A 144,179-nucleotide genomic window follows, 5' to 3' on the forward strand; every position below is an offset into this window, starting at 1 on the left:
TGTTTGTAAAAACAGAAACACAATGATGAGGATATGTTATAGAGACACAGGAGCCAATGAAGAGCTCCCAAAGGCCAAGACTGAAATAATTTGAGCAAAAAAATACAGCAGTATTAGATCATAACCCAATATATAAAATAATTTTGTATGAGTTCATACTGAAATAATGAGTAAGTGAATAAATAAATAAGGTAGAAAAGGCAAATCTCCCACACAGAAGAATCCCAAATAATGTTTACAGGAGATGAAGTATCACTCCCTTCTACTTAACTGAGGATTCAGGTAAAGACTTCCAAAGAGCATAGTATGGAAAGAGAGAGAAAAGAAAGACTACAGTAAAAAGAAACCTGACAAGCTTCCCCTCAGTCAGGTGATCAAGGTCAACATCAACAGTTATGTCATATGGACCATATTACCTTTTATATATGATGAGAGAACTCTGCTTCTACAATCTTCCTTCCAAAGACATGTTACTCCAGTCTTGTCATTAAAAATCCCAATCAAGGGACATCCCACAAAATATGTGACTGCAGTTTTCAAAACTCTCAAGATTATAAAAACAAAACAAACAAAAAGATGAGGAAAATCTGAGACACTGTCCCACCCAAGAGGAACACAAGGAAACATACAAGTAAATGTAGTGTCCTGGAGGGGAAAGAGAAAGTGATGTTAGACAAAAACAAAAACAAAAACAAAAAAAAATTCTGTAAAAAGTATGCCTTAGTTAATACTAATATGTATCTGTTATCGCACTAGTTGTGACAGACACATACCATACCAATGTAGGATGTTAATAATGACGAAGTCAGTGAGAGGAAAAGGGGTAAAGGGGAACTCTTCTAGCATCTTTGCAATTTCTCTGTGGATTGAAAAGTTTATTTTTAAATGTAGACCCTTTCCACACTTGCCTGAATTATTTCTCCTATTTCTCAAATTGGCAGCCTAAATCAGAATAAGCAAACTGCTGAATATATCTTCTGGTTTCATTCCAGCATAAATTTATATTTTCCATGTTCTTTTGATTCAACTAACAGCCCTGCATAGCCTCTCCCTGTTCCTGTGCATTAGCCATTGAATGAATTCCAAGTCACTCTGCTGTAGAGTGGTCAAAGATCCCATTTGATGAATGGCCAATTCACATACCTGTTTTGGGGTCTTTGATTGATGTGCTGGCATACATCTAATATAACTTCTAATAAGGAAGTGAGGAAAACATACATTTGTGCAAGTTGCAATCCAGTTTGCTGCTCATCCAAAAAGCTCAATTTAGAAATAGTTTCTTAATAATTCAGCATGGACAATTCCTTGATTCCCATTGACTTTCAATTTAATCAGCAAAGCTGTCTCTTGGATTTTCCATTATTATGAAGACTGATGTATTTTATAAGAGCAAACAGCTGTTCTGGAAGATTAATGTTCCTTCTCATCACCCTGCAGTGGAAGCTTACTTGGAATTCTTTTCTCGTGAAAAGCAGTTTGGATCCAAAAAGTTCAATCAGACAATCATCCATGACTTTAGCACACTCCTCTGCCCCTGGACCAGTTCTCATAACCCTTGCCTAACAAAGTTCATCAAGATCTGTGGATTGATGGCTTCTCCTGAGTTAAACATCACATGTAGGAAATGCCCAAGCACTTGGAGTTGAGAGATGAGCTTTCTCTTTTCAGATTTTCATTTGTTCTGGACAAGTTATCTAAGTTCTAAAGGTTTTATTTTCCTTCCCAAATAACATTTGCCTGGTCTGTATCACAGACATATAGGAGGATCATACATTTATTCAATAAATATGTCTTGAGGATCTACTATGTAGCGGGCAATGTGGAAGACACTGGGGATGTAATGGTGGAAAGAAAAAAAAAACAAAAGTTACTGATCTTAAGGAACTTGCATCCTAGTACAAAGAAACAGAATAAAATATACAGTACTTTGATGGCTATGAGTACAACTTTTAAAAAAATAAACACAAGGATAGGGACTCTTGAGGAGGAGAGATAATTTTAATTATGATCAAAATAGACCTCACTGAGAAGTGACATTTGAGCAAACACCTGAAGGAGTTGAGGAGCCAGTCAGGAGGAGAGTTGAAGAAAGAGCCCTTCAGGAAAGGGAAAGAGGAAGTGTAAAGGCAGACCTGAAGTAAGCTGAAATATCCAAGAACAACTGGAAGGTCAGTGTGGCTGGGACAGAGGAGGGATCATGTGAAGCATAAAAAAAAAAGAGGTTAGATAAGTGATGGAGAGGATAATCTGACCATGTTAAATTTTTGTGCCATTGTCTAGACTTTAATTTATACTCTGGATGAGATGGAGAGCCATTCTGAACAGAGTGCTAACATATTTGTTTTATGCTTTAGCAGGATCACCACAGGTGAGGAATAGATGTGAAGTAAGGGCAGAAGTAATATCAGTAAGTAGCTCTAATCTAAAGAAGAAATCATGGTGACTTGAACCAGAGTCTTGGCAGAGATGTTAATGAACAGCAACCACATTCCAGATATATTTTTAAGGCATCACAAATAGAATTTTTGTGAGAGATTAGATGTGAGACATGAGAGAGGGAGGTGGGGAGCTCTTTCTAGAATTTTTGTCCTGAACAAAGATGCTATTAACTGACACAGGGAATACAGTGTGATTACTTTGGGGGATAGGAAAGAGAAGAAGCTCAGTTATGGAAATGTTATGCTTAATTTGCCTGTTAAATATTCAAATAAAGATTAACAGTAGACAGCCCAGCATTTGAGTCTATTGTTTGCATGAAAAATCAAAACTAGAGTTAGAAAATGTGTAAATCAGCTGGGCATAGTGGTGCACACCTGTAATCTCAGCTACTCTAGAGGCTGAGGCAGGAGGATCACAAGTTTAGGCAAGCCTGGGCAACTTAGTGAGATCCTATCTCAAAACCAAAAAAAATTTAAAAGAGATAAGAATGTAGCTCAATGGCAGAGCTGCATTTCTCAGCTTGCATGAAGCCCTGGGTTCAGTCCTCAGTGCTGTAGCCATAACAACAACAATGACAAAAGTGAAAGTCATCAGTGTATAGATAGTTTTAAAACAATGAAAGTTTATTGGTCACCTAGTCAGATCAAGTAGAAAAGAGAAGAGGTCCTCCTAGTATTCAACTGTGAGGTCAAAAGGTTAAAAAAAAAAAAAAACCTGCAGAGAACACTGGGAAGAAGCATTAGCTACAAATGAAGCAGAAGCAAAAGCAGAGCATGGTAGTGAGGACCCAGAATCCAAGGGAAGAAAGCGTGCTAAGAGTCAGGGAATTGTCAACCATGTGAAATGTTGTTGATAGGTCAAACGAGGTCATAAAATTGACCTTTTAATTTAGTGATGTGGAGACCATTGTGTCCTTATTTGGAAGCAAGAATGAAAATAACTGCTGCGCTTCAAGAGTAAATGGGAATTCTTGGTTTTGATCATTGTACCGTGGTTACGTAAAATGTTAACATTAGAAACAGCTAAGTGAAGGACATATGGGAATTCTCTGTACTATCTTTGCAACTTTTCTGTAAACCTAAAATTGGTTCACAATCAAAAGTTAGGAAAAGTATATGGGAAGAAAAGATAAAAAACGGACAGAAGCATGAAGTTATGGGGTCAAGAAAGGTTTTTGTTTATTTGATTTGTTTGTTTGTTTGTTTGTTTCAAGCTAGGAGAAGCAACACCAGGTCTATATGCCAAAGGGGATCATCAGGTAGAAAGATAAAAACTAGTGATTCAGGAAAGAGACTGAAACAATGTCCTTGAAAGAGAAAGAGGAATGCAACCTACTGCCCCATGGAGGTGCAGACCACAGCCACAAAGGGCAGATGGTGGATGCAGGTAGATGTGCAAATCCTGTTGGACTGCTTCATATTTCCCACCAAAAGGGGAAATAAGTTCACAGGTGAGGGTGAAAATGTCTAAAGAGCAAGAATGTTGGAATTTTAAAGAAGGAAAAGAAGAAAAAAATTCCCCTCTAGAAAGTGGGACAGCATTTAAGATGCTTGAAAGTGATTAGCATGCATGTAAAAAAGAAAGACTAGAACTTGGAAATTCAGAGGTGAACTGGATGAGAATCCCCTCTTCTCTTACCTGATGATTAGCAATAGTGGGAACTTGAATTGAGACAAGCCATGTCAAGGACTGTTCCTGAGGCAATGACAAAACCCATCTTTATAGTCTCAGTGACACCCCTAATGTAAACCACTTTCCTATTACCTGCTATGAAGCATGTCAGATTATGTTGCACATTCCCCTCCTGGAACTGACCGAGATACCCCAGAGATATATGCCTTCAATTCTGTACCTTTAAAAAACATGTAAGTTTTTGAAGCAGTGACTTTTCTCATGAATAGAAAATCTAAAAGGAGAGCCCAAAATAAGTGAAAAAGTTCCACCTTTGGCAGATCAAGTGCTGCCCTGTGACATTAAGTGTCCCTGCTAATTTCAGAAGAAAGGTACATTTTCCCCACTTACTGGGTCTCACCTCAGAAGTAGGGTTGGGTAAAAGAGGTATCCCAGGAGGATTATGTCTGTACTCAGAAGTCCAGGGAGAGATCCTAATTGAATGACATTTCAATCAAAAATCAGAGAGATTGTTACCACCTACAGAATAAATAAAGCTCCTTGTGCTTCAAGCTGGTTCCTGATCCTGGGTGGGTGGCCTGGAAGGGGGTGGTGTTTGTTTCAAATTCCTTGTGCTTTGTCTCCTATGAAAGTGAACAGATGAATAACCAAGGCTAAAATCTCACCGACTGAAAGAGATGGAGAAGTTAAACAATTTTTTTTTATTTTTTGATAATTTGGCCTAAACCCACCTGTTAATGAAGAAATAAGAGAGGTTGGAGTTCTGTGGAGCTCTGGCAGAAAAATCAGATTTCCAAATACCTAAAAACTGTCCTTTTCACTGCCATTGAAATAACTCTAAATAGATCCCTCTCTCCTCAGAAATCCAGGTTAAATTGGGAGTCATTTTACCCTAGAGATTCCTCACACATTTCCCACAAGTATGGGCAGCTAACAGCCTTCAAGGAACCTGAATTCTTTCTATCCATGGTGCAGAGTGTGTTTCTCACAAACATAATTATGAGAAAGGCACTGTTTTTCTCAGTGGTTTAATTTCTAATTTCTATCAAATTCTATCAGATCTATTGCCTGGTCCTAAATCTTTGTTAGTATCTTGGTTTCGACCTGAGCGTTTTTCTATCATTTTATCCCTCTAGCCTGGCATGGTGCAGTTAAGTTAAAAAAGACCATGGGACTATTAGAAGGAAATTACAGAGCTGAAATCTCAAGTACAATTCTAACAGTTATCAGGAACAAGCTGGTCAGGAAGGCCTAATGCTTCCATTAATAAAGCTATTAATTTTGAAAAGCTTTGACAGCTATAACATCTCTTTTTTTTTTAAAGCAAAAACTCTTTTCCTTTATCTCCAAACTGCCTTCTCCTTTGTATGTAGCAGCTGCCTCAAGCTCCCTTCCACTGCCTGTTTTAATTTGTCTTTAATATCAGATGTGCCTTATCGATTTCTTCTGTGTATATTTTCATTCTGAATAATTCAGAGGCTTGAATTTTTTTTCCCCATTATGGTCAATAGCAGGAGCAAATTTTGAGGATAATCAATTGAGCCCTGACTGACGATTCCTGCTGTTGATATCCCCAGAAGTGAAGGAGGGGGAACAGCAGGGGATAATACGACCCAACAGTCAATCACAGCTATCAGCAAACGAGCCAACATGGGTTTGTGTGAGGGATGAAGATCCATACGGCAGGCCCAAAAGGCCGGCTAATAGTTCGCTCTTTTTACTTTTCATCATGCAGCATTCCAGCTGTGCCGGGGAGATTTATAGTCGGTTTTCATATACATTTTCCTCTCCACTAATGTTTTTTAAAAATCGTGTTTTAAAGGCGTCATCTTTTATATGAATATGTACATCATCTATGCATCAATTCTTAATGATTTGTTCATATTTTAGCCAAGCTTTTTCCAAAAATAGGATAGGAAAATTGGAAAGCTTCCAGGGAACCAGTCCAGGGAATAAATAATTGTCACATTTTAATTCAGATAATATGGTTGAAATTAATTATCATAAAGATGACAGAAACAATACAAGTTTGTCTAGTCTCCTCTCACCTGCAGTAAGAACACATTTTCTGTGCCTGTTTTGATGCTGGCGCTCATCCAAGTCTTTGACACACTCAATTTACTAGAAAATTGGCAGCCCTCTGTCTCATAAAGGACTCCAAGTGTAACGATAAATATTGGTCCCTATGCTCAATAAGACTAATGTAAGTCAGAGTAGACCTAATAAGTATCAGATCATTGGGTTCAATGATTACAGTACTTTATATTTTCCTTCTCTTCAAGGTATTTTTATAAAATCCTGAATTAGTGGGATGTGCTAGAGGCAGGCAGACTTTTGCACTCTCTTAGAGATGTTGAGATCAGAACCAAGCGAGGAAAAGAGGCTGAGGTTAACACAAGTGGTTCAATTTCAATTACATGGAGTAAATGGTGTTTTTCAGGTCTGATGATTTCTGAAAACTATTTGAAGGTCTGATGTCATTTACATGCAGTTTGCCTTTATTTGTAAAAATAAGGGCTTTCAAACTACTTGACTCAAGAATTTGAATGTAATTATGATATGTCTGCTTGTCATAAACAGATATTTCTAAAGTAATATTTAACAACAAACCAAGGAATTCCTCACAAATTATTGGTTGTAAAATAAGGGCTACAGAATTAATATCTTCTGCAATAGACATCTGGATTTGCCTATCTCCAGAGGAGACCTGTAAAATTTAGAAAACATCTGTATTTAATTGCTAAATAGCTTTTAGTTAAATAAAAGTCCAATGTATGCAAAGTGAAAGAGGAAATTAGAAGTCTTGGTTTAGTTTACCATAGATAACTTATTTATAAATCCCTGTAATTTATTATTAATATCCTTATACAATAATCGCTCATGCATATAAACACTGTTAACCTTAAAATTTCATTCTGATTTCTGTTTCTTTACAAAAGAGGTATTTTGGTTTTAGAACTTATTAGTCTTAAAGGTTTTTGAAAACATTAAAGAAGTATGTTGCCATTATATTTTATAGGGAAAAATAATGATACTTTTCATTATCTTATTTTATTCATCAGTAATTTTCCTCAAGAAAATATTACTCTCATTAAAAACTCAATTTTTCTTGGAATTAATTTTAGGATTAAAGCTGATATCTCAAAAAAAAGTAAGTAAGAAATTATTTGTAACTTAGAATTTATTTTGTAAATACCAACAGTGCTTTCCTAATGCAAATTACAACAGTACTTATATGCTCTAATGCTTTCTTCAGAACAGGTGATTTTCTTATTTTTCTTGTCTCAAAGGGAAAAATACAACTTGAGTTTGACAAACTCTTAATGAGTCAGGGGTTATATCAAGCTGACATTTTGCATGAAAATGGAGAAGAGAGTGAAACAAAACAAATTCCTTTTTTGGTAAATGGTAATATATCTAGCAACAGACTTTTGCTTAAGTTGATTGAATACTGAGATGAAGCTGAAATATGTAATTGATAGCAAAATGGCAATCACAGACTATTATAAAGCAAAAACAGGAGAAATTTAATAAGACAAAAATTAGTAATATAATGCTTTCAACTTGTTTTTCCTATTAAGAACTTGTCAGTTCTTAATATTATATAGACTGATATTAAAAGTCAATATCCATTTTAAATCTGAGACACCAAGAGTCTTTATATTCTAATATGATCTTGTCAATAAAACTATAAACTAGTAATTTTCAATTTGAAAATGGAAAAAAGAAGTCAATATCAAAAGTATGGATGTTTTTGGTTGAAATAAGCAGGAAAAACAACTGGACTGAATCAGAAGACCTTATTTGTAGCACCAGTCCTAGAACTGTGAACTCATTGTAAGGTCTTAGTTGGACTAGTAAATAATAATAATAATAGCTCTAATTAATCAGAAGTTTTCTTTGAACCAGAGATCATTTCAGCTAATCCTCACAAGAACTATGTGAGATGGGTGCCATTATTATTCCCATTTTGTAGATGAGGAAATTAGGGCACATGGAGGTAAATAATTTGTCTGAAATTGTACATTAAGTAAGTAGTAGAGTCCAGAGGACTAGGACTCAAGTACAAATATTGAGGGTGAATCAAATGGTTGACTTCTGCTTCTAGAATCCTCATAGATCATTTCTATATGCATTCCCAAGTAGGGAATTTCCTGATTTCTTTTTTTTTATTTTTCTTTTTTTAATTTTTAAAGCAGGAACTACCTTTTTGTTTTCCAGATGCTTCCAGTCACTATGGGGAGGGAGTGGATGAGCCCTCATAAGAAAGTCACTGAAAGAAATGTGGAAGGGGCACTGTCCTCCCCTCAGGAATGTTGGCAAGTCATGGAAAAGCTGTGGTAGCAGTTGATAGTAATGACCCTACCACAGCTAGAATATTCTACCCACTACAAATGACCTTGCAAAGAAGATGTAGCATTATGGCAAGGGATATTAGTATGTGGTAAACGAATAGCTTGAAGACATGCTTCTTTTTGATAATGTCCGTAGGTCATGCTTTCTAACTCAGAGCCAGGTAGTACCCTGGCATTGTGAGACAAAACTAATACATTGCCCTACAAAAAGTGCACCTCTGTTCAAAGAACCTCCATAGCTTCAGAAGGTTAATTGGGAGAGCTCAAAGAGACCCCAATCTCAGGTAGAATTTTTGGGGCAGGAGATAAATATAGTAGAATAAGCATAGGTTTCTGTCAAACCCCTTCTGTCTTATGTCCTATGTAGTTTGGGCCAATTTATATGCTTTCTTTGAGCTCTGGTTTCCTTATCTAAAAAAATACCACAGCAAAATCTACCTCATAGGTACATCATAAAAATGTATACAATATAGTTTCATATATAGTGTGGTTATGAAGAATTAACAAAATAATTGGTATACAGCACCTGTCACAAAGCAAGAAATATCAGTTCTCTTGCCTCACATTCCCATAACAGAGATGTCTCTATCAATGCTACCTTGCAAATTTACTCCAAGGTTGAATACCCCTTACAGAGGAGGAAGTTAGTACCCCAGGTCTTGGAGTAAAAGATTCTAAAGAAAAGGGATAACAAGATCAGGGTACTATTAAAGTTTTGTAGTTTCCTATCCATTTGTCCAAACCAGTCCTGAAAACCCAAGTTCATTATAAACTGTGACCTAAAAAGAACATGGTGCCATGATCATGTACACAGGTTCAGACAAGGTAACTTCTTACAGGCCCCCATGGATCCCCACATAACCAATAAGACACATCTGTGTCTATATATTTCAGTTTATAGTAATTGAGTTGCATAGAAATATATCGAAGCATTATGGATAAAATTTCAGCAAAGTAAATGACAGATTTTTATATGTACATTCAAGAAAGAAAAATGTGTCTCTTATGCAGGCCATAATTGTGGAACTTATGCTAATGGAAATCATTGTAACACTTTATTCATAAGGGTCATTTATAAATGATGTATGAATGTCCATAAATGTCTCTCTTATTTGCTATTAATAGTTAGGAATGCTATTAGTTTTACATAAGCCAAGTGTGAAGCCTTTCAAATGGAAGTAACAATAGGTATAATATGTTGGAATGAGTCTACAGATAAAATAAGCATATTTTTTGCTTGGTTATTAACTACAATAAAGTATTTCCACATGGGTTATTTAAGGTTTTATTTAGATTTCATCTTTAATTTGGAAAAACCTCAGGGTGCTATTTTCAATGAAATGTATCAATCATAACACTTGGAACCCAATTATTACACTTCAGCTAAATTACTTACTGTGATCTTACCATTTAAAGTACACTTCAAAACCACAAGTGAGTTGTCATAAAAAGATTTTCTTTTCTCCAACTCCTTTTTTATACTGATAATATTCTTCAGTCAAATTTGTTTAAGGGAAGGCACCCTCACACACTGACATCACCTGGTACAGTGAGGGAAATATAAACCCACAGTTATTGGTCTGTTGGTTTGCCCTTTCCATCAGAAGAAAAGAGTCAGATACCATATTGCCTTTCTTCCCAACACAGAGGAAGGATGGTTTGAATGTAGAAGTTCTTGAATAATCTTTTGGGATTTGGCATAGCTTGTTAAATGTTCAGATGATGGTCTCTCATGAAGCGGTTTGTTTCAGATATGCTCTCCAGTGTCAGTTATCTAAAGATTATTCAGTCAGTATTTTGCTTGGTGAGTCAATCAGAGGTAGCATAAGCAGCATTCATTCTGCTCTTCTAATTCACTACATTCCACAATGTGAAAGCTCAGGCTTGGAATTTCCACTCCTGTTTGGAAATACATGGATGAGCCTCAAAGGGAGGATCAACCATCTGTATCCTAGCTCAGAATTAAACTGTGCCATGCCACATGAGATGGGAGATAGGAGGGAAAGGAAGAGAATGACTCTCTCATTTGCCAAATGATTCCAATTTCTGTGACACTGCATCCTTCCCCTCTGTATCCAAAGTTGGACCTGAGGTAAGTCCAGAATAGATACTGCTCTGAGCTGAAGGCCATTTCCAACACTATGGAGAGAATGAAAATATTCAATGGATGCCAGGGTTTAAGGGTGTGTTGCAGGGAGGCTGAAATAGGAAAAGCACAGAGGACTTTTAGGGCAGAAAAATGATCTTGTGTGAAAGTATAATATTGGGTACCTGTCTTTATATATTTGTACAAATCTTTGGGAGATACAACACCAAGAGTGAACCCAATGTAAACTATGGACTTCAGGTGATTGCTATGAAAGTTCATCAATTGAAACAACTATGTCACTCAGGTGGATTACATTGATAATGGGCAAGGCTATACATGCTGGGGGAGGGGTATATTGGAGATTTCTGTACCTTCTTTGCTGCTGTGAACCTAAAGTTGCCCTGAAAATGTAGTTTATTTCAAATCACCTAGTGCCTAAGAGAGCACTTTTAGTTTTTTCTAATCAGCACGAAGGATGATGGGCAGCATGGTGTGAGAGCAGAGAGGAGGAGCTGACACTGCTGTAGGATGGATCCCAAGCTGTCAGGCTGGCATGTAGAAGATGATCATAATCAAATTCACATTTTTGCCCTGGGCCAGATGTGCCTAAAAGCTTCACGCTTTTGCACAGCTCCTCTCCCAGGAGTATCAACTCACTAAGGGGTCATGTGCTTACTTCCCCAATTTCACCCATGGGAAAAGGGCAGAAGGTCTGCTTCTGGACCATTCAATTTCACTTCCATCTTTTGCTTCATACAGATGATGGCTATGGTGGAGGAAGGTGGAGAGTGAGAGTTCTAATAACACATGAAAGTTTCAATCCCTATGAAGACTTGTCAACACTTTCCAGGGTTGTCAGAGACATGGGGCCAGGCAGACAGGCAGAGACTCTGGATGGAATTTTGTTTCTTCTTCTAGGGACAGAAACTTCATTTCTCTAGCAAAACTTCATTTTTATGGAGTTTAATCACAGAAATTCAAGACCAGGCAAAAAGAAACTGTACTGACTACATGTCGTTCTTTACATTAAGGTGTCATACCCAGTGGCTGACACATAGTAGATTCACACAGATATTGATTGCATAAGTAGAGGGTGGATGGATGGATAATTGGTCTCATTGTACCTGTACATTTTCTTATTGAACACCAACAATTCTATGAGGCAAGTGCTATTGTATCAATGTTTCCTCCCTATCCCAAACCATCATTCATAAGAGGGGAAGGATGGAATAAAAAAGATGAGGAAATGGAAACCAATATAGAGAAGTTAATACCAATACACAGGAGTTAATATGCACCTGCAGCCCTCCATATTTCAACATCTGTTTTTTGTGGATGTTATGCTTACTCTACTGGCATTTCTCATACACATCAGGATGTCACCTCAAAACACCAAAATAAATCAAAGCCTAATGGTCCAGACTATGATCCTGATAGCATTGCAAATGTGAGAATAGGAGGTGAAAAAAAAACTCTTCCTCTTTGATCCCAGGAGCCACAGTACTTCCAGTAATAGAGAGAGCAGAGCATCTTGGCCCATCCCCTTCTTTGTCCAGCTCTGGTATACATGCTGTGACTAAAAACAGGCTAAGGAAAAATGGTACTTGTGTTGTGTTACATCTTTAACATCTTTGATTTTTTTTTCCTTGCTTATGAAGAAATACACTTTAGACTTGACCTCATTTAAACACTGTGTTTAGTATCCTTCCTTACCATGGGAGTTACTCAAATATTTAGAATTCTAGTGTCTTCAGTTAGAGAAGAAGCTTGTGAGAGGGAAAAGCAGAAAAATGGGGGATAAAAACAGAATTCTGAGAAATTGGATAATCTAACGTGGAGGGAAAAAACTGAGAATGTGAAATATAGCCTTTGGAGCCTAGAGAATTAATGACAAGGAAGATATCAGTTTCTTCACTTTTGTACCCACATAAGAGTGTGAGATGAAGCTCTAGCAGGAGGAATGCAAATAACTTTATACCTTTATGCCTTGGTTACCTGGAAAATTCCTTCTTAGGTGTCAAGTTCCTGAGGTACTAGAATGATCTAAATCAAGCAGTTGTGTCCAGTTGACTTTCCTTTACTAGAAGAAGTATTAGTAGAAGGTGTTCATAAATTCTCCTGTGTCTGACCCAGGGAAGAGAAGCACTGGTCAACTGGCAGCCCTTGGCAAAATGAGTAGTGTCCAACAAAGAAGTAAACAGGACAGGGACACACTAAATACCCCCAAATTCTACCATAATCATTGAGAAGAATGATAATAATGGCTACTAATTTATTGATAAAACCTAGGCACAGCCTCGAGGAATTTAATCTTTGTAAGAAACCTATTGGTAGGCAACATTTTAATCCCCATTTTAACAATAAGTCAGAGAAGTTTCAGTCATGTTGTAGACCTCAAATAAGTACAAAAAAAAAAAACTTTAAAAAAAAGAAGACTCAGAAAGGTTAAGTAACTTACTCAAACTTATACTGAATGTGAAAAAGCTATAATTCAAATGAAGCCATTATGATTCCAATGTCTAAGATTACTTACTTCTAAATCCAAATAACCAACTACTCAATGAACTTAATTTTGTCCTGATCATTCCTTACATTGGAAAAAAGAAAACCAAATAATAATAAGATAGTCAGATTTAACTTTAAAAAAAAATCCAAAGACATTTAAGATGTGTTCTTGGAGTAGTACAAAGTCTGTTGTACTATTACTTCTTGTTATTCACTTATTCAGTCAGTCAGTGAGTTGCTTATAGGAATTTATTAAGAATTTATGTTTAGTATAACATGTCAAAATGCACCCTACTGTCATGTATATCTAAAAATAACAAATTAAAAACAAATTCATGTTTAGAACAAAGGTTCTGAATAGACAAGTTATTATATTTTTTATACTATACTATATGCAATGTATGCATACCATATAGATCTACTATAAATTTACTATTTTCACCACAAATGGGAAAGTTATTCAAAATGTTTTAAACAATGTTAAGTGACCAAAGTTATGCATATTTTAAAGGTCAGAGTTTCTGCTTTTTACATAGGTCAAATCAATTAGCCATTCCCTGAAATTATATCTTACTGAGGTTGAAATGTATTCATTCATGTATACTTAGATAATTTGCTAGTAACAACTAAGAAAATGTCCCACAAGTTACCAGGGAAATTCAACTATCTCTAAGCTTCTAATTACTAAAATCCAGTCATATACCAGGATAAAGAGGAAGAAAAGGAGAAAGATCCCACGTGACTAGAAAAGACAGCTTCTCTTGTGATGATAGACAACTAGTTTCAACTTACTTTGTAGCTAATTGGAGAAATGCTTTTGAGCTGAAGGAAGTTGAGGAGATATGATTGGCCACTATCCAACTACAATTTTGTTTCCCAAAAGGGCCCACCTATCAAACTAGAATACTGTGCCCCTTCTGAGGAACCTAGGGAGGAATTGCTGGAAATGGCAAACCATATTAGATTTCACATTATCCAACAACTAAAAATGATGTATTAACATTCTCCCTGAATTCAAAATGTTTATTGATTTTTTAAATCTTAGATAATTTAACTAGGTTACATTTGCATTATGTAGTATAAAATAAATGCTTTAAGTTATTTCTGCTCACATCTCAGATTGAGCATTTAGTCCAGAATATTTCTTCCTTGCCTAAATTGATAGAATGAACTGAGGGGATACAAGTAAACCAAAGTTAATCATCAAATATTTATATGTATTAAACACTGCATTTATTCATAGTCAGAATCCAAAATAATTTTAATAAAAAAAGCATGTCTGATAGTAATATGAAATTTATTGACAGAAATTTATGAATTGGCTGGCATTTAAAAATTAAGATGAAGTTCAATGTTACATAAAAGAAACAAGAAAAATGTTCTTTTTTAAAGAAAAACAAGTGAGATTGACAATTTAAGCAACTGTATGCCAATATCCAGTAGTGTAACACACACCCCAAGGTAATATAACCTGGAGCCCAAGTATCCAGAAGGGAAGAATAGGCAAGGAAATACCTCAGTACCATCAAACATCAAACAATGTCAGGTTAGACTGACCTGGGCTCAAATCTAGACATTGCTACATATGTATGCTTTGCATGCCAATCATTCCTTCACCTTGGCACATCTTCAACTTATAAGACTGGTGTTTGGATTATTGGAAGCACCTTGAAAGTGAAAACATGACTTCCATGGAAATTAATCAGTAAAGCATTATTGACTGAATTGTTTTCCCTGAAATTCATATATAAAAGTCTTAACCCCCAGTACCTATGAATGTAACTGTATTTGAAGATAGGGCCTTTAAAGAGGTAATTAAGGTAATGTGAGGTCATGGGGTAGGACCTATGCAACATGACTAATGTCATTAATAGAAGAGAAAATTTGGACATAGAGAGACACAAGGGGTACATATACAGAGAGTGACATCCGTATGAAGAGGCAGCATGAAAGTGGCCATCTGCAAGACAAATAGAGCAACATCAACAAGAACCAAGTCTGTAACACCTTGATCTTTGGAAGTGCAGTCTCTAGAACTATGAGAAAATAAATTTCTGTTGCCTAAGCCATTCAAACTGATAGTGTTTTGATGGTAGTCAAAGTTAACTAATAGGTATAGTCATTGCCATCTTTTGAAATATGTTTGAGGGAAGAAGAGAAGGCTAGCACTTGAGTGATCATTTAATTGATGTAAGTTCCCAGACTTTTCTATGCATTCAGCATTTATCAAATCTGGTGCAATGGCCCAGCACATAGTACATTCTCAATAAGTATTTATGGAATGTATAAATGAATGAATGTGTGAATGAGTGAATGAATATTAATAAGAGGGTAAGCTCTAGTGCCAGGTATGCTACAATAGTCACTGAAAGTCCCCAGGAACAATAGCTAAGTGAATATTATATACCAGGTACTATGCAGTAAGCACTATAAAAAGCAAATGCAAAAACTTAGGAGTCTGAGAACCTTCAGAGTAAGAACGAATGGTCCATATTACCCCTTCTTAATGTTTTCAAGCACATTATATATCACTGACCCAGGTAGGGGGTGTTGTTTATTGGGAAGAAACACTAGGCTGGAAGCCAAAAGGTTGGCTTGTTTTCTTATATTTTAATAGTATCAATAAGCATGCTTCAATGAAAAATAAAATATTGAGCAATAGTGATGCAGGAAAAAAGACGTCTGTGCAAATAACAGTGTATTTTAGATTTGTCTGGTCATTTATTTTTTAATGTGTTTATATTTCACTTACCACTTGTAAAAATTTAACACAGAAACAAATTATTCTGTAGACATATCTACAACACGTTTTTACTTAATTACACAAAACTAATAGAAAGGAAAACAAAAAACAAAAGGGAGGGAGGAAGGAAGACAGCAAACTATAAGAGAAAAAACAATGTTTAGCAAAACTCTAAGATGTAATAACTTATCATTTTTAAAATATTGATAATCCTTTAAACTTTTTAATAAATGGTAGCAAAAACCTTAACAAATGTTTGAATTTCTACTTCAATATGTACAACACAAATCTCGACTTATTTTCTTTACTTTCAGTGGAACTGATACCTGCTTCATGCTGCAGATATATGGTCTACTTCATTTCTTCTCTTGGTGCCACTCACTCTCTCAACTTAAATGAAGTGATATCATAATCACATGGCTTATTATGAAATCATAGCTAATAACTAAAATTCAGGCTACCTTTCCACAATTATGGGCATAAACAATTTAAAATATCTTAAAATAATATAGATGACTGGGTTACTTTTTCCAGGGTTTGCTGTTTGGTTTTTTGTTTGCTTTTGGAACTGAGGATTAAACCAAGGGGCACTTAACCACTGAGCCATGTCCCCAGTCCTTTTTATTTTTTTTATTTTGAGACAGGGTCTCACTAAGTTGCTGACGGCCTCACTAAGTTGCTGGGATCAGGGTATTTTTGTCGAGTAAATTTTAAGCAAAAATTTTCTCCCATTCTGGAAAGGTTGATCAACAGGTACTAACTTACAATTTGGTAGGAAAAATTAATTTTGGTATTCTATGGCACAGTAGAGTGACTATAGATAGCAATAATGTAGTCTGTTTCCAAAAAGTTGCAAGAAGGTCTTTTGAATATATTCACCCCAAAGAAATGATAAAAGTTTGAGTAGATGGAGGTGTTTACCCTGATACAAACATTACAAAATGTTAACAAGTATTGAGATATCACATTGGTATTCCATAAATATGCACAGTTTAGTGTGCTAAATAAATAAATAATGTTCCCCTGTTCATATAATTGAACTGGGAGTAATTGTTGGTTTTAGTTCTACATTTGTAAACTATGTACCATCAGAATTGCAAATCAATGAAGCTTCTCCATTGATAAATGGAGACAGAAACCCTGGACTTTTTTTGCCTCTAGTAAATAATGTATCAGTAGAGTCAGATGATTGGACATATTTAGCAGGTAGACCTATGTAACTCTGGGTGCATTCAGATTAAGAAAACAAAGAATGTTTTGCAAATGTAATGTGCTATTAATATAATGTTCCTAAATTCTCCCCAAAGCATCATTCTGTAGACTTGTCTTCAAACCAGTAGGATGACAGACCATTTTGGAAATCCAGTAAAACTTGATTTATTTAGTAAAACTTGATTAAATAATATTAAAAAATCTTAAGTTTCCATCTTTGAACTGCTGATTTTACTATGTGAATTTCATTTCTTTTTGAGATAAAGTTTGTTCCTGTCCTTCCCAATGCCAACAAATCAGTCAATAATTTTATGCTATTATAGATACAGTGGAGATAATTCTGCTACATTATCAATAGCTTATACTTTTCATAAATTTAGAATTTGAATATCCTGCATACATTTATTAGTTTTTTTTTAACTAATGAAAAGTTTCAAACACAATTACTCGAAAAAACACAAGGAATACTCTGATACTTTCCATTTTGAGAGTCAAATACAGTTAGTAATTTTTCATATTTACTTTGTTTCTCAGCATACATATGTGCATAAGGACATTATCAAATAAAATAACATTATACTTAAGAAGTTTTTACAATTATAATAGAATTTTTATGGAAAAAAGTTATTTCATAAATATCTCCTCATGTTCAGTCAATATTCATGTTTTCCCCGTAGTCTTTGATGTCCCCAAAATGCTTTATAGTTCATTTTCCATTGCTCTTGCTGTTGATATTTTATATATTGCTTGGGCTTTTTTGGCTCCTCATTCTCTTTTAATGCAAAATAGTCCTCCCTGCCTCTTTGTTTTTTCAAATATAATATTGGACTTTTTTTTACAATTGTTTTTTATGGTGTTTACTACATTAAAAATATAACCTTCTGTTTTCTCATGGTGTATGTCAACTCAAACCTCCACCTCTTGTATTTCCTTAAACTGGAAATTAAGTTAGAGATTTAGATTTAGATTAAACATTTTTGTCAGGCATAGCACATGGGTGATGCTAAGTAATTCACACTTTATTATATAGCAGCACATAATGTCAGGTTACCCATCTAGGAGTTATGCTATGCATAAACAGGGTAACCATCTGACCTCTTTATTGAAAAGACATTTTTTTTCAGTTAGAACATGAATCTCCTATTCCTCAGCACCTTTTCATACAGTGGCTGACCATACCACCTTAGTCAATTTATTACATTCAGAACTATAAAATGGTGATTTTTTTATGTTATAATTCCTTCTACATGTATTGATGTTTTTCTCTAAAGAAGAATTTTCCTTTGCTTTGTCCCCCACTCCATTTTTCTAATGTAAATAATCTCATACCTATTTTCAAAATGAAGCATCATAGACACAAAGAAATTCAATAACTTGTGCAGCATAACTAAAAAGTTGCAGATGCAAACCTGGAATTCAGATCCCTATTCATATTCCTATATGATGGCAAACATCACAGTTACCTCAGTTGACACAAGTTTAACCCCGCAGTAACCAAAGTTTCTCTTCCAAAATACCTCAGTTAGAGAACTGTGACTTAAGCCTACCCTTAGAGAGTTCCAAGAAAGGATGTCTAAATGTCCCATTGTAGGCTGTAATGTTAGGGGATATTATAAATGAAAACTAGCAAATGGGAGATGTGCTGGCCAAAAATTGGAATGACATTCTTCACATTCTAAAACCTAGAAATCACACTGAGTCACTGGGAAGCTCAGAGACTTCCGAGAGCTATTAACTCATTAATGAGCTATTAACTCATTCCATTTTTGGACCAAATCTTGAAAACAACAGTTACATAATTTCCAGATAATGTCCTTATTGACTTTCTCAGTTTTTGACTAGGAAAAGATGAGTTTTTTGCGACATGGGCTCATTTTGTTCTATTATAATTAAACTTAGAAATGGCAGACATATTCCCACCTGGACAAGCAGTCTAGTATATTTCCTTCCCCTCCTTTTCTCTACCTCTTATTTCTTCATCTACAAAAAAGTTATTAATAAAAGTATATGAGGTTATGTAAGATAGTAATATAATGTCTCCGGGATGGCAAGCTGACTCTACCTTCTTAAATTCTTTTTTCCTTTTCTCTTTTCCTCCTTCTCACTCTGCTTCTATTATTCTCTCCCTGGAAGAAGGAAAAAGTTTGATCCCTTGCTTAAAAAAAAAGTGACTTAAATTTATTCCTTTATTAACAAAGCATTTAAAACTAAGTGCCTGTGACTAGACAGATATGTTACAAGATCTTAAAGACACCAAGTAGTGGAATTTTTCTTAGACAGTATCCAATATAATACTACAAACTCAGAAATAAAGGTATTCCCAACAGCTTATGGAGCTCAGGGGAAGAAATATCCTCAGCAACATGACTGAAAGAGCTTTTGAAGGCCTATGTCTCCCACAAGCCCTGACAGGGGATGAACAGTTGCTTCATTTCCTTGTAACAAGAAAAAAAAGTTTATGGTAGTCTATTTATTTTAATTAAAGAAGAATCTAAAGGGGGGATTATTATAAATGAGCTGAGCTCAAAGAGCAGGCCTGTAAGAGAAAAGATTACCTGGTAGATTTGTTCAACAGTAAGAGCAATGACCCTGGGACCCTATGAATAATCTTCCTGAGAAAAATTTGCAAAATCACAGCCCAGCACGGACTATAATACTACATTTCCAAAATAATTTTCTGGTCCTAAGTGCTCCATTTACCTGACATCCTTCAGGAACAAGAATATTTGAGCTTATTTCATTGAAAGATCTCAGACCCACATCAAGCCACATTTAGACAATACAGCCTCAGGAAGAGTGAACACTCCTTAGAAAATAACCCTGGTCCCCCGGCCTCAACATAGAAAGCAATGTTCAAAAGTTCAACTGAAGTCACCTCAGTGAACTTTCTATGCAACCTTGAATGAGTCACTTAACATTCCCTTGTCTCAATTTCCTCATTTGTACCATGAGGATCACTGAGGTTGACCTTCCTTCCAGGTTCACTTTGAGAAATGACTTGTTAGCTATTAAAAATTACTTTGAGGGCTGGGGTTGTGGCTCTGTGGTAGAGTGCTTGCCTAGCATGTGTGAAGCACTGGGTTCAATTCTCAGCACCACATTAAAATAAATAAATAAAGTTCCATTAACAACTAAATATATATATATATATATATATATATATATATATATATTTTTTTTTTTTTTTAAATTACTTTTAACCAGGCATGGTGGCCCATGCCTATAATCCCAGCAGCTTGGGAAACTGAAGCAGGAGGATCCCAAGTTCAAAGCCAGTCTCAGCAACAGGTGATGCTAAGCAACTCGGTGAGACCCTTTCTCTAAATAAAATACAGAAAAGGGGACTGGGGATGTGGCTTAGTGGCTAGGCGCCCCTGAGTTCAATCCCAAGTACAAAACAAACAAACAAACAACAACAAAATGATGTTTTGAAAATGTAAATGCTGAATTATCATTTTAACCAAGAAATCAACCTTGGGGTTTCCCACTCGAGCACTGTTGTTGAACCTCTTGGCTGACCCAGACATTTCTGGGCTCAAATTTACCCCTTGCTCAGAAAGTGACTCCTCCAGAGATCCAGAGGAACCCTTTTAGGTTCCTGTCACAAACATTTCAGATGCTTTTCAACCGCTGACCAGGAAACAGAAACCCCAAATGGGAAGAATACTCAATCTCATGCTTAATAGTCCACAAGGAAACTGCCATAAAGAAAATAGCAAGTAGGTCCCTAGTGATCTAAGAACCACATTTTCTCTAGGTTTGTGAAGATTTTGAGTTTTGAAAGTATATATTCATTAATATTTCTAACAAATATTTGCCAAACACCTAAAACATGCATATTGGAGTGAAATTCTTTATAGCTTGGAATCCTGCAGTAATAGCACCTATGTCTTGGGGACCAGGCATCCTTGCTAGAGGACTGAACCATAGTCCCAAAGCCAGGAAGTAATTTACAGACATACCCAATTCCTAACAAGGATCAGGTGGCAGCCAGAATGGGACTGCACAAACACACAAACACCTAAATCCTCACTGGATGCCCGGTTTTGCCTGTCGTAAGATCTCTCAAAGTCGTTAGTGATTGGCAAGCATGTCTTTGTGAAAATGACTCTTCAACATAGGTTAGGCAATCAGTTGGACCCTGGATTGTATTTTAACTAGACACTCTCCAGTTTAGGATAATATATTTTCCAGTTCCTTTAAAATCAAATATACTTTGAGCTGAAACCAGAGATGTTTCGCTTATCATTTGTTGAATAAGTTGAGCCATAAATATAAGTTGAAATATGTGCCAATAAAATGTCTTATTAATAGGACATGTGTTTTACTAGGCTATATAGTTTCAGATAGAGCAAAATTTAGACTCAGAGTGGTTGTATTTTCTTTCAACATTAATCTGAACCAGTTTAAAGTTAATCCACTTACCTGAGTCACTCAATGTTTCAACACTTATTATTAGTTAAAAAAAAAAAGGTATGATTGCATCTGTCAGGAATTTTGAATTTTGTAAAATAAAAGCAGTATATAGACTGGGCTAGGAGTTAGTCAATGAGTTAGGGACTTAGGCATAATACTTTATAACCATGTGATTTGGGGAGTCACTTAAATTCTTGTAACCTGAATCTCCTCCTGCATAAGTGAGAATAGTAACAAATGCCCTTCCTACATGGGGTCATGGTGAAAGCACTAATGGACAAGCTATGTGAAAACACTGTGTAAACCATAAAGCACTCCAACAAGTTTAATGGACAATGACGATAATCACTTCTCAATCTTCATGGAAAAGGTGAATTTGGAAACCTCTCAGTGAATGAATAAAAAAGGTACACAGATATTAGTACAGTGCCTGTGGGTAGTAATAAAAATGCATTGATTATCATGAGGAGGAAGATATGAAAAAGTATTTTCTTCAGATTCTGTCTTTGATTAAAAAGATATAACTGGCTTCGGTGTGCTTTGCACAGCTATCACAGTTATGATCTTTGCAATTAACTTCTAAAATATTCATATTTAAATGGCATACTATAAAAATAATGGATTCAGAAAATTACCATATGTAGCAAGAATAAAGATAGAAACAAAACATTTCTCTCTATCCTAAGAATTTTCAGAAGTTTCAGAGTTACAGTTAATAAAATTGAATATGCTCTCAGACAGAATATACTCACAAATAGAATATCATTTTGAATATAATTTAACTCCCTACTATTACCAAAGCCTACAGAACACAGCTACTTGCTAAGATTAGACACCTGACAAAAATTAATGGATGAATGCACTGGCAGGTAAATGTAATGTGGATTTCCAAAGAGTCAGGAAACAAGTTTATATATGTTGACAAATATCTGCAATTGTTAGCATAAATAAATTAAGAGATAAAATGATATTTTAAATGAAATCATATATAATGCACTTGATAACAATGTAAACTTAGCCTTTTATTTTCTCTTTAAAAATATTTCTCACAGTTTACTAAATAATTTTGAAAATATTCATATGTCATTGTAGGATTTAGAATCCTACAATTTTTTGTTCAGAAACCTACCAGAATATTCTCCTATTCTGTACACAGAGAAGATGTAGATTAAGTTTCCTAATTTTCTCTATAAACAGCCTTTATATATTTAAAGACATGTTTGAAAGCAAATATGAAGTCAAGTCAGCTCTAAGACTGTGGTTTTAGAAAGCAAGGAAGATACAAAATTAGAGTCATTGGTGGAGAAGAAGGAAAAAGACTCAATCTCCTTCTCTCCCTCTTCTCCTTTCCCCACCCTTGCTCCTGCTCCCTTCTTTCTGCCCGTCTTTAGAATTATCAGCTACAACAGCAACGAAAAATGTTAAAAATTTTCATTTTTTCAAACATTTTACCTGAGTACTCTTTTGTTTTTTGTTTTTAACACTTAACAGTATATTGGTTATCTGATGTTACATAACAAATCTTCCCTAAACTTAGCCATTTTGGACAAAAAAAAAAACCATTTATTATCCCATAGTTTTTATGGTTCAGGGATTTAGATACAGTTTAGCTAGGGTCCTCTGACTCAAGATCTTTCATGACGTTTTTGTCAAGCTGCCAGTTGGGGTCATTGTCATCTCAAGACAACTGGAGCTAAGAATCAGCTTATAAATTTTCTCACATCATTGTTCATTGCCAGGCTGAAAATCTTCACAGGCTGTTGGACAAAGGGCCTCCTTACCATGCCACATGGACTTCTCCATAAGACTGCTCACAACATGGAAGCCTGCCTCCATTGGGACAAATGATTCAGGAGAGTGTTCAAAAGAGCACCACTAAGCAAATATGTCTTTTTATAACCTAGAGGCATAAATAATGTGCCATAACTTGCTGTATTTGACTATTAGAAGCAAGTCCCTAGGATCAGGATCCCTTATCTTCTCAAGGGGTAAGACTATATAAGGCATGAATAACAGGAGGTGGAAATCATTTGTGACCCTCTTATAGCCTGCCTTTTATAAATAGCATTACGTATCACTTAGATCACCCAAGAAATGCAAAATAATGATGAACTAAGTCATTTGTGGTAAGAATGAAGCAGAATCAATAGGATCAGCATGACTGTTTTAGTCAGTTTTTCACCTTTGTGACCAAAAGAACTGAAAAGAATAACATAGAGGAGGAAAAGTTTATTTGGCACTCACAATTTAGAGGTCTCAGGCCATTAATAGTGAACTCCATTACTCTGGGCCCATAGTGAGGCAGAATATCATGACAGAGGGTGTGGAGGAGGAAAGCAATTCAGGACATGACAATCAGGAAGCAGAGAAACCTCCTCATCAGGGGCAAAATATACAACTCCAAGGCATGCCCTCAGTGACCCACCTCCCCCAGCCACAACCTACCTTCCTATGATTACCACCCAGTTAATCCATTCAATTGGATTAATATACCTATTAGGGTAAAGCTCCTATGCTCCAATTATTAAATCTCTAAACTTTCTTGCATTATCTCACACATGAGTTTTGGGGGGACACCTTATATCTCACCCATAACAATGACTTACTACACTCATAAAATGCTTTTGATGAATCCATTTTTTCAAAAATAACCTAATTTAGTCATGCTCGAAATCATTTTATATTAAGCACTAAACACTAGAGAGTGTCTAAGAAGTACCAGGCACTGGGCTCAGAGCTGATGACACAAAAAGCAAGTGAGACTGCCTTTAAGGGGCATTTAGTTTTCAACTTCACAAATTCTTTTTAATTTTTAAGTTATTTCATTGAAATAAAGGATGATAATGCTACTAAATGAATATGGACATTAGTGTGACTTTCCAAAGAACTCCAGGGTACACAACTATACTTCCCTGAACCTCAAACTTCCTTAATAAACTAATGGAGACTGAGTTTGTAGTTATACAGACTGATATATAAAAGAATTAGATTCTTGACCTATACTACAAGATGAGAAACAAGATGGGATAACGAACACAATGCGTCTGAGTGTCTATTTAGTTTTCTATTCTCCAGGTAGTATTGCATTTCTCTGAACTCAACCTGTGTAAAATAATCACTAACTTAAAAAACCTACTGATACAGTTCATTCCATCTCTCTAACCTCTTTCATCCCCTCATTTACGAGAAGCAGCACTCTGCAACTCTGTGATAGTATTAACACATTCAGCTTTTCTCAGTCTTTGTCCTTGCCCTAAATGTTAAACTATGGCACAACATAATTGACCACATACCTCTTTTGTGTTCAGAATAGTCCATGCTTTACCATGAGTATTTGAGCCCAACTTCAAAAAGCCTCATCAGATATACTTTTATTCCTTGGAATTCTTATTCTTTAGGGAACTTGTAATTGGTTCAGCTTTGATTAAGTCTCTCTTAGATGACAACAGCCTACAGGACTGAATTTCCATTGTAAAGGATCTTGATCTTCCTCTTCTTGCAGTTAACCAAGTCATGTCTATTTCAGAAGTACACATTACAAATTCCAGTATTTCCAGAATTTGTTTCCCGTTCTGAAATCAAATAAAGGAATGGTCTACAGAAAAAGTAACAGTCAATAAGGCAAGATGCCTGTTTTTGATTCAAAACTAACCCTTTATCAAAAGTAATTAAAAGAGAAGTATAATATGCTATGCTGCCAGTCCAGTTACATGAAAGTGAATTCAATTGTTTCTTATCTTTAGTATGAAAAGGTGAGGGTTATAACAAATAGTTAAAGAGTTCTGGTCTGTTCATATTGCTTTTGATTCAACATTTCTATGGCAATATAAAATGTTATGCAGGATGCATTTATGGTTTTTGACACCACATCTGCCTAAACTTGTGGCCTTGAGGTCTACTGCATATGGATAAGCAGGCATGATGAGCAATATGATTTCCAGGGACGTGGAACTCCAAAAAACTCAGAGGAAAATACTTCTTTTAATAAAAAGATTATAAAGCAAAGACAGTTACTCATATAAAGAAACTATACAATACAAACATCACTGGATCCATGAGTTGATACCATAAAATCTGAAAGCATATAGTAGTGAGTAGTCATGAGAGCATACATGGCTGTCACTGACAATTAGGAAATCTGGGACCTGTAGGGAAACTAAATGTGTTCAGGGTTTCTATAGAGGTTAGTAATAAAAAATAAAGAGCAAAACTGAGTCTCTGGAGGAATTCTGCAAAAGGTTGTAGACAGATGTTCAGAATCTTAGAGTCCAACTGGAGTGTATTTAGGTCAAGGAAGAAGGTTGAACAAGGAAAAAAAGAGCAGAAATATAATTTATGTGTTACCTCTAGAAGAGGTTTTGATAGAAAATTGTCTGATAAAAAGAAAATTGTCTAAAAAGAAATGAGATTAGCTCTGAAATACAGTTAAACTAACATTAGAAACTGGGATTTAACTGGAGCTACATAAAAGATGTTATATTATTTGAGTGTTTTATAGATGGTCTATAGAACTTGGACTATTTTTATAAACAGATTCAAGGCCCCAAAGCACAATGTGATTATCTTAAATGAGGCTTGTTTTATATCAGTTATTTAGTTAAATTAAATTTTCTTAGAAAATTAATTCTTCTACATAGACATCATCTTAACAGCATCCATTTAAAGATATAAAAGTTGATGTATTAAATAAAAACAAAAGTCACATAGCAGTGACTGGAATTTTCAAAGTTATGTTTGATTCTTCCATGAGAATAAGAGACAGAGGAGCAAACTCATATGTGAACTGAATCTGTATCCTAGATGTAATGTTACTACTGCTATACAGAAGGAAACCATTTGATTTCCAAAATTCCATCAAGAACTGCAAGACAATTATATTTCTAGAGCCCTACTCTCGAACCTCTCCATTCCTGTCACAGAAAATCACATAAGGGGCTGGGGAGATAGCTCAGTTGGTAGAGTGCTTGCCTTGCAAGCACAAGGCCCTGGGTTCGATCCCCAGCACCGAAAAAAAAAAAAATCACATCAGTTGTTCCTACATAGGAAAGGATCCATGAAACTTATTACTATTATACAAGGAGGAGTAATTCATATTTCTGTCACTTCCTCCTCCATTTAGAAGGATGGACCTGGCAATGAGTTTTTTGCTATTGGTCAGGTATGAACTCCACAGGATTGAATTTCCTTCATAAAGGAACCCATGTACTAGCTGCAGCCTTGATTGTTTTTGCCTTTTTCTGAAAAGGACACCAGAGTATCATCAGAATGTCAAAAGACTATTGCCACAAAGTGACCCGTTATGGGAATAATAAAAATAAATATGTTCATGCATGTAAACTACATTTCCCATCTTTGGAACTGTAAAATTTAGGAATACAAAGACTCATTTAATAAAACATAAAAGTGACAAGATAAAAATAGTAATCAAGAAGGGTAACCACTTTGTTGGAATGAAGATTCCAATTTAGTTTTCATTCAGTTTTTTAAAAGATTAGCAATCAAGAATACAACATATCATTTCCAACAGGTTTTAAGTATGGAATTTTTATAATTGAGGCAAAGCTAAAGACCACAAACTGCTCAAACATGTAAGGAAAAATGAAAGAAATGATTCCTATCAACCACCAAAACTGAGTTTTTTCTACTAAACTTGTGACCTTATTTTAACTCCTTTTTGTGGTCCTAGTTTACTCCTTCTATTGACCTAATGTACAATTTACTTTCTTTTCTTTAATAGTAAGAAGGAAACCAAAAGATAAAATCAAAGACAACAGGAAGCTGATCATGTACCTGGTGACAGTAGAACGGATAATAGAAAAAGTCCAGAAAATTCTTCCACCATCCAATGAGGTAGAGTATACCATTATCTCCACATCACTGGTGGGAAAAGTGAAGCATAGATAATTTACATAATTTACTTAGTTACAGAGCAAATAAATTTGGAGTTGGGATTCAAACCCAGGTATTCTGGTTCTCCTGTCTGCCACTAAACCCAATGTATTATATTGATATCCAAAATAGTTGAAAATTATATGAATTTACAGAAAAAGAAAAAATGTAGGGCTGGCCAAATTGCAATAGGCTTCATGAAGAAAGTCAAATGAACTTGGAATTTGACAGGAGACACTCCTTAGTCAAACAAGGGGGCAAGAAATCCCAGCAAGAAGAATAATGATCATCTCTGTCCCCAGGGGAATGAAGAATCCAATCTTGCCAGAATAGATAAGAATGAGGAAAAATTAAATGAAATAATTAGAATAGAGATAGTTACAGAAATTCAGAAAATTTATAGCAAAAGTTGAATTCTTAAGAGGGTAAAATCAAAATTGGATTAAAAGACATTATCTCGCTGGACATGGTGATGCATGCCTATAATCCAGCATCTTGGGAGGCTGAGGTGGTAGGATTTCAAGTTCAAAGCCAGCATCAGAATTTTAGCAAGACCCTAGGCAACTTATCAGACTCTATCTCAAAGTAAAAAATAGAAGAAAGGGCTCAGTGGTTGAGTGCCCCTTGGTAACAAACAAACAGACAAACAGACATTATCTCAAAAATGTTTTGCTACATTCCAGGAGAAACAAAACTTCTTTTGAGGTGTAAAGATTGCTAAATGCTTGTTTCACTATTAGCAAAATTGCACAGGAGAAAATACTGCAAGGTAAAGATAAAGAACATTTATTTTTGAGAAAATATGGGAGAATAGCAAAGGAGCCAGAGTTTTAGTAGTGAATGTCAGTTCAGTTTGATTTGTACTCAGTCTTTGTGATCACTGCCCACTAGAGATATATCAAACTTGCTTTTAAGTTGAAATGTTTTTAAAGCCATGAGACCTGTTTGGAGGAAAAGTAGACTAAGGGAAATATTATTAATGTTACTTTCTCTTTGGAAGATCATTATTAAAGGAAAATCAACTGTGAGGCGTTAGAAAATGTGTCCTATCGATAAAAAGCAGGAAGGAAAGCGAGGAGAAAAGGAAACACATCTAAATAATATCTAGGGAAAAGGTGATTCTAAGTATGACCTGGCCAAAACCATAGCTGAAGAAGATGGGAGTGTCTAAATGCATCATCGGAGAAGTTAAAAAAGAAGGTGAAGTAGGCTAGCTCAGGAACATCACCAGAATATTGGCAGAACAGAGAGCAATTTCATAACCTCTCAGTTGTTTCCAACTTCTTACAGTGTTCTAGAAAAGAAAAAGTGTGCTGGATTAGAATGATTTATTGAGCAATTATCTCTTTCTGCCCTCAGCTCTGTGGAGCTGGACAGCAGACAAGTCTGTGAATTATATTTGTGGAGTTCTCCGGAAGAACTTCATCTCAAGGATACATGGACTTCCAGTTAGTCATGAGTCGGCATCACAAGCAGAACAGGGCTCCCTCTTTGTGCAATTGGGTCTACTTTCTACACACAGTTTCTGTAATTTCCATTTCCCTTCTTTGTCTTTTTCCTCCTGCATGACCCTCTTTGTGCAATTGGGTCTACTTTCTACACACAGCTTCTGTAATTTCCATTTCCCTTCTTTGTCTTTTTCCTCCTGCATGACCCACTGATTTCAGTTTGTTTAGTGCCACACATACACTGTAATCTGCTTGCTCCCTTCCCACTTCTCCCATGCTACTCCAGTGTGATGGACTGTTTGCTCCCAAGCAAATTTGGTCTCTCTGTGTATAGTTCTCTCTCCCTTCTCTCCTCCTTCAGGCATGCTCTCTTGGTTTCCCCACCCACTTCTTGGCAAACACCTTGTAGAGGGGAGATTTTCTGGGCTCTTCTCCTCTACTATATCTCTTCACAGCTGAGCTTCCTGAAACTCCCCTTCTCTTGGCCTCTGATTTGGGTGACGGCTGTGCTTAGTGCTACAAGCACAGGAGGAAGAAGGTGGAAGAAATTGTGCTTTTGGTTCAGAAATTACTTACATTTGATTTTGGTCATGTGAGTGCTGGAAAGTGTTTCATCTGAACAGACTAAAGTCCCAAATGTGGTAAGCCATTCTTGACTTCCATCTGCTTGTCATGGTTAGCTGGCAACTTCTGGGTTCAGGGAACTATCTGACATATCAAGCACATATGTCAGAGGACTTCGTGAAGAAAGCCAACAGATTGCAGACCACCAGGTTGTGTGTTAGCTGAGGCATAACAGGGAGTGCATACCAGCATCATAAATCAGTTGTGGAACATTGTCTATTTTAGAAGTTTTGTTCCTGAGTTGCTTGGCACCTGATCATTCTGTCATTTTCTGCATTATGAAGTTATAAGAAATACATGTTTGGGAATGAGTATTTTCAGTCACCAGTGACTTGGTGGCAGGTATCAAACTCATTTCACTTAAGATTATAGGTTGAGGGGCTGGGGTTATGGCTCAGTGGTAGAGTACTTGCCTAGCATGTGTGAGGCACTGGGTTTGATCCTTAGCACCACATGAAAATAAATAAAGTGTGTGTCCATCTACAACTAAAAAAAAAGAAAAGAAAGAAAGATTTTAGGTTGAACTCAAATTGGGGTCCCTGAAGAGAAAGACCAGTCCTTTATCTAGTAGGTTAAAGAAAGCATTTCTTATTTCTATTAAACAACCAGGAAAGGAAAGATCATGCAACTGCTGGAAGAGCACTGCAAATACCAGGGTTACCAGGAGTCACCCAGAAACCTTTAAAATAATTTAAAGTGGTGATAGAACAAGTAACACACTGTGCTTCTATTGATGCAGTAATCCTTAACCCTTGAACCTAACTCGTACTTGCACTAAGAAGTCAGAAAGACCGTTCCTAGTGGATCTACCAAGGCAATTCCCCATAGTTTGATGGGGAACGCTGTGATTATTTTCTTGTTTCAATTATCTACCAAGTACTAAAAGGTGTGACTCTTTTGAGAATTTTCCTCTCAGAAAAAAAAAATAAGAAAAACTTTTTTAAAAGAAATGACTTACAATAAATGAGTCGAGATGACATTGCATTGTGAGATCTAAATTCATCAAAGATATGTGAAGGTACCAGATTTACTTCATTCTTTCCAAGGTAACCAAAATAATTCCAAGAAGTCTTACTTCACTAAAAATGAGATTTCTTCAATACTATCTAAGATCATAGTAAGCAGACATCTACCTTGGAAGTAGGGTTAAGAGGTTTGAAAGTAAAGGAAAAGCAAGATGCTTTGAATCATTAACTGCACTACATATGCAGACAGAGATACAAAAACAGCTAAAAAGGCAAGGACAAAATTAAACAGTAATGATGATTTATAGTAAGATACTCTGAGACATGACAGAAGTCTCAATACACCAAAAGGAAAATCTTGTTTGCTCAAATTATTTGTTTCTTCTGTCTAATGAATGTAATTCTAATATACAAGTGATAACACTGGCATTTCTTTGAAATGTTGATTCAGTTTAATTATGAAAATCACCAAGGTATTTTCTAGCTGCTGCATCACTCCCTGTACTAAGATTAATCACATCAACATCATTCATTTAATCTTCAAAGAGGAAGCAGTTGTCCACAAAAGCCTTCAAATAGCTTCATTAGTGCAATTTTTCAGTCTCAAATACTTAGCTGGCAGCACATGATTGAGAGTAAGGTCATTATATTCATCTATTTCCTAATCTAATTTTTTAATGTTTCTACATTTAATGTAGAAATGCATAAGTGTAGAGTTTTTGCCTTCTCTTTGTTTGGCAAACAGCTCAAAACATGAAGAAAATATGGATTTTGATTAACAAGATGTTTGGTCACTATAGCTGCAAGTCATGAAATTTAATGTTCTGGCCCATAACTGTTCATTTCCCCTTTTGGGGTTTGTTTAATGCAAAAAGAATTGGACCCAGAAACATTGTGTTTTCCTGTCTCTTGTAGACAAAGAAAAATTTGGAGCATGAAGAAACATCCCCTCAGTGCAGGAACTAGAATTTTAGCAGTCATTACAAATAACATTTCTCTTGTGTTTAAAAATGCAAGATGGATTTTATATTTAGAAACAGAAATGATCAACATCATTTATGTTTCTGTACAAAGACCCACTTAAAACATTCTTTAATAGTCCTTTCTCTTATTGGAAACCAATAGGTATCACAGTTCCATAAAATAACACTGTAATATTTGATGCACTGGTCAAATCATAGTATCAATCTTTAAAAATTACTGAGTTGCAATCAAAAACATTCTCACAGAGACTAAGAACAGAGTCTGGTACCTATGAAGTGTGATGGTAGAGTCATTTGTAATTACTGTACCTACTCAGAAGGGCTATAAAATGTGTCATAAAGTAAAATTTGCCGAGTCCCATTACCAAGAAGCAAAACTTGCTAACTGGTGCTTTAAACTTTGCATCTTATAAAGGAATGATTTATCTGGCATTTGACTGGTCCACTTGCAGAAATCATTACATTGCAATATTCAGTGACTGTGCAAAGAGGAAAGAAAGAATAAATCATGCAGAGACATTCTCAAGTTAATATCTGGTGACCATGTAATGCCAAATTTTTAAGGCAAGAAGTGCTCATAGTAGCATAAATAATGGGGTATGTTTGCAGTTCAAGGGGTCAGTGTGTCTAGTCATAAAAACAACCCACAACTAATTGCAATAATGTGATTGCAATTGCACAAATTTAATTTCCACAAATTATATGAATAAAATTAGAACATTTATAATATTAACTTAATTTAAATTGCCTTAAAATAAAACTGCAGGTTTTTTTTTTAGCAGAGTATAATTTTAAAGGAAAATAAAAAGATGAGAACAACTATAGCTTGAAAAGATCATTGTTGCCATTTGTCCAGCTACATGTGAAACCACCATGGTAAAATGAAACTATTTGAAAGAGGAGCAAGAAACTGCATTATTTACATGTGTTCAATATGATAATAAGGAAAAATTGTGTGTCCCTTCACATATTGATGAAATTTTATTTTCTACCTCGTGTAACACTATGTTAGTCTTGCTGGAATATATAAAGATTTAAAAAAAATAAGACTCTCTTCTCCTAGAAACTTTTACTATAGCAGAAAAGACAGGAGCACAAATATGTCCTTGCAGTAGGAAGCAGTGTGGGATAGGCGAGGAAAGACAGGAAGAACATGCCCAAGAGTTAGAGCATATGTTCTTTCTGACTGGAAGACCAGGGAAACCTTCATGGCATGACAACATCTGAATTTGGAAGGATGAATGATATGTTGAAAGGTAAGATTAGGGGAGAGAAGATTAACTTTTACAGTGCAAAATATTTTATCTATTCTTCCCACCACTTAATACTTTTGTATCTTCTGTAGAGACGATGAACATCCTTTCATGTTAGAAATATTGAGTTTTTTTATAAAAATAAATTCAAGCAGACTCAGTACTCATTATAGTTGGCATTTTTGAAACTGAACCCAAAACATTCATTTTAATCATTCATGCCAGAAAGTCCACATAATTCAAAGATAAAATAATAACATTATAATAAATAATAATGATAAACTCAAGCAATTGTATTTAATCAAATACTGAAAAAAGATGTGGCTACTTTTAACAAAATAATAAAATAAGTTTATTCCTATTCATGCTAAATCTGATAAAAAATTATTATAATTTAGAGAAAATGTTTAAAACTATGAATCATGTAGTTTTGTGAACTTTTTTGTTTCTTTCTCTGATATACATATATGTGTGTGTACATATATATTTTTCTGATAAATATATAAATAATATATATTATATATAAATGTTATATATATATCTATATATGGCATATATATTTCAATTTCAATACCTGCCTGGGTTTGAAAATGGAAATTTAATGGTGGATAAAGGTGAATTCATTAAAACCTGTAGTAACACAGGAACTCAAGTTTCATTTAATGTAAGATAGAAAATAAAATAAATAATACAACTTACTGAATTTATCTCATTCACAATCACTTCTAATATGCTTCTGGTGATTTCAATAATCATCTTAAAGGTAAATAATCTATTTTGCCATACCAGAAAATATTGGGAAATGAACAAACTAAAATAGTTCCAGGCATTATGAATGTTTATTACTGTTTGCAAGCATATAAAGGATAAATACCTCATATTGACAAAATATGTAGAGTTTTGGAAACAAAAATGATCTTATACAAACTAATGCCTAACCAGGGTCCCATTCTGAACCTCTCAAATGTGTCTTGTTAATATAAGAATATGCAGTGTCTCTTTTAACTCCGTGAGTAACTGAGAAGCCTCCTTCGCAGAACTCTGAGGAGCTTAGAATCACCTTTCTGACCATCTTTCCTGTCTTCTATATATCCTCATAAAATATTTACTGTTCTTCTGAATGACCACTCTGATTATCCTTAGACTCCTTTCAGATTCCCTGATGATGTCATGGAAATGTTAAACCCATTATGCTAAGTTAGGACCTCCATCTGCAGTGACCTCTTGGCACAAGCTCCGAGGACAGCATGATATTTTTACATAAAAGTTAGTCTTCATTCAAATCCTCGAGGTCTGATCCTGAAAAAACACTGACAGCTCAATCAACCCTAATAAATACTTAACTAGGTCCATGGAAAAAATAATAATACAATTCGCCCAAAAAAAATCCATTACACATTTACAATTGAGTCATAAAAATGTCTATTAAATGTACAATTATTTCACCACATTTTTATTGGAAAATAAGCATTTATCCTAATTTACAGGTTTAACCTAAAGGTGGTACATGACATTCTTTTTCATTAAGCTATTAGGGGAGTGACGAGTGATGGTGCCCTGCTCTAATTATCTTTAATGTAGTGTTTCAAATTGATCATGCATAATGCAATTACAAATCATAATTAAATTAATTTATATTGATTTAAGATTTTATAAGTTGTTAATAACTACAGTACAGTACATCTATTTCCACAAGCTAACGTAAATGTTTTTGAAACTGCCAAAGCACCTCCTCCTTTTTACTTGTTTTGATCGTATTAAAAAGTTTATGAACTTTTATCTACTTTTTGCAGATGAAGGCTAACTTCTAAACCCCTTAGGTAGAGGCCGTGGATTTAGTCGAGTGGTTACAGAATGTGCTTTGAGAAGGAGAGGCCCTAGATTCAATCCATCCCTGGCACCCTCCCCAAAATGAAACACTATAGTTAGAAGTTTTCAGTAGTTAAAGCTCCTTCAAGAAATGCCATCTAATAAATTGGTACAGTTAGGATCATCTGAGTTTTAAAATGTCTATCTTAGAAACACCTTATCCTTCTCTATCTCCCCTCCTCTGTTTCCCAGTGATCACTCTTCCTGATGCAACTTCAGGAGGCATAGTCCCTCTTCATGATGACAGCAGCTTCTTAGTACTGTTTTGATTCAGTCAATAACTAAGGAAAATAGGGTTGAGTGCAAAAGTCCATTCCTCCTGTTTACTGAGGTTGGAGGAAAATCTAGAAGATAACTGGAGCTCCAAGAAAACTCTGCCCCACACAACAAAGTCTGGGGGAGTTGGGGCTTCCCAGCTATTTCCCTGATCTCCTCACCAACCATAGTCAGAATAAAGTTCCTTCAGAAATCATCACATCTGAAGGCAGAGTGGACAACAAATAGTTCAGGAAATCCAAGAAACCCTGACCCCTTGGATCTCTCTAGAACTAAAGGGGAGGTTGAGGTAAAAACAGTTGTGAGCAGGGTGAGTTAATGAAAGCCTCATTAGTATGTATGAAACAAATATTAGACAAATTCGTCGCTTCATTTTGTCTGGTTTTGTCACATGCTAAAGATTAGTCCCTCACCTCCTCCTACTTGAGCTGTCAGTCAGACCCACCGCATAATCCACAGAGATAATCTGGTCCTTCCATACCCCACAAGCCTTGGAACTGGGAGCTGGTCCTGCTGATGGTTACTCTTACACACAAGGATGAGCCTAGACTTGATTATATTTTTCGTCAGGATCTTTCTCTAAAATGTATTAAATACTTTAAGTCCTACTAGAGGGAAATGAAACTCAAGTAATCAGATTCAGGAAGGCCAGCTTCGAAACATATTTATGAGAACGGTTCAGAAACGAATATAATAGGTATTGTCTCAGATCTTAGTGAACTCTCCATGAGACTTGCAATTAACAAGCACCTACTAAGCTTGGGACATGCAGGCTCAAAGCAAGTTGAGGCAGGAAGTCGGGTAACGCCCGGGGCCGCCGGTGCTGCGTGCAGCTTGCTGCTCACTAGCGACCCCTCTAGGCCTTAGCGGGAAGCGAGCAGACAGAGGAGCGCACCTGGGACTCTCATCCAGAGCCCAGAGCTCAGCTCTCTTTGAAGGAACCCCCAGGCGGATGGCTTCATCTAGGGGCGTCAGTAAGCCGCAGGAGCGAAAGCTTCTCTACCACCAGCCACCCCTGTTCTGCGTAGAAGCGGTGTCAGAGCCTGGAGCTGGGATCGAGCTTCCGGTGGCCCTGTGCCTGGAGCGTGGAGACGTGAGAGAAGAGTACCTTCCTCCTCGCACCACCGAAAACTCCAGGTCTCAGAGCTTCTGAGCGTGCACTGAGCAAGAGAAAATTCCGAGGAAAATGTACGAACACCCGAACTCAGCCAGAGCCGGCGCAGGGGCTGCGAAGAGCAGGAAACTCAGTGCAGAGATGGGGCCAGAGATGGGGCCAGAGATGGGGCGGAGGCAGCGGGGTCAGGGTCCCTCCCCCTTTATTGACCACATTTGGCCTAAAATCTCTTCTCTATGGGTCGAACCATCGCGATGATTTCAGATACACGCTAAAGGAACACTTTCTCTACAACCTCCCCCTGGTTTTTGAATAATACACAACGTGCACGCACTCACACGGCCTGAGCAAGAAAGCGAAGGGTGTTCGAAACTCGAGCGAGTTTCCAGGCCCTAGACCTCGCTGCTAGCGCGCTCGGTCGCACCCCCGCCCCACCGGAGGCGCGGGCGAGACTGCGTCCCTAAGACGTTACTCGCAGGAACCGCAGCACGCATTCAGTTGTCCTAGGTTTCTGAGGCCCCAGTTCTCCCAACCTTATCACCAACTGGCAAAGTCAGTTTTTCAATCTGATTCGGAAGACGTCTCTTTTTACGTAAGCACTTCGCCACAACACATGGAGTGGTGACTCATTTTCCCCCACACTGCACAAGGAAACTCTTGAATGTGACTTGATCAAAGATTTCGGAAAGATTCTTAAGTCGTAAAGAGGTCTTTATACTAAAAGGTTCTCGAAAGAGGAGTGATAGGAAAGGGTCAACTGAATATTTCCAAACACTTTCTAAGCACGTTGCTGGACTGGAGAATAAAACTAATTCAATCTACTATAACACTTTATTTTCCTTAACTAATACTACGCAGAGGTGGGGATATGGTTTCCTTGGCAGTAGACTCAAGACTGTAGTCCTGAGGTTGGAAATGCCAGTCATGAATTTCCTGTGTGATGTATCTAAGATGGGGGAATGAAGCCCTGTCCTCCGTAAATTAGTGCGTTTTCAGGCGTGCGGGGGATCGGACAATAAATAATTATTTTAAAAACATAACTTTTAAAAAGTATCCCAATTGAAGCTCAATTTGAACAATTGCTGAAAAAAGGTTTGGTTCATTGTAGGGGATGGTTGGCTTGGCTCTTTATTTTTTTTATTTTTTGGCATCGGTATGTGTGAGTAGCAGTTCAGGTTGTTAAGTTTCCAAGCAGGAATCAGCTTAAAATGCATGGATTTTATTATATGTACAATTTAATCACAAGGTATTTAAAATAGACATTTCCATCTAAAATCCAATCAGAAATCAACACAGTTCCTCCAGGCATTAGATGATCATCTCGATTTTGCATTTGTAAACTGGGAGAAATAAATGTGACTTGTGGATACCAAGAGGTCAAGTACGGCTGCTCAAATATTTTTCTTACAAAATGACGGATTTATTAGACAAATAAGTAGCCCGGCTGATGCAAAACCCCCAGTGATTGAATTTTGACGTTAAGTCAACAACAACTCGAACTACATCAGTGCTTCAAGATTTAGTTATGATGGTAGAGATTACTGAACAAATAAGAGCCAGAAATGAATACAGATTTCTGAGGATCTGCCCCTGGCACCCTCTTCTTGACATTCTCCTCCATATGCTCCCCCTATTCATACTGTATTATAATTAAAGTACTTGCCTATGCCTTGCGATTGGAAAGGAACTTTAAAATAATTAGGCATATTTTTTTCTGTTAAAAAAATGACAGGCTCAGGGAGAAAGCCATTTGAGTTTCATAATAAATTCCTCCGTGGCCTGAAAGCCACCCACAATTAGAATGAAGGGAGAATGCATTGAGTGTTTTTCTTTCCACTTTTTAAGATCTGATTTTCCTTAGGAGTATTGTCAACCTATTTGCCCCTGCACCCCACTATCCTATAAAACACAGCTTTCTGAAAGGTTTGAGAACTTGGTCCATCTTGCATCTCACTTTCAGATCAGAATGGACTGCTAAATAATCAAATTGCTCATAGAACTTCAGGAGTATTCAGATTTCACCTCTCTGGGGTGAGGGGCCCTTGCCCTCCCGGATCTGGCATTGTACTGAAATCTTACTTGAATTTTGTGGGAAGAAAAGGTACCACTCACTGAGACTTTGGAAGAATTACTTACCTTTGCTCCTCATGAAAGGAGTCTTAAATCATCAAGACTACATTTAAACAAAAAGCAGTTCATGAAGAAAGGGACTAATCTGCTCCTAGTGTGAAAAACTGTCTTTTATTTATTCCATGTGTGATTTCCTTCTTGTAGTGGAAGATTGACTCAATTTCCAATTGAGTCCTGTTGAGCCAATCAAGAATTCATTCCTTCTACTTTCTCCTCTTATTCCATCATTTTAAGCTATAGTGTGACATCCCTCTAGTTTATAGAACTGCTTGTTTTGCAGGGGCAAATCTATATTTGATTTTAAGGTTTTGTCTGATCAAGGACTTGAGACAATTTCTCTTTATTGCTAGAAATTTGCTTGCTGGTTACTCAGGCACAGACCACTAGAGGCCATAATTGCCACCAGATCTTCATCCCTTTATTGTATTTATTTAAATACAATAATTCCACTCTCTAAAACAAGTTGCCCATCCAGGTTTCTCCCCAAGTTTGTCATATTGTCTCCCATGTAAGGTTGTATCCCTAATTTGAATGAATATTTTCCTTATGCTGGATTTTAAATTTTGTATTGTGTTAGGTATTTTCTGGAAATTAAAAATGCTAACTCTAAAATATCAATAGAATTCGATAAGTAGAAAATAATACTTCATAATTATTTTGCCCCTCCATTAAACAATAAGTTATGCAAATAAAATCCTTCTATTATGGAGGGGAATGCTTTCTCTCTCTCTCTCTCTCTCTCTCTCTCTCTCTCTCTCTCTCTCTCTCTCTCTCTCTCTCTCTCTTTGCCTCTCTATCTCTCTTAAAATAGTGAATAGTACTTTCAGTTCAACAATAGTTCTGTTTACAATATCCCTGAACTTGTTTCTGGATTTATGTTTCAATATGCTCTTTAGGATGCAAAATTCCTGTCAAATTAAAGAGTGCTCTTGTTCTGCCCGCTTCCAGCAAATCACTTGCAGCACCTAATAAATCCAGCTGGGGTTCCTTCCATGGCTGATACTGCTGAAATCATTATTGTCCTGCCTTGTTTCATGTCAGAGGCCTCTTCCCCTCATCTGTCATGAAACCAATTTCACTTTATTTACATCCATTTGCTAGTTTAATTACTGTGCTGATGAATAGCCTGAAGGAATTAAGTTACGAGTCTTTGGAAACCCAAAGCGACAGATATATGGGCTACCTTTTAACTACAAGGAAAGAAATGAAGGCTAGTGGCATGCACCAAAATTTAAAGATAATAAGTGTCCCTGCCCAGATAATCTTGAAATTCAGGATGATCCTTTCTTTATGTATTCATCATCTCTTGGATGAAATACAGTGCTTTGAAATCTTTCATATTTACAGATTTACTGCAGTTCTCTACAATACAATTCTCTATTTTCTAAATGCTTTCTTTTAGCGAGCCTCCGATGATTTTCCAGTCAAACCAAATAATGTAAAGTGTTGGTGTTTTTTAATTAAAGGCAGCTACCAGTGTTAACCTTTCTCTATAACTGAGAACTCAATACTACATAAAGATAGACAGGTACTTTTATGAAAAAAATTAAACCATTGAATGCCTCAAACTCAATATATAGTAAAAGGGCTACACTTTATACTAGAAATAATAGATCTCATATAATTTTTGTTTCTTATCATTGAGCACAATTTACAATCATCATTAATGCATTTTTAAACCACAAGCAAGAACATTCTGCTGCCTCTCTCCTTTATAGTTCCAATATAATAGAGTACTGTGAGTGTATGTTAATGACGTGGGTTTGTGGTACAGATGAACAATCTGTGCTTTCCAATATACATAGTCAATCATTTGCATATGTATATATGTTTAAAACCAAAGATCAATAAACTTTTCAGTTATTTCATTATCTTCTAAAATAACTTCTGCAGTATAAGTCTACTAATTATGACAATATTAAAATTTTCTTCAGGGGTATTTCTTCCTAACTTCTATCACTAATCATAGATTTTAAAGCTTAAAATTGATCCAGAAATTAAGTTTCATGTGTCTATTATTATTGACTATAAATTAAAGCCATTAGTAAATATCCCCAAATTGACTTTTGATTTTATATTTTCTCTATTCCCAGATAGCATCACATAAGAAAAGAATGCAAATTTTAGATTTAAGTACCTTTAATGTTCTCCTTTCATTGTTCTGTTTCTGATACATTTAGTTGATAATTTAAAATCTGCACATTAATGTGATTTGCCTAAGACTAATAAGTTTTAGTCACATGATAAACATATTAAGCATTTCAAAAAGAAATTTAAATATTTTTCTTATAGACAACATTCTTACTCATTTATAATTTCTTCATGCTGAGTACATAGTTACTTCTAAGGTAGTACAAACTTTCTAAACTAGATATCTAATCAAAAATTATTTTCGACATTCAAAGGCTACAAATACACTTCTAAATGAAGCAAAAATGAGAAAGGTGGGAGTTATAGGTGCTTTCTCACTTAACACTTTTTGCTATCTTGCATATTCTGCAGTTTTATTTATCATAAGTCAACTTATAGGAAGGACTAAAATATATATGTGTTAAATTTACTATCAGAAGAACGAAAGGTGACGAAAACTCTACTGATCATGTAGATAACATATTAATAAATTACATATTCATTACAAATCCCCCAGGTGCCTGCTTCCATGCCCCCTTATGTCTCCTAAATACACATTTTCCCTATTTCCCACCAACCACTTTAAATAAAGCTCATCTGCCAAACAACATGAATAACAAAACAACTTTCTTTTTGGTACTGAGAGTCCTGCCTATAAAAGTTTTGCAATAAAGGAACACTAAACGGGACCCTCCAGGTAAAATTTTCTTCTATTCAGCAGAACCAGATACTATGCTAATTATCTGATAGATATTTGTGAACAGTTCTTAACTCAATAAAAAAGAAATTTGTATTGGTTTAATTTTTATATACTTTTATTCATTTTTTTAAAAAATAAGAAAAATGAGAGTTGGGGGTTTTAAATGTTCTATTCCCTCTCCCCTCCCCCATGTCTCTCATTCTCCCCCTTTCCAAGACTTTCTCCTCCCTCTCCAGCTCCTTTTGATTAATAGATCCATGTGGCTAACGGCCTGACATATGGTGTGCGAAGCAGCTTGAGATAGTACCTTAGGCATCCCCTACGGCCATTAACATATTAGGGGCTTATGTGCAGTCAGACAGTCAGACCTCATCCAGAGCCAGCGTTTGCAGAAAGGCTACACCCCAGAGCTGTTTGATAGAGAGTTTCAATAATGCACCACTCTTCCATTTTAAGAGAGTTGCTTCTGGTGCTGAAACATTAAGACAGAATTGAATAAAGTTTAGAAATAAGACTCAGTTACATTCAAACAACAGAAAAAATGTGCTTACATCTGTTTGTATATGGATATGCACGTGGAGGAACAGATTCAAGCTCACAAACACTCACCAGCTCCTGAGTATTATCAGTAAACAGGCAATGTCAACTGCCTGGATTTATTTTGTTTAAAGACTTATTTTATATAAAGTCTTCTTTATACCCAGAATACTAACAATACAGTTACTGATAGAAATGATTCAAAAGCAAAAACAAAACACAACATAATGCCTAAGAAAGACACTGTTCTGAATCTTGTAGCTTAATTTTTCCCTAGTAGAAGAAATCAAGTGCACTTTTACATCTGTACCCTTAAAAAAGAAAAAAACAAAAAGAAAACAATGAAAATTTAAAGGGTGCGATCATATTTTAAAAACGTTTGCAGATCAAATCCCTGAAGGGGTAACCAATCTGACTCTACAAAATGTAAAAGTTTACTAAAAAGGTCTTGACAAGTCTGAAAAGTAGGGAAAGCCTCTTAGGGTGTGTGTGTGTGTGTGTGTGTGTGTGTGTGTGTGTGCATCTGAGTGTAGTGTACTACATATAAATTTTGGACAAGGGAGATGATGTTCAAAATCAAAGCATACATCTCACTTGAAGCTTATTTAATTCACTTTAACCTGGCAACTGAAGCTTAAAATTCACTTTGCCCCACATTCTTCTTCTTCCAGCCTCCTGCTGATAAGCCACTGTACCCCTTTTGAACTGTACTCTGGCTGTTTGCTTGGCAAATAAATGCTGTTCCGCCCTATTAAACCTTTTAGGTAGTTTCATCTTCGGATTTCTCAAATACGGAGCTAATAAGGAGGTGCTTTGATGCTGTTTTACTTTCAAACTATAGCCCTGAGGCGTTAAAACGCGCAAAAGGTAACTGGAAAAGTAAATTGCCATAAGCAAGGCGCACCCTCCCTTTCAAAACCATCCCAACCCTTCTCAGTGCATTGGGTGGCTGCGAAAATCGTTCTGCTTCTGTGTGGATCTAGGTTCCCTTGGCAGCCCCTGGGGTCCTGAAGCGGTGCCACTTTACCAAGGGTGTGAGGAAAGCAGAAGCACTTTTAAGTTTTAAAACCTTGGAATCCCCTGGGGTGGAGGGAAGACAGAGGTAGAGACCGAAAAGCTTTCCAAAAGTTGTTTCTAGGTAAACAAATATCAGGTAGAGGGTAAACATTAGAAATCTAGGAACCCCGACTTGTTCAACCAACTAATAATAAAACTTATGCATAAGATGTGATGGTGGAGCCTGAGAGTCCACTCACAGGAAGTAAAACTATTTTCAAATCTCGGGTTCGGATTACACTTTGGAGAGAAGATTCGGGGCGCACTCACGCTTGATTTATACTTGTTCCCGCCTCTCCAAACAGGCGTGTGCGCGTACACACACACACACACACACACACACACACACACGCACACACACATCCATACACACGCGCACGCGCGCGCGTGGCCTTAGTTTAATATAAACAAATAAAACAATTGAAACATATCTGTTTTATTTAAAATTGGGATAAAAGCGCCTGCCGCTCAAAGGTGTCACACAGTCCTCATTTAGGTAGGTTTTAGGAAGAAATGCAAGCCCCCGGGAAATACCTCAGCACAGCGTCAAATGCACACTACCTGCTTTTTTAAATACTTGCATTTCCATTGCTAACTCATAAAACACGTTTTTAACATTGCGCAAAGCACAGGACACTTGAGCTCCGATGCCAGCCTCAGAGCTCCAGGTCGTATTCAGCTTCTCTTTCTTTCTCCACGATTTGGTAAAGTCGCATAAGTGATCAAAATTAACATAAATCATTATTAGTTATTAGGATTTGCTCTAAATTACACTGTGAATCTCGCACCAGCCCCATCTGCCGCCCCTGTTCTCGCAGCAATAGATTGCAGATAAAATAAATGTCCTTACCCCATTAGAAGGTTCCTGTCTCTGTAGCCAAAAGCCAAACAAAAGCAATAAATACCGGGCTTTTCCTCTCCACTATTCAGCTGTGACTCTTTTCATCAGCTCTTCCTCTAGAAAAGCTCAATAGCTGCCTGAAAATATTGCATTTTATATCACCAAAGGGCGATTAATATTGCATTAACTGTATTTAACATTTTTTAAGCGCGAGCAATCTACAATGAGTTAGTTTCTGTTAGTAAGTACAGGGGGGATATCAGAACTACTCCAGACCACTTAAGATATCTTATGAACGTATTATTTGTCTCACACGTTGTATTTTTTTAAAAAAAATAATGTTAGAGTGTACCGCGCGATGTTTGAAGTGGAAGAAGCCGTGCTAATGGTCTGCTTAAAGTATTCTGACACTGTCTGGAGACAGCCAGGTCTCTGCCTTCATTAAATGTTTATTGTCAACACTTGGCGGGGGCGGAGAGTGGGAGAAAGAGACTGGCGTAAGTGAATTTCCACGGCTGGAAATTGTCAACACTTTGTTTTATTCTGATCCACGTCTACAAAAGTTTGTATACATTATGCTGCACTGAGGACAGGCTTTAGAGTTATCAAACAAACTTTTGTTTGTGATTCGTTTTACTTAATCAGTGCAAGAAGTCTCTTCCCTCTCCATCCCTCCTTTTGACAACTCTCCTTCCAGGGTCTCTGTTAGCCCCTCCCGTTTCCCTTCACCTGTTCCTATCCGCTTCCTTACCTAAATCTGATAGAAGAGACCTCCCGTGGGTGCGGGCTGGAATGCGAGCGCTTTCCCGCCCCACCCTAGTGTCTGCGGGAGAAAGACAAGGTCTCTACACTTTTGCTTGTCGCCCTCTCTCAAACCTGAGATTTCCAATCTTCGCTTTGAGATTGAAAATTCCACTAAATTCCCCGGACGAAAACCTAGCAGCCAGCCCGCCAGCCATCCCTTTGCCCCGGATCTAAATCCTTGCCTGATAAATTCAAATCTGTAGCAGGGCTTTGGTATTGTTGAATCATAGCAACAAAACAAAACCAAGATTGTATTCCTCTCAATTCTAAAATGTGTAAAACCAGTTTTGAAAGTTTTACTGCCTTTAAGGTGACTGTTGATTTAGGCAACCTGGGGATGTGGGAACAATTTTTAACCTCTGTGATATTTCCATCTGTTCCCTTTTCTCTCAGAACGTCCTCAGAGGCACTCAGGAATGGGAGGAGACCTCTGGCAGCGCCTAATTTTGAGCTGGGGAACTGCAGCGCTCTTTCCTAAGGGACTTGGATCGTTCAACGCGCATGTGCAGACTGGGCGCGCTCCCTGTGCGCTGGGTGCGCGCCAAGTCCGTCGCAGCTCCGGGTGGTCCGCACCCGCGGACTACCCCTGCGCACGCGCACGGGATGGCCCGGCCTCGGGCCATTAACCCACTTGGGTCCTTCTGGACCTGGCGGAATCCTGACCAGGGCCAACAGGCCCGTGGCTGTCCAACCCTCTGAGCAGAGCAGCGACCTCAGGTTACTAGAAGCCCCGGGGTTGCGGGTTTCCCGGCAGGCGGCAGAGGGGTGCAAACGGGGCACGCCACAGAGAATTAGCCGCAGACCCAAGAGCCGCGCACACGGTGGCGCTGGGACCCACCAGTGGGTAGGTGTTTCGGTGGGAGAGCAAGAACCTCGCATGGGTGGTCCCTTCCTGGTTGCAGTTTCGACCCAATCAGCTCTGACTGTGGTTTGAAACGGCACACACCAAAACAACCACCCCGATAGTCCAAAAGTTATGTCGGAGAGACCAGATCGCTGCAGACTGCAGCTGTAGGGAATTGAGCGAAGTCGCCTGCTAAATAACTCCGGAGTCTGAAGAGCGCTTGGCAGTTTACTTGCGGACCAGTGTCCCGCCCTACAGATCCACCAGTTTTCAGCAAGGGACTCAGAGAGGGTTGTCTGTCTCCCATCAAGCTGACTTGACAACAATTACTAAAGTTTTTAATTAGCTTCTTGTTATCATTCATTTTATTAATTTCCAGAACTCTCAGGCCATCAATTATTCAAAGGGCAAGCCAACCTTAGTGAGGCGGTCGCGCGTCCCCACCGCACGTGCCCGGATGGACTCCGGTCGCGCGACTCGCCAGCTGCCCTGTGAGTCAGCCCCGCATTCGAAGCGGTAGTGGCGTGAAGGTTTGATCAAATATTAAATAACGTAATTATTGCGACAGGGCTTATCTCGCAGGTGGAGAAGAGGTCCCCGTGAGAATTAGATTTCGGCTGCTATTTAAAAAAAAAAAAATCAATTAAGCTTGTGGTCTCCTTTGAAACAGCCCGCAAGGATTGTGTGGCTCTCACCGTGGGGCTAAGACCGCGGCTGCAATAACACCGATGGTAGAACCGTATCAGTAACAATCGTGATCATCATCTTTATTATCCCTCTGGCCACCAAAGTCCTTAGAACGGGGTGAAGTACGCTAATTTTAGCCAGGATCAGAAAGTCCAATTACAACTTTAGGGACAATGAAAGCCCCTCAAACCTGAAAGATGCTTCACGCAGGTGACACTAGGAGAGGCCCAGGCGGTGCTGCAAGAGTCGAGGGCGGGATTGACCAAGTGAGTCTTCCCGGCTTAGAGTGCTCTGTCCTCTCCCGTTGTGTCCTCATGTAGGACGTGGACCCAAGTAGTCTTAATATCATAAGAAAGCAAAAATCGATACATTCACGGCAGTGGGTGCCTACGGTTTATTTATGAGAGTATAATCGAAATTGAGAGCAATTTCAGAACACGCATTAAACAAATATCTATTTAGAAGTTAGTTGATGGATCTTGAAGATATCATTTCTCAGACCTACGGAAGGAGCAGGACCCCGTGCTAGGACTGGGGAAAAGACACAATTTAAGATGAATGGATTGCATTAATGAGACAAATGGACTTAATGCTCGCTTTTCTTATGCCTTTCCTACTCTGCCGCCTGGATTTCCTGAGAAACTGAAACACAGTTCTACTCTCTCAAACTTATTTTGAAATTATCCTTTAAAAGAACTCAGTGTCACACATTTTATTTCCACCCACTACTTAAGGAGAAGTTCCTCTCTTCGGAACCAGAGAACTTTGGAAAGGTCAAACTACCTCTGCACGGCAAAACTTTGCCTCCTCTTTAGGAGGACTTTTTGCTTGTTTCATTGGTTGACAGTTAAAGATGGTCTTGGTATTCCTTCCAGTGGTACACGACAGGTTCATTCACCAGAAAGCAAAACATGTTTTGTTTTGCACAGTTTCCTACTGAATAAAATAGGAAACTATGCAAAGCATGTGTTTTCATGATGTTTTATTAACATAATAATTTTCTTTTTACCTTGTAAGGATTTTACTTTATACAAAACAAATGCTTAAATTCTTAATACATACATTAGCAATTATCATTTAATACAAATGTATTTGCCTGCAACATTTTCATTTGGGCAGATTTTTAAAAAAACAAACTTTTGTAAATCTTTTTGTTCATTCCTGGTTCAACAATGAAACCTCATCATACTTTTCTATAAAATAATGTGATTTTCTTTACAAATGCATTTTATTAGAAACTTTGATGATATTTCAAGTCAATAACAGAAACAAATGAATCTTGATGGATCTATTTTTAAAAATATCTCTAGTGCTTTTTTTTTTTAAACATTAACAACTGTTTAAAATCACAGTTTTTAAAATGTACTATTCTTTTTGAACATCAAGTGTTTTGTTTCACAGATTCGCCGGTGAAATTAAAAGATTTAGCTAAAATAGAATGACTTCAGAAGATATAGTCCCAGATATTAAGAAACTTTGTACATTTGGCATCTGATCTTGTCCCAGATCCCCAAGAAATTGAGATATTTCTTGTCGCTCTGGAGCAGTAGGTGGCACACTAAATGTTCCCAATGAACAGAAGCATTAACAGGGTAATTGGACAGATCAGTGAATGGTTTCTAAATTTATTAACCTCCAAAGAAAAGTCACTCAGTTACAACAATTTTGGAAGTATTTTTTTAGGCAAGAACAACAAATACAAACCCAGAATGCTGCTGTTCCTGACCCTCAGTTTAAATGTTTTTGGGTGCCTGGTCATTTATTACCTTCCACCACTCTGCTAGAGTAATGTGATTTAAGTTTCTGCAGTTCAAAGAAAAACTTTGATAAACACAGGTAATTAATATAGAATTCATTTTATTCAGAGCACCACTTTTCACATGAGTTATCTGAAAGTGAATTCTCATTCAGAAAAAAAAGGAAAAAAAGAAAAAGAAAAAATGCAAACATTCTCACCCTTTCTCTTCTTTTGATCCCCCTTTTGATATCCTCCCCTTCACCCCCTTTTATTTATTTATTTTTGTTGGTTGAATTTTTTGGTTGAATTATTTGTTGAACGGCTCTACCAGGACTTGGCTCAATATAAACACAAAAATGCACCCAAATCATAAAACTGCTCTTCTTTCAGTTATGTTTTATTTGTAAGTGTACTAGGACACATCCCCCTGTTGTATTTTGGCGCACAGAAATGGTTCTGATAGAAGTGGGGGAGGAGGAAGGTAGGAGAGCAATGACATAACCAAGGAGAAAGCTCAGCAGACATACATGGACAGGTAGATCAATCCGTGAAACATTTCAGGATTAACACTGGCAGTTTGTAACCACTGTGTGAGTGTGTGCATTAAATAAAATATTTACAATAATCTTCCTTTTTTTCCTTTCCTCTAAATACAAGAGTATGACAAGAATGTTGTGTTTTCAGTGGAAACAGGCAGTAGACTGTGAAATCACACTATCCACAAAACGGTCTACCAGAAAGCTAGCCCAGTTTAGTGCTCAGTTTCAAATGCATAGAATGTTTGCGCTGCAAACAATGATATATAACATAATTAAATAAATAATGCCTAACCAAAGTGAGACCTAATTGTGTTTCTTTCTGCACCTTTCAGATCATGCATGATTTCAATATTGTTAAATGGCAGGGTTTTTTTTTTTTTTTTCTTCTCTCATTTGTTCTGTAATTTTTAGTTAATGGTTAAAGGATGGTAATAAACCATCTCCACATGAGATCCAAAGAGTATTTTGTACACAAAGAAGAAAGAAGGCATTTTACCTAACCACCTTAAACTATCTCATTTTTTTCCAATCCATCAGCAGCTTGTAAAGTACCTTGATTATTACTATGAAATACTATACATGATTTTCTATTTGAGCAACTGATAGTGCAAATTAAAGTTCTTGCTACCCAACATTTATCCCCAGTAACAAATGACTCTTGGATAATAGTAACAAAAAGGAAACAGTTGTTCTGCTTTCCCCCAGGGGAACATGCAGACCTTTTTGAAACAAATGAGTTGGGGGAAGACCTTTAAATCTGTTTTCCTCTCTTCTGGGATCTAGGTGATTTTCTCACAGCCAAGTCCTGCCCCAACTGAAAGCAGAAACTTCTCAACATTTCAACGACTTCACGTTCTCCAAGAGAGGAGGAAAGGGGACCTAGAAGAGCAAGATGAGCCTTATTCAGTGGAGAAAATGAAAAATGAAAGTATCTTTTCTAATATCTTCCACCCCCAGCAGTCTATTTGAATAGGAGAGGGACCCCCCCAAAACCCCCCAAAACCAGTAATTTGAAATAAGCCACACTCTGAAAAATAAAAGGCAAGCTCAAGTATAATTGTGTGTTGGGGGGAGCAGATTTTAAAATAGTTTATTTTCTAGATCTTAGGAGCAAAAATGAAAAATCTTGCTATAATTGTTATGATTGTTTTTCTAGAATAAAATATTTACTTCAGAGACCCTAAATTCTGCCTTTTAGACAGCTCAAAGACAATAACTCCCACTTCCTAAGACTTTCACCTGACCCGGAAGACCACAGGAATGTAGCCACTGTGGAAACTTGGATTCCACCTAAACAGTCTCTCAACCTCAACCCTCTTTGAGCTGTGCCCCCACTCACTTCCCTAGAGTGCGGCCATTGGCGTCTCCTTGGAAGCGGGAAAATAAAGAGGATATGGACAGGGTGGAAGTGAGATTTAGAGGAAAAAATTAAACACGCAGACAGAACAACTAGTTTCCCTACCCAAAACTTCACCTTTCGTTTTTTTTTTTTTTTTTTACTCAGTTCATGTGTGTAGGGTTGGGGCGGTGGTAATAATGGTAGTGCTCCTTTTCTCTTCCTTGGGGGTAAATGAAGTGGCCAATTATGGGTCACGGAGTTAAATTTTTGAAGCATTTTCTTTGCTTTTGTTTTTATTTGTCTAATTTTTGGTGGTTGGTAGGTTTGTTTTGTACATAGTTCCTTGGTCCCCAGGAGATTTTGATAAGTGTTTCTGGTCAAAAACAGTCCATTTCCCAACCCTTCCCGTGTCGCCCCCCACCCTAGTCCCCAGAACCATCCTGCTCCTCAAAACTCCCCTGCTCAGGCCTCACTTTCCTTATCCCCATTCCCTTGCTCATCTAAATGCTCCCTCCTCCTCTGCTGTCCTCTCCTTTCTCCTCACCCAGCATCCCTGTTCTCTAGGCTGGGGGAAGGTAAGGGAAGGGAGAGCAGAGTGGGGCCGAGGAAAGAGTGAGGAGGGACTCCCCAATTGCAAGCAAGATAACGGACACTCCAAATGTGAGGGGAAGCAGGTCAGAGGAAAACCCCCTGAAACGCACCCTCAGCTTCTCGTTCTGCCCCGCCCGGCACCACCCAACCCCCTTAGTAAGTGGCGGAGAATTTCATCCGCTTCTGCTTCTGTCTCTGGTTGCAAAACCACACCCGCACCACGTTCTTTTTGAGGTCCAGTTTCTCGGCGATGGCTGCGATCTTCTCCGACGAGGGCCGGGGTTGTACAGCGAAGTAGGCCTCGAGGGAGCGCTTCTCTGGCGCGGCGATGGAAGTCCGCTTGCGCTTCTTCTCGCCGCCGTTGAAGAGCTCGGGCTTGTTCATTTTCTCGCGCTGGGCACCCTCGGCTTCCTCTAGCCAAGCCTGCAGGATGGGCTTGAGCGCAATCATGTTGTTGTGTGAGAGCGTCAGCGACTCGAACCTGCAGATGGTGCTCTGGCTGAGCGATCCCACGCCGGGGATCTTGAGGTTGGCGAGCGCCGAGCCCACGTCGGCCTGCGTCACGCCCAGCTTGATGCGCCGCTGCTTGAAGCGTTCAGCAAACGCTTCGAGCTCGCGCGGGTCAGTGTCCGAGTCGCAGATCGACGCCAGGCCCGCCGCACCCACCACTGCCGCCGCTGCGGACGCCGCAGCCACCTGCCCTGCCGCTGCCGCTGCCGCTGCTGCTGCAGCGCCATGGTGCGCGGCTGCAGCCACCAGCCCCGGGTGCGGCAGCCCGGACGGCATGTTCATGGCAGCCGCCGCCGCTGGGTGCGACAGGTGGCCCAGGCCATGCATGTGCGGATGCGGGTGAGCCGAGCCGCCTAGGAGCCCGCCGCCCGGGCCGCCACCACCGCCCCCTGGGCCACCGCCGCCGCCGCCGCCCCCTGGGCCGCCGCCACCTGGGCCACCGCCGCCCCCCGGGCCGCCACCGCCCCCGGGGCCGTCGTGGGCGCCTCCACCACCGCCCGCCGCGCCCGCGCCGCCTGCTCCGGCCATGAGCGCGAGCGACGGCGACGAGATGTGGTCCAGCAGATCTCCTGGCTCTAATGCCTGGTGGTGATGGTGATGGTGGTGGTGGTGCGCCAGGGGCACGGTGGATGTGGACGTGCATGGCACGCTGTTCATCGTGTGGTAGGTGGCGTCCGGCTTGAAAGGGTGGCTCTTGCCCTGGGACACCGCGATGTCCACGGCCGCCAGCGCCTCCGCCCGCGCCAGCAGTGTCTCGTCCAGGCTGGCGAAGAGGTTGCTCTGCAGCTGCAGGCGACACAAACCAAACCAAAAAAACCACAAAACCAAAAAAGCAAAAACAAAACGCATACACACACACACAAGCCGGAAAGCACAACAAGCAAAAGGCAAACACAAAGCAACCAAAATAACAACGGGGATGGGAAGAGTGGAAAACGGAAAAAGACGGAATGGGAGACACAAGCAGGGGAACAGTAAAGGGAGAGGAGCGAAAAGAGGGGTACGCAAGCAGGGAGAAAGAGTGACACGGGAGCACATTCCGGGAACGGGTGTAGGAGACGAAAACAGGAAGGGGAAAAGAAGAAGAAGAAATGGAGATGTAACTCGCAGCTGGGGACCAGTGTCACACACCCGGACACGCATAGAGACCGCCTTTCCGAGGAGTGAAATTAACAGAGAAAGTGAAGGGAAGTCAAGAGTCACAGCCCCAGAACTCCCCACTGGTCGCAGGCGCTCGAAACAGAGGCAGAGGCAGACGGGAACACAACATTAAGCGCCGCTGGACAAAACGTGCCTCACAGCGGGATTTCTCTAAAAACCCCTGCCCGCGATCGCCCGCACCCGGACCTGCACACACCAGCACCCGACATGCAGCGTCTCGGATAGGGGGAGGGGGCGGGCGCGCGGGCCCGGGCCGCGGGCGCGGGGCGCTTACCGGCGGCGTGGGCAGGCAGGCCCGCCGGATGGCCTCCGAGCTGGAGTGCAGCGATGGATACTTGTGCTCAGGGAGGGTGGGATGCATGGCAAAGTGTGGCTGCTTGCTGTTCATGGACATCATCTTGACGGCTGGGCATGTAAATCCACAAACACTCCGAAAGTCCGCGGGAAAGTGCGCTCGCCGGCTCCCTCGGCCTCCCTTCTGAGGCTGCAACCACGGCGGCAGCAGCGGCTGGCGGCGGCCGCGCCGGAGGCTGCTGCTGCTCCTTCTGCCGCCCGGCGCTTCCCTGACCGCGCAGAGCGCCGCGCGCCGGCCTTGCAGTGCCGCTTCTCCGAGAGCTCTAGCCCGGCGCGCCGACGGGATGCACTCTTCTTACACCTGAGTCCCACTTCTCGCGACCGGCCCGGGAAGCTCTCGCGAGAGCTTGCGGCCCCGCCGCGTTGACAGGCATCAGCTGTCTGTCTAGCGCGCGCTCTCCCTTTCTGCTGCGCCGTGCGTCTGCACGAGCGCGCGCTTGTCGAACCGCCACCGACGCGTGGGAGCTGCTCTTATAGTGACCACCAGCAAGGACAGCGCAGGTGATGCACCTGTAGCTGCCAGGGCATGCGCACTGCACGCCTCACCTTTCCATCGCGGGTCTGGAAAGATCAGAAAGACCAGCTATTGTCTAAGGGTAGGCACCTTTTAGGAGGAAGATCAACTAAACTCACACCCCTCTGTGGGTTTTTTCCTCTTCCCTTGCAAGTCCTGAATATATGCGCATTACTTAGGTACACCTTTCCAGGATGCCTAACAAGCTGTTATATAATGTATACAGCTGGGCATTTGTATGTTAAATTATGCCCGCGCATTCTTCTGTATGCAGGGAAAAATAACAACGCAGAAATGCGGAAGGTGCTGTCTTTTGCTGCAAGAAACTGTTTCTTTCAAGGTTTATAAATAGGTTCCTGGAGAACAGTCGCGGTGACAGACATTTGTTTGAAGCAGTCAGACGCTATTGATTTTCACATAATTTAATTTCCTCCGCATACTTTGTTGTTGTTGTTGTTGTGAATATAACTGTGTCAGGCACCACCAGTGACAGTCACTTAGCCACAAGGAGCATGTGATTTCTACTCGGGAAAGGCTGTTGAAATTGTGCGTTTCTCTTATTGTTTGTCTCCTTTAACCGTGTACAAACCTACGTTTCAAACGAGTTCCCAGTGATCTGAGGCTCCTAGTAATCAAAAGGAAAAAGTAGTTAACAGGGTGTAGTTGGGATCTTTTCCACTTCTCTCTCTCTCTCTCTCTCTCTCTCTCTCTCTCTCTCTCACACACACATACACACACTCTCGCTTGCACACACTAGCTCACTCACATTTTATGCTGGAAACTCCTGGAAAAGAAAAGCGCTTGAAAGAAAAGGGAATATAATGTGGAAAAAATAACTTTCTTTTCTCTTCCATCCTTTGTTTCTTTGCCTGTTATATGTTTTTCTTCAAAAGGAAGCTAACTTATGGGAAAGCATGATTCAAAATATTAATTCCAATCAATCTGAAAGAAAAGGCACAAGTCTGTTTTTTTCTTCTTCTTACTGCAAAATCAAGACCTAAGAAGAATAAATCAATTAGCCAACCTGTTATATGGCCCTCATGTGGCAGGCAGATCAAGGGCCTCCCAGAAGAGCAGCAGTTCAGGTGTCTAAGTCCCTAAGGACCACAGCACTTGCCCGGGGTGATAATAACGGCCCAGATATTATCATATCTGCCACAAGAGAACTGGAAGAGGCAAGGGGCTGCTTATGGGAAGCAGAGATGAGATAAATAATCTTTCAGGTCTCTCACACACCACGGAGGTCTGTATTTCCACCAAAGGGCAGCTGTAAAAGAGTTCTATCAAGCAATACATGTGTTTAGGTCTATAGAAATTATAGACCTAAATTAGCATTTCTGTGGATTTTCTTCCCTTTGCATAAACACATGTTCGTGTATTTAGCATATCCACTCACCTATTCAGATTCCAAGAAGAGCCCACAGGCGTCACCAAGGCTTTTTCTTTCTTTTTCTTTTCTGTCCTCCCACCCCCTACCTTCCTTCTAACCCGCAAGGGAAGTAAGAAGAATGTTCACTTGCTGGTGCGAGAAGGAGCCACGGCTCCATCCATTATGCAGTCCCCTAGGAGCACTAAATGCAACTTTATCTCAACAGGGAATGGATGATGAGTGGACGTTGCTGGAGGGAAAAAGTGAGTCCAATGGTCATTGTCACTCCAGGTGTCCAGACTTAACCTAATCCTTCCTGACATCCATCCTGGTAGATCCCAGTACTCTTCTGTGGTGGGTAAGAAAGGGCTCCTCCCTACCTCTGACTGAGGGCTAGTGCTTGCAGCCTGCATTCCACCTCCCTAAAGAAAAGCTGGCCTTTAGGGACCCTGAAGGGTACAGGGCAGCTAGAAATGCAAACAAGCATGGGTTTGTGGCCAGGTGGGTCCATAGATAGGGAGTCCCTAAATACCCGCAAGTGAACCTTGGTTTACCCCTCTGACCCTGGGAGGCCTTTAGTAAACTCAGCGGAAGTGCAGTCTGCCTGAAGTCAGCAGTTCACCATCCTACCAATACTCCTTTCCTAGCTCACCTCCCTCTGGACAACTGGAGTGCCTTCCCACCTTTGGGTGAGAACAGACCCATCCCTTCTTTCTTCAGGGAAATAGGAGGACTGGGTATAATTCTTCCTTTTCCTTCTCCCAAGGATTGGAAGCCCACCTGACCACATCTGTTTTCCACCATTGCAGCTGTAAAGAGTTCTATCAAGCAATACACGTGTTTAGGAAGGAAGAGAGGTCGCTTGGGGAAGGCCATGAGAAAAAGCACGAAGGGTTCAACAAGAAAGGCCTGATAGAGTTGTGAGATCCTTGACTGGGTCTCTTTCAAAAGGAGTTGAAGCAGTGGTTGAGTGCCCCTGAGTTCAATCCCTGGTACCCACCCACCCCCCCAAAAAAGAAGGAGTTGGAGACTGGACAGGAGAGGTTTGGGTGTGCTTGCCCCAGGGAGAGATGTAAATTTTTATCCAGCCTGTTGTTTTTTCTGACCCTCCCTCATTTACCTGCTACCTTATCTTCCTTAAATTCTTGCTGAGTTCTAGTCTAGGCAAAACATTACAGATAAAATGAGGTGTAAATTATGGGGACCTGCCCTCTAGGAGGTGACAGTTCATGAGCAAGGGGAAGCTACAGAAGAAAGGCATTCATGGTACAAGTATAATAGATATGGTGAGAGGGAGGTGAACAGAAATGCAGAGTGATGCTTGAAAAGTTACCTTACACATTCTTGGACCTCAACTCCAGGCTAAAGAGCAAGGCACACTGGTAGTTTTAAAGGCAGTTCTTTCAAAAACATCAAGCCTATTCCCACTTACTTATGATGGGTAAAAGGAAAGGGTTTCCTGCCTGGACTCAGCTCACCCATATGTCACTGCTTTGTTTTCCTGGCTTGGCAACTGCCGTAACTAGTTGGCCCCTGCCTGTACTAATGATGCCCACATGGGGTCTGAGCCTTGGCATAGATTCCTGGGCAATTTTCCCCCCACCTTCTTGTTTAATGACCCACACAGATCTCCCTCCTTCCCCACACACCATCTCATAGCTTTGCATTTTATCAAGAGAGGGATAATGAATGCACAGATATTGATTTCCAAGGAATTTCCGCCCCCAGGGACAGGGAGTCTATCATCTGGATCAGAGACACATTTCTTTCCCTCATTAATTAATTTTCTCCTCCTCCTTTGGCAGGCCTCACTTCACTTTTCCTTTGGTAGCTCCCCTATCCCAAGCTCAGGGAGTGGACTCATTGGTTGGAGAGAAGACAAGTGGGAGAGGTTTGGTGAAAGAGTGGGCACAGTACCTGTCCCCCCGGGGGTACCTGTTCCAGGCTAGGACGAGCCTGACAGCGGCTGTCCATTTGGGCGTTGCCTTTCTTCTTCCAGTGGGGCGCAGGGAAAAAGCTAGTGTTTGACACAATAGCCGCTACCTCCCGCCTCTGGGGTTGAACCCTAATTTCCGCGGTTTAAAGACCGGGGTTTCGTCCCGGGGAAATGTCGACGTAAGTGCACGGTAGTTGTATATATACAAGCCGAGGGAGTCGGACCCCATACTCTTGTCAGAACCTTGGGGTCTGACCCCACCTATAGGCCATACTACCTGGGTCCCGGAGACCAAAACCTGGCCTCTGCTCTTCACCGACTCAGGGCGTCGCGTATTTCGCAGATATTAGCAAGTTTGGAACAAGGCACTTTTCACCGCTCAGCGAGAGCCCCAGCGTTCAGAGGAAGTCCCCAGGGCCCAGATACCGCGGACTTCAGAAGCCACTTAGAGCTATTCAGGCAAGGGGAGGAGCAGCCCTAGGGGAGGGGTTTTGTTTCGGGTCAGAAGACTGGCCGCACTTGGGTTCTCCTGGCGACCTCCTGCTCCGACACTCTCTCCGAAGTGTGAAACGGAGGAGGAACAGGTGCGGTGCTTTCCCTTCGCCTCTGCGCCGCCTTCCCAGGGTCACGCCTGGGCGGCATAGATCGTCCCTTTCTCTCATTGCTACTCCTTGTGCATCCTGGCCTGGTAGCTTCCCCGATGATCACCACTGGGTTCCTCGCCGGTCTCACCAAAGGCCCTCCGAGCTCCTCTGGCAGTCCCCGACGCCGCGGCGCCAACCCAGCCTGGTGCAGGGCGGTGACCTTGCCCTTGGTGGTCAACGCAGCCCCTAGCTGTAGTTTGGAGCCGCGCTCTTGATTGCTACCCGCTCAGAGATTTTCTGGAGGCCACTGTCCTCCTTTACCCCGCTCTGTCTAGCACACGTAGCCTCTCGCCTCCCTTGGTCCCCAGTCCCGGGTAGGTGAGGTATTGGGGCCCGTCCGGATCTTCTCTCCTAAAGGCTCCCAGCTCGGTTAGCAGACTAGGCTCCAGCTGGGACCCGCAGGCGACATTCTCAAGTACACCAGTGGAAAATCCATTGTTTTCTTTCCTCTGGCTCTTAAACTCAAATGTAATTTCCACTGGGGACATTTTCCTGGATGTAAAACACCCCACCCCGGGATGTCGCTGATGACCTTGCGACCCCGAGGAGGCGTCTCAGCCAAGTTCACTGCCAGGCATTCTCTCCGCGTTACATAGATATAGATCTACATTTATATATCTCCACTCTAGTCTCTGTACATATAAAACCCACCTACCTTGTGAAAGCCCTACCAGTGATGCCTGACAACTACGTCTGTCCTATCAGGGATCGGCCTCCCCTGCCTGCCAGTTGCCGGAAACCCTTTCGCAGCCCAAGTGAAGGAGTCGTATCACTTAACAAGGCCACAGGCCGCTACAATTTAGATCCCGCGAGGAGCAAGGGCTCCCCCGCCCAATCCGCGCCCGGCCCTTTCAGAACTGGAAGAGTGCGCTGATCAGAAAAGGAGCTTTCAGCACCGCCCCACCCCCGCGCCCCCGGGTTAAAACAACAAACAAAACTCTAGAACAACCAGCCAGCCCGTGACCCCACGCGATGAGATAGCTCTCTTTCCCTTAGGCAGACTCCTGTGGGTCACTCGGACCTGGACACTTGCATGCCTTGACTGCAGGGAACTCTATGGGAGTAAATAGCAGAGGACCCCCACCCAGTCCTGAACGAATGCGGTTCCGAGGACCAAGAGGCGGGCGTCGGTCGCCCTCCGCAGGCTCTGTTCTGCCTGCAGAATAATCCTCAAGAGGGTCTGGAAGCCGCGGAGGAAACCGCGAGGCAGCGAGTCCAAGCCCGAGAGTGTGCGGAGCTGGGTCCTGTCGCCCGGCTCTAACGCTGGCCGGCGCCGCCGCCTGCCGCCCCTCCTTCCTGCCGCCCGCACAAATCAAAGCCCCTTGCGAGGGACTGGAAATAGTTGCCTTGTCATGTAACACATTGCCCTGATTTATTATAAAATTTTAACGAAATCATGCATATTTTAACAGCCTTTAATCACTGCATGAAAATTTAATTCATGGACTGTAGCGCGTTTAAATAAATGAAGTGTTAATTCATTAGGATTAATTAATTTGTTAAAGGATTGTGTGCAAGGTTAAGGTGGAAAGAAAACTCTTTGTTGGTTTCGCGTCTTAATCGTCAGGTTTCCAGAGTAATATAAAACGAAAGGAAACCGCAGAACATGCGGTCGGAGTAGGGTTGGAAGGGGACCAACTGAGAGCACCCTCAAAAGCGCGGGAAACTCCGGCTGGAGAAGCAAGGGCGGGTTTGTCCTCGGGAGTGAGTGAGGAGGAGGGGGCTGAGGTTGAGGTGGGGGAGGCGGCAATGCTGGGGGGAATCCGGGGAGGCTGAGTTCTTTGGGATCCGAGGGAGGAAGGGAAGATTTGACCTAAGCTGGTTGGACAGGGCCCAAGTTCTCATCAAGATGACTAAGATGACCCCATGGGTGAGGCATGGTTGCCCCTTCCAGGCCTCAGAGGGTCAAGCCTCGACTTAATGGACAGTTGATGGGCCAGTCCCACCACCTGCTAAGCTTTTCAGCGGCAGGGGAATCACTGTCTCGCCAGCAGGCCGCCGGTCCACGGCTAGGGCAAGACCCAGAGTCTCCAGGGGGATTTTTGACTGGAGGAGGAGCAAAGCCCAATTTGCAAAACTCAGGCTGTAGCAATACGGGGAAACCTCGTTCAGTAATGAGCCCTGACTTTAGGATATGGTTCTTTCTGCGCTTCTGAAACCGAGGCTAAATAGGCGCCTCCTCCTCAATTCTGGACTTGCAAAAAAGTCTTATGTGCCCAACTCTTTACTCAACCTTCAGAGACCTAGTAAGAACAGCACCTCCATGAAGCCGCCAGATTTCCTCACTTGAGCTTGTTGCTCAAGCTCTTCGCAATATAGACACTCTTCTACACATCAATGTTGTTAAGGAAGAATCAAAATGGACCAGATTTATAGACTCCCTTCCCTTCTCGTGAATCTCAGTAAATGTCTAAGTCAAATCCTTGCCCTTTGGGGAAAATCCTTACACCCCCCAGATTAAACACAAATAGACACTGGGCTTAATCTAACTAATGTTATTAGACAGGGTCTCCATTAACACAGTTAACCTAGGAATCTACCTTGATTCAAAAAGTGGACTTGGCAACTTAAGGTATTCTAGACTGTTTCAGCCACATAAAACTGAAGATCGCCCTAGCCTGTGCTTTAGATGGATTCTCAAATATGCATCTTAATAAATGCTTCCTCACTATGAGTGGGGTTCCGAGAATTAGGCAATAAATGTTCACTATGCACTCTGAGATCATTGCTTAAAAGGTTTTCTCTCTGCCAAGTATTATTAAAGGGATCAGGTTACATTGTGATAGGCAAAGGCTGTATTGCAGGACTCCCACAAATAGGAAAGACAGACCTTCTTATGAGGTTTTGGGAAACTCTTCTAACAGGCCACACAGCATAAACTGTTAATTTGATGCTCTCTGCAAATATCATCCACAGGCACAAAAGCAAGGGGAAAAAAAATCTCTTATAGTTGAAAACCATTCAAGTATATGGAGTCAAGTTCCTGAAACATAGTCCAAGACCAAGTTGTCTTGTTCAGTGGTACCTGTTTCAAACAAATGTAGTTACCAAAGAGATGACAGGAAGCCAAACAATTTGAAATTAAGATACTTAAGTCTACCATTTTCAGTTTTTGGGTCAGCTGACTCAATTGCCAATGAAAAGGACATAATTTTTGGATGGGATGGTTTTAAAAATTAAAAGAACTAAAGGTCATGACACAAAACCCTAGCATTGTCATATTGCTATAGTCAGCAATTTAGAAAAAATAGCCTCAAAAGCTGTTTTTATAAAAACATGAAGTGCTATCCCTAAAGTACCTTTTTCTAGCACAACTTTAGTGAAATTAGCTAATAGCAAAATAAAACTTAAATTCATAAAAATGTCAGAGTCACTGAGAATTTTTAAAAGTGGCACACATACAGCTGTTTAGGAACAAGAGCCAGGACCAAGGAATACAGGCCAGGCAGGAAATAAATGCCACTTGAAAAGTAATACACGAACACTCTCAAAATAATTTTAAAATAATTCTTGGGAAATGCAACCCATTCATCCTTTGTCTACAAATACAAACTCACACATGGGAATGGAACAAATACAAACTCACACATGGGAATGGAAGAGCATAAGCTCGGGAACCAGAGACCCATTTTTAAGATATGGGTCTATTCAATTTCAGCTGTTGTTACTAATCCTTAAGATGCTTTTCTGTAAATTAGGGAAGTCCTTGTCTTCCAGGATTTAAAGGAGGATTACAGGAGATACGGGAGAAAAACATTTGGTCTCAATGTTGTTTTGTCTGGCATATATATATATGGCATATTTGAAAATATGTGAGACTTCCCTATTTGTCATGCCAGCAGATTATGGTAAAGACATAAAAGTAAGAATATGTGATTAAATACAAATTCTGTACAAACAGAAACAGCATGGGTTTAATTAGGCTGATGTATGAAATACTGCTTTGGGAAGAATGAAGGAACTCTTGAAGGTAACTGGGAAGCACTCTAGACCAACAGATTAGTCATTAGTAAATAAGGCTACATACTTAGATTTACAAGACACATTATCAGTATTTGGACTCAAAGTAGACACATTCCTGGTTATAGACAGAATTAGAGTGTTCTTAGTTCATCTGAGCTGTTATAATAAAATACCTTAGATTAGCTAATATTAATAATAGAAATTTATTTGTCACAGTGCTGAGGCAGGGAAGTCTAAAGATCAAGGCCATGTGGTAGAGGGGCATGAAAGCTCCCTCAGGCCTGTTTTATAAGTGTATTAACCCCATTCAGAAAGGCAGAGCCCTTATGACCTAATCACTTCCCAAAGGTCCCACCTCTTAATACATTACCTTGTGGGTTAGATTTCAACACATTAATTTGGGGGGGAGGCACACTCAGACCATAGCACCCCTACATTTGCTGACAAAAAATTTAAGATTTCCATACTTGAGTTCCTAATGGATAACCATATTATCAAAGATATTTAAATTGCTAATAGCTCTGAAAGTATCCATTGGCTTTAACATTTTAGAAAGAAAATAATGAACAATTACTAGAAAATGATAAAAATTTACACTTTATATTAATTTTTCTATTGCTTCTGAAAGTAGAAAGCATAATTCTCCAAATCATAAAAGTGATTGTTATATTTTTATGATTTCATTGAATTCTGAGTCTATTATAACAAGGGTCAGCAAATTTTTCTGTAAAAAAGGCAGATTGTATATATTTCAAGCTTTCTAATCTATATGGTCTCCATTGCAGCTATTCAACTCTACTGTTGTATTGCAAAAGCAGCCACAGATAGTATGTAAATAAGTGAATGTAGGTGTGTTCCAGTAAGACTTTATTTTAGGAACTTTGAAATGTGAATTTCATGTAATTTTCCTGTGTCATAAAATATTAATTCTTTGGATTAAAAACAATTAAAAAAACTAAAATCCATTTTTTGCTCACAGGCCTTTCTAAACTCTGGTATAGACCAGATTTGGTCCATGGGCTACAGGTGATTGATCTGGATTTATAAAAATCAATTAAAAATAAATTTTCCTGTCTTTATAGGCTAATTCAACATCTGAGACATCAAGCCATACAGCGTTTATGACATTCTTTATTCAATTCACATAGAAAAGCATGCAGTATTAATGTAAAACAATAAGGTATTAATGTAAAATGTTCAGTGCACATTAGATAAACAAGTCATTGGCATACAAACCCACTTTTGAAGACATTTATAGGCATACCAAACATGTTCAGAATAATATACTTTTTCGGAGTCCAAATTAAAACTTGTGCTTAGCTCTTACCTATCCTTACCCGCCTCAACTTTTCATTTAAAAATGTTGTCCTACATACTAGCCAACTGAAACTTCTTTTAAAAAGAAGTTTAAAGAAATATTCTTTAAGAAAATAGAGCAAGCAAAAATGCTGCCATGCATTTCCACAAAGACTAGTAACATGCAAAGAAAAACTTTTATCACTCAAAAAAACCCTCCCCTATGGTATAAATGGATCAATGAATTTGGCAGAGTACTTCTGCACCTATACATCTGGAACAATGAAGCTGTGATGTTTAAGTTTCTTCAAACTCAATCATGCCTTCCTTCCAAAGTATGCTCAATTTCTGATTTTACATACACACAAAAAAGATAAGCAAATATAAGCTACCTGACATAAAATGAATACTTTCATTTAGAAAATGTATTCTTGCACACTAGCAGAACATTTTCACAAAAACTGGACAAAGCACAATGATTTTAAAAAAAGCAAATATATACATAAAACCTAACAAAAGTAAAAGAATATTGGACTTAAGTCATAGTGCTACTTCTTCATTATGGCCTTGTATAAAAGTTAAGCCATCATGAAACATAAATAAAAAGGGGCATACAAATAACCTACATCTTAGGAAAAGCTTTAAAGAAACTCTTATGAACAATATGTAGACAATACTAAAAGTTTTACTTAAGAACAGAGTACTAAAGACAACTGAGCTTCATTAATGACACTGTATCTAAAAGTTAAATAAAACACAAGGAAACAAAACCCACCCAACCCAGATACATATAATATTCATTAAAAAGAAAACAACCAAACAAAAACCCTTTCACTACCTTCTCAGGTCAAAAAGATATCCAAATAAAAATAAAAAGACCAAGTCTTTTCAAAATGAAATAAGTTCAGTGGGTACAGGTTAAGCTAGTATTCTGACCTGGCATCTGATTAAAGATTACCAATTCAAAACCACCTAGAACTTTCATGAAGAGAAAACGTAACTTTTAAAAACTTCATGTTTCTTCAGGACAAAACACAAATGACACCTCCCTAATGAGTCAACTTTTGGTTGCTTTAGATGGACTGGCATTGGAAAGGCTGCTCTGGATTTTTCTTTTTGTTGACTGATTTACATTTTTATTTCTCTTTTCAGGCACAAAGGAAGTAGACCAAGGAGACTGAAGGTGGTTATGAAGACTGTGCATCTCTGAAGACATCTTAAATAAAGATGACCCAAAACCGTTGATCTTCAAATAGTCGATGTGAACTACTTAACAAAACACCCTGGGAAAATTCTGTCTGAAACAAACAGCTTGGGGGTTTGATGTCATTAGATCCCGGGTTAGAAGTAGAATGGAGTGAAAAATCTTCATTCATTTCTTGGTCAGTTGGAGAGAGGAGAAAAAAGGAAGTATGTTTCCATTCATTTCCATTTTCTAACTGATCAGTAGTTAGAGAACCTTTGGAAAGATTTAGCTTAGTTCTTTCTTCCAGCTTTTCAGATTCTTCAAGAAATTCACTGCCTTGAGATGACTTTGATAACCCATCTAAATCCACTGACTAAAACCGTTATTACAAGGGCTCTTGCTATTGTCTGACTCTGACATCATTGAATCCAATTCAGAGATTTTGTCAAGGTAAGCAGCATCCATTGATGCTTCGCTAGATGTTCTCGTTCGGTTCATTTCAAAAGAGCGAATACAATTCAACCTCTTGGATAAACATGAGCCTGATTTCTCACTCAATTTTAAAGATATTTCTCCAACAGAATTTGCTATTGTGTTCTCCTCTGAACTTTCAAAATCCAAGCTTTGGGCATAGCTTGTGGAGCAACAATCCCAAAATCCTGTCTTTGGGGAAGTAAAACATTCTGATTTTTTTTCATTTTCATTTCTACTTGTATCATCTTCTGAAGAATCTTTATTACAAACATTTTGAGTATCACAAAAATCATCAAACACCAATTTTCTGAGATGGTTTGAGTGCTTTTTGGAACTTCCTGCTTTGACCACAGAGCTTTCTCTATTTTCTGGTGTATTTAGCTGAAGGCAACTAAGGGACAAAGGAGTACAAGGGGCTGGAAGATCATAAAGCTCTTCATCTTTGTAGGGTACACAGTCATTTGGTTTATTACTCCACTCTCCTTCCAAATAAGTATCCATACTTGTATCTGTCACATCTAACATTATTTCTACCTGTTTTTGATATATGTCTTTGTTCTTAGGACAATTTGATTCTGTTTTGTTAGTGTTTTCCTGTCGGGCAGAACTGGTGTCAGAGAGTCGGCCGCTGGAAGGCTTTGCCAGGTGGACAGTAATGGAAGTGGATGAGCCAGGCTGCTTTCTTGCACTATCACCTTGATTCTTTGATATCACATCCTCCTCACTACCTTTGCTCCCATTGTCATCTGCAGAAAGTGCTCTCTGGCAAATGGAATCCATAGTTTCCTTCTCTTCATTTGAATTTTTTAGTTGTGCAACCTGAGATTCTAGTTCCTCTATATATTTATCACTTCGTTCTAGGGCTTTCTTGAGGCGATTGGTTTCACGTTCATATTGTTCTACTTTGGACTGCAGAGCAGCAACTGTAAACCTTCCAAACCTAGAAGGAATGGAAGGATAATTAATCTTATATATAGTTCAAGCTGTTTTCAAAGTTTAAAACTGCAAATTGTCCCAGCACATTCTAATTTCACATAACAATGACATTTCGGGCCACTTATTGAATAGAACAAAAGCTATGCCAGATATAATATCTTCAAAAAAGGTTTTCCCCACCTATGTACTAATAAGCATATGATTATAGCAAAGATCTAATTGGACATTTTGGTGGTATAATCAGACTAATGGTAAGAGAGAGGCAGAAACTCACTGATGATTTCCCTTCCAGGAACTAGCTCTATCAATTCAGTTCATATATGCATGAAGAGTTATCCCCTAAAACAATGGCAAAGATTTATGATAACATTTGAACAGTGGTCCACATCTTGAATATTTACATTCAATCATTTTCCTATTGTAGAGCAGGGTTTTACAATACATTTCTTATACAATGTCACCTTGTCAAACATAAACACCAATTTGAAATTCAGAAACTCAGAAGTCTCAGAAGGGGTTGTTTTAAATACTTATTTGGACCCTTTCAATTATAGCTATCCTCGATATGAAGATTTTCCGTGGCCTTTCTGAGCACCAAGCTTTAATTCATTTCAGTTCTACTTATTTCTGGCATTTTACAATTTAGGATATCAATCTCATATCTTCCAACTCTGAAATACAAAGTCAGTCCTTGTGGTTCCAAAATAGTATGCATAAAAACATTTTTACATTATCTGAATGGGAATATTTTGGAGACTGACTAGAAAGAACACATCAAAAACCGTTTTTACCTGGTTTTCTTTTTTTTCCATTATTCTCTCAGAATGGGTACTGGGTTCAGCTCAGAAAATAAATTTGAGCACCTACTATAGGTTAAGAGGTATATTTAAGACTGGGACACACACATGAATGAAACTATTCAGTTCCAAGGAAGAGAAAATATTCAGCTTAAATTCTATCTGACCACTAAGGAAAATTCTATCTTTCAGGAAACTGTAAGAAATGAGTACAAAACAAGCCCATAAAAAATACTTGCCCTGTACCCAGGTTCTGTCAAGAGCTTCGATCAACCTTTGAAGACATATATTGATCTCTCTCTAAGAAATCAGGGATGGCCTGTGTGCAGGAAGGTATTTGAGAAGGTAACTTCTAAAATTTGTTTTTATCTTTGGGTTTATCTTTTTCTTTCTTTCTCTCCCAAATATAAAATACTCATAATTAAGAAAATATATTAAAAAAACTGTAAAGGAGCACAAGGAGCCAACAGTAACTGTACCTTCTAGAATCAACCACACATTCTAGACAGCCCATCACCTACTAAAACCCCTTGCCCAATTTATTCCCAGTTCAGCACCAGCATGATCCTTGCCTCTCTTGTCACTAAGGGAAAAAAGCAGAGGCAAAGGTAAATATAGAATCATAAATTCTCAGGATTAGATAGGGCTTTAAAAGACATGATTGCATAATATTGATCTACTCTCTGCAATTAACTGAACTCCCAGAGAGCGTATTCCCTTCAACTTTTAAAACACAAAGCTAAACCATGGGCATAACAAAAACAAAGCAACTACAATAACAAGTTTCTCCATCTTAAAAGATGAAGTTTACTACTATGAGTATCTGGTTAAATGAATGACAGTTTTTCTTCTTTGTTAAAAATGTTTTGGCTTATAAATGTACTTGACAGGTGTAATTCTGCAAGAATAGTATTAAAAAGTGGACAAAGACTGGTATATTTCACAAAAACATTTGTGAGTTCTTGACTGTTTCTCTGGCACAAATAACCCACGTTGTAAAATGGAAAAACCATGTAGCATATTCATTTAATGCAAATAGCAAAGTGACAGTCTTACATTTGCTGTACCAAGATCAAATTTGTTCTTTATTTCAAGTGTGGTGTTTTAATAAAGGTATCAAATGATTTAAAATCAAATAATGCTACTAGATAGTAAGTCAGATGTTTCCAAAAGATATAAAAGGAAACTTACCTACATAAGGAATGACAAATGACAAATAGGCATATTTTCCAATAGCAACTTCTTGTTGCTTGGAATTTCAAACATATTATTTTATTTTTTATTTATATTATATTATTAATGTATATATATATATATATATAATTTTAAGACACTATTTTCCCTACATTGTTTTCTTTTCTTCTCTCTTCTTCTTCTTCTTTTTTTTTTTTTTTTTTTTTTTTTTTGTGGTGTTGGGGATGAAACTCAGGGCCTTGAACATGCTAGGCAGGTGCTGTATTACTGAGCCACATCCCCAGCCTTATTTGTGGTTTTAAAAGAGATGACATAGGATTCTGAGTTGAAGTCACTGATATTCCTAACCAATTTTTTTTGTGTTACTTCAGACAGAAAGTTGAAATACTATGAAAACTAACACCAAAGGTCAGCAACAGAATGCACATAAGAGGGACAAGCAAGCATGAGTCACTGATGGAGTTAGGCTGTTTTTTCAAGGGTCGCTGTCCCTAATACTCTGAAGCTCCATTTCAACATGTTACAAGTCTACAATACTTAGTGATCAGATCTTTTTACCATGCTAATAAAAGACCCAAGTTGGCAGTCAAACTGACAGAATCTACAACGAAAGCAATAGAATCAATCAATTGATTAATCAGTCTATATGATTTATCTGTTTTCTGGTTCCATTAGAGTAGAAGCTTCAAGAGAGCAGGGAGTTTAATGGTCTTACCTGCACTGTTAGATCCCTAGAATAATTTCAGTTACACAGCAGTCCTTGTTAAACACTTCTTCAAGAAATATCATTCTCTTAAATTCACATACATCAGTGCCTTATATGAAGACAGTAAACACCATAGAATAAGTAAGCCTAAAGGTCCTTGGCCCTCTCTTACATGTTATGTGAGTCACTATATTACTAAACTACATGTGCTTCAGACATTTGATTATTTTATTAATGATACCAAGGAAATCACCCCAGACTAACATATACACAGTATCAGCTTTTTAACATTCTATAAAAGTCAATCCAAAAAAACTTCCATTTTTACCTTAGTAAAAGACTACCAGATGAGACTTTTGACAGAGGGGTTAGGGGAATTTTTTCCTTTCCCAAGGTACCTATATTAATTTGGCAAGGGCAATTTATCATTTAGAAATAGCATTTAGGGATATATACATGATGCTATACCTCCATGGAAAAAGACAATTAGTATAAAGCTTATCTTTGGGTTTTTAAAATACTCATTTATTCATATTAATTCCAGAAATTTCCAGAGTATATAACGTTAAATGAAACAATGCCAAGGCAAGCCAGAGGGATTTCTAAGACCATCTTACCATACTTCCTTTTCCTGAGCAAGTTTCAAAATGGGGTATTTTTATAAGCATTCCATTAGAGACCAAAAGGCTTTGATTTTCAAAGTAGCAGTGACAGCCAAAGATTTCATTATACCAGAGAAACACTGTAGAACAGTTTGGGAGAAGCAATTGATATTGGAAGTATATTCTGCCAGAATCTAGTAGACATTTCAAGGATTTTTCAGCTTGCATTGTTAACTGAGGTGTAATTCTGGATGAGAAACGACGGAAAAGAGTTGCCCTTGTCCAAACAACTACAGAGGCACAAAATTGTTCCTTTCCTACTAGAAGTAAAAGAAATGATAAGTCCTACTTATTTGAACTGTGAATCACTCTAACTACAGTAAGAACATTTCTAAAAACAATGTGCTGAAGACCACATTTTCTTATAGCTCATCACATAAAAGGAATAAGATATGATTAAAGGAGGTTAGAAAAAAACAAATTAAGTAAGAGAGTAAATGTCAGAACTAAGCAATTTATCTGTGTTCTGACTTCCCTATTAGAATTGAAGCTCCAGGAGAGCAGGGAGTTTGACTAATATATTCACTACTAGATCCCTAGAATAATTCCAAGTATACAGCAGTCCTTTGTAAGTATTTCTTGAATAAATATCATTCTCATACTTTAAAGATACATCATTGCAATGCTGCTATTAACTAGTTGTGAAAGTGTTACCTCTCCGGTTCTCTACCCAGCAAAGAAACATTCATTAATCCCAGTGGGTTGCCCAAACTACCAAACTTCAGAAGGAAGTAGCAACATAATATTCATATTGTTCTGCACCTTGCTCTTTTCATAAAATTAGTACATCTTGGTGATTTTCCATATTAGTTCAAAAGAACCCCAAAGAGTTTATTCATTCTTTTATTATTATTTATTACCATTTTAATGGTTCATTATACATAATCACAGGATTCACTGTGATATACTCGTACATTAACAGTGCATAATTTGATCTGTTCATTCTCCTAAGCCCCCTCTCTCTGCCCTCCTCCCTCCTTAGGACCCTTTTTTCTAGACGACTGGTTTCTCTTCTATTTTCATGTCATTTTCTTTCTTTCTTTTTTCATCCCTAACTTCCAAAATTGAGCGAGAGAGACAGAAAAAAAAAATTGCAACTCTTGACTTTCTGAGTCTGGCTAATGTCAATCAGCATATGCAATGGAGTTTCATTCAGCTCTAAAGAAGAACAAAATTATATCATCTGCAGAAAGGTCTTCTTGAGGAACAAGAAGGACACAGGAAAAGTGAACCCACTTGCTTCTTCATGAATCTTTGATTTCATATCTTTTCATTACTTGCTAGCTGTGTGTAATAGTAAGCAGCAAAAGCAATCTTTGGACCTGGAACAGCATTTGTGGTCTGACCTAGTGATAGGTTTTCAGTGCTTACACCATTGTTTAACATGGTTCTAAAATGCACAAATTCATTTACCCTGGTTTAGTTAGTAATACTAGTCACCCAACAACATAGTTCAATTTTCACTTTACATTATATTAACTGTCAGTAATTACATTAGGTAAAATCTTCACTTTTGGATTTTCAATTCACAAAAGACTACATAAATAGTAGATGTGTATCATGATCAGTAACCAATCAGGTCACCTCTTTCAAAGTCTAAAGTAACTGGTCACCAGCATCTACTATGCAGTTAACAGATGGCAAAGATTGTGCTGCCTCCTTGTCTCCTAGTGAAAACCCATATGACATTTTAAAAAATACACAAGCAAAAGACAGAACTGGCCAACAAAGGTGTGGTTCAGAAAAAAAAAGGGGGTTAAAGCTAGAAGTGAAATTAGAATTAAACATAAATATAGTTATGGAAGAAACAGTTGACTGTTGGAATGTTATGGCAAGGTAGCACACCCAAGTCTCCTGAAGTCATTCAAGAGACTCTAGAGATTCCAGAGAAACTTAATAGAGGCAAACTTATTGAAAGAGATGAGAAAAGTAGTTGTGCTAAAGGATAAAGATGTCTAGAAGAAATACAGGCAGAAAAAAAAATCACATTAAAGCTTGTAGAGATATTTTACTACATTGAGAGCAGAGAGGATAAATGTTAGAAGTTGATACAAATGCAGCAGTGTAATAATTCATCAAAGTATCAAAACAATGCCAGCTTCTTATCATAAGTTGTATGTATGATGACAAGGCAAGTCCTATTCAAATAGTTTCCTTAAGTTTGTTACAAGGAAATAACACTTTAATTCTCAATGTTTCAAATTGTACCACATAAATATAGTGCACTACATACAATTTTACTGTTTTTTTCATATCCATACACATTTATAATTGACATTAAGAGCTAAAATTTGGACAAAAACAGTTAAAGGCCATAGAACAATTGTAATTTTTCCCACTGATTATTAAGATCTCTTTGCATGGTTTTAGCTTGCATTAATCATTTTGCATTAACCATGCAAAGTGACAATTACTTATAACAATGGCTAATATGGAAGAAAACCAAATACATTGGGTGAGTATCAAAATTTTTTCTTTAAAGAATTTTTAAATTACTATAAGAATGACCCATTCATAGAGTGGATTTTATAGGTACAGTTAGTTGCCTGTCTATATAACTACAATTGTGTATCTTTTCATTATCTGACTTTCAGAGTTATTAATCAAGTGTCTTATTTTAAACATACACAGAAGTAAAATTTCAGGGAAAGAAGCTTTCCATTGTTTCTTTCCCTTTCCTAAGTATATTCTCTGGAAACACAATCTACCAATTTTGGAGATTCCTTGAGTTCATAAACTCTTCATTTTGATTACAAAAAACTTGAGCAAGTAGCCTGTACCATGAGCTCATTAGGAAATCTGAGTTTTGATGGGAGGGGAAGCAAAATGAGAAGTCCTGGTACTGGTCTCTGTTTTGTGTGTATATGTACAGTACAGAGGTAAGTGGGCACATTTTATATAGAGGACAGGGAGAACCAGGATTGTATGGAACTCAAAACCATATTTGGTGGTGGGGGGAAAGGGCTCAAATGGCCTGGCATCCTTTTATCTCATCTGCTTTGTATGAGTTGTTTGCACATTACCCATATCTATTTCATCATAGTGTATGTGTTAGCAGGTTGGGGAGAAGCACTCTGTCTTTACTTAGTGAAGCTTTGGGAAGTGTCCCGTGTATTTTGATCTGCTGCTGAGTTTTATAACTAGACAATACTTCCTCAAGAGTTTTCTCTTTTAAAAATTAAGCACTCAGTTACAAAAATATTACATTCCTAGAGAACTTATTGATCATATGTTGGTTGCACAAAAATGTTACATAATGCGGCATACTGAGAGAAAAACAGAAAAACATCTTTCCTTCCTGAAAATTCAAGATAGAAATTTCTATTCCTTGGCCCCATCATTCAAAAAACAGGTGATATTTTAGCTAGATTTACCAAGAGTAATTATAACAAATAAATCTTTAACAGTAGTATAATGACTACTACTGACAATGATGCTGACACTAAGAATAGCAGTAGCTACAATTTATTATGTATATACTTGGGGTCAGGTAATTGCTATATTCTCAACAATTATTATCCTATTTCATCAACATGTCAACTTTATGAAGCAAGATCCATTATTATTTTAAAGATGAGAAATGAGAAGCTTACAAAAGTTCAAGTACTTGTTCAAAGTTATGTAATAGGTTAAGTAGCAGGAATCCAAGTCATTCTCACTCCAAAGGCTATGTCCAAAACCATGTGAATCTGAGATTCCTTCTTAAGAATATCAGTACCTATTTCCCACTTGATTTACTTTTATATCACTTGCATCAAAAAGTATCACACTCTGTATCAAGTGTTATTGAGCACGAAGTCTACATATACAATAAACTAACATTGTTGTACTCTTTATTGGTACATACATTTTCTACTACAAACAGAAAAGTAGTAAGAAAACTGTAGGAATACATACAGATGTGTGTACATGAGATCAACAAACATCTATCAAACAACTATGTTTCTAGGCACAAACTCAAGAATATTTTGAAACTTTCAAAGATAAGTGGCCTGCAGGAAAGTAATAGCATTGACAGAGCTCCCTGGTACATACCAACCCACGTGTTTTATCAATACCATGAACTAAAAACAATGTACTTAAATGTGCTAAGTATAAGAGCTTGTCTATCAGCAGGTATCATTAACTATAAGAAAAATATATCTCTCATATAAAATGCAAAATTATAAATAAAAATTACAGGCCTAAGAATCTCATAGGTTACTTGTTTCAGGATCTAATTTGGGGGAATAAAAAAGCACAAGCTATGTTATATTGCACCTTGGTTTTATCACAAAAAAGAAAGTACTTCAATATTTGCAAGAGTAACAAAATGCAATTTCTTCCTTAAAGACAAAGCTGACATTAAACAAAACAGAGTTAGGGCTTGAAGTAATTCTTTCCTTCACCCTCCAAAAGTACTGTTTAAAAAGCTAAAAAAGCAAGGTAGAGTCTGTTTTTCAAATTTTCAAATGAAGAGTAGCATACAAAAATAATAGGTCATATTAATCATACAATTTTAAAGGCAGTTCTTTTGTTTCTTTTATTAAGCCAACCATGTATTTGTAGTTAAGAAGAATTCTGGTGTTGAAACTAGCAATCCTTAACATAAATACCCTGAATGGTGAGTGGCATATGTGAACTGAAGAGAAATAGACTAGTCCCACTCGTGCTAAGTCTCTAATGACTGACCCACACACAGGGTCAACAGAGGTCATAAGGAAGAGAACTAAACTATTGTTTCATGCTAACTACTTCTCTTCCCTGCTTCTTGGTTGACTGAGACTTGGTCTCTGACTCTTTGAAAACTGTAACTAGTTAGTCTGTATTTCCAAGGCTTCTTTCCTTCTCCTGACCAGCACGTTGGGGAAAGCTGCCAAAAATAGGATGCCTAACTCTAAGCACTATTTTCTTCACACTGCCTGTGAGATACACTACACTTTTTACTGTGAATAAATTTCATTGTTTGGTAAATCCATTTCATTTCTATTCCATGCAGATATACCCTAATTTTCTGTCTTGGCATCCTAATCTTTCACAGGATAGAATATTAAAACATTCTATTTAATATTCTTTACATTTCTACCAGGACTAAAGGACATATCTTTTCCCCAAATATAGTAACAACAAAATCTCAGTAGTATAAAAGAGTGTGACTTTCACTGAGTGACAATACCACACACAAAAATCTTCTGGACTAATGTTTGTTTATATATTTTCCACCATCTAATACACATACTCTATCGCTGTATGATGAGCAATCTGAAATAAAACAAAACAAGAAACTGTGATGCACCTATCCTATAATTATTACTCAGGTGAGTTATGGAGGACTAATGTGTGCTAAGGGGGACTATAAAGAAGGGAAACAAAAGAAACAGAAGTCATCCCTGTTCTCAAACAGTTCAAAATTTCTCTGACAATCATATGCTTCATTACTGGCACATATTATAGGCTCCTAAAATATTTTATCAATACAATAAAGACAAGTTGACAGAAAACTGGAGTAACTGTCTATCCCCAATTAGCTGAAAATCCAGAGAAGGGCCCCTCAGGTGGCTGGGGGGCTTGAGCACAACCAACTGTCACAGTCTGGCCTCAGGGTATCATCAGGCTCATGTACAGTCTACAAGTTCCCCTTCCGGGAAAACCAAGGGCATAGTAGAATCAGTCATCAGATCAGGCTGGGGTCAAATACCAGAAATCATGTATTTGTCAGAGTAAAATCATGAGAAACAAAAAAGGCCAGAATAGGTCAAGAAGGTACAATAGCTAAAGTCAGTCAGACTAGCAGTGCTGATGACGGAGAAGGCTAGAGAAGCATGGGCATATCTTGAGACACAGTTTAAGAAGAACAGACCTGTGAACTAGAACTAGGTCACAGTTAGAGTCAGCCATGAAATCTGATAAAGGCAAGAGACTCACACAAGACCAGAGTCATGCAAGCTCTTAATGTGTCTCCTCTGTTCCCTTTTTAATTCTCAATCTCTGGCACAATTTAGAGGGAAAAACTTCAGGAAATCTCTTGCTTTCTTTATTTGGAGAAAACGCTAGGAATCTCTGATTTTCTGCCCTCTTAAAACTTTTGTACTTTAAGCTGCAAGGAAACTCAAAATCTTAACCTAGTTAGTTCCCTAAAAGTGCTAATACAGAGTATTAGAGTATAAGGGCTCCTTCCTTCTGCCAGGTCCCAGAGAAGGAATACACACACACACACATATAAACACATGTATTTTGAGTAAAAAGATACATACATGTGCATTTAAAAAATATGCCTTAGTGTCAATGAGCTGGCAGATTAACTGGGCATGACAGTCATAAAACTGATCAGTATACAACATGAATGTTAAAACAAAGGTTATGAGAATAATCAGAAGAACAAAGTGCTCCCTATGGAAAAATCATAGAGGATCTCAGAGATAAATGACAACTGAGCTAGATTTTAAAGAATATGTTGGAATTAAACAGGAAGAATAAAAAAAGAAAGGCACCAGGGAACACCAAAGAAGACAAGAGTAAGGCATGAACAAAGATACAAAAGTATAGCATGAAATGGTAAATGTGGGTCCAGTGGAAATTCATCACAGTCAAAGCAGAGAACAGAGGGGAAGGAGGCTGGAGACGAAAGAAGGTTAAGCTGAAAGTGATGTATTCAAGAGCCTTATTTACTATACTATGAAATTTGGGCTTACTATGTAGTCAATGGGGAATCGTCAAAGGATATTAAATAGGAGAGGGAGATGATCAGATTTATATTCTAGAATTCAGGCAACAATAAAGCACATGCTCAAGGTTTATCATGAAAAAGAAGGGTAAGCAGTAGAAGGTTATGAAAGGCCGAACATGAAATAATGTAAATCTAAATTAGTGGGAATATGAAGAAATGGATCACAAAGGCTTTAAAAGAAGTAAGTTGAAGAACACACTAAACAACAAGGTATAGGTCAGGGAAAGTGGTGGAAAAATATAATATTGAAGTTTGTTTTTCAGGCAATAGATAAGTAGTAAAGTCACTGAGTATCAGGATAAAAACTAAGCAAGAAAATAAATAATCTGGGGCGGGGGAGAATAATGGACACAATTATTTAGACACATACAAAATTACCCCCTCCTGCCTCCAACTCCTTTATTTTACATACTGTGCTAAAGACATAGATGATTTCTTAGCTTGTCCTCTCAAGAACATACTATCCATATTTAACACAAAATGATGGCCCTAAGAGACTAAGTAGTATATCCATAGTTCACTTGGCCCCATATTTCACAGAAGGTTAGATAAGAAAGGGCAAAATATTTTTCCCTCAAATGACAGAGATAGTAGGTAGACAGAGCAATGTTCTATCTTAAGAAGTCTGGAACCAGAGTCTGTGTTCAAAATCAACATGCTCTACTTATTAACTACCATGATTTTATTATTATAGCATAAAAATAAGACAAAGTAAGTAAGCACAAATTCTGAAGGAGAAGGCTGTTTTCAACTGAATGGTCAGGAAAGGCTCCTCTGAACCTGATGATTGAAGGAGAGAGCAAAATGATCTGGAAGCAGAACACACTAAACAGAGGAAACAAGTTCAGTATGTTTTAGACACTGAAGAAGGCCAGCAGAACTGGACAGAGATAAGCTAGGGCATGAAAATGAAATGAAAAAGAAGAGGCAGATATATAGTAGCTTGTCAACAGTCTAGATTTCATTTTAGGAAAACATGGGCAGTGTTATGAACGTGGTTTAAATAACCTGATTTATATTTTACTGAAAGATAATTTCGAGTATGGTGAAAAATGAATTGGATAGAGCTAAGAAAGAAAGAGTGGAAGCAGCAATATTTGAATCCAGGCAGTCTATCTCTAGAGCTAAGCTATTTACCATATGCTTTGTGATGAGTTTAAGGCACAGGATATCTAGTGAGAGTACAAATAGAAACATGAATCTGTGGTTCAGAAGAGAATGTATGGCCAAAGATTTAGGTTTTATTTTATGATCTCTGATATACAAGTATACATGAAGGGGATTACTAAAGCTATGGGAGTAGATAAGATAGTTCACAAAAAAATACAGTAGAAAGGGAAGAAAGTTCATGTCATAATCTATGAAGTCTATTATTTCCTCTTTGGAGCACTTTTTAAAATATATCAGTAAAGGAAATAGTACTTTCTGTCTCAAAAGTACCTATAACCTTTATTATCCCTTAAAACTGGTCTACAATGACAAGCCTTGGGATTGCTATGTAGCAGAATGAGCAGCATGCATGAAGACATTATCAAATCCAAAGATCTCACTAAAGACACAATGACAGAATGCATAGCATTCTTAAATACATATTACTAGAAAGTGAAGCCATTAATCCAATTAAACTGTTTGATAAAAATGATCTGTAGAGTTTTATACATTAAGTTTTACCTCCCATACTATTAAGGTGACTTAGTGGCTGAGGGCAACAATAGCTGCTCTGCTAAAGACTCATTCCTGGTGCCATGGCCAATTTACTGCCTACAGTGGCTAATGAAAAATAAATAAGTAATGAATAAATAATAAAGGCATAACTAATAAGGAATCCTGGGAAATAAGGCAGGAACTTTTCAAATGCTTTCTAAGTAAATTTCTCATACCTCTTTTACTTAAAAAATCACTAACGAACTCCTAACCCATCAAGGACAGATATATCCCATTATTTCCTGATACAGTTTGGGAGTAGTAACTGAAGTCTAGGGATCCTAGGAATATGAGAAATTCAATACCAAATAGTTGCCACTTCAGTTTCTTTCTTTTTCATCATGAGGGTTTATTTTTGGTGTGCCAGTCTCTTATTCTATAGATTTAACATATTAATATTATTCTATACTGGTTAAAAGCAAACATAGAATTTTCGGCTCAGAATTTATGTATTATTGGAACCAGGCCTTAGTTGGAGTTCTGTAGTTAATATAAATAATTTACAATAAACATAAAAGAAAACCTTATATGTCAATCTGAATTTGACCCAGTATTTCTAACCCCTTTGAAGAGGGCAGAATGCCTTATTTTCCTATCATATACTGAGTTATTCTTAATATTCACTATCTTGAAGTCTGACTTAAGTTATTTGTGGATATCACACTTCCAGGAAGAAAAAGAAGTCTTTTAAGAGTAAGATAGTATCTCCCCCTCCCCCCCCCGAAGACCTTCAAAGATGATGGTAAGGAATATCTATGAATGGTTTTCTTTTTATCAAGTTCTAGAAATTTTTACATTTTTAAAATTTTTACAGAATGCATTTTGATCACTGTAAACAAATGGGGTACAACTTTTCATTTCTATGGTTGTACATGCTGGAGACTCATGCCATTTGTGTAATCATACATGTACATAGGGTAATAATGTTTGTCTCATTCCATTATCTGCTGTCATGTAAGCGGGGCAATGATGGTCACAATAGAGAGATGTGAAAATTATAGAATTTCTTTTCTGATAAATTTCAGAAGGAAGCCTCTGTTTCCTGAGCAGTAACATGATGCACATCTACTACTGGAGAGCTGTATAGACAACTCCTATCAGCACAAGTTGTTTCCTCTCATTCAGATTGCTTCCTCCTCACTGAAAGCTCCATGCTTCAAAGCTAGTCTCAAATCCTGCCTTTCTGATGAAAAAGGCAACCCACTTGCCATTCTCTAAAGTCATATCACTCTGCTACTTGGTTTAGTATTTATTTCATGTATTTTTATCTCTTATCTTCATTACACTACAAGCCTTCTGGACCATATTTTGCTGGTTTTAATTTTTAATTATAAAAATTCACAGAAGTAGAGAGAACAGTATAATTAACCACCATATACTCATCTCCAACATTTAACCATTATCTAGATTTCTGCCTAATTACCCTTACACATACATCCCTTTGTATTTTGCTAAAGTTTTCTACTGTCCATTATTTAGTAGGCATTTCTAAAAGAAAATACGATGCCACAGACTGAATGTTTGTGTCCTTCCCCCAAATCCTGTTACATTATATTCCCAAGATGATGGTATTTGGAGGCCTTTTGGGGAAAGGGCCATTGGAAGCCTTCAGGTCATAAGGATGAATTCCTCAAGAATGAAGGAGGAATTCCTCAATTGAAAGAGTCTCCAGGGCATTGAAAACAAAGCCAAAAGACAGTCATCTATGAACCAGGATGCTGGCCTTATGAGAGCTCAAATCTGCCAGCACTTTGATCTTGGACTTTGCAGACTCCAAAATATGAGAAATAAATTTCTACTGTTGTAAATTACACAGTGTACGAGTATTTTGTTATAGCAGCCCAAATAAACTAAGATAATGTGTATTTTCTGAAGTAGCCATTTAACTAAACCAAATTAACAGTTAATTTCTTGATATCATCTAATACCTGTCCCATAGTCAAATTTACCCAATTGCCTCAAAAATGTTTGATAATCAGTTTGCTATTAATCAGTATCCTAAAGAAATGGGTTAAGATGTCTCTTTACTCTATTTTTTTGGGAGGTACTTGGAATTGAATCCATGGTGCTTAACCACTGAGATATATCCCTGGTCCTTTTCAATTTTTTATTCTGTGACAGGGTCTTGCTAAGTTGCTTAGGGCCTTACTAAATCAATGAGGCTGACCTCAAGTTCCTAATAATGATTTAATGAAGAAATCTACTTATTTTTCCTATTGTGTGTACACATTCTGGACTGATCTGTATGCTTCTTCATAGTCTTAGGAGCTATGTTTTTCATTCATATATACTAGGTCCAGTTCATGAGCCACAACTCTAAAATGCAGTAGACACAACAGTGAATACATTAACTATAGTCCTGCTTCACGCAGTTCAAGAAAGTCATAAAGCAATTATACCAAATGTTCATTATTATCAATTGTGATATGTGCTAAGAAGGGAAAGTATATAGGGAAATTATAGCAAGAGAACCTAACCTACTTTAGATGTTGGAAGGAATATTTATTTTATATAGTTTAAAGCCTCTTGTATAGTGTTAAGGAAAACAGTATTTCTGGGTTGGCTGGTGAGTTTTCTTCAGATTATTAGCTTTGTAAACTAAAAGACATGTCTCCATCCCTTCAACTTTGAACATCAGACCCTGTTCTCTTAGGAGTGTTAGGATAAACTGAAGAGGTAAATAGGTGGTTTCCTCCAGGTGAAATTAATTTAGAAGGAACGGTTAAAGGGTCTTGCTACATTGCTGAGACTAGCTTTAGGACTCGAGATCCTCCCACCTTTGCCTCTCAAGATTACAGGTGTCTGCCACCACACCCAGTCAGACAAATGAACTTTTGACAAAGAACAGATGGATGTTATTGAAACCTAGAGGAATATGCTCATTAGCCTCTCTACTACACTGCTTAATAGGGTTTTAAAGTTAAAGTTAAGGAAGGAGAAATGTCCAGATACTTTTTAAGACTTCATATAATGGAAGGCAAAATACAGAAAAGTAAGACAGCAGTAGGAGTTAAATGACAATCCACATTTTCATTTTAAGGGACAATACTGTTTTTTAAGACATTAAAAATAATACTATGTACTTGAAACCCATATACATGTTGAAGTCCCCCTTAATTTATACTAGATTTAAGTCTACCTATTTGGAAATAGCATGGTAGTAGGTTGAGTGTTTTGAAAAGAAATACATTCTGCTATGGACTGTAGACCTCCAAAATTCATATATTGAAGCCCTAATCCCCAATGTGACTGTACTTGGGAACAGGGAAGTAATTAAGGTTAAATGATGTTGTAAGTGTGGGGTCCTAATCCAATGGGATTAGCATCCTTATAAGAAGAGAATACAGTGTCCTCACTCTTCTCTCCCTACTAGGTGAGGACATAATGAGAAGGTGAATGTTGGTTAGGAAGACAGCCTGTATCAGAAATCAATCCTGACAAGACTTTATATGGGACTTCCAGCCTCCAGAAGTGTGAGAAAACAAATCTTTGTTGTTTAAGTCACCCTGTGTAGGGTAATTTTTTAAATGTTAGTTAACCTAAGCTAACATTATCTTCCTAATTTTTTCCCTCTCTATAGTCCTAAATCTTAAAAGTTCTCTCTTCTATAATGATATGTAGAGTGCATCTGCTCAACTTGAGGGATACATTAGAGACTAAGACCATGTTTCTAAAAGTATTCTTTTATACCTAACCAAGCAGACAAGAGAAAAAAATAACTGATTAAAGTACTTTCTAACCTGAGGGAATAAAATGGAATGAATGATTTTTGTTTGCATTTACTCTCAAATTCTTGAAATTCCATATTTTCTGTATAAGTAGGAGCTCTGCTCAGGTGAACTATATCTGGGTATTTTCAGCTGTGGTCAATCTCTCTCTGAATCCCACTAAGGATTGGTGATGCAGAGTAAACAAGGCTATAAGTCAAATGTAATGCATTGAATACCTCAATGCATTGCAAATTGATCTGGAATAGGGGTCAGCTTCAATCATTTTTCTATGGACACTGTTCCCTTCCCATGAAGGGAAGGAAAGGAAGTAAAAGATGGCAAATCCTAAAGTTATAGTGGATTCAGATGTAAGGGTGGTTATTTGAGAGAAGCCAGGTTACCTCAGGTGAGATGCTTCAGTTATTTATCTGGTTGAAGGCATTGATATTTAAAAACACACATCCTTGTGGCTGGCATTACATCTGAAATCTGGTGGGCAACTTTTCAAGAAATAAAAGCTACAAACAAAATAGCTTCAGTTCCATTCAGTATGCTGTGGGAAATGGCTAATGGACAAGCATTACTATGACTGGCAAGGCAAGCTGCCAATAAATGATAGGAGCAGAGATTCAAACCACTACATAACAGCAACACTTCCTACACTTATTTCCCTAATTTGTCAAAGTAGAACATTATCAGAAGTGGAAGAAAAAGGGTTGGCAAGCAAAGGGAAAGGAATTATTTAAAAGTAAAAACTATACTTCTTTACTGGTTAGTGATCTCTGCTTTGCATAATTATGGTTTACTTCAACTATTTTCTGATATCACATGAGATTTTACTGATGGTAACTTTTCCTATGTAAAAAACAAAGGGTTATTTCTTGTAGGATAAATGTTCATTATTTGATTACTTCTGTCTTGTTCTTTTCAGAAGAAATAAATGAAGTTCAATATCACAATAGGTGGGGGTGGTGGGGTTTGGAGGTAAAGGTTCACCAATTGGATAGGGGAAATGGTGGGAAGGGAGGAGGAATGGGAATGGGAAAGACAGCAGTATGGATCAGAGGTAACTCTTCTATGTTCATATATGAATACAGGGCCAGTGTAACATATATGAATACAGAACAGTGTAACAGGACAGTATAACATCATACACAACCACAGGAATGGGAAGTTATACTTCATGTTACATGTGATATGTCAAAATACAATCTACTATCATGCATATCTAAAAATAACAAATAAAACAACGACAACAATGAAATGAAGTTCAGTGGTTGGATGAGAGGAAAGGACACAGTTATGATATGCCATCCCTCAGAAAGACTGCCAGACCTTTGGGGCCTACTGTCTTCTGACTTGTCCTTTTTTTTTTTTTTTCCTCCCCTAGAAAACGAACCACAAATATCTGCCATCTCTACTCCATCTTCAACTCTTAACTCCTACTCTAATAATTGTAACAGACTATTAAGCAGGTCAACACTTGCAATCCTGTATCTTTGAGAATGGAATAAAAACTATTCCATCATGAAGGAAGAATAAATTCACATTTATTAGCTTCAAATCAGTCCAAAATTCCAAGAAAAATACCATAAATTCTATTTCACATAAGCTTTTTTGTGTAATGATTCAGATTATAGACTCTGGGGATGAACCATCTGGAGTTTAAATACTTGCTAGCTGCATAGGTTTAGATTAATCTCTATGTCTCTATTCTCTCATTTGTAAATAGAAAATTAATTATATTCTGTTGTATCTGTAAGGAGAATACACTATATGAACATGAACTATTACTAGGACTATCTCAGAAAACAGCTAAAGGGCATTACTTTAATCTCATTATTAATACTATTAAACAGTTATCTGTAAAACCAAGTGAAAGTTCAAAATAATTTTATTAATCAAATATGAAAAAAGGATAGTATAAAATCCTTCTTCAACATTAGCCTTAACTGAGAATAAGATTTTACTAAAAAAAGTATGCACTTGTCTTTTAGAAGCAAGACGTTCTACTTGCTTAAATAGAGTAAAGTGAAAACAGTAAAAACCATGCACTATTACAGCAGACTAGTCCAAAAGACTGACATAATCTCAAATATTGCTCTGTGTGCAAAATACATACTTCTGGGGTGATCTGTTGTCAACTTCAGCCTTTAGTCGCAAATTCTCCCTCACCAGGCCACCATTTTCCAATTTCAATTTTTTATTTGCCTTAAAAAAAAAAAAGTTGAAATAACAGAATGAATCAAACATCATTATCCTATGTAAATGTATGATTACACAAATGGCATGCCTCTACTTCATGTACAACCAAAGAAACAGTTGTACCCCATTTGTTTACAATAAAAAAAAGTAAAAAAAAAATAATAACTATGCACAAGCTAAAACAAAAGTTCCTAGTAAAATTTATGACATGAGCCATCTGTATTTTTTAGAGCAATAATATCAGAAAACTGAATACTAGAACATGGTCTTTGGAAATTGAAAATCACCATCAGGAATAACACGTGAACCGGTGAACACAACTAAGCATTTTTAATCTATATTCCCCAAGCACTCTGCCCATCTACTATCCAGGGAAATAAACAAAGCTATGTTTTAGCTAGATTAAAGTCATTAAGGTCTATACTAATGGCAAAAATGTGTTCTTTTTTCTTTTTTGCACATCTGAACACTCGAAGCAAAGTAACATTACACCACATAAATGCCAAAGAGTTAATTCTTGAGCTATTAGACTGATTTCTTGATTGCTACTTAAAAATATTTTTCCAGGGATAAATAAAATATTATTGAATTATTTGCTTTCTTTCTTCAAAAAGGCTTTACCAATTCTCTGGCTGACAACTTCTGGGATCTTTAAAAATGGGGGGGGGAGGGGAAAAATAAAATAAACATCATTACCCTATGTAAACGTAAAAAAAAAAAAAAAAAAGATGATAAAAAAAAAATGGATCAGTATTTTCTAACCAATTCCATGGATTCTAGACCTTGATTAAAAAAAAAAAAATTCCCAAGTATAATTTTTTTCTTGAATTATATAATACCCTAAAAATTACCTAACAAGAAAACAATAACTAGAAAAATCTAGAGGTTCAATATTGATTTCGGACAATCTGAAAAATAGTGCTTTTAATTTTAGAATCTTTTTCAAAGTCACTTCCTTTAAATTCCTTAGTCACTGCATTTGTGTATTCCAAACAAAAATAAGACTGCCAGACTAGCAACCAAACTCAACTCACATGGCAAGGGAAATTCTTTGCCTAGAACATTTATATTCAGGTAACGGATCACAAGAACAATTGTGGGGAAAAAAAAAAATCAAAAAGTTCTAAAAACATATTTCAAAAATTTTACCTATGCTTTTGATTAATTTCCAAAACTTCCAACTATATTACTACCCACCTAAATACAAACGTGCATATGAATGTGCATTCTCACAATAGAAGTAGTACAAAATACATTTTGGAGGCATAAAACCTAATACCCTTTCTTAAGAGTCATCCAGGTTCCTTTTGGGCTCTGAGCCCTTGCTCATCTTCATGGCTACACACCCACCAGGACTGTGGAGGGTTAATTCTTTAAGTGACTGATAAACAACATTATTGCCCCTCTGAAGATATATGTAAAGCCATTTACTTCCTCATACAGACAATGAATTAAGCTTTCAAGTACAGCACCATAAGGGGAGGCACTTAGTGAATGTTTTTCTGACGATAACTACAAGCTTAAATTAGAAACTCTTTGATTTTTTTCCCTCCCATATCCAATCCCATACTGTATCACTATTGTTTCAAGGTCTCTCTCCAGATGTGCAATTCTCTTTTTAATATTTCTCATTAAGGGCAGGCTAGGATCTTCAACTATCAGAGTTAGGTAAGTAAGGTTACAAAGAATAGAGTTCCGCCTACTTGTTGTACCTAAAAGAGTAATATAGACTAACAATGTAGCTAACTATTCAGTATTGTCAACAATGTTTGGGTAATGACACTGCCCTCTTGATGGTTCAAAACTTACCCAGTTCAGGAAACATCAGGAAAAAGGTACACTTTGCTCATTCTATGTAGTATTTTATTCTGAATCTTTTGTACACCTGTATTTGATTCATAATATTTTACCTTTAATATCACATTTTTGTCTCTGCACTCCATGTTTTCTTATTCATTTTGCTCTGGTGATACTCCTGCCTCAGCTTCCTGAGCTACTGGGACTACAGGTGTGAGCCACTGTGCCTCACTGATTTATAAAAACAATCCCCACACCACTCTGAGCCCAGAGTAGTTTCCACACAGAGCCTCATGCTCTAAGAAGCACTTGTTGCAAAAAGTTAAAAATTATGAAGATCCTACAGAGCTTACCAATGGCTCAAGAAAGTTATGGAAGCCAAAGGAAACATTGCAGATTGATAAATACATAATTTCTTAGCAGTCATTCCTCTTGTCTTTTTTTTTTTTTTTTTTTTGGTACCAGGGATTAAACCCAGGAGCACTTAACCACTAAGCCACATCCCCAGTCATTTCATTTTTTATTTAAAGACAGAGTCTTACTAAGTTGCTTAGGACCTTGCTAATTTGCTGAGACTGGCTTTGAACTTGCAATCCTCCTGCCTCAGCCTCCAGAGCTGCTGGGATTACAGGCATGCGCCACTACACCAGACTTCCCCTTGTCTTCTAACAAACCAACATAACTAAGGTTGTCTAATAATATACAAAGAACCTATACATATTCCCTAAACTTGCAACAAACAGTGCAATTATATCTGTCATTTTTTTCTCTGAAAGCACTATTTCCTTTTTCCTCTTTTCTTTACCTTTTCTCAGCCCAAACAGCATTTATTTCATATGTGAAAGATGGCTTACACGTAGTTGCAGATGATTCCCTGCTAACAGGATACAGTGGTAATTCTTTAAAATATCATATGGCACCCATTAATCACTGTATGGGCAGGATTCAGTAATTCAATACACTAACAGTATTTTAGGTGAAGGCAGATAGCTGAATGGGTGGTAGTAGACCTAAGTACAACAAAACCATTTCCATTCAGCACAACCAGACTCCAGGACAGATAAATCTTAAGTAGAGCTAAAGGTTGGTCTTTGTTCAATAAAGTACTATCACACCTGACTATCAAAGACAGTGCAGATGACAGGGATAGCCTCTGCCTTTGTAGACTAGAAAATCCTAGAAATTTACCTTTTTCACCTATGTTCTCTCTATCTTGTTAGATGGATGGGAGAATAAATGAAAAAGAATGAGTCAGCATTATTATCATAATCTTCTTTTGCATGGAGTAGTCTGAAGCAGCTCCTCAAAGCTTTCTTATAATTTGTTATTAATCCTTTAACTATGTACTAATAATCAAGGAATCAGTGCTAGAAAAGAAATGGTCAAAACCTTTCCTTTTGCAGGCAAGGAAACGGGTATGCTTTTGTTTTCATGCACATAAGGTAGTCATTGACATAAGCTTAAGCAAACCACAAAGGGGAAAATAGAAACACATTCTTTAAATTGATGTTACTGTTCCAGAAATGCAATTTCATATAGAAGCATTATAGAGTCTCCACTTAGTCACAAATGGAACCACCTGATATTTCTTGGCAGCTAATGATATTAATGAGAAAAAGTTTTCATATTGCATATAAACGCTCATCCAGGGATTCTGTCCCTTGTCAAATCATCTAATGATGAGTCAAGGTAATATGGTTATGTGTACTTTTGAAGGCACTTAAAGAATCTTCAAAACCACCCAACTTACTTCTTTCAATTTATCCACATCATCTTTTACTTTTTCATAGATTTCATTAGCTGTTCTGAGTTTTTTTCTTCCATTCTGCTACAGTTTCTGGGTCAATTTTACTTGGATTATCTACAACTGGATGTTTGTCTTCATTTTGATTGCCCTGCATCAAGGTTAAAGGATCCAGAATAGTCTTGATCTGTGATTCCAAGCTGAGATTTTTACTTTTAAGCTCTTCTATCTCTTTCTGCAAACAATCTATTTTCATCCTGAAAAAGCAAACACACAGTCATCAGGGAGCAACAGGCAATAAACACAAACAAATGCTAAACCAAAGCCAATATATTTTTGGATTTTATATTCAAATTTCTGTAGACACACAGATTCTTTACACACTATAGTAGCTTTATAAGAAGAAAGTTGCATATGCTTTAAATTCTCAGAATGTATTGTGATTTAATAAAAATTGACATTTGTGCTACTTATACTTTAATTCAATGATAGTTGGGAGTTTTAAAAAATAAAATTGTACTTTTTATTTAAGGTATTCAGAAAATAAGAAAAGATGCATGAATTTCAAAAGAGAAGCAGATTTCATTTCAGAAGAAAAATCTGAGACTTATTTAACTTGCTTTAATAAGACTAATTAAGTGTAGATCAAGCTGACTGCTTAGGGTTTGGTTTAATGTTTATATTTTTGCTTCTATATTTGAAGTAGGGATTATATCATTTAGCCTTCCATTTTTCATTTCAGAATAATACCTGTAGTTAACTTTCAGCTTTTCTAGTTTTCTTCAATTACTACCAAGACTATTGCCAAGAATTAGTTTTCCCACTCTGAAACTGCTTGATCTCGTAACTGCAATCACTGAATATTTGGATTGGAACTCTTTTCTGTAATGCCATTTATTCATCCATAATAAATATGTCACCTTAAATGAGGCTGTTAAAATTCTGTTGTTAGACTATAAGCTCCAAGTAGTCCCACATGCTGCTGCTATAATTTGAATGTCCTCTCCCAAACTCATGTTGAAATTTAGTTGCTATTGTGACACTATTAAAAGGTGGGTTGTTAAGAGGTGATTAAGCCATCTGACTCTACTCTCATGAATGGAATAATGCTGTTATTATAGGAGAGGGTTAATTATTGAGAGGTAGGTTCTGATAAAAAGGATGAATGCAAGTACCCTTCCCTCTCTTCCTCTTGTCCTCTCTGGCTCCTTTCTGTTTTCTACCATGGGACAATGCACCACAAAGGCCCTCACCAGAAGCTGGTACCATGTTCTGAGAATTCCCAGCCTCCAGAATCATGACCAAAGAAATTTCTCCTCATTATAAATTACTCAGTCTCAGGTAATATCAGCGAAACACAAACTAAAGACAGCCAGTGGTCTCTCAAAAGGTTACTCTAATTAGTATCTCCATATGATAAATATAAAGTATGTAAAAATATAAAGTATATAAGAATTAAAGAGTTATCATAGTACTAGTTACTATTTTAAACTATAACTGTCAAGCAAAGTAGCATTATAAAATAACTTTTTACCTAATTAATGTTAATTAATAAACAAATATAAATATAGGCATTTATATATTCATGTATGTGAAAAATGTAAGAATCAGATGTGTTATTATTGCCTCATTGCTTTTTTGCGGAGGTGTACCAGGGATAGAACTCAGGGGCACTCAGCCACTGGGTCACATCCCCAGTCCCATTTTGTATTTTATTTAGAGACAGGGTCTGAGTTGCTTAGCGCCACGCTTTTGCTTTGAACTAGAGATCGTCCTGCCTGAGCCTCCAGAGCCGCTGAGATTATAGGTGTGTGCCACTGCGGCCAGAAAAGTTTTGAGGCGGCTGAGATAGTCTAACTTAAAGATATTTTGTGTCAAGCCAGGCATGAACACACAGCTATAATCTCAGTGATTCAGAAGGTTGAGACAGGAGGATCTCAAGTTTGAGGCCAGCCTAGGCAAGCAACTTAGGGAGACACTGATGCAAAATGAAAAATAGGGGTGGTAAAGCACCCCTAGGTTCAATCCCCAATCCCCAGTACCAAACCAAACCAAACCAAAACCACAAAAAACAAAAGCCCAATAGATACTTTGTATCAAAGTGGAGCTCAATAATACCTCCCCCACTTTAGTCAACATAAAATGACAAGTTGACTTAATGTCTACTACTTAAAAGTATGTGTATTTCATTAGCAATGAATTTCTTTGGAAAAAAATCCACTACTAAGGTAAATGTCTGTTCATTCACCTTTAGACAAGAATCAGAAAATTTTTCACACTAAAATTTCTACACTAACAGATGACATAAAGTATGTTTACTATATAAAAACTGGTTGAGCTTGTAATCATCAGTGAATTTATAGGCAGAAATAAATGTTAATCGTGGATACAGGCATACTTTCACATGATGGTTTCTTTTTCTTCCAACTTCTTAAGGATGCAAACACAAAATAACTTGTCTATAGAGGTATAAATTTTAAAATTAAAATAAGGGGGGGGATGCTTCCATCTGTTCCTTTGCCCTGGAATCCTTTTCTTCTCCTTTCTCCCCTTACTTGGTACTTAAATATTTTTTTAATCGTCCCCTATTTAAAATAGAAAAAGAAAAAAGAAAAAGATTTTGTCAAACAAGTTTTGTTTTTTGGGTTTTTTTTTTTTTTTTTTTTTTTTTCCTTCTTGGTACCAGAAATTGAACCCAGGACACTTAACCACTAAGCTCCATCCCTTTTTTTTTTTATTTTGAGACAGGGTCTTGCTAAATAGCTTAGGGCCTCACTAAGTTGCTGAGGTTGGCTTTGAACTTGCAATCTTCCTGCCTCAGTCTCCAGAGCCACTGAGATTACAGGCGTCTGTCACTTAGCTTGGCTAAATAAGATATTTTTTCTAACTGGCATTCAAACTAATGTTTCACTGAATATTTATTCTAAGAAGTCTGGGGACTGAGGTAGTTCAATTTTACTTCAAATTAAGTGCTGACATAATTTTAAACTTTTATTGATGTTTACCTCATATTCTTTATGGAGTAACTCAAGTCTAGTTTTCCGAAGGTGCTTCCTGACTGTATGAGTTAGCATAGGTTCACTTTCACTGGTTCCTCCTATAAGAAAAAAAAAAAAAATACCGATTTTGGCAGAATGAAAATGAACCCTTTTCTTGTTTTATATAGTTCCCCAGATTAATATCTACATTTTCACTTTCATACCAATTTTGGGCTGCCATATAGGTCTTTTCTCTATCTTAATTCTGAGAAAAACAAATAATCAAATAACACCATAAGAAATGCCTGCAGTAAAATATCTTATTGTGTTTGCTCACCTATATATCTTACTATAAAATACTCAATAGGGAAAAGGGCTATGTATTATTAATTTTCACATTTGGACTACTGAAAATCTGAAAGCTAAACAACTGTTAAATAATAATAAAACCAATTACTATCTTTACATTTAGTCAACAGACTAAATATACATATATATACATGATTATAATCAAGGTATTCAAACATGCCTGGTTACTGGTAATACACCTGAAAAAATTAATGTGTATGTTCACTGATTCTAATAGCCTAGTTACAATGAACTGTGAGTCACAGTATTAATTATATGCATGACTTATTAGAAATATACACAATACGAATTCTCTTCTCAGAGATCTTCATTTCTGCTGTGGTTACCTTCATTGCTTTTTAGGCATTTTACAGATGTTCTTTTTCAAGATATTATATCAAATGCAATGATGGATCAACTATTTTACTTGAGAGAATTTATAGAATATCACTGAGATATGAATAAATGAATGCAGAAGAGGGCATGTGAAAAAAAGCTGAGGGAAAAAAATTCAGATTATTTTAATTATCAAAACTCATTCTGGGGCTGGGGCTGGGGCTGTAGCTCAGGGACAGTGCACTTGCCTAGCATGTGTGAAGCACTGGGTTCAATCCTTAGCACCACACAAAAATAAAGAAATAAAGGCATTCTGTCCATCTACAATTACAAAAATTTCTTTTAAAAAACTCTAGTATTCTGTAAAAGACCTGGTTCCTTGGTAAAGTTCAATAGGTAAATATGTAGAGACAGAAAGATTTAACCCCACAGAAGGCAACACAGCAGAGAATTAGTCCTCTGACAGACTTTGTCAGGTATCAAAGCAAGAAATCTTGGAGCCAATTTTGTTTACCTCATATATGTAACTTGGAAAATGTTTCGTATCTATTCCTCAGTGTATATAAAATAGGCCCTTCCTTGAATCTTTATTTCCAAAGTCCTATCTACAGTCCTTTTGCTCTTCAGCATATATCATCCTTTCCATTTTCACTGTAAATATCATATTTAAGTCAATTTTCCCTAACTAAGGACTAGTACAATGACTTAAGCTTTTACTGAAGGTGCTTTCTATACATGAATAACTATAGACTCACTTTCAGTTTCCTAAAGCAAAACAAACAAAATCATTTTAATTTTGGTAATCTAAAAGAAATACCACACATGAAGAGACAAAAAACAAAACAAAACAAAACAAAAACCCCACTAAACACTAAAAAGGTCTTTTAAATGGTTTCTTCTCTCTCTCTTTTTCCTCTTTCTTCCTCCCTTCCTTCTCCTTCCTTCCTATTATACTGGGGATTGAACTCAGGGGTGTTTTGCCCTGTTTTTTCTTCTTCCCACCCATAGAGCAGGTCCTTGATTTAGCTGTCATTTGAGTTTCTCTACACTAGTCTTAATTTACCTTTTCAGTCTTATTTCACTAGTCAGATCCAAACTAGACTACTGATCATTTCCAAAAACAAGCTTATTATTTTACATATGTCTTGTTCATGGTATTCTCACTCCATGAAATGCCCTCCAATGTCTTACTTTTTACTAGTTAAGATTTTACATATCCTGAATTGTCCAACTTAAAGACCACCTACTTCATGAAGCCTTCCTCAATGTTCCTAATTGAATTTTCCTGCGTAAACTCCTCAGGCCTTATTTTGTTTTATTGTTTTTGGCCCTTAGCATCTGCTACTTTAAATCATAATATTTTGGTCCACATGCAGTCTCTACTAGTAAGTTCCATGAAGTTTCAAGAGTTATTTCTCTTAGCATCTCTCACAGTGCTTTGTGCCCTTCAGTTGCTCCACATACACATTATACAAATTACTAATTCATCAGTATGACACTGGCTAAGTAATACCACTGAAAACTACTTCAACCTTCCCCCAAATATATGTAACTTGGAAAATGTTTCAAATCTATTCTTCAGTGTATATAAAATAGGCCCTTACCAATAATCTCCTTGCAAGGATTTTCAGGAGTGATAGGGACTCGGCAAGCTGGACACTGGCTGTTATTCTTCAACCATAAATCAATACAAACAGAACAAAATACATGGTTGTTGATGCATATGACAGGCTGGCGTACCTTTGGAAAAAAAAAAAAAGCATTACTTTTAGTGCAGTCAACAGTCATAATTAGATTCCCAATATTTCCTGTACAGCAAACAAATTGCTTCTCTAGAGTACAGAAAAGTGAGTGTATAGCAGGGCATATGAAGGACTTAAAAATGCTGATTATCTTTACCACATCATTTCTTTACATGTATAACAGAGATGCTAGTTTGAGATAGCTGGTTATGGAGCTGAAACTTGATATATTTATGAAATGTATTATTCTGTACTTAACCACATTCATGGTAAAAAAATTTTTTTAATTTTTGTTTTGGTTCAACTAAGGTTAGGACATTTTTCCTCAAACTATTTTATTTTAGAATTATGGGATGGCAAGATTAGGAGGTTCTTTAAAGATCATTTGCCCCATTATCCTTCTGATGCTTGCTTGAATCCTTTCCTTAATTCATTACATTACAGAATAATAGCAACCAGTCATTAAGTATTGACATCTGCTATTGTCAGAATGTGATCTGTCCTCAAAAGAACTCATTTTGAGGCATCAATTCCCAATATCATGTATGCTATTGGGGTGATGGGTCTTTTCAGAGAGATGATTAGGTATTAAGATGCATTAATGGTGATCTGGAGTGAGTTAGGTCTCCCAGGAGTGCTTAGGCAGGAGAGCTGGCTGTTATAAAAGAGTGAGTCTGGACTCTGTCTCTTGCTTCCTGTCTCACCATGTTATTGTCTTTCTCTTTTCCTCTTTCCCTCTCTCATATACATTCCTACCACATGATGCCATCTGCTGTGTTTATAATATAAATCAGGGAGCCCTCAGAGGTGATATTCTATTTAGACTTTCCAGTCAACAGAATCATGAGCCAAATAAATTTATTTCTTTATACATTACCCAGTACTAGGTATTTTGTTACAGCAACACAAAACAGTCTAAGACATTCCATTAGAAATTTCCTGGAACCAAAGAGTCATAAAAGCAAAAACAACCTAAAAGGTATGAGTCCCAATCTCAAGTGGTTTATTATCTAAACAACAAACAATGGTGACAGAAATATAAAAATATATGAAATATACAAATCCCTGACTCCATTTAAATGTGTACAAGTAACAATACCTTACATTCACAGTCATATTTTATGAAGGGCTTCCACATGTACATTCTCTATCTTCTTTCTGTCTTTTATAAACTGCAACCATATGAACTAAATATGGTGAATTTACATTACAAGTAAAGAAGACAAAGTGTGAAGAAATTAGGTAGCTGGAGTTACTGGAGTGTTTTGACTATTGCAGTTTTGTCAAGGGAAAAGAGAAAAGTACAGTATGTTCTTGCAACAAATGGCTGCTTTTTGTGTGCCATTTCCTCTTCTCTGGCTATGAACTATACCCTACATACATGGTGAAGCAGGGCATTCTGGACCTAACTTGGTCCAGAATGCTGCCTGGTTTTAAAACCATTTTCTTATTCAAATAAACTTTGTTAACTTTAACTCATCTCAGAATTTTCTTTACCAGTCTCATTCACCCCTAAATTCCTGGTGCCTAGAAGTTAGACAGGTACTTAGCAAGTACTCAATGAAGATCTGTTTAATTGATTTGTTTATGAATGAATTACTATTAAGGTAATATTTAACATTCTATTAGATGATGAAACTTGCACAAGGGAATCTTGACTTAATATTTTTCAAACAGCATTAATTTAACAATAAAAACAAAACAGCACATAAAGACTTAGACTTTCATTTGATCAACATATTTCCACTGTGGAATTCAAAATATTCTGCAGCCATTTTCAATATTTTCTTGTTCTTATAATAATAATAATAATAATAATAATAATAATAATACCAGTGTAGGGCTCTCTGCATTGGGGACTAAACTAGAAGATCAAGGGAAAGCAGAATTAGAGGGAGAATGAAGACAGAGTACTACCATCAACCACTTTCCTCAGAAAAAATGCTTGTGCTGCTCTGTGTCTGCCTTAGAAGAATACCAAGTATTTATTAATTGGAAGGGGTCTGCACTGTCCAAAAACAAAAATTCACAGATGCATAGTTATTCAATACAGACAGGTAATCATTTCAGTCTTATTGCAAAGACCTTTCTGGTTTCAGTGGCTTTCCAAACATTTTGCTACTCCCTTGATTATGAACACTAATCTAAGAAAACTAAATAGAGATTATCAAAGATGAATTTAAACTTGCTTTTGGAAAAATCTAATTATTCAGTTCAAAGGGTTTGACAAGATTCCTTTAAAAACAAACAACAAGAAAAAAACCATGAAGTATAATATTTCAAACTCTGTTTCCAAAGTGCTCCTAGCAGTAGCTAGGCATAAAATCGAAGGCATTTTTTCTGGTCAGTATCAAGTGGCAGACACATCTGAACTTTAGTTACATGTCTGTTTTTTCTTAAAAATTCATGTGATTTTGAAGTCCAGAGTATAATGTGTTCATGGATGTTTTAATTTCATCTGTATGCCATGAATTTTTTCAGAAATACAAAAACTCTGCCACCCTTCCTACACCCTATAATATTCCTAATAGTACCTTATTCCCTCCAAGAAGCTTAGTTAAGGAAGGGTTATCTCCTTGAACTGGCAACTACTTTTATAATGGTAACTTAATTTAATTTTTTTAGTCATAAACTCATCTAAAAATGGATGAAAGTCAATGTTCAGGACATAAAATTACTTATTATATAAAAGGATTTAAGATGCTTCCCTCCATGAGAAACATGTTTAAAAGCAATCAGTATTTTATATGCATTTGCTTCCCAAACAGCTCCCCAATCTTAAAAATGGTTTTGAGCTACTCAGTGGTTGGTGCTATCACTTACTAAGGTGAAGGAGCAAGTTTCACACATGATGAAAATCAAGAATTCAGTTTCAGTCATGTGAAATTTGTGATGCCAAGTCCATTTGTAAGTGCATAAGTCTCAGTCGGGCACAATGGCACACTCCTGTAATTCCAGCAGCTTGGGAGGGTGAGGCAGGGGAATTGCAAGTTCAAAGCCTGTCTTAGCAAAAAGTGAAGCACTAAGCAACTCAGTGAGACCCTGTCTCTACATAAAATACAGAACAGGACTGGGGATGTGGCTCAGTGGTCCAGTGCCCCTGAGTTCAATTCCTGGTTACCCACCTTGCTCCCCAAAAATTAAGTACATAAGTCTAACAAGGCAAGTTTTGAGAGTCATTGGTATAAAAGATAATGGTATTTAAAGTCACTGGAGGAGGTGTCCTGTATGGACAAAACAGCAGGGGTGGGAGGCATTCCAACAAGTAGAGAAAAAGCAGGAACAACCAGCAAAAGAAACTGAGGAGGAGGGGCCCTGTCATACTGGAAAGGAGAATACAGTATCACAGAAGTTAAGAGAAGAATGTGTTTCAAGAGGGAGATAGTAACCAAATATGTAAAATATTGATGAGAGATCAAGTTTGATGTGAACTAAAATGAGACTGTAGGATTTAACTGCATGGAAGTCACTGTGATCTGTTACTAAAAAGTACTGTTTCAGCAAATGGTGGGGATGGAACTCTGACTGGATGTTGGGAGACAATGAAAGATGTACACAGACAATTCTTTTAGGTTTGATGCAAAGGAGAGAGCATACTAATTAATTAGAACATGGTCAGAAAAGTCAAAGGGAATGATATAGTATAAAGGGAATATTAGTAGTGAAGGGGTGAGGGAGTATTATAGTTAAGATAGAAAAATTTCTAGGTAAAGGGGAATGGAATTCAAAGCCTAAGAGGAAATTTTGTTTTATTATAGGAGTGAGCAACTGTCTTCCTTTTTAACAGAAGGGAAAGCAAGGGGTTTAAGAGCAAATATTAAGGGACTGACAATCTGCTGATGGGAAAGATGAAGGAATTCATTCATGTTCCAATTGTACCAGTTGCTTATATTTTGTCATTAAATATGAAGAGAGGTTATCAGCTGAAAGTGAGAAGGGAGGTGGGATATAGATTTGAGAAAAGAGAATAAAGCAGTTATTTGAATATGATAAAGTTTACTAGAGGCATGCAGCACGACTGCTTACATTGTTGAGTTCCTATTTGAGGTCTGTGGTTTTGAATGCACAGCAAGACTAATTAGCATAAGTGTTTATTTTTCTTACCAATATTTAGCTGCTTAGTTAGGTTCAGGCAGGAAATAATTATTTCAGCTTACCCAGAGTTGGCTTTTGCCAAGGAGAAATGGAGAGAAAAAGGACTAATAATAATAGACCACCACAAATAATAAGTAAAATTACTTAAGTGGTAATGATGGCAGCAAAAAGTGATAAACTTAATGGGTACATTTCAATAAAGTTGGAGTAATGCTGGAGACTATGATGAAAACAGAAACAGAGTAAAATGCATATAGTCAAGATACTGAGGTGGCACAATTACTTTTCCTAATATTTTTCCTGGGTCAACTTATCTGATATGTTCTCTCCCTTTTTTTTTATTACTCTCATGTGCCATATGGCATTAATATCAGCTTTATGATAACAACTCGACTTCTCTATAACTGAATCTTGGTAAGAAGCAGAGCTTAGACTTCCACAGACAAACCTGGGGTCAATTCCAGCTCTCCCATTTACTGATGGGTGAGCACTTCTATTACTTTGAGCATCAGTTTTTGCCTCTGAAAACAAGGGTTTAACCTAGTACCCTTTTCACTTAGGTGTGGTTTCAAAATAAATAATGGATGGTAGCCCAGATACTTTTACATAGCAATCCCTCTCCCCCCAATACACACAAAATAACAAGTCTATTACTATGTTTTGGGAGTCAAATCCTTATGAGAATCCTACAGTTTCCTGCACCATTACATACTCAAAATCAAACCTGATCTCCTCCATATAATGGCGTCACCACTTATCTACTTGGACTAAAAAGGAGCTGCCTCTTACCTCTATTACCTATCCTCATTATCCAATCTGTCACCAAAGCCTGTATTAAACATTAAGTGTAAGAAGTTAGGGATTCTTAAGATTCACTAATATTTTATGTACCAGAATGAAAACATTGCCAATTACAATTGCAAGATACCATCACTTGTAAGATGCAACCAGATTTCAGATATGTTAGAACAGGGTAAAACGTACATCTCAGAATGGCCACTGCATGGCAGATTTACACCCAAATGTTCTTCACCCCAAAAATGAGTCTAGGTTCTCATTCTTTATCCCTGATCTATTAAAATGATCTTCTCCCAAGCTTCCAAATGTTCACAGCTGTCCACCTTTCACTCTGATGCCAGAACCACTCTACTAAATGTGAATCAGCAGCTTTCACTGCTCTCCTGCAAGATGGCAATGGTTTTTCCCTACTTGTAGTTTTAAGTATAGCATTTGAAGAATATAATCTAGTTCTTAAAAAGGTATTTCCCTGGATCTGCCACTTCAGTATTTGATACAAGCTACATTTCAACCACATGATCTATCTGATGTTCACAAAAAGAAAATGGACAGTAGGAGCTCCCTATTTATGGAGCTCTCCTTTCTTAGCTTGTTATGTCCTGTTGGCCAGACAACCAAAATAAAATTCCTCTCACCTTTTAAATGCAAATCAAATGATAATTCCTCTGCAAAGCCTTCACCAATGATTTTTAGGATTAACTATAGCTACATTTTGGGTAAGTGTCCCCGGAAGGTCCATATGTTAAAAGTTTTGTCACCAGCCTGTGGAAATATTGGAAGGTAGGTGGGCCTTAGAGGGAGGAAATCAGATCACTTGGGGTGGACCTTGCAGGGGACACTGGGACCCCAGGCCCTTCTTTTCTCTCTGCTTCCCAGCTGCTATCAGGGTAGCAGCTTGTCCATCAACCACACCCTACAATATGTTGCTTTGCCACAGGCCCAAGCAACACAGCCAACCAACCATGAACAAAAACTTCCAAAACTGTGAGCCAAAATAAACCTTCCCTCTTTACAAGCAGATTATGTCAGATATTTTGTTACAGTAATGGAAAGCTGACTACCAGAAAATTAGTATCAAGAGTGAGTTCACTGCTGTGACTACATACGTTGATGATACAGTCATAAATCTTTGGAACTGGTTTGCACAAGGAGTTTGGAAAAGTTTGGAGGAGCAGGCTAGAAAAAGCACAGAAAGCTATAAGAAGAGCTTAATGTGAGATTCAGAAGATCAGAATGCTGACAGAAATGTACAAGTAAAGAAATGTGATAGTAAAGGTTATGCTTATAAGGTTTCACAGAGAAATAAGGACTTCATTGGGAACTGGACTAAAGGCTACCTTTTTTACATTGTGGCAAAGAAATTGGCTGAAATATATATATATTCTCAGACTCTGTGGGAGGTGGAATTTAATGGTGATTGTTTAGTTTATTTGGCAGAGGAAATTTTTAAGGCAGCATAGCATTCAGGCAGTGGCATAGGTATTACCAGTTGCTTTTAGCTAAATTTAATGTGAGAATCAGGAGAAAAGAACAGAACAGAAGAATCTGGAAAACTTACAGTTTGCCCAGAAAAGGAGCACCTTTAAAGGTGCTGCCAAGTAAGGGACAGTTGCTAAAAGTCAGCACTATCCGAAAGAAGTCAAGTATTTCACACTATGACAGTATGAAAGATCATGAAGGCATCTCAGGAATCGGCAAGATGCCACCCACCATGGGTTCAAAGGCAAAAATGTGTAAACTTGTTTCAAAGACTGAGAGGAGGGCTAGGGGGCCCTGCTCCCACAGACACCTAGGGAATTGTTTTACTAGAATTTCTTTCCCTTTTTTCAGCTGTCAAGGAACTCTGAGACTACTGTAGTTGTGTTAAAGCAGTAATAGACCCTGGCATCATCTACATGATGCCAGATTTTAGGCATGCAGAATGCAAGAGTCAAGGTGTCATAAAGGATTCTATCAAGACTTCAAAGGAAAGCTTAGGAAGTCAGGCAGTATTTTAGCCCCTATGTGCAGGCCCTGAAAAGGAGATGGGTGGAGTTGCAAAAAAAGGCCCTAGAAAGTTAGAGATGCCAGGAACGTGAAATACTTGCCAAGGAAAGTTACAGGCAGTGAGCAAAGCTAGACCAAGAGAGTGACTATTTAGACTGAACCCAGCAAGGTCATAAGAACAGGGTTGCCCAAGCCTTTGGGAGCTCATATTCTACCACAGTATGGCCAGAATGTCAGACATGGACCATTAGGACTTAATGTTAAACATGGAACATTAGGGCTTTATTAGGTTTTTGTTTATTAGGTTTTTGTTGCTTTAGTCAAATCCTTCCTTTCTATGACCCTATTCCTTGCTTTTGGAATGGTAGTGTTTACCCTATGCCATTGTATCTTAGAAGTATGCCATTTTTTTAACTTTTACAGGGGCTCATACATGAGTCTGGCTTGAGCCTAGGAGGAGACTATGGATTTGGAACTTTTAAGCAGTGCTATAATAGTTAAGATTCTGGAGACTCTTAGAGATAGGTTGGATACATTTTGCACTGAAGCTGACATATGCCTTTGGGAACCAAGGGTAGAATGCTACAATTTGGATCATGAATGTCTGCCAAATGCCCATGGTGCTACTGGTAGAATCTTTAGGAGGTAGGACCCAGTGAAAGGAAATTAGCTCAGAACGATTATGCCATTGAAAGGGATATTAGGACTCCAGTTCCTCCTCATTCTCTTTTTGCTTACTGGATGCCATGAGGTGAGCAGTTTCCTCCACAAACTTCTCTCATGATGTACTGTGCTGCCATAGGTTCAACGTAATGAGGCCAGTCATAGATTGAAATCTCTAGAACTATGAGGCAAAATAAGCTTTTCTTACTTGTAAGCTGATTATTTCAGGAATTTTGTCACAGTGACAGAAAGAAGCTAATACACTGCATCTTTGTCCAATAGGATACTCACTAACTTATTTAATGTTTACTTCTTTCTGCACTGTGCCTTGCTTAGAAAATTGTTTACATCCTGTCTTTCCCATTAGATTTCAGGCTCCTTAGGGACAGGGGCAATGTCCTACTCTTTCTATCTACATAGAGCATCTGGTACAATGCTTTGCAAACTGTAAGATTAAAAAAAGTGAATTATGATGTACTAAAATGGAAAGCTGAGATAATAATCCCAAAAAGTATCCCAAGAAGCAAAAAATCAATGGCTACAGGTAAACTGTGCAGAGAAAGGGGAATTCAACTTCTCCATTTAACATGCTAAAATGATACGGAAGAACAACCATAGACAAGACTAGGTGGCTCTGTCTACTAAAGGCCATTAACAGTGTCACTCATAAGAGAATCATTTGTATTATCACTGTCATTGTGCTGGATTTTTTTAAACCATTGACTAATTCATTTCTTTGCATGGGGTATTTTTCAGATGTTGATTTCTGGACAGTGGTACAAATTTAGCTTAGAACTGAAAGAAAGGAGAAAGAACTACTAAAACAAGTTACTAGTCATTTGTTTGACTGTAGCCTGCAAAGCAAAATACAAAGAATCTATCCTTCCCTAAGTTCTCATCCAATAAAATACTCTCAATTGAAATGATCACTTTATCTATCCAATTTACTCTTAAACAGGACCTGTGGCAACAAAACAGCACTGTTATGAAATAAAAATGCAAGACCACATTTTTATATATATATACCTGCATGCAAGGTAACTGACAAATATAATCCCAAATTCATCTGGAGAAAGCATGTTGAAATGATATTTTAAGGTAATGTCCCATAAGACTGGTGAGAAAGGAGGAAGAGTTAAGACAGCAAGGTATAAAACAAGGACTCTTCACACTGCAGTGACCACAGGGTGCTATCCTTGGTGCAAAAAAGATTAATGCTATAATCTGTTTTTTTATGTCATTTTCTTTCTTTTATATGAGTGTTTTCCATCTTAAGGGAAATTATGACCAAAACCTCTTTCTTAAAACAGCAAATATAGCTAGAGAAGTCACACCTTAAGTTGTGGTCCATTAATATTCATACCATCCTAGGCTCAGCTACTAGGAGTTACTCACTCAGTTAGGGCATGCTTTCTTATCTTGGGCACTACTGACATTCTGGACTAAGGAATTTTTTGTTGTAGGGCAATGTCCTATATATTGTAGGATGTTTAGATAGCAGCATCCATGGCTTTCACCAACTAGATACCAGTAGCAGCCTCCTAGGAAAAATCAGAAATGTCTTCAGACATTAACAAATGTCAGAGATGGTTCAAAATCTACCTCCACTCTACTGAGAACTATTGGTCTGGGATATCCTAATAAGTTAATGGGGTTGGTAAACTGAGACTCAAAGAAATAATAATACAGGTTATGATGGCAGATCATGAATTTGTATTCAGTGTTATTCCACTTTAAAATCACATAAACTTTTTAGTTAAAAAACAGTTCTTTCTTCCTTACAGCAGGGTTCACAAACAATAATCTGAGAATAAGAAATAGGGCATATGTACCTGAAAGAAGAGACTATGTACTAATGAGATGACAGGAGTAAAGAAATTGTAGATCAGCTTTATCAACTAGATTGGCAATTATACTTAAAATCAATTCTTCTGCCTCTTTAGCTAGGGACAAGAGTCAGCCTAATCTCCCAAAAGAGTTATTGTTCTTTTTTGTACCTTGTCACATCTTGTTTTCCTAACAAAGACCTAGAATGATGAGGCTAGGGTGTAGAAATGACTATAGTAGGGGCCCCACTACTTCAACCTTCAGAATTTGGAAACTTCAAAATGAAGTTCCCACATTGTTCTTGCTATGTTTTAAGGAACCTCTGGATCTGAGCCAGAATTTTATTCTAGAACTTTAAAGCCACATGAAATAAGTAAATTAATAATACCTACTTATTGAGGTCCTCAATCCTGTCTACCCTCTCTTCCCTTTTCTACCTTCATTCCCAACAGACATGCTCTATAGATGAACTGGAATCCTATTAATAGACACAGTAGCTGTTATACACCAATCCTGATAATTACTGGGCTCTATCAACACTTTCTGAGTTTATCTTCCTATTATACTCTAAGTATCTAAAGTCAACATTGTCAAATGACTATATTCTTCAAACTTAATTTGGACAAGAGAAAAAAATGTAGAACTTGTATTCCAGATGGCAATATACTTGTGACAATAATATGCAAGGCTCATAATCCCACTAGTGGGAACTCTGAGGCAATTAGGATTCAAACATGGGTTCAATGTACTAAGGAGGATGACTTGCTCACCAGTCAAAAATCCCCAGTGAACACTGATAAATGAATTTTCTTAACCCAAAGTGTTGCATTAGATTTTTGTCCCCAGTCCTATCTTTCAAATTTTTAAATCAACAAGATGGATGACGAGCAAAGCAGGCAGTCCTTGATGAAACAGGATCCTTCTGATAGTATTCCTAACAAAAAAGTCTATACTATTATTGGACACTGAGAAGATGGAATCCCCACATTGTAGGTAAACTGTTTCATTTCTTATTACTTCGGTCAAAAGGTTTACCCTTCACATTAAGCAGAATTCTTAATACTATGGAGCCAGACCAACATAGATTTCTTTCCAAATGAAAAATTAATTATTTATTTAGTACCCCAGAAATATGTGTGTGGGAGAATGGGTAGCACAAGCAGATTGGATTAGAAAAGTCAACAGTCATATGGAACCAGTTAAAACTGCTGGATGTACTGTGGCAAGTTCCAGAAGTGCAGTGGCTTCTCAAAGCAACTGGCAAAACATAGTCACTGAAAAGAATGATATTCTCAGTTTGGGGGCCTGTCTCAATGCCCAGAGTAAAAGTTAACAGTTACTGAATGTTACTATGTGCCAGATTTTATACTAAACAGTGTATGTCTAATTTATTTTCCCCAAAACATAAGGATGGGAGTTGATGCTATTACCATTCCCATTTTACAGATAAGAAAACTGAGGCCCAGAGAATAATTTGTACAAGGTCATATACCAGTACGTGGCAAAACCTAGATAGAACCCAAGTCATTTGACTATAGAAGCCAGGCCCTCAGGCCCACACCTTTCTGCCTCCATAACAGAAAAAAATATGCCTGTTTACAAATTGCTAAGCCTTTAATTTTTATTATCTGATTCTTATTTTAGAATAAAACTAACCATTACTGGGTGGGGGTGCTGGGGTGAACCCACCTAAAGTGTTTGGTGGCATGGATGAGCTCAAGGTGTTTTAGGAAACATTCTACTGAAGATATTAATGACAAAAGTTCCACCACTAGAGACTCTAAGCTTTTCTTTCCTTATTTAAAAATATGAGAAAACCAAACCTCATCTATCTCATAGCATTAACTCGAGGAGTAACCAAATACATCCTCAAGCATTCTGTAATCTGCAAAGCAGGATTCTGTTTGATATCACTTTTGTTAAACACAAAATGCACAGATTTGGTAAATGTAAAACATGCAATTCAACACAATTTTAAAAGGCAGCTTACTAACAGAAACTAGATACAATATGTACAATGAAGACCAAAAGAAAGTCACCTCCCTAGGATATTTCTGTCAGCTTTAAGGTTACTGTTGGAAATTCATTCAGAATTTAACAGGTACTTCTGGGAAATTTATCAGAAACCAAATATACAGGACTGAAGCAAATAGAAACATCACTTCCTCCTCCCACCAGCATGGCAAGTTGGCAGTGAAGGCAAATGCCAACTCAAACACCATCCGTGACTAAGTCATTCTTGATTTTTCTAGTCAGAATTGATCAAGTCTTCCCCTATGTACACTCACAGCACGTCTGCTAGCTACTTCTCTGGCATTTCTTTCTGACTGGTATCAAGAGTTATCAGTGGCTTCCAATCCTGACTTCCTTTTACTTCCTGAACTCAGCACATGAACCTCAATCTAGTACTGACTGGCACTCAAATCTTTGCCCTATTAAGTTCGCAGGGTTAATTCTAAGCCTATGGTTGTAGTCTGTCTACACCGTGGGGGGAAACACAGACCCAGACACACAACAAATATAAAAAAACACTTCAGGGTGGAAAAAAATCTCATTGTGTATATTCCCCCTCCTTGATCCACGAGATAAAGAAATGCTCTTTAAAAAGCCGAATGGGAGGCAAAAACTAAAATAAGGGAAGACAAATACCAGAGAACACTGGAAACTCCGTTTCTAATTCAGAACTACCTTCTCCACAATTTCACAAATACATTAGGCATATTTGCATGACAAAGACAGTATTCTGTCAGAGCACGGATCCCCTCTAGGAGTTAAAGACCATCCTTCTTATTCTAAACACCACCCACGGGCATGAACTATTTACTTTTCAAATTCTGAACCCAGAGAAAGGCCATCCTAGAGGTCAAAATAAGATAAGGGTCTTAAAATGGACCACACCCCCCCAATAGCACTGCAGGCCCCAGAACACTAACACTCTATACAGGGCACTAAGGAACCTGAGACGAGGCTCCGAGGAAATGTGCTTTAACGGGCCACAAGCCACACGCGGCTGCAGAAGGGGCTAAAATACCGCGACGAAGCAATTCTGATGCGGCCCCTCTGCGGCCAGCGTCGGCCCCTGTGAGGCCTCCGGTGGTGCAAGAAGGGCAGGGCACTGTCATCCTGCTTTGCAAGGCTTCCAGATGAACCCACTAATAACAGCACGCTCCGCCGGGCCGGGGACACGGCCTCTGGCAGCCTGAGGAGAACGCGGATTGGCGTTTTCTCCCAGCACGGCGCCTCACGCCCCATCCCCGCCCGCACCGTGACCGCTCTCGGATCCGGAGGGCACTTCATACCCAACCGCGTTTCGTAGCTGTGCCCGCAATCAACCATTACCTTCCCCAAGCAAATGTGGCACGTGATGGGCAGAGTGAGAGACAATGTAACGTTCTGCACCGTCTGAGCCATGGCAGCGTTCAGAATCCCGCCAACACGGAAGTCCCGCCGACAGCGGTTCTTCACCAGGACCAAGGACGCGCGAGGCCGGCTACGGCGGCCCGACAGGGTCCGCCCGGGAGAGGAAACGAAAACGCGCTTTCGCCCGGGCTTTTTCGTTTCCTTAAAAGAAAAAAACTTTCCCCAGTTCAGCAGCAGCAAGATTCCTGAGAATGAGAAGAAAGGTGGATTTCTGCAAGTATCGAGGATCTTGAAAATTTAAGGGCAAGGGGTAATAGTAGAAAGAAGTATGGATCGGCGATTTTAAATCCCCAGATTTTTCCCTGGAGAGTTTTATTGGGATGGGGGATCGCTTGAAGATGAAACCTCACACACTAAACTGGACGCAGTCGAGATACGAAGAAAAAAGACGTTATCTATACATTTAAAATTTTCCAAACAACGTTTCTACTCCTTTCAGCTTCTTTTTCATTCTGAAGTGATACCATGTGCTTCCAGGGAGCACGATAATTCGCTTTGAAAACCATAATTTTTCTCCTGGTGTATCCAGAAGTAATCTGGATACGTTTAGTATCAGCTCTCCTAGAAGACAAGACTCTCGTTGTTGACCCTTCTGTGATTTCTACCAAAAGTAGATTTAAGGATTCCAGCCAGGAGTCTGGTTTACATTCATAAGTGAGAAAGCTGCAAATGATGTGAGCTGTGATCTTGTGCAATGCATTTTAACTCTTTCAAGTGCATCCTTGGATATGAAGTGCACCGCCTTGTTGTGGAACTCCATGGGAGAATTTCTGTGGTTATAAATTAGCATTTACCAAATGTGAAAAAGAAAAAAACCTAAATGTTTCTAAATGAATCTTAAATATTAACAGATTTGGAATTTAATTGTAACTTGATTTAAGCGAGGAAGAGCTGATGTGATGTATTATGCAAACGAATATAATCTGTGAGTTGGGAAATTTAGAAACAATATTAAAGGAACAGATTTTATTAATCTTTCTGAAAAAGAGGCAATACAATGGCAAAAAGCAGCCTCAGGGTTAAGAGTAAGAATTTCTGAACCTAGACAGCTGGAATAGAAATCCCTGCCCTCAACAACATCCTAGTTCTGTGATATCAAGCAACTTATTTAATCTTTGCCTCTTAGTGTTTTACCTGTTGTGTGTGTGTGTGTGTGTGTGTGTGTGGTGTTTGCATGTGTGTTTTAAATGAGGGCAATTTATACTTACTATCATATCATGTCTATTAAAAGGGCCAGGCAATAATGCAATGGGAACAGCTAGTAGTTCACTTGAAGAATCCCAAATCTTGTCCAAAATGGCTTAGAAGTGGCAGTGAGAATTCTTTCAAATGGTTTAGTGATTTTATTTCTTAGCAAATGGAGACCATCATATGCTTGCAGTTGAAGAGTTGGGCAAAATAATCATACTGATTCTGCTTAATGTCACCTTTTTCAGAAAGTCTGGCATAAGTCATCTAATTCAGTTATTTCCTAAAAAGTCATATTTATATGAGGTCCAGCATCTTTCAAGTCCCTGAGTGTGAAGCCCAGGATTTAGAATAAGACTATTCCAGGTCATCACCTACTGTCATTCTGGTCATTCTGGTTTCATCTTTTCCCATCTTAATGCTTTCTTTTGCCCAGACTTAACATGGTTTGCTTTCAGGGCCTCCTTCTACAGCCTCTGAAGGGGGCATAAGACTAAGAATGTTCAGCCTCCAACATCCATCCCTGGAAACAGTGCATCAGAAAGACACATTAAAGACCTTTCATATATATATGTGATATATATTACACTATATATTATGCGCACACACACACACACACATATATTAGTTGGCAATGGATGTTTATTTATCTATATGCGGTGCTGAAAATCGAACCCAATGCCTTGCACATACTAGGCAAATGCTCTGCCACTGAGCCACAACCCTAGCCCAAGACATTTCTTTTTAAAAAGACTTTTCCATCCTTGCCAGGCAAGTTAATTTCTTACACATTATCTTGGTGATTGGTGTCAATACCTAGTAACAAAGACCATTTTAAAACATTGTAACTGGACTGGGGTTGTGGCTCACTGGTAGAGTGTTTGCCTAACATGTGTGAGGCACTGAGTTGAATTCTCAGCACAACATATAAATAAATGAATAAAGGTCTATCAACATTTTAAAAATATTTTTTAAAAAGCCATTGTAACCTACACTTTAAGTAGAATATTAAAATCTAGACTATTTCCAACATCTCCATCCACACTTACTACTATTGTCACCGCTTCTGAAAGCTGCTTTAGTGCTCTGACCATATGACTAGTTCTATGCTGATCACATTCTATTATAGTTGATTATGTGTTTACCACAACAGACTATGTTTTTCGAGGCTAGGGATTGCATCTAATTTATCTAATACCTGGTACTAAGTGAATATTCCACAAACAGCAATACTTTCCTTAGCCACAGCCTACTTTTGTTAAAAGCCCAGGCTGTTTTATTTTAAACATGTTTGTTTTTACCTCAAAACACAAGACCATGTTACTTTTGAGAATTATGAAAATAATATAGGCTAATTTTTTTTTAAAAATTAAGGTATTTAAAAATATATAAAATATTCTTTTGCCACATCTCTCTCATTCTTTTCAGTAATCACTATTGCCATTCTAGAGCATATCTTTGCAAACATTTCAATTAATGTTATTATATGCATTAGCACAAATAGAATCATACCACAACATAGCCACTTTGTACATTTATTGCTTTGTAGGTAAATACCAAAACACACACACACACGTACACACACACACACACACACACACACACACACACACGTACACCCACCAATAATATTGTTAACAATACAGGTTGATCAGGACTTTATCAAGGTCCAGATTGATTCCAGGTCATTTCCCAGGCTTAACTTTTAATAATGCAAGTGGGTCAAAATCAAGAACTATCTCTTCTCTCTGCTCTGTGGACAGGATTTCCTAGTTTTTGACAAATCATGTTCTAAATAAATTGTTTGAGTCAAATTGTGTGATGATGCTGTGATTACTCTAAAAGAAAGGCAAAGATTATATGGCTCATTGACTTAAAATCATGTCAATCAAGCACGGCTGCTTGATATCTATTTCACCTTTTTAGTAGCCTCATATGAGAAGCCCTGTGACCTGCGGAAATCAGTTACATATGACACCTAAAATAGGTGAAGGCCTCCTAAACCCTTATTTATAAATTTGTAGACCTACAAAAACTTTTGAGGGTCATCATGAAGGCCTTTCCTCTTACAGATGAGGAAATTGAGGCAAGAGTAAGGTAAATCACTGGATAATAGTTAGAATTGGATCTAAATTGTAGATCACACTTGATGGACTCTCTGAGAATGTTGGCCCAATGCCTTCATGTAAGTGCAAGATGTATTATTATTAATAAAGTAGTTCAGTAATAAAAAGTCAGTCATAATTGAATTTCTTTGCTAAGAAAACCATCAAATAGCTATGGAACACCTTTTACCCCTTGTTTAAATCAGATTCATTTTAACGATAAATTATTTAAAAGCAAGTTTAAAAAAATATAAAATCTTAAGTGCTATTAAAAATTGATTAGGAATGCATTATTCTTTCATTGACCCAGTTCAGATTGTTTTTTAATTTTTTTTGGTCAAAGCTAATAAATTTGAGTAGATGTTTCAGACAGACGTTTTGTAATCATTTGGTCATCAGTCAATTAATCACAACTTCATAAATATTGATTTCAGATTACATTTATTTTTCATTCCTGAATGACAATTTTGTTTGTTTTAAATTTATACACCGCCACCTGGATTGTGGTTAAAACTTAGAAAACTCATAAAAATTGCATTAAATATTAATGAGAGGTGCTAGTCCAGTTGCACAGACGTCAGGTGTGGTACCATCTTCTCACAGGCCTGGGAATCCTGCGTTAAAATATCTCAAGATGGTGGCAGCAAAGATGTTTACTACAGTAGAAAAACTTGGGTTTCTTGTGCACAGTGGCTTTTGTTTTTATTTATTTTTAGAATATATTGATACTTGTTATCCACTTGCATTGCAAAACTGAATTCACTCTTAATTCATGTTTATTAAAAGTGTTAAGGAATAACTCAGTAAAAGTTCTGCTTAATGGAGTTTACATTCTGGTGGGAAAGTCACACTGTACCAGCTAGAAACTAAACTTGTCTTCTCAAGTAGCAAGAGAGGTTTTAATACTGAACCTGCACATCGAGTTGAAATGTAATCATAATAAGTGATTGTGAAATAAATAAATGTAATTAGTTATTTATTTGTTCATCCCACAACATTTAAATACTTTTTATGTGCCAGGCACTACTGTAAGGGCTGGGTATACAGCTGTGAATCAAACAAACAAGAGCCCTGCCTTAATTTATTCATTCAACAAATACTTTAATGACTAACAATAATGTGCCAGCCACTCTACTATTAATGAACCACTTTAGCAATGGAAAACAGAGTCCAAGCCTTCTATTTCATCCAAAAATGCCAATTTCTACAGTGATTTTGTTTTGAATGCTGTTGTTATTGGCTCATCCCAGCCATTGTTACATAGCAAGTTATAATTTTAAATATTTAAAAATGTTACAAGTTGGGCAATTGTTTTAAATTAGTTCATTTTAAAGAGATAGTTTAGTTTCACTCAAGGCTAAGTGTTGCTTCACAAAATGTTTGTTGAATTCTAGAGAATAAATGAAGAAAATATTACCTCCAGAAGGATTATAACAGAACCATCAATGCAGAGAGGTTATAGGACTTCCCAAAGTAATAGAATAGAGAACCCAGCTTGGAGATTCTGACTGCTTTTGATTTTAAGTAGCCCATAGATGAACAAGTGTTTTCTTCTTGTCCTCATAAATCTCCAAGGTGATGCTCCCTCATAGGAACTCAAAGCCAGGCCCCTTTAATTAAAACTAATGTTTTTATCCTATTTACTGATGCTCTATAAATAATTGCATTTTGTTTGAGGGCACTTCCCCAACAAAGGCATCATGTACTTACTCAAGATGTCTTTATCTACTGGCCAGGATCTTGTCAAGTTGTCTTTTCTGAAAACAGGACCCAACACCTCTTTTACACACTCAACATTCTCAGTAATTGGTTAAGCAATGATTTATTATAAATGTTACTTAAGGTATGACTTTATTTCCCTAGATTAGAATCCTCAATTCTTTGATCTCTGACTTCACTTTCTTTATCCCCTCTCACCATTCATTACCACCATCACATATACATTTGATGCACAGTAATCTCAACAACAAATGCTTTAGACATCAAGGTGGGTAGAAGATAACTCTGTCACCACAGCTTATCTGCCTGTGTGATGGAGGGTAAGTCACTGCACCTCTGTGGACATCAGACCTCTCAACTGTATGTTAAAAGAATTGGGCAAAATAACCTCAGAAGAGGTTCTTAAATAATGTATAAATTGTTATCTCTTTATAGCATAAGTAGCTATCATATACAGAACTTCCATATTTGGTTCTAGGGAAGCATAAGTGGTTGCTGCATTCCATGAAATGGACAGAAGCACCTGGAAAAGCTGTGAACTGTGCCCTAGAGCTCCACAGGTGATATTATTCTGATGAATTTAGTTTGCTTTGGGCTTTGCTCCAAGTCTTAAAAGGCCAGAAACTAGAATATACCAGGGCAATCAATACTCATAAGATTCACTTTAAAATCAGACTCACCTAGATGGATACATAAAGAAAAATGAAAATTCATGAATTCACAAACAGGGAAACCCCTTTCTAGTGATTTGTATCTTTCACTGGATAACCATTACTTTAAAGCAAAGAAAAGTGGAGAGTCTGGAAGGTCATGGCTCCTAGGCCATGGAGAATGCTAGAGAGAGAGATCACTGAGAAAACTGTTGCTTGATATTTGCAGCCAGAAGCTCTCTGTTGGAGTTGTTGCATGTTTGCTATGGGCTTCTGTGCCTAGGTGTCTCCCCATCTCCCCATTTTCCTCTTTTGGTGACCTGTTTGCTCTTGAGATATGCCATTATTACTAATAATACTGCCAACCTTTGCTCCTGTGAGCCTCGGAAACCATCTATCTTCTTCTAGTAGATATGTTATGTATGCAAATTTAAGAAGAAGAAAACTGGATTTTTGCTGAAAGTCAACGAAGGGAAGTTTTTTTTTTCTTTCTTTTCTTTTTTTCAGCATTGGAGATCCATCCCAGGCCTCAAGCATGTTAGGCAAGTGTTCTACCTCTGAACTACATCCCCAACCCTTTGGGGAAACTCCTTATCAGCTATAGTTATAATAAGGAACTTTCATAGGTCAAGAGACTGGAACACGTTTTTATTTATTTTTTAAAGATTCTCAATGTATTTTTAAGAATAAATAAAATGCCAATATAGTATTACAAATATTATGGTGTATATTGAAGATTTTCATTTAATAGATGAATTATTTTTAACACAAAACATAATACAATAAAATTGCTTTCATTCCTTGCCTTATGATATAGGACTCATCATAATAATCCTGGGGCCCTGCAGACAAGTGTTGTCTTATGAAAATTTTTGTTTTTAAATCCATGGATCACATCCTCATTGAAAGGTCATGAAATGTTTTTGTAAGTGAGGTGCAGGCCAACCAAGAGTAGGTTCAAGTATTAAAACCCCTTAATTCTCTCTCCAACCAGCCAGAGTGGATGTACTAAAATTTTTACTTGGGATTTGTGTTTAGTCCTTCTATCCTGTAGGGCCTTAGTAACTTATACTGACTCTCTGTTTTTCCCATCCACTCACTTTCATCTCTAATTGTTCTGGTTGCAACTGACACTTTAAGAAACTTTTCATAGAAGGGAATGGAACCCAAAGACACAGTGAATTGCATGTGGTGATTATAAGTATTATTTCAATTGTGTGCATGTGTGCTGATTGTAATGTATGATAGATTTCTTTTTCTTGCTGTACTGGGAATTGAACCCAGAGACACTCTATCCCAGTCTTTTATTTTTTATTTGATTTGATTTGATTTGATTTGATTTGATTTGATTTGATTTGATTTGATTTGATTCAGGGTCTTGCTAAGCTTCCCAGGTTGGCTTCAAACTTGTAATCCTTCTACCTCAGCCTTAGGAATAACTTGCATGATAACCACTGTGCCAGGCTTAGTATACAAGTTCAGACTGAATGCTGGATGTTTCCTTTTCCTATCAGTGGTATGTCTCTACACTGTTTCCTTTTCCTTACTATTGGTATTCTTTTTGAGCTAGTAGTAGAAAGTAAAAAATTTGGTTCATTTAATATATATGAGACTTGAGCCAAATGAAATCTTATGTTCCCTACCCACCCATCCTAAGCAAGATGGTATTTTACCAACCTATAAGTGCTTTGATGAATACTTTCCTTCCTTGTTCCAATTTTCTTTTCTCCTTAGCTTTCAATGAAAGCATAAAGTTAAACATATGTTTTCAAGAACTAGTCTGAACCTCATTATGCTAGTTTTGCAAAATCTGAGAGGAAGCAAAAATCTGACTATTATCATTATTTCTTTCCTGGACACATAACTATACCAAGCTGCAAAAAGTAATCCAATGAAAATAGTGAGAGGTTCAGACCAGCAGATATTTCTGCAATGCATACTATGCATTCCTTACAATGATCCTGATAAGGGGATATCCTGCCATACTTTGTTTTAGAGTTAAGAGCACTCAGGTTCAAAGAGGTAGCAGAGACTGCATAGCTATAAATGCCATTAATGTAATTTCCGACTTGATTTCACTGGCTGGTCAGCCAACAATCCTTTGTCAAAGATGCACTATGTTATAGAAATCATGTGTTATACCTGGATTTGACATGGTGTATGCCTTCCAAGAACTTGAGTCACTCAATATAAAACTTGATCAAATATAGTAGGATAGTATAGCCATAACAGCTACCACTTAGGGAGCAGTTAATTTGGGAGAGAGGCATGAAGTCTGCACAGTTCTGTGGGGACACCAAGAATTAAGTCTCTTTTGGGGCAGGGATCAGGTGAGTTTTTTCATCTCTGGGAAAGGATGATCAGGATATTCAAGAGCAACCAAGGATAGCAAGGTCCTTAGGACCTAGAGAAATAGGCTGGGTGAGATAGTGTCTTCTGTTCATAATCAAGATGCATGCAAAGGAAAATAGATTTGGGACTGTACCCAGACTTATAGCAAGAACAAAGGGAGCAGGTGGGGAACATAGGTGATTACTAAATTTATGAATTCACTTAAGAGTCAGTATTGTGATGCATGATCTCACTTGCTTGGAATCTAAAAATGTTAAACTCAAAGAGTAGAGAGTAGAATGGTATTTATTATGGCTGGAGGTGTAGGAAAATTTTGGCTGAAGGGTACATCACTTCAGACAGAAGGAATGAGTTTTTGACATCAATTGCAAAGTACAGTAATTACAGTTAATAACAAATTAATGTGCATTTTCAAATCGCTTAGAGAGTAGACCTGTATTACACTTTTGCACTGTGATGAAACACATATGAGGTTATGGATATGTTAATTAGCTTAATTTAATCATTCCAGCATGTATACACATATCAAACATAACATTGATTCCCACCAACATATGCAATTATTTTTTGTCAACTTAAAAAAATAATTAAAAAGTTCAGTATTATGGCCTTCAGATGAGTACTCATTGCCTGAGAGATTTAACATTTTCCATACTGTTAGGTTGATATTTATCATTAGTAACTAAGATATAGGAAATGCTGATTGAATTAAAACCACTTCTTTTGTTTTAGGAATTTATTTTAGGAAAACATTATAACATACATGTTGAGTAATATGCAAAGTTTTCAGAAAAGGGAATTTCTTTCTTTTGATTTAAACCTAAAGGATTAATGAAATAGAAAAGCCCAGTTTAAGAGTGTTATGTGGATATGAGAAACGGATGAAGTAGATAAATTATGGACAGGTAAACATCAGAAGATATAGTCTAGTTGAATGATAATAGGCTACAATTAAAAATAGTACTTTTCTGCAGTGCTGAAGATGAAATTCAGGGTGGATTTTCTGGGCAAGCTCCCTACCAGTGAGTTAAACCCCAACCCCCTAAATAAATTTTGAATTTGTTGATGTTTATATAACTGTCATTGTTTTGTCTTCTTAATCATTATTTAATCAGGAGTCCTTTAGGAATAAAACATCATTTTAAAATAAATTTTTAAAAGTAAAAAAGAACAATCTTCTAGGATTTAAAGTGTATGCTGAATAGATAATAAAATTTTTAAACTGCCTAGAAACCTGTTTTAAACTGGCGAACTGTCTTATTTAGAATATTTTGTGTTCTTTTGAGGTGGGGGAAGGAGACAATGCTTTAGAAAAGAAATACAAGGCATGAAAAGATGTATGCATTCTGAATTTCCACTGTATTCATGCTGTATGTGTATGTATGCACTGGTACTGTTCCCACTTACACCTGTCTTCAGCGGTAACTATATAACAAACCTCTATTATCCAAAATTCAAACAACCAGAAAACTTAGGTAACCAGTATCAGAATGACAAGTATAATTGGAATTCTTGATAATTCTGTGACTCTCAAGGATCTTGAGATGCCTTGGAGTCAAGGACAATAGTATTGTTAATTATATTTATTGTATTATTTGAATATTGGTTATCCCTCTGTGTTATGCATTGCTGTTCTAAGTAACAATAATACTTACCATATTTTCCAACTTCATCCACTTACCAGCAAATGCCAAAATTTTATTCTTCTTTATGACCAAGTAATATTCCACTGTGTATATATGCAACAGTTTCTTTATCCATTCATCAACTGAAGGGCATCTCGGTTGGTTCCACAATCTAGCTATTGTGAACTGAGCTGCTATGAACATTGATGTGGCTACATCACTGTAGTATGCTGATTTTAAGTCCTTTGGGTATAAACCGAGGAGCACGAAAGCTGGGTCAATTGGTGGGTCCATTCCAAGTTTTCTGAGGAATCTCTGTACTGCTTTCCAGAGTGGCTGCACCAATTTGCAACTCTATTAGCAACGTATGAGTGTGTCTTTTTTCCCACATCCATGTCAACACTTATTATTGCTTGTGTTCTTAATAATAGCCATTCTAATTGGAATTAGATGAAATCTTAGGGTACTTTTAATTTGCGTTTCTCTAATTACTAGGGATGTTGAGCACTTTTTCATATATTTGTTGATCACATGTATATCTTCTTCTGTGAAGTATCTGCCCAGTTCTTTAGCCCATTTATTGATCGGGTTCTTTGTATTTTTGGTGTAAAGTTTTTAAAGTTCTTTATAAACTTTGGAGATTAGTGCTCTGTCTGAGGTGTGTGTGGAAAAGATTTTCTCCCACTCTGTAGGCTCTCTTTTCACATTATTGATTGTATCCTTTGCTGAGATAAAGCTTTTTAGTTTGAATCTATCCTATTTATTGATTCTTGCTTTTATGCCTTGTGTTACGGGGGTCTTGTTAAGAAAGTCTGATCCTAAGCCCAAAAAACCAAAGGCCGAATGTTTTCTCTGATAAGTGGTGACCATATATAATGAGGGGGGTGGCGGGGGCGGGAGAGGCAGAGAAGAATGAAGGAACTTTGGATGGTGGTGAAGAGGAAAATGGAGTGGGAGGGGATGGGGGACGGAAAGATAGAGTGAAACTGACAGTATTACCTTATGTATATGTATGATTACATGAATGGTGTGAATCTACATCATGCACAACCATAGAAATGAAAAGTTGTGCCCCATTTGTGTACAATGAATCAAAATGCAGTCTGTAACAATAAAAAAACAAATAAAAAACAATATTTAAATAACTGTCACAATTTTTGATGTATCAATATTAGCTAAAAAAATGACTTAACATATACATTTGATTTCATAAGTGGTTTTCAGCTGTGGATGTAAATGTTACCTTTAATAGAACACCCTTCAATATAAAAGAATGATTACTTAGAGACCTATGAATTCTTTATTTATACATTTGCTTCTATATTAAAATTTTTGAGGCATTTTGTTAGAGAAAATGTGTTTCTTTGATTTAAAAAAATCTGCATACGATGTTGGTATATGGCATCAGTGAGTTCTTTTTGTTTAGTTATTCCATGTTCTGAAATTCAGTGGTAACTCTTGCTTTCACAGAGGTACCTTTGTGCAATCACGTTCATCAGAATGTGCTTTCTAATTCTTTCTAAATTTGCAGTCCATACTAACCAAGATTAGGTGTTCATCCTTTTGGAGCCTTCTCTCCATCCAGCCCAATTCAAAGAAATGATTATAGGTTTATTATAGTAATAATGGCCAGTTTACTGAAAATGACTTTCTGGATTCCAGTCTTTGTAATAAACTCTAATTGATACTTTTCATTTAATTCACAGGACAGTTCTGTGAGATTGCTACCATTCATTTAACAAATATATTTGAACATGTACTATATGCCAAGCACCCATCTAACTTTGAGTACACAGCAATGAACATAATAGATACAAAATCTCTCACCTTCCTAAACTTTACTTTCTGGTGGAAGCTTAGAGAGGTGGTGAGACATTACCTAGGATAGTACAGATATTGTATGATAGAGCATACAGCGTGTGTTCCTAATCACTGCACTTCAAGTGATATTTTTTCAGACAGGGAGGTTCTAAATTCTTTTGAACTTCCAGTCAAAATGTCACTGAATCCACTTGGTTCAGCAAATATTTTTAGTGTCTGTTATAAATTGTTTAGTGGAAATTGCGTAAGACAGCCAGGCAATATGGCTCTGACACTAATGTTTAGAGACAGATTCCCAATCTTCTCTGGCCTGAAGGGTACTATACAACTGAAGTATACTATACAAGAATCACTGAGCATGACACAGCCATATCAATGTTTATAGTAGTTCAACTCACAATAGCTAAGTTATTGTGTCCTTCAATGGATGAATGAATAAAGAAAACGTGGTATATATACACAATGGAATATTACTCAGCCATAAAAAGAATGGAATAATGGCATTTGCTGGTACATGAATGCAACTGGAGAATATTATGCTAAGTGAAATAAGCCAATCCAAAACAACCAAAGTTCAAATGTTCTCTGTGATTTCTGGATGCTAACCCAAAACAAAGGAGGTTGGAGGGGAATAATAGAAATCCACTGGATTAGATAAAGGGAAACAAAGGGATGGGAGGGGGAGGGGAATAGGAAAGACAGTAGAATTAATCAGATATAACTTTACTAGCCTTGTATTTGAATACATGACCAGGGTAACTCTGCATCATGTACAACCACAAGGGTAGGATCCTAACTAGAATAAGTTATGTTCAATGTATGTATAATTTGCCAAAATACATCATACGGTCATGTATAACTAAAAAGAACAAATTTAAAAAGTCAGTAAGCTACTCTAACATCTTTAGTTGTCATATATAAAATATATATGTTTTAATGAAGGCATGTGCACCTACTGACTTTATCTTGTGTGATACTTTGTGGTTGTCAAAACACTTTCAACACATTGTCTGAAAGTGTCATTAGCTGATCAATGACTCTATGAATAGATTGGGAAGATGCTCTCATTTCAGTTTTACATGTGAGGAAACTAAGGCTAAGTGGAATGCAGAACTAACAAATATTAGGGCAAAAATTCAAGTTCTTCCCTTCACTCAAACTCTGGTACAGCTGCTTCTGTTCAGAGAATAACACTGAGCTTGAAAGAATTGAAAGAACTGTTTGTTAAGCTTTACTATATTCAAGACACTATGAAGGAAGATAACTGAATATAACTGAATATGGATTTCACCTTACCATTATGGTTCTTATAGTATTGCTAGGGCAAATAACTCCTAAAAAGGAATAAGATGATTAAGAGTCTTAAGAGAATTAAAATATGTGGTAATGGGAATTGGGAAGTGGGAAGGTTAAGAGGACATAAAAAGACTGCATAAAAAAAATTTGAGCTGGTCAGATATAGACAGATAGAGGAGGCGCAAAGATGTTATAGGTGGAGGCAATAGCATCTGCTAAATTATGAAAATAGCAAAGAATTATAAAAACAATCCATGGTTCATTTTAGTGGGGGAATAAACTGGGTAAAGGGCTAGAGTAGATAGACCAAGGAGATAGGCCAAGATTAGCAGTAGAGGTCTCCTGATTTGTATTTCAGACTTTACTTTGTGAGTTCTTGGGAGCCAATGAAAATTTCTAAGAAAGGAAGTGTAAGTGTTCAAGAAAACTAACTTATTGGTAGTGTATTAAATAGATTGGACTATGAATTAAAAATGCAGATTACTATATGTGATATATGTAATAAAGTCAAGTGAATGTGTACAGCAGTAAGTGTGGTGATAAGTCAGGCATAAGAGAGATGGATCTCTGTAGGCTAGAATACTGAGAAATTTCCTGGAGCAGGAATGACTTGGTCTAGGCTTAGTTGATTGAGATGATATCATTCATTTCTGTTAGGATTCTAGTCATTTTAGAAATAAAAAAGAGACATGCATTTTAAATAGCAAAGTGAGAAAACAAGAGTGAATCCACCAGTTCACAAAGCTCTGACATCAACTCAGGATACAGAGTGAATGACCAGCTAAATCTTCTGGTATTACCCAATCTGAAAATGAGTTGAGGTCCAGGGGAAGGCCTTGCACCATTCTGGAGTTTATAAAATTTTAACTCCAATGCAAGAAGAAGATCAGACTTTGTGGTACTTCCAATAGCACTTAAACCATCATCTGTAGATTTATAGAGGATGGATGGAAGTAAACAGACCAGGTGGCTGGACAAACCACATACTCTCAGCCTGAAGCAATGTAGCTCTGCTATAAACAGCTGGGAAACAGCTGCAGTTGACAACCCCTGCTGGCACCCTCCTGATGGTGACAGGCACACTCAGTGCCTGGAGAAGTGATGCAGAATCTTCAGGGCTACCCACTGGAAGTTTGGGCCTTACATGCCAGGCTTGAGACAGATGTGAGAAAACAGGCTTCATTCTGCTAGTTGATTGATAGTAATTCACTCTCCCAGCCAGGGAAACCACCAACAGATAGATGATCCTTCTTAGTTCCCAAAGGAGATTAAGAGGCTCCATCTTCAGCTTCTTCAGTCTTATATCCCCTTATTATCTACACAGCAAACCTTCTACAACTGGCAGAATTTATTAGTGTGTTTGCATTTTATGAAACCATCATAGTGTTGTCAAGAGTGGTTTATCATTTTGCATTTCCACCAGCAGTGCATAGGAATTCCGTATGTTCTATAATCTTGATAGTCAGTCTTTCATATGCTTAGCCATTAAAATAGATGTGTAATGGTATCTATTATCATATTAATTTGCATTGCCCTAAATGATCTTTTCATATGCTATTTGCCAACTATATATCTTCTTTGGTGAAGTGTTTTAAGTCTTGTCTTTGAAAAATTGATTGTCTTTGTTTTCAGTTGTGAGAGTTCTTTATATATTCTAGATATAAGTCCTTTGCCAGAGATGTGGTTTGCAAATATTTTCTCTCAGTTTTTGGCCTATCTTTTCATTTTCTTATTAATTCATTTTGAAAAGTAAAAGTATTTAATTTCGATGAAGTTGTTTCTTTCTTCTTATCTCTTTGATTTTTCAAGTCTTAGAGTCAGCTCCACCTTGGCTGATGTTAGATCAGAGCCACATCCCATTGTTTCCCAGTTTAATTCAGGCGCTCCCCTTCTGTATGTGTTTGTTTGTTTTTTTTTATTGTAAACAAATGGGATACATGTTGTTTCTCTGTTTATATATGGAGTAAAGGCATACCATTTGTGTAATCATAAATTTACATAGGGTAATGTTGTTTGATTCATTCTGCTATTTTTTCCCTTCCCCCCACCCCTTCCACCCCTCTTTTCCCTCTATACAGTCCTTCCTTCCTCCATTCTTGCCCCCTCCCTAACCCTAACCCTAATCCTAACCCTAACACTAACCCCTCCCACCCCCCATTATGTGTCAGCATCCACTTATCAGTGAGATCATTCGTCCTTTGGTTTTTTGAGATGGGCTTGATAGCATGATATTCTCCAATTTCATCCATTTGCCTGCAAATGCCATAATTTTACCATTCTTTATGGCTGAGTAATATTCCATTGTATGCAGGTACCACAGTTTCTTTATCCATTCATCAATTGAAGGACATCTAGGTTGGTTCCACAATCTGGCTATTGTGAATTGAGCAGTTATGAACATTGATGTGGCTGTATCTCTGTGGTATGCTGATTTTAAGTCCTTTGGGTATAGACCAAGGAGTGGGATAGCTGAGTCAAATGGTGGTTCCATTCCAAGCTTTCTGAGGAATCTCCACACTGCTTTCCAGAGTGGCTGCACTAATTTGCAACCCCACCAGCAATGTATGAGCTTACCTTTTTCCCCACATCCTCTCCAACACCTATTGTTGCTTGTGTTCTTGATAATCGCCATTCTAATTGGGGTGAGATGGAATCTTAGGGTAGTTGTGATTTGCATTTCTTTTATTACTAGAGATGTTGAACATTTTTTCATATGTCTGTTGATTGCTTGTAGATCTTCTTCTGTGAAGTGTCTGTTCATTTCCTTAGCCCATTTGTTGATTGGATTATTTGTATTCTTGGTGTAGAGTTTTTTGAGTTCTTTATATATTCTGGAAATTAGTGCTCTATTTGAAGTATGAGTGGCAACGATTTTCTCCCACTCTGTAGCTCTCTCTTCACATTGCTGATAGTTTCCTTTGCTGAGAGAAAGCTTTTTAGTTTGAATCTATCCCAGTTGTTGATTCTTGCTTTTGTTTCTTGAGCTATGGGAGTCCTGTTAGGGAAGTCTGATCCTAAGCGGACATGTTGAAGATTTGGATCTACTTTTTCTTCTATAAGATGAAGGGTCTCTGGTCTGAATCTGAGGTCCTTGATCCATTTTGAGTTTTTTATGACAAAGAATTGAGACATAAGGTGAAGCATCAAGTAAACTAGAGGTTTTATGGCTGTTATCATCAGGTATTAAATTCGGCCAAGAAATGACATTCAACTGATGACAATGGATTTTGAGACAGTTTCTCCTCTGTTTAATGGATGAAGATTCCTTGAGATGAGTATCTTGGAGTTCCTGTATCCCTTGAAAAACATGAGTTATGAAAGAAGCCAAGGAAGATTTGGGTCTGACCCATATGAAATGAAATAGGAGATTTCCTTGAAGAACTCCTGAGGTGATATTGAAGTATTGAATATGCCTGATCCATATGGGTCATCACCCAAAGTTTCATAGTTAACAAGTTTGTTCGTTGATTAATCATTTCATTCATTCATTTGTGGAAAAAAGTAAAGATAAGCCTAATCTTCAGCAAGATGCCTGAAATGTTCTCTAAAAATGATAACTTGTTTTCCTCTAAAATTTGTTTTTAAAAATGTGACCTTGTGTAAGAAACATCTAAATAAAAGTAGATATTTGTTTCCAACCCCATGTGTACCGAATTTCTAGCCTGAAGATATTCATATGATTCTTAGGTACATCCCAATTTGAGAACCACAGGCAGAAATTTCTTTCCTTGTATGTTTTTTCAGTTTTATAATATGGTTTCTGATCTCTTTCCTGAAGGAAAGGGTAATAGGAAGGCAAATTTTATATTCAACGTAATACCTTTATAATCAAAATTGTGTGCTTCTAAAGAAAGTGCAAGTAAAAGGGAAGAGATTACCACACCTGCCTCTGGGAGCAAAGGAGTTAACTTGCAGGATGCTAACTAGCTGGATTGGATTATTACCTGCTCTAGGCAGGAATGCACCTAAGTTTATTGGCTGCAGGCAACAGAGTCCCTAAGGGGTGTGGAGCAGAAACATCTGTGGTCAGAGGCATTATTTACTGCCTGCTCTGTGGGGATGAGAAAAGTGAATGTCATTTTTTTGAAGTCAGGAATGGAGGAGAATGGCAGAAGTCATTTCTTAAAGGTTTGACATTTGGTTGCAGAAGTACAGTATATGGTAAGGAATGGCTTTAAATTTTTTTCCAACAAAATAAAAACTTTCCAATAATTGATTATGGTAACCTTTATGTAAGAACGGTGCTAAAAACTGTGGTGTTTATCATAAAATGCAAAATATTCCAGGCAAATACAATCTTTCCTTCATTTATCATGTAAGACCATCTGAAACCAACATAATTTCCAGCCATGTTGGAGATCTGCTGTCTTTTCCCACCTCCTGAACATTGTAAATATATTTACTGCTAACTTTTATCAAGATTCTATGCAATTTTCAAAGATAAGCACTGAAGTCCTGAGCACTGACTAACCACACCGCCCCCCACTTCACTCCTATCCTCCAGTCTAATGGTTCTTTGCATCTTGGTACTATCTTCTTTCATTGATTTCATCAAGATTGTCTCCTGACCTCACAATGCCAGGCAGAGTGTCACAGTTTCCTTGGTCCTCAATGCAGTAGTGTTCAGAGGTGGGGATTTGGGGAAATGATTGGATCATCATGGCTCTGACCTCATCAGTGGATCAATCCATTGATGGTTTCATAATAGAATAATAGAATAGACTATTGGGAAACTGCAAGAAGGTAGGACATAGTTGGGGTTTGTGCCCCAGAAGGATATATCTTGTTCCCAGCCCTATCTTCTTTCTCTCTTTCTCTGTGTCTCTGTCTCTCTCTCTTTCTCCTTTCTGGCTGCCATGAGGTGAGCATCTTTCCTCTGACATGCCCTTCTGTTACAATGTTCTACCTCACCACAGACCCAGAAACAATAGAGACAAGTGACCATGGACTGAAACCATGAACCAAAATTAATCTTTCCTTCCGTAAGTTGATTTTCTCTGGTATTTGTTACAGGGGTGAAAAGCTGTCTACCACAGTGAGCATCTACATGGCAAGGATACATCTCTTTGTATTCCTACTACAGAATCAATATTTGTAGAACTAATAATTGGGAAGAACCTTCTCATAACATAAAAAACATGATATATTCCACTCCTAACTCACAGCATTTTTTTTCTTGTTTTCAAAAATTTTATGTGCTTTTAAAACCTGCAGTACCAATGGACTGAACCACTTAAAACCGGATGCAGTATCTCATACATACCCTCTGTTGTACATCTCTAAGTTTTTGCCCATGCTGTTCCCTCAGCCTGGAATGCTTTTTCCATCATTCTTTACTTTGTCAATTGCAACTCATTCTTTAAGTCCCAACTCAGAGTTATCTCCTCCAAGAGTTGTCATCCCACTTCTATATGTCCAGAACATCCTGCACATATCTCTATTTTAGCCTTTATCATACAGTGTTAATGTATATGTATGTGTCTCTCTTGTTAAATTACACACTCCTTCAGGTCAGAACTGTGTCATGGTTTGACTGTTATTTCTCAATCTAATGCTTATTCATTCTCTATCTTGCACAGAGTCTGGTATAATATCACAGGAATTCAATAAGTGTGGTTCTCAACTGGCAGTGATTTTGCTCCCCAGCGTCATTTGGCAGTTCCTGGAAATATTTTTCGTTGTCACAACTGGGAGGGAGCAGGGGTTGTTACTGACATGTTGTCATGGTTTCGATGTGAGGTGTCCCCCAAAAGTTCACATGTGAGACAATGCAAGAAGTTTTGGAGGAGAAATGATTAAGTTGTAAAGAGTCTTAACCATCAATGAATTAATCCCCTGATAGAGATAGAGCGGTAATTGAAGTGGTAAGGTGTGACTGGAGGAGGTGGGGATTGGGGCGTGGCTTTGGGGTATCTGACAAGTGGAGACTCTATCTCTGCTTTCTGATCACCATGATGTGAACTGCTTCCCTCTGTCACACTCTCCCACCATGATGTTCAGTCTCACCTTGAGCCCCATGGAATGCAGCCAGCCTTCTCTGAAACTGTGAGCCCTTAAATAAAACTTTTCTCCTCTGCAATTGTTCTGGTTGGGTCTTTTAGTCACAACAATGAAAAAGATGAGTAAAACACATGTGAAGGATAGAGTTGAGGGATATTGCAAACATCTTATAATGCTCAGAACAGTTCCCATGTCACTCCCTGAGAACACAGTCCTAAATATCAGAGAGATTAAAGCTGAGAAATTCTGAATTCAATTGTGATATGAAAAAGTGTTTTTTTCAATATGTTGGTAATTTTAGAGGCTCTGCTCCCATCTCTATATTATTTGTTTTTCAGAAAGACTTTTAGATAAACCTTAAAGTTGGGAATGAACTTGTAATAACAGCCACTTCGGATATGCTGGTGAAACAGCTTGGTTTCTAAGTGTGATCAATGTTGGAAATTAGAAGTTAAAAGCTTTTGTTCATGCAGGGTTCTGTAGGTTTACTAAAAACCTCTCTCCACAACTCTATGAATTAGTTTCAGGTGAATTTAAAAAGAGAAGATCTTTGTATGTGAAAGATCAATCCCACAGGGATTTGGAATGGCTTCTCCTGGTCATTTATGAACTGAACTGGGGAACTTTGTGAATTTTATGTACTAAATGTAGCCATACTCCCACATAAAACTGCAGGGGGAACTGTACTTACACAGGAGAGACTCTGGTATGTAACTGCACGCAAACACAGCTTTCAAATGACTTCAACTCACCTACTTAGACCAAAGAGGCTGTCAGTTAATTTAACAAACTATCCCTGTTCCCTGATCTTTGGGCCATAAAAATTGTTCATCTGCTCAGTCACAGGCCATTTAATTTTGGATGCATCGTTGCCAGTTGGTTACAGTAATTAGCATTCCCTGTATTGTGGCAGCTTCCCCGAAGCTATGCTAAGTAGGGTTGCACTTTTGTGTGGAAACATAAGCTGGGTTGTGCAAATGAGCCTGGCCACCCATCTTAGAGACAGAAGCCCTAACTGCCGTCTTCTTGGCTCGGGGTGCCTTCCAGGCCCACCTGCAGATCTTATTTACTGATTATTAATGACAGAAACTGTAGGCAGCTGTGAAAGGCACAGCATGGCAACTCAAAGCTGCAACTCAAAACTGTCCTCTGTGGGACTGTAATTTTCTTGAATGACACCTGACTTCATTTTAATTTCTTTCTTTGCTCCAAATGCACTTGTGCTGGAGAAATGCAATAGAAATTCAATGAGCTCCATGTTTAATAGGCAGACTTGCAACATTTGTTGGTGCATCTGTTAGTTTCCTGGCAGAAGTGGTGCATTTGGAGAGGAAATATACGTTTGTGTTTGTTCCAGAATTGGCACAGGACTTGTAAGGCGATGATTCAGCAGAGCCCCTGGAGAGATACCAAAGAGCAAGGTTACCTGGTGGTTCACTAGTTGCCAGTCTATGGAGAATATATAGTATATGGGTTTAAAAATCAAATTCATTGTAAAAATGTTCATCCTCAAACAGCACCCAAGTTTATACTTGGGAGATCAGATTTTAATTTCAATTTAGAAGAAGATGGCATTCTGTATAAAAGTCTGGAAATGGATTGGCCTCATTAGGAATGAAAACTGGATTTAGTTATTTGAAATACCCACATCTGCATTTTAGTTGGTACATCTGCAGAGTTTTGGTTTCCTGGGAAACCACCATGCAAGTTCGTAAGATGGGTTTACCACATTTTGCTTTATCTCCAGGGTAGTTTTATTTCTTTTTCCAATACACAGAGAGTAGTATTGCACCAATGGAATTTATTTTTGCATGGTTAATTTTCAGATTAATAGGACAAACACCTTGAATGTAATTAAAATAGGTTATGTTGTTTTCTTCTATTTGATTGATGCTAATGCAAATACAGGGCTTTAGCTCACATTAGTTGCTTTCCTGTCTTTTACTGCAAGGCTGAATTGTTCAAATGACTAAAAGCATCTTAAGTTGAAATTTTTCGAGGTGAGGAACTTATAAATTTTATGATGGATTAGTCATTTTGCTGTCCTATTTAATCATTATATTCTCTAAGCACAGTGAACTCTGTTAATTAAAAAATGATCTACAAAGTCTGGGTGCAATTAATCTTTATTTGCATATGTTTTGAGGTAAAATAAAGTAAACATTACAAATAAGGAGGAGAGCCACTTTCAATATTTGGTGAATGTGCAGGCAGTGGGTGATTACGATTGACAAAATGAAGAAAAGGAACAAGCTCATTAGTGTTGCTGCTTTACTGTTTTACTTTATATTTATTAATAGAGGTCTACAAAGAATCATCTTCATAAGTGTGAGCACAATCATAAGAACCCAATAAGAACAGTGGATATTAGGGAGGGAGAAAAAAGGAAAAATATTGGGCCCAAGTCCAGTAATATATCATATCATTTGTTATCAAAGGTTGGGGGGAACAAATAAAGGTGGGGGGAAAGTGGCAATGTGCAACAGAATAGTCACAGCAGGAGAAGCAGGGAGCAAAAGGACTTCAGGACCCCATCTTAGAAATTTCTTTAGACCACATCAGAAGAGCTGAAGCAGGAGGAGAGTGGGACAAGCTCTCATTGTCTGTGATGTGTTTTGTTACAGTAGGTACCTTTTTAAACCATAACAGGATAGAAAAGCTAAGGTCTGCTTCCAGTTGCCTGCTACTACTATTCATTTTTTTAAGGTAACAAAAAATAGTCTTGCTTCTGATAGGGGAGGGGGAAAGAATGTAAATACTAGTCTAAGAGTACTGTGGTGAATGGCCTTTGGAAAGCTTTATTGACAAGTTCAACCTCAATTATAAATGAAGGGAAAGGCAAAGTGTTTGTTGAGGTGGCCTTTTATTGGGGTCTCCCAGCAGGTTGTTCTGGTCAATGTCCAGAATGAATCAAGAAAGTGAGGAATTCAGAGTCACTAAAATTCTGTGCTCCATTTTACCATCCTCAATGGCTGCAGAAGGTGGGGGATATGACTCTCCGGAGAGTGAGTGATTTCTTAGGGGATTGCAAGAAACTTTTATTTTGCTCAAGTAGGATAGGACAAAATAAAACCCTCAAGTTTTTGAACTTCAGAGTGAAACAAATTATGAAACTACTTATTTGAATGAAACAAATACACTTATTTAGTTCAGCTTCATCTGTTGTCTATAACAATTCACACCTCCCAATGGTATCTCAGCAAACTATATCAAAAGTGGGGAGAAAATAAAATGATGGTAATAATCATAACATTTCATATAACATAAGAACTGAAAGGAATCTTTAACATCCTCTAACACAAAGTAAATTAATCAGAAATGAGTTTGTTCACAGGAAATGAGCAAGAGTGGCCAGGCTGCTTCTCAATTCCTTTTATGATTCTTGTACTATATTGCTATTGACCCCAAGGAAACAAAAGAATGATTGTAAGATCACTGAATCCTGGTGTAGAAAATTCTCTGAATTCAATTATCTACCCATTGCACTTCAAGTGGGGGCCACAGTGGGATCTAAATCTGTGCCATCTTTCCGTGAGGATGATATTCAATTCTGAAAGTTATCCTTGGGAAGCCAATCCATTTTCTAGTCATTCCAGACATATTAAACCTCTTATGGTTTCTGTTCCCTGCTGCCAACCTCAGTCTGAAAATATGACCATTTGTCTTAAGAAAGATAGAGACTACTTTCACACAACTAAATTTTAGTACAGCATATTATTAGAATTGTTCTACATTATTATTTTCTCTTACTGTGCCTAATTTTTAAATTAAATTTTTTATAGTTATGTATATGTAGGAAGAACACTGTGTGTACACACTAAATATATATATATAACTATGTATATACATAACTATATGTATACATATATATGCTTAACATAACTGTATATATACATATAGTTATGTAAATAACTATTGATACTTAGTTTCAGGCATCCACTGGGGCCTTGGAATATATTCCCCACAGATAAGGTGGGACTACTCTTTATTCATATCTAGTACCAAGTAGATTTGGAGTGGAGGTGGAGAGGTTTTTATCATTAATGAATACATTTGTGTGCTGATAGTAGTACCTTGGTTAATGCAAATTTAATGGAGTATTTAGCTTAAAAGAAAGAAAGAAAGAAAAACATCTGGGACAGGTCTGTTTTGCTGACTAGATTAAAATTCACCATTTTTTTTTTTTTCCTTTTTTCAGTCAGGTCTAGTGATGCCAACAGATCAAGAGAAAACTGCCAAGAAGGAAGATGTTTTTACTGATAACTTCTTAGAAGCAGGAAGTACAACACACAGGACTACATGGGCAGCACTCTGTCAGTGAGGAGGCAGAAAGAAGGGAAGACATGATCACAAACTTTTATTGGGTTTCTGGGGGAAAGGTAAGGCAGGGTAAGCCAAATATCTTGGAATTTCTAGGTTAAATAACTTTGGTTGACTCAGGGCCATAAGTTGGTGGTTAGTTTTCCAGTCCCTGGCCCTCAGGTAATTAAGGGCAGGAGGAATACAGGTTTGGTGTGTGAGAGTCAGCTAAAGAAAATGGATGTGGGTATGATCTTTGGATTTGTTGGATTGAATAGGAAAGGTGTGCTAGTCGGTAAATCTTCTGCCATTTCTAGGAATTGACTAACCCTGGGAGGGCCAATCTCTTGCCTGATCTTCAAGGACTTCAAGATATCTGAGCATCGTGAAATATAAAAAATGAGAAACACAGCTAGTACACTGGCTTTGCTTGAATCATGCAGTGCTGACTGATGGTGCTAAACTGAAGTTAAAGCTGAGATTTTGACGTTGACTGGATGTTGATCTTACACTTGGAGAAAGTGGTACCTTGATAACAGATGGGAACTTATTTTAAATGTTTAGCCAAATAACACTCCATGGAACATGATAATCGTCACAATTATTTGATTCATTGCTCTGTGCCAGGTACTATGCTATGCACTTTGCGTGTATTCTTTGACAACCTCACAATGTAGGTACTATTACTCCATTGTAATATAAATAAACAAAAGCTTAGAGAGGTTTAACAACTTATCTATGCATGGGTACTTCACAAACACACAAAAAAATAGGAAGGATTTAAATCCATTCCTGACCACAGAGATAAAGGTGTGTGCTCCTAACCTTTATACCCAAACTTTGAGATTTCACAGAGCAGTAAAGAAGAAATAAAAGATAAAGACACTAATGGAGGGTTGCAAGCATTTTAGTTTTGCTAAGACTCTTTCATAAATGAGCAGTGTTAATATCCTATTTCAACAAAATAAAGAACATTTAAAAAATGGGAAAAGCAAGAAAGACATATGAGAATACAAGGCAACATGTTCTCATGAAAATTTAGTACAGTGCCCTTATTTTTCACCTTGCACTGGGGATGGTTTCTGATTCACATGGTTCTAGAATTGGTACCATACAGCACAGAAATACTAAATGCTGGTAAAGAGACCTGCAGCCTACATCAGACCTTACAGGAGCCGGTCTCACTATGTGAAGTCAGACATGAGGTTAGAGCAGCAGATGAGAACTATACAGCTATTTCTAGAAACACAATTTTCAGAGACCCAGAAAAAAAAAAAATGTCTCCACAGGGATCTAAAGAAAATAGGAGGAGAAAGGGATGAATTTGGTATTTCATCTGAATGAAAAGCAACAAGAAAAATGGTTTGTTCATAAGATAAAATTTAGCAAAGTTGATGAGGAAAAAGGTGAGGGATGATAGAATAAGGACGTCGAGAACATGACTGGTGACCAAATGTTCTATATCCTCATTAAGGACAAAAAGGGGACATTGGCTAAAATAGCAGCAGGAAGGTAATAAATCAGACATAAAGAGCACATGATGACGATTAGGTCTCTGAAATATTGGAATCAAGAGTAAGAAGCCCATTGTGTCTCCTTAGCTCCATTAACTCTTTGCTGCTGACCAATATGAATGATGGAATTCATTTTTTTGATCCTTTCCTAGCTATTTAGAGCTAAAATGAAGTTCTACGACAGTTTTTTTTTTCCTATTTGCCACCTTACCTATTTTTCTCTGATAAACTATTTTTCAAATTTCGTTTGTAGAGCTATCAACAAGATTGAAATAAGGAACTTTCTTTTTTAAAGTTTGAAAAAACAAATATCAGAGAGGAAGATGTCATACCTAGGTCTCAATTTGGCATTTAGATGTGACAACAGTACACATCGACTAATACTAATCTACCTATGACTGTAATGTCATGTCGGGAAATGAATAATTCAGCAATTCAGGAAGTGACTGGGGGTGAGGTGAGTTTGAGCTTTATGACAAGGGCCCAGTCAAATCAAACACAGTGTATGATAGTCTGGCACTCAGGAGACCTGAGTTTTTCTTTTCTTTTTTCCCTTTCTTTTTCTCTATCAATAGTTTTAGGAATGTTGACTTTCTCTCTGTATGTTTACATTTATAATCCACTTCAAACTGTCACTATTTTATAGGTTAGGCTTCTTGGATGGAAACTTTATTAACACTAGCACATTTGGTAGCATGGATCTATCAGGTACTTAATCTTTATTCTCATGGCAACCTGGCAATGGACATATCATTTCCCCATTTTATAGATGAGAAATCTGAAATCCAGAGAGTTAGATGACTTGTTCATTGCTGCATTATAGGAAGATGAGATTGAAATCCAAAGGTGTCTAGTTCTAAATCCTGTGCTGATCTTTTACACAAATATTTCTCCAAATGGTACATGCATATGGACCACCAGCATGTTAAGCTACATGTCCTGGTTCAGTAGGCCCAGGAGATGGTCTAATATTCTGAACTTCTAATGTGCTCCCAGATATGCCCAGGCTGTTAGTCTCTGGGCTACACTTTAGCAAGGTCACTGTCTCTTATTAACATCTGTCATAGGAGTCCTAAATTGCTTTCTTCTTGAACATAGGGGAAAGTGTTCAATCTTTCACATGAAGTAGGTTTTTGTGAAAGCCCTTTATCAGGTTACAGAAGTTCTTTTCTATTCATTGTCTGATGAGAATTTTTATCATGAAGAGATTTTGAATTTTGTTAAATACTTTCTTCATGAATTAATATAAGCATGTGTTTTTAATTGTTAGTATGGTAACTAGTTGATTTTTAAATATTGAGCTAACCTGGATAATAATTTTAATGCTAACATGTATTTTGTGTTTAACTTTCATATGTATTACATATTTTTGTAGGACATTCAAAAATTTAAAAAATATAAAAATGTACATAAAAATCACCCAAATTTTTATACCCCGTGGTATTGTTAATATGTTGGTGAATTTCCATACATTTTTTCTTTTTCTTTCTTTTTTTTTTTTTTAACTGAACTCAGTGTTGAACCCCTGAGCCTCTATCCTGAGCTATATTCATACCCGCCCCCTAATCTTTTAAAAAAATTTTTGGGATAGGGTTTTGCTAAGTTGCTGAGTCTGGCCTTGAACTTGTGGTCTTCCTAGCTCAGCCTCCCTGATAGCTGGGATTACAGGTGTGCACCACTGTACACGGCTACCATATAGGTTTTAAAAGGTACTTAGGTATTTATGTTTTTAAGAGTTATTATTAAAGGCATCTGCATCTTCAATATATTTTCTTTTTGTTTAAGTTGTTTTTTTAATTGAGCATTTTAAGTTGCTTAATATTCTAAACATGCCTTTGATTAAACAATTTTGTACTTTCTTTAGTCTGGAATGCTCATTGACAATTAGGTTTTACTTTGTTTGTTGCTTTTAATTTACCATTAAAAGTAGTACTAAAAATCTTCAAAAGTTTTTGCTACATTAACAATTTACTTAGGATTCATTACTAGAAGGAAAATTATGGGCTCCAAGTATATTGATATCTTTAAAATTTTGGATGTCAAATTATTTCTGAAAAGCAATATCTTATTATCAATTTTTTGCTAGATTATATATTTTTTAGAGCTGCTTTAGGTTCACATCAAAATTGAGCAGAAAACACAAAAAGTTCCCTTATGTCTCATTTCTACATGTGTACAACCTTCTCTACTATGATATCTCACAGCATTGCAATACATTTGCTCCAATCATGAACCTATATTGATACATCATCAGCAACAGACCATTCCCAAATTCAGTGATAATACCACTAGTACTTGACTCCATAACTCCCAGCACCCAAACACCAGGATGGGACCTATATCACTCAGTGGAGTTCTCCAAATATGTCTTATGATTCTTTATGGCAGCAGCCACTAATTTAGAGTCTCAGTTTTTTTCTGTTCTCTTCAGCAGCATATCCAGACCACAAAAATCAATCTGTATCTTGACTGCTAAAGCTCTATATTTTTCTGAAAATTTCTACATGCACAAGAAACTTCAGAGAAAACCACATCTCCCAATTATCAGACTTCTCCTATTTCCCTCATGGGGTAGGACTTCTGAGAATTTCCCTTGCTTTCTTGTTATAGGACCCCAACATCATTCCTTCTCCCACTTTGTCTACCTGGGGACTGCTGTTACCACTGTTTTAGAAATCCTGTAACCAAAAACCTCCCTGATTTTTGTCTACCTGCAATTAAAGATTCCTAAAAGAATTAGAAAAACTGGAGGTGAGAAGCAGGTAAGCCATTTGATTATCTCAAAAAAATTACTTGTGCTTAAAGGGATAAATTGCTGGGATTCTAGAAATTACAGAACTGCTTTACTGAGAAAAGAGTAGAGAGTGGAAGAGTGATCAGAGTACCTTCCAACCTTCTTTCATATAAAGGGTTTGCTGTCTTTCTTGAAAGGCATTATGACAAAAAGGGTAAAAACAAAGATTTGAAAATCTTTGCTTAGCATAGGGTATCAACAGTGGAGAAAGCTATACAGATATAGAATAAGAGACATATGAGACCCTTTTGCACTTTCTGCTCAATTTTGCTGTAAACCTAAAGATGCTCTAAAAAATTAAGTTCCCTAGTAAAAAATTAACAACAAATCCTGAAAATATGGATTTTAATACTGGCTACAACGCTTTTTAAATCTTTGATCTTGTATAAGTTACTTAAACTCTCCATATCACAGGTTTTGTTTCAAATGAAGCTGGGGTAGTAAAGTTACCCACCTAATAGAGTACTTTGGAGAGTTAAATAAATACCTGTTAAATTTTTATTTTATATATAATATCTATGTGTAAATATATAAACACTTTTTATTAATATATATTGTGTATACACGGTGTTTCAAACAAGTACATAGCACATAATAAATCACTATTGACATGAAGCATGATTGCTCTATCCTTATTGTTCTTAACCTAACTTCTTTGGCCTTTTAGCAGAAAATATCCCCCAGTTACCACCATAAACCTTCACTTGGTAGTAATGTGAATTTTCATTCTAAAAGTACTTTCATATTTTAATGCATATTAAATACTAGATATGTATTTTAGTACTAAATTAAGAGAGGCTGTCCTGGAATGATAGGCAGATGTCACTTAAAAACCTTCCTCTAATCTTGTAATTTAAGAATAAAGTAATATATTCATATATTAGTACAATAATAATTCAAAAAGTACTGTGATTGACATGTTACCATCTAATTCATACCTTTCCATTTATGAGTACTCTTAGTAGCATTTTATTAGGTTCTGCCTAAATTTTGATGTAATAGATTTTTAAGGTTAAACATCTACCTAATATCAAAATAAATATTTGTGTAAGGTATAGAAGAACAGAATTAATGTTTAGGGTCAGATGCTACACCAGTGCCAGATTTAGTGGCTACCAATAAGTTCAGTATCTTCTTTAACTTCACGCAAATGTAAATATATATCATTTGCATACCTCATTATAGATCCATTTGAAAAGGTTCTACTGTGATTAGAGGTAGGGACTCAGGTTATTGATAAAGGGGATTTAATATCTTATGGCCTGAATTACTATTTGGTCTAAAGCTTTGCTACATAAAATTGGATCTGAAGATCAGCAGCATTAGCATCACTAGGCAGTTTGTCAGAAGTATGGAATTTCAGAACTCTACAAAGACCTATTGAATTGAATCTGTATTTTGATGTGAACCTGAGATAATTCATATGCACATTTCATTTTGAGAATCACTGGCCTAGTACAAAGAGGTTCTTGAAATTTTCTGTAAAATTGAATAGTCCATTAAGTGTTTACCCAGACTATATCCCATAACAAGGAAACTCCAATCTCTGAAGGCAGAAACCAAGGTCTTAGCATTTTTGGGAACTCTCTAAGTGATGCCAAACATGTAGCCAACACTGAGAATCCATAACCTGTGGCTAACTAAGAAATCGCAAAGAGGACTTCTGCTGTTTTAAGCCTTCAGTTTCAAGTTGGAGTTTGTAAGCAAGAGCAATGTATCTGTCTCACCTGGAAATAAGTAAGACCAGAGAAAGTTCTTTATGGAATGTAAAATCGAGCTTCCCCAGAAGTTCATGGACCAGGGGGCAGTCTACAGGGGGAGTCTCCACTCTAGTAATTGGTCTGGAGGCCTTGGCTCAGCAGCTAGGTTGTGGGGCTACATTCCAAGGACCATTGGTGGCACTATTTTGAGAAAGACTACACTCACAAAGTTCCCTAAGTTAATTTTATTTTTACTCCTGGAGACCTTCCCTCATTTGCATTGACTCTCAATGACCTACCTTCAGGAAAATACCAGCCTGCAGTCAGAGGCATATTTTAAAATAGAATTGTCAATGATTCTACATATGGGATGAATTTTGTAGATGCTAGCAACATTTACAGGCTTATCTGAATCAACCAGGCTGCAGGTGCAAGATGGGCCTAGGTTAGCAAGTAGAAGAGGTTGTATTCATAACAGGTCTACTATTCAAAGCCTTGTAGACTTTCTGCCAAAAATCTCCCTTGTTCATTTCACTAGTGTGATTATAGCCTTTTCATTTTTTTCTTTCATATACTCACTTGTGACATGGCTCATTGGCACATGCCCTTTGTAACAGGGGTGGCTGACTTGAGGTGAGAGAGAAACAGCAGGAGAATATGAACTTGCAAAGATTCAGCTTTCATGGCAACCTTGCAGTTTGAAAACAGACATGGAAAAATAGAGGCTGTATTGCAAATAAGCAAAGTTATTGTTGATTTGAGTTTTTGCAAATAATTGCCTGAATGCAGGTAATGCCTAATGTAGAAAAATGTTCTTGGATGTTTGGGGAATGAAAGGGAGCCACCTGAGAGACATAAGTTTAGGGAAAACAACTATTTAGCATGTATAGTGTCTACTTTTTCTTCCATATTTCAATGTAAATGCAGTTCATGTTATAAGTAGTCTCATGGAAGGTCCAAAGGAAGACAATGTAGGTGGCACTTGGATGTTCTCTTGATTTGAAGTTATAGTTAGAATATTATGAGTGTATCATGTGGTGGCAATGTACAAATAGTGCAGGGAAAGAATATTGATGTTTTTACACTCATTTTGAAGTAGAGGAAAGAGTTATATTTCAAATGATGTGATTAGACAAACTATTAGCATCATAAAGCTCTCAATAAGGTTTGCTTTTTATGTGTTTCAGACAAAAACTCGATATTGAATTCCATTGTTAGTGCAACTGCATACTTGTATGTTTGGGTATTAAGACATAAAGACAAGAGGGAGAACTCTTGATCTATAAAACCAACTGGAAGATTTTTTTTTTAGAATCATTAAAAATTATTTTAACAGAAGCCATACAAATCTGCTACTCCTTAACTTTGGCATCAATCTTTTTTGTGGATCTTCAGTTGTAATTATAGGGTAGAAATTCAATTTACTTGGAGATAGTGATTAAAACTCACATATTAACAGTTTTGCTGAGATATTTTAGTAATGTAGTTATTTGAAATTATTGAGTGCCCATTATATGTAGAAGTCTTTGAGTTGTGGGGAATCATAAAAGTTATAGAAATCTTGATCTCTAGCCTGAACAGAAAAGAGAAGGTTCTACCATTTGTGGAGTTTCTTCTCTCCACCAAGCATTTGGTTATTTTTGTGTTATCTCAAATAATTTGTACAATAAGCCCCCCAAACCAGATATTACTCTCCCTGTTTACAAATGGGAAAAATAAATATCACAAATGTCAGTCAATCAATATCACACAGCTGATTAGAGGCTAAATCTAGATTAAAACTCATATCAAAACCTTGCCTTTTCCATTAAAAACAAGGAAAAACCACATTTAGAAATTTTACAAAATTATAGCTTTCACAGACCAAAAGATAAATATAGACAACATGAATTATCCTGAGTTAGTTCTGGTCCAGGGAGACTCTTTGGAGAGGACATTATAAGCACCTTACTTAAATATTATTTCTCTTCCCTGCCTAACAACATTTCTACTTTGTTACTTGGCTCTTCCCCCTGGTAGAATCTTCATGCTAAATTACCAAAAAAGATCAAGGATGGCCATCTTCCTGAAATTATAAATGTGAAAAAGCAGTTTCTATTTCTGGCAGTCCCTAGGTATCCACATTTTCCAATTTCTATTACAAGTTTACAAAAATGTGAATTTTGAAAGCAGAAAATCACTAATAATAAATAGATTATTTACTTTTAAGAGGACATGGGTCACTGAATTAACTCACACCTATCTTAGTGATACCCTGGTATAGTTCATTCTTTTCTTCCTAAGATACATCAACAATTTTGATGGGTTTATATACTTGTTTGCTATTATGTGGCTTTCTCAAAAATGTTAGCAAACCAAATTTGGAGTGATAATTCTTAATAGTGACTGTATTTACAGGCAAGAAAGAAAAATATGAACCCTCAGGGACTGCTGAAATTCACCTGGGTAAGAAATTCCCAGGGAGTGACTTCTTCCATGGCATATCTGTTTCAAAATTATGCCACTGCTGTTTCAGGTTGGCTGTGTTTGCTGTGGACCAGAATTTTGTTTACTAATAAGAGTAGTAATGCTGTCAGTGTGAAAGCTGTGCTACTTTCCTGTATTCTTGTAATATTTGTTTCCTATTAAATTAAATAATCCCATCTTTGACTTACATGAAATATTGAGTTTATTAAGTCAAGCTTTCTGTCCCTATTTAGGGCATGGTCTCCTGCTGGGCACGAACGAGTGGATTCTGAAGAAACCGACAGTTTGCCTCCTATAGAATGATTTGGGGGTCTCTAAGCTCTTTGGCTGATTATCTACAACAACTAATGCATAAATCAATACTGATATTACAATCTGAGAATGGCTTTATTGTATTTTACATATTAAAACATACGCTTCTGACTTTTTCTTTGAAAAATAGTATGCGAATTTGTCCTCTTTGAATTCATTGCATGGATACTAAGAGCAAAAATTATTTTAAAATTTCAATATTGAATAATTGTCTTTGAGTCAAATGAGAAATAAGCAACATAGATTAAGCATATATTGCTTAGAAGGGATGATTGTTAGATGTGGTACAATGGAAAGTGCCATTTTAACTCTTCTTAATGAAAGGTGGTCCATGAAACAGAGAACTCTTAAATGTCAAAGTATATTTCTTAAGGAAAAGGTATATATATATTTTTGCAGCCAGACCATTAAAACAAGAGCTTGGAAATGTAGATTCCATTCATGATTCAGTTACTGTCTATCATCAAACAAATTGTTAAAACCCGGAGCCATGTTCTATGGGAATGCTTACTTCCCAAATGTGGGAGTAAACCAAGTCTAAGAGACTCTTGTTTATAATAATAATGTCTTGACATGTTTCCTTTCCCAAAGCTTTTAATTGTATCTGATATAGATTTCACATCTACCTTCAAAATTACTGATAACATTAGACTCATGTTTTTCATTGGCTGCTTTTTTGTTGTTGTTTACTTTCAAGACTTAGATTTTTTTCACAGCATGGAAGTATAATGTTTATTATCTGCTTACTGTTTGCAATGTTATTAATGGTGCTACTCCTTTTAGTTTCTCATTTTAAGCTTTGACAGAAGATTACCATAACTCCTCATCTGTGCTTTCCCTGACTTATTTTCCAAAATTTGTGCTTTATGCTTTCTTTCATGTTGGGGCCTTCCCTATACTATTATACTCATTGAGAAAATATATTTCTGTATCAGTGTTTCCTTTTAGAAGACTAAGGTCCTGTAAAGGACATTTATAGCTTAAATAACTTTTATTTTATGATATTTAAAATGTTTCCAATATAAGACTGGAAATGAGAAAGTAGGAGCAAACCTGTTTCAGAAAAGACAAGAAAACAATAAAAGAAAACACAAAGAGGAGAGAAAGTAAAAAGTTTTTGAAGTCTTCATCCTCTCTTTATACACCAGAACCTGGTATCTTTGAGATTCTTCTCCAGTCCAGGTGAACCATGCAGAATCTCTGCTGTGTTTTTAAATAGTCCACAGGGTGAGTGAATATACTCAGCAGCTGTATGTGTGACAGGTATTGGTATTTAACATGTACCCATGAAGCACGTCTTGTCTTCCTGGCCTCTATTCTGATCTTTTGGCATCTACATTCTTTCTTTTCAGGTTTGGAAGGATGATGTGAACAGGACAGATGGAAAACTATTTCTGAACAAGTTCCCTCTCTAGGTTCCACACATCTTGGAATATTTAGGGAGGGAAAAGTATACCTTCAACAGTGCCTGGCACAAGAATATTTATTGAGTGAGTGAATAAATAAATACCGTGAGATGAACATGGAATAATCCAAATCCAACCGAAGATACAGAGAGGTAACAGTCCTAAATCTTCTCTACTTGTAAATGGATCCAAGAAATGCTAGAGTCTATATAGCATTTCATGGCCTGATCCAGGGGGTTATACACATATTTTTCTCAATCTCACCTCACAATCACATTTAAAAAAATAGTTTTGAATGCATGTGCTATAAATATGAGCAGATATTAAGTGCTCATTTCTCACTGAGATTTTAGTTTGCACTTCCCTAATGGACAAAACTAAAAGTTCAATAATGTTGAAACTCTTTTCATGTGTTCATTTGACATTTATATATTCTCTGTTGATACTTTTGTTCATGTTTTTTTGCCCATTTTCTTATTGGATTGCTTGAATTTCTATTGTTGAATATTTGAGAGTTTCTTATATATTCTTGATATTAGTTCTTTGAAGGATTTCTTTGTGGTTTACAAATGTCTTCTTCCAGTTTGCTGATGATCTTATATCTTCTTCACAGGATCTTTCACAAAGCAAAAACTTTGTTTTGATGAGGTATTATTTGTCAATTTTTCCTATTGGGAATCTGATTTGTTGTCAAGTTGTTTAATCCTAGACTCTGAGGTTTTATAATATTTTTCCTAAAGTTTTGTAGTTTTACATATATTTTTGTGTTAGAGGGTTAGGTCTGGTTGATAGTTTTATTGGGTGAGGGTTCCATATCTTGTTCTAACATCATTTGTTGAGACGGCTATTCTTTATTCAATTGCTTTTACATCTTTATTTTGTATGTTTTGGTACTGGGATTTGAACTCAGGGGCACTCAACCACTGAGTCACATCCCCCGTCCTATTTTGTATTTTATTTAGGGATAGGGTCTCACTGAGTTGCTTAGTGCCTCACCATTGCTGAGGCTGACTTTGAACTCATGATCCTCCTGCCTCAGCCTCCCAAGCTGCTGGGATTACAGCACGGTGCCCAGTTTACATCTTTATTAAAAGTCAGTTGGACATATTTTGGGCATATATTTCTGAGTTCTTTATTCTATCCCATCAACCTATGGATCTATCTCTCTACCAATGCTCTGTCCTGACTATGGTGTCTGTATGCCATGATATCAAACTGAGTGATTGCTTCCATTTTATTCTTAGTTTCTAAGAATGTATTGGATATTCTAGCACCTTTGCCTTTTCATATGTTTTATTATAAGTTTGTAAATGTCTATAAAAACATAAACAACCCTTGCTGGGATTTTGAAAGGAATTGCATTAAACTTATGGATCAATTTGGGGAATATTGACATCTTTATTACACTGAATCTTTCAATCCAGGGACACAATTTCTCTTTTGTATATTTAAATCTCCTTTAGTTCTGTCAGTATTTGGGAATTTTCAGCATATACACTGTGCCTATGTTTTGCTAAGTTTAAACTTATACATTTTCTTTTCATTGTAATGATTATATGAATGAGAACTTTAAAAATGTTGTTAGTGCATTAAACATAACAGTTGGGTTCATTTTGATACAATCACAAATGCGTGAAATTTAATTTGCTCCATTTCAGTTCCCACTGCCTCCCCACTGCTTTCCTTCCTCCATCTTCCTGTTCCCCCTCCTCTGCTCTACTGATCTTCCCTCTATTTATTTACTTATTTTTTAAATCAGTGCTTTAGAGCACTGATTTATGGCCTTTAATGCAGTTAGCTTGTTTATACATAAAGGTCAATTCCAACTTTTTGTACACCTTAATACATGTATGTAGTGTAATTTTGTCAAATTCATTCTGCATTGCCTCCTCTTTCTCTGTGCCTCCTACTTCCTCATCAATCTCCTCTTACTTCACTGATTTTTCCTCTATCTTTATGAAATTTGACCCCTTCCTTTTTTCTTCCCCTTACTCTGTTCTAGTTTCCACATATAAAAGAAAACTGAGTGTGGCTTATTTCATTTAGCATAATGCTATCCAGTTCTATCCACTTACTGACAATTACCATAATTTCATTCTTCTTTACGACTGAGTAAAACTCCATTATGTATATATACCACATTTTCTTAATCTAACAAATGAGAACTTTTTAATTAATTTATTTATTTTAAAATTTTTTATAGACTACATTTTGACTCATTTTACACAAATGGGATACATCACTTCGTTTCTATGGTTGTACACGATGTAGATTCATACCATTCATGTAATCATACATGTACACAGGGTAATGACATCTGTCTCATTCCACCATTTTTCATATCCCCCCTCCCTCCTTCTACATAATTCCTTCTACATAATCCAAAGTTCCTCCATTCTTCTCTCACTCCCCACACCCCCACCCCCATTATATATTATTCTCCACTTATCAGGGAAAACATTTGGCCTTTAATGCAGTTAGCTTGTTTCTACCCCACCATTGTATTTTGTTTTTGTTGAGTAGAGACAGATAACTGGTGTTCTGATTTGTAGGATGTCGGACCAAGTGGAACCATTTCGCAATCTGATGGAGAGGATTGGGCATCTTCCAGAATTCTTGGACACTAAGATACATTTAATGACTGAATGAGATTTTTGGATTGTCTCTCTTGGGAAATGAGTGCATATGTTCTCTACATGTGAAAGTACACATGGATCTCTAGGTGACCAAAGAGGTGAAATGGGGTGAATATTGTCTCCTAATATTCTATCATTCCTTTTTTTATATAATAATAGAAATTTTAGTCACAAAATCACCCAATTAATGATTGCTTTCATTTTCCAGCCTCATTTACACCTAGGTGTGGACCTGTGAATAAGCTCTGGCCAATGGTATAAAAATGAATGTGATATTTGGAATTTAGGAGTTGCATCCTTAAGGGAAGAAGTATTTTCTTTACATTCCCCCTTTCTTTCTTCCTGCTGTCTGGATTGTAAATGCAAGAATGAGTCTTGTTTCTTGGAAATGAAAGCAACCCTCCAGGATTTTGACATGACAAGATAGAAGGAGCTGGGGTCACTTTGTTAGTCAGCTTTGTATTGCTGTGACCAAAATACCTGACAAGAACAACTTAGAGGAGATCAAGCTTTTTTGTTTGTTTGTTTGTTTTTCTAATGATTTCTGGGATTTAGTCCATGCTTGACTGACTCCATTGCTCTGGGCCCAAGGTAAGGCAGAACCTCATGGTGGAGGGTGTGGTGGAGGAAATTTGCTCTGTCCATGGTGGCCAGGAAGCAGAGAGAGAGAAGACACTGACCATAGGAGAGGTGGAAACTTCCAAGGGCATGCCTCCAGTGACCCACCTATTCCTATCCCATCTAATTGCCTACAGTTACCACCCAGTTATTCGATTCAAAGTAGGATGGACTGATAAGGTTACAACTCTCCTAATCAAATCATTTTATCTCTGAATATACAGGAGAACACCTCATATCCAAACCATAATAGTCCCCAACAGTGTAGAGTCATAATATCAACTAAAAACTGTTTATGCTTGCTTTTAATTTTTTTTAGTAGTTTTGAATCTTTATCCAACATTAGCATATCCTGCCAAACAAGAGAAAATCACTATGAATATTTTTGGTGCAGTAATTTTTTATATGGATGAGATTATACTGCATTTTCTTTTTACTTATTTTTACTCAATAATGAGTAAAAAAAATATGTTGTGATGTCTTTCTTTGTCAAAAGTTTTTTTTTTCAGTGCTGGGGCTCAAACTCAGAGCCTATACATGCTGGGAAAGTACCACTGAGCTACAACCTTAGTCCTTACATTTCAAAATAATGCCTTGTATTCCATTATGTATCTGTCATAATTTAGTCATTTTCTCATTATTGGACAGTGTTTTCTGTGATAGATAGTACTGCAACTCTCTATATATACTTTTTTTGACTACATTTTCTGATCATTTGTTTATAATGAATCACTAGAATTGGTCATCAACATTTGAGCAAGAGTATAAGGTCCTTAAAACTAACTGCTTTCTTCCAATGTATATGTTCACAAACACTATAGGAAAATGTATGTTTTCTGTTCTATTTACCAAGATAACTAGCATTTTTAAATGTTTTTGCTATTCAGATATGTGAAAATGAAATTTTATATTCATTTCAATTTGTATTTTTGAATGACTATTGAGGTTGAATCTTTCTTCTCATGCTTATTGGTTGCATGAAATTCCAGTTCTATGTATTGACTATTAAAGTTCATTTTTCATATTACTGTTGATTCTTAGATAATATTTTTTTATTTTTCAAATTTACATAAATTCTTTGTATATTGAGAATATTCATTCTTTGTGAAATTGGGGCATGTTTTCCTAATTTGTACTATGCCTTTTAACTTAATGATATTTTTGATAAAGAGAAGTTCTAAACATAAAATTATTCAAAATATACCCATTTTTTCTAAGTTCTTCCATTACTCTAGGGATTAGAGAGTACTTCTTCCTTCAGAAATAAGATAATCCTTCACGTTTTTCATATTTCAAAGTGTTTTTTGTTTTGACACTGTTTTCTGAAAGCAACTTGAAATGTATTTCAATATATGACTTAAGGACTCAAAGGAATTGATTCTTTCTAAAAATATAGTCGGTTTTCTCAGTGACATAATTTGAATATTTCATTTTTCGCTGTTTGATAGTTTTTGCTTTATCATATCTTGAATAAATTTGGGCTGCTATAACCATAGGTTGGGTGACTTAAACAAAACATACTTATTTCTCACAGTTCTAGAGTAGAGTCTAGGATCAGGATGCCAACATGGTCAGATTCTGGTGAAGGACTTCTTCTAGTTTTCAGACTACTGACTTCTCATTGTTTCCTCTCAGGGCACAAAGAGGGAGCGAAGAAGCACACTTCTATGATTCTTATGAGGGCACTAATTTCTTCATAAGGCCTCCACTCTCATGACCTCCTTTTAGAAAGCTCCCAATCACCTCACTTCCTAATACCATCACTTTAAGGGTAATGTTTCAAATTACCTACAAATTAGGGAGAGACAAACATTCAGCCCATAACACCACATACTAAATTTTATGTGAGTTGTGTATATTGATTAATTCATTTATTCCTTTCTTGAGGTTATACTTTTTACTGGTCCCTTAGATAAAAAATTTTATGTGTAAATATAAAGGACCAAAAGATAATAGGGTAATCCTTTATATTTCCATTGCTCCATTTTTCCATAATTCTATGTTAATAATGATGAACATTTTCTATATTTGTACTAGTACAAAATAATTTAGTTTTATAATATTTTATAAATGATAGAGCAACTTTCACAACTTTTTTCTGATGATGGTTTCTTACCTATTTTTACTTATTTATTATTTAAATGCACTTTAAAACCATTTCATGAAATTATTCTAAAATTTGTTGAGAATCATTTTAGAATTTTTCTGTCACAAACAATTTGCAAAGAGTCAATGTTTTCAACCAGGAAAACACATCTTCTCTCATTTTCATAGATTTTCTTAAGATTTCTCAATAGACGTTCTTTGCTTTTTATTCGCAAGGATTTCCAACATTTTGAGTTGGATTATGCTTTGGTATTTAGTGGTTATTTAAAATTTTGATATCTTTTCTTCTCCAAAGTGATTATTGTCAATGTACTTTTGCATGTTTATTCTTACATTAAGTTTGAACTACTTAGTTTGGAATAATTAGACACTACCCAAATTGTACACTGAAGTGGAAAACTGAGATTTGCACAAATGTCTTTTTACTGAAGATATAGTTTATACTGAAGTTATATAACTATATTACATTCTGTCATTTGGCAAAGAGTTTAAAATCCACTGATAAGAACCAGAATACAAAGCATGAAGCCAAATGCTATATATGTATATTTGCGTTCAAGACATTAGAAAATCAAGTCTAAAACACAAGCTCTTCATTAAGAAACAATACAAAACCAGCTCAATTATTTTGTAATAATTTCTTGGAAGAACTCTGTGCTAAATGAATGAATGCAGGAGGAGTTTTCAATAGATTTCTGTTTTCTGTTTGCCTATTCAGCCTCTTTTTTTGGCTGCTGCACTTTTTACTGCTCACGCTTATTTTTGTTCTGGCTTCGAGATGCCTGTGGCTGTGTATTCACCAATGTTAAATAAACAGTCTACATCCTCCAGCTGGATGCCCTGCTTTTTGAGAAATGTCTGTGGTTTTATTGCAACAAGTACTAATGAAACTTGGTCCAATTACATAAACTTATTAAATATTATATGAATAACGTTGCCACCACCACTGATGGATGTTATGATTCACTCCTGATTCAACTGACAATAAATAGTCATTCCCCCAGACACATAAGCTTTTGCAGATGGCTACCTCTGCTCCTCAGCTGGCTGCTGTTCCCTCAGAAAGCTGACTTGGCTCCATAGCCGTGGAAACTACAGTATAACCAGGATCCTGATGAAGAGCAAGCCTGAAGCAGGGCAGAAAGGGAATCGTTTATCACAGGATAAAATTTCTTTCCATCTGCAGGTGTAGGGCGGAGATGCAGGATAATATCAGGAGCAAAGTTCATATGGCTTTTTTTTTTTTTTAATAAATGCCCTAAAAGTTAAATAGCCGAGAATTGTGTTCTTGAAAATCATCAATCATCTTAGTAGAATTTCCATGATTTTTTTTAACTTTTCTTGATAAATTTCTTTCAGACACACTTTCATTATGTAATGTTACATATTTTCCATGGAGCCTCATCTTGTTCCTTTTAGAGCAAATTCGAATTCTATAAATTGGAAATTTAAACTACTGGGTAGAATTAGTAAATAAAAAGAGATACCTGGATTTTTGATGGAATGACAATATGACTCCAGAGTGATAAAATTAATCTTTATTTAGATTCTGAACTGGCTTTCATGACTGAGGCATTAAACACAATGGAAACCCCACTGGTTTAGAGGTTGAAAATTCCTGATCCTGCCTTTTGTAAGTTCAAAATTCAATTGTAAAAATACATTCTAGGTTGCCTAATTAAATGCAATTGTATGATTTGAATACGTCTTTCATGTCTTGTCAGAAAATTGTGGGATTATCCAGGGCCTCACTATGTCCCTCTGTTGCCAAATTCAGATCACTTCTCATGTAGTTTGTTCCCTGTCCAAGGGTCCTGACAAAACCCATTAATAACATGACCTTTCTCAGTCCCTGATGGAAGAGACAATCTCAGAGTGTACAATGATTGATAAATTGCTTGCCTAGCTGGTCATTTTAGGGTTTTCTTTTCTGGAAATTTCAGCCATTTTATTTCTTACTTTGTTATAGTTTGATGAAATCCAAATTTAAATTTAGTCTCTTAGATGATACTCTTCATTTTCATCATAAAGCACTTGGAACTTTCAAAGTGAATTTGATACAA

General features: G+C 37.2%; 2 protein-coding genes across 2 annotated transcripts; both read right to left on the reverse strand.

Annotated features, from left to right (window-relative positions):
- Positions 1-49,864: 49,864 nt before the first annotated feature.
- Positions 49,865-52,035, reverse strand: Pou4f1 (POU class 4 homeobox 1). The gene is made up of 2 exons (XM_047553943.1): positions 51,694-52,035; positions 49,865-51,044 (listed from the first exon to the last, which is right to left on the reverse strand). The coding sequence occupies exons 1-2, from the start codon at positions 51,814-51,816 to the stop codon at positions 49,902-49,904; spliced, it is 1,266 nt and encodes a 421-aa protein (XP_047409899.1). The 5' UTR covers positions 51,817-52,035; the 3' UTR covers positions 49,865-49,901.
- A 9,277-nt stretch (positions 52,036-61,312) lies between these two features.
- Positions 61,313-103,553, reverse strand: Obi1 (ORC ubiquitin ligase 1). The gene is given in 10 exon segments (XM_047553114.1): positions 61,313-62,732; positions 62,734-63,056; positions 63,059-64,095; positions 81,693-81,781; positions 85,323-85,388; positions 85,390-85,566; positions 85,568-85,573; positions 88,322-88,413; positions 90,583-90,718; positions 103,429-103,553. Coding segments are annotated over 10 exon segments (2,178 nt in total). The 5' UTR covers positions 103,501-103,553; the 3' UTR covers positions 61,313-62,552.
- Between the last annotated feature and the right edge of the window lie 40,626 nt (positions 103,554-144,179).

This window comes from Sciurus carolinensis, chromosome 5 (assembly GCF_902686445.1).
Source record: "Sciurus carolinensis chromosome 5, mSciCar1.2, whole genome shotgun sequence".
NCBI classification, from domain to species: Eukaryota; Metazoa; Chordata; class Mammalia; order Rodentia; family Sciuridae; genus Sciurus; species Sciurus carolinensis.

Bases quoted from the DNA above. Each gene is read 5' to 3' on its own strand.
- Pou4f1 (XM_047553943.1), bottom strand. From the start codon at position 51,816: ATGATGTCCATGAACAGCAAGCAGCCACACTTTGCCATGCATCCCACC. The intron at 51,045-51,693 runs GTAAGCGCCCCG...TGTCGCCTGCAG, and splicing joins CCTGCCTGCCCACGCCGCCG to CTGCAGAGCAACCTCTTCGC.